The sequence below is a fragment of the Camelus bactrianus genome, chromosome 10 (assembly GCF_048773025.1).
Source record: "Camelus bactrianus isolate YW-2024 breed Bactrian camel chromosome 10, ASM4877302v1, whole genome shotgun sequence".
NCBI lineage: Eukaryota > Metazoa > Chordata > Mammalia > Artiodactyla > Camelidae > Camelus > Camelus bactrianus.
The window spans coordinates 55,534,518-55,662,382 of record NC_133548.1 but is presented as its reverse complement, the minus strand read 5'-3'; the positions used below and the strand labels follow the sequence as shown (position 1 = coordinate 55,662,382).

The window sequence follows — 127,865 nt, the reverse complement described above, 5'->3', positions numbered from 1 at the left end:
TAATTCTTTCCCTTTGTTTTTATCAGTTTTCAAGATAATGAGTTGGTTCTCTAGCATCACTTAAAAATGACTAGTGTTTAAAATATCATTATTCTCATGAAATATATACAGGTGTGTATATATATATATAAAACACCATATAGTCTGACCTTTACTTTTTTCACTGTTTTTTTTGTGTGTATCCTTCCAGCAATATTTTACACATATAAAATCATTTATAAATGATGGTTATTTCACTATTTTGCTATTATAAGCAATGCTGTATGGAATATCTTTAATACTTGTTTATATATAAATGTATTTGTGGGATAACTTCCTAGAAATGAAAATGATGCTTTTAAAATTTTCATAGATGATGTCAAATTATCTTCCACAGAATTAATACCAATTACATTACCATCAACAATGTATCAGTGATACATTGAAGGCATATTTTCAAAAAATACTTTGGGTTGCAAGGGGGAAGCAAGAGGTCAGAAAAAAAGGGCTGAATTTTAATAGAGGAAGGAAGATGAGAAAAAACTATGGTGGAGGTGAGGAACTGGAATTGGGTCAAGGAATTACAACTATAGAGCAGATGCTAATTCGAATAAAGGAGCAGATGGAAGCAAACAGAAAATTCTGGTACTGGCAGGTGTGGTGGTGTGGAAAGAGCATTGAATTTGATGGCAGGAACCATGTTCCACAGTTATTATCTTATTTAATTCTCATAGTAGCTTTAAGAGTTGTTATTTCTGTTTTACAGAAAAGAAAGTAGAGACTATGGGGATAACACTATCTATTTCACAGGACTTAATGAAGTTTAAATGATACAATGTATGTGACATTATCTATTAGAGTATGAGCTTCTTGAGGGCAGTTATCTCAAACCTAGCACAGTGCCAGGTACATTCTGAAACTCAATAAACAATTTGCTGAATACTCTTAATGAATGACAGAACCTAGCACAGGGTCTGCCACATAAGTATGTGCTCAAGAAATGGTTATTGACTCTTTAAAGATCAGCAACTAAAAGAAAGTCTGGTTGGCCACAATACCACATTAGATTCTGGTACCTATTGCCTAAACAGTCAATGATGATGCAGTTCTCATTATTAGAAAGTAATCAAGCCTATCACTTTTGATGTGAGACAGTTTTCCCCCCCTGGTATTAAATTCTAAACAACAAACACAACATTTTATAGCACCTCAGGTAGAAGATGCAGCCTAGGTGGTAACTTCAACACCAGCTTTGAAGGACGAATGCTAACTAGATAACCTTTATAGTTTTCCATAAGCTTTCTCTCCAAGTTTAGATTTCCAGAATGTCTTTGTACTCAGTCATCCTGTCATCAGTGCTAAGTACACAGAAAACAGTTGATGTTTGCTATATGAATTCTTGAATTAAAAGAAATGTTGCCAATCTTTAACATTCAGTAATAAAGGAGGCAGGAAGGAGTATTGGGTCCTGGAGTAAGAGTTAGGGTATCTCACATACTCACCTCAACCTTGTGTAAATGTGGCCTTTGGGAAGACTTCTAGCATCTCTGGGTCTCAGTTGCCTCATCTATGAGGGTTAGACCAGTGCTTTTAAACCTTGGCTTCACATTAGAATCATCTGGAGAGTTTAAAAAACTACTGATGTGTGAGATTTATCCCCACAAATTTTGATAAATCTGGTCTGGGGTGGGATCTAGGCAATACTACGGTTTTAAAAGGTCCCAAGTGATTTAAATGAGCAGCCCATAGACGAGGACCACTAATACAGATGTTTTGCAAGGTCCCCTCCAGGTCTAAAATGGTAAGAATTGATAAGATTCAGTATTTAGAAATTTAGTTACTCTTTTAACAGGCTAATAAAGGTAGTTGCAACTTTGGGGATGGATTTTTTTTTTTTAATCATCTAAAAAGAGTAAAAATCCTGGGACATTTGTTACTAAATGATAACTCATGGCAGGTCACATATTGTAATATATTCACAAATAATTCAGCCATAGGAGATCAACAAAATGCTTAGGGAACAATGTTAATCCAGTTTTCATTGTTGTGTAGGGCAAGGGGGATAACTTGCTCTTGATAAGGAATTTAATAGGATTAGGAATTGCCCACTAAGGCAGGACCTCAGAAGGTCTCCAGTGTAGGGGGAATCAGATATAAACCCTTAGCAGTGGAGGAAGAAAACAGTCCCTAAGAAGTTATCCATACCCTGTATGGATAAACAACCCAAATTCAGTTCATTTAGTGAATCTATAAAAACCCCTCTAACTATGAACTTTGTTAGAGTTGTTTTAGATTGGTAGCGTTTCCAGGCACTTGGCAGAAGCAAATGGAAATCCTTCCCCAGAACACTTTCTTAGGCCTCAGAATTCTCATAAATACTTCCCAAAGAAAATAAGTTGCTTCAGCTAAACTAAGACTCAAGAAAACATGGCAATACTAGTGAGAACCAGCAGGAAAAAAAATATGACAATAAGAACCTGTCAAGACTTCAGTTATTGAAACTGTCAAACACAGAATGTAAAATAACTATGCTTACTGTGGTTAAAGTAGTAAGAGACAAACTTGAAAATGTGTACAGGAAATAGGAAACTTTGAGATGTGATATAGTAAGTTAGAAAAGATATGAATCTAGCTTTCAGAAAATACATAATTTCGGGGGTAAAAACTCTCAATAGGTAAGTAGAAAAGGAGACTAGACACAAATGGTCAAAAGAAATGATACAGAATGAAGCACAGATATAAAGATGAAAGCAATCAAGAAAAGGTTAAGAAAATGAAAGTGTGAGAATGCATAACACGGTTAATTGGAATTCTAAAACGAGACGATAGAGAGAATGAAGTAGAGGTAATATTATAAAAGATTATGGCTAAGAAATCAGAATTGATGAAAGGCAGTAATGCACAGATTCTGTAAACTTAATGAATCTAAAGGAGGATTAATAAAAAAAATCCATATCTCAACATACCATTAATAGAACCAAGAAACACTAAAAACAAAGGGAATAAAAATATCCAGAAAGAAAAATATCAGATTACTTAAAAAAAAAAAAAAAAAAAAAAAAGGGAAGCCAGTTAGCTGGCTTTCCAAGAGCAACAAGAGCCAGGGACAGTTGAATGGCATTGTGAGTGGAAAGAGAAATAAAGAGAATAACTCCTACCCTAGAATCAAAACCTGAGTTTTCCATCAAAAGAATCTCAACAAAAGAAATTCTGAAGGATATATTTCAGGCCAAAGGGAAGTGACAGAAGATCTGGGATTCAAGATAAACCAAAGAGCAAAGAAAATGGTAAATATGTGAGCAAATCTGAAACAAAACCCCCAAACTCCAAAAAAAAAAAAAAAAAAACAACCAAAAAACTGACTATAGGATCTAGTATCTTGTGGGGTTAAAAATACAGAATTAAAACTTATGACAAGTGTAATTTAAAAGGAGAGCAAATAGATTAAAAAAGATTTAAAGTCTTTAGGAAAGGATTACAAGCACTGATTAGTTTTACACTTTGATTAAGTATGCATGTTGTAATTCCTAGAGTAAAAACAAACAAAAAAACCAGCATTTAACTTCCAAACCTAGGAGAAAGAAAACCAGAAATGACAAAAAATAATCAACAGAAAAAGAAAGAAGAAATGAAACATTGATAAATAGGAAGTGTAAAATATGATAAACCAAATATATTTTCATTATTACATTAATTGTTAATGGGCGAAATGTTCCAGCTAGATTGTCAAACTGGACAATAAAACCTAACTATATGAGGTTTATAAAAAACACTTGTAAGACATAACAATATGGAAAGATCTAAAAAATAAATGAAAAAAAAAAAAAACACCCCAACAAAAACCTTTTGCAAATACTAACCAAAACAAAGGAAATATAGCACAGTAATAACAATTACATTTTAGGACAAAAAACATTAATAGCAACGAAGCAGTACTTTCATGACGGAATTCTCAGTCCATCAGGAAGATACAACAAGACTGAATTTGTACCTAATAACATAGCCTGAAAATAATGTAAAAATTGACAGAACTGCAAGGAGAAACATACACATTCACAACCATAGAGGGAGATTTTAAAATCCCTCTTTCAATAATTAATAGAACAGGGGAAAAATCAGTACAGATGTAGATAATTTGAACATGAATAATATATCAGACATACATATAAAATTCCATGCCCAATAATGTTACAATATATATTCTTTTCAAGTACACCTGGAACATTTACAAAGTGACTATAAATTGGACCAGAAACGTTTCAACAAGTTTCAAAGGACTGAAGTAATATAGAATAAGTTTTCTGACTACAATGTAATTTAGGTAGTAATCATTCACAAAGAGACAGGAACAAAAAAAAAATTTGTTTGGAAATTAAGAAAACACATTTGTTAAAAACTCATGGGTCAAAGAACCCATATGGAAATTATAAAACATTTTGAGCTGAATGATAACAAAAACACTAACATGTAAGTCTGGTCTCAGGAGAAAGTCTAGATAGAAGACAGACTTCAAATTAAACAGTTATGGGTGGTTACTGTGGATAAGTAGATAAATTCAACCAAAGAGTACATGTAGAAGTTCTAATAATTGAACACTAAGAGGCACCATCTTTTAAAAGGCAGGCAAAAGAAGGCAGTTAAGGACTATAAGGAGAGATGATCAGACAGTACCTCTAAGACCTGAGTAAGAAGGGACCTCACCCCAGTCTCATGTCTCAGAGACTGATGCTTTGTTATGCCTTTAAGATTTTCTAAATCCTTCTCCAGTTCCTGGGACTAAGGTACCCTGAGCTTGGATCTGGTCCTACATGGGACGTAGTCATCAGAGTGCCTCTTCTGAAATTTTCAAGTCCACTTTGGTGCTGGGACAGATGCCATTTCTCCCCTTTGAGGTGCTCTTTGACCCTCTCTTGGTGTGGAGCAAATGCTCTGAGGAGCTCTGGGTCTTGTGCCTAAGGAATTTCCCTGGATCTGAAGAGTGGAGCATTTCTACTGACTGAAGCAGTATTTCTTCCACACAATAGTATGAAGTTGAGCTGCCAGAATGGTGCTGACATGCTTTTAGGTGACTCTTACATTGGACACAGAGTGAATTCAGGGTTTGAGGATTGAGTTGTGTGTGCGGGCCTGTGCATTGGCGCCTTCTGGTCTGTGTTTAAACTATGGTGCTGCCCTTGGTCTCTAGACCCCCCCCCCCACCACCAACGCTTATGAGAGTGATGGCATTGTTCTTAACCCAGTCTACCTCCCACAATTGGTGCCAGGAAGGTCACCCTACTCCTTTCTTTAGATTCTGCACTGTTTGTTGGGACAGGCCTACCTTATCTCAGGCTTTTCAAGATTGTTATGCCCCCATGCCTACTGGCTCTTCCAATCAATGTCTTTCCTCTCATTTCCAGTTGACAGTGACATTGTGCTCTCCAGGTTTGGGCTTAAGACATGCTGATGAAGGGATGGATATTCATTGCACAAATGAAACCACTCTTCATGCTCCACCCATGGGCCTCTTGCCTATTTTTCCTGGGTGTGACTAAAAGATCACAGTTTAGGAATGCAGTAATTACAGCCTAAAGAGTACAAGAGAAGACATGGTTGGAATATGTGTTCTATGTCTATGCTAGGAAAGTCCAAATGCTAAATACAATATAACCAGAAAATGAATTATCATTCACATTTTCCTGCACACTCTGGGTAAGACTTGCATTTTCAGTAATCATCAATGAAGCAGAGTGACAACATAGAGTTACTGGAAGTCAGTACTCATGGTGGAACAATGAATGCACATCATGGGTAAAGATGTAACCAGCATTAAATATTAGGTAACTGTAGAGGCAAGATCTATATAGTTCCATACAATAGAAACTGCATTACAACTCTTTTATCACAGTGGGAGATAGGAAACAGCAAGGAACAGCACATTTGGCAACAAAGAACATGAAGAGACTATTTTCTTGGCCTGAGAAAGAGAGGCTGCTGGTATACTATAAAGATCTTCACATGCACTGACTGGGCAATAAACACACACCTTTTCCTTATCCATTATTCTAAATCTTCATTGACAAACCACTCTACCTTACATGGGACCATGACTTCTGTAAAATATTTTAGAATCAAATTGTTTATGTAGGGCCCTGAAAAAAAAAATTGCCCTGCAGGCATACCTGATCAGAGACTATGAGAAACCAGAAACCATGAGTGGGTATGTTGGAAATAGAGGAAGTGCAAAGAGGTCAAATAAAATAAAATAAGGAATGATAAATCCATTGGATTTGAGGGTTAAAAATCTACTGATACCATAGCCACTGGAAGTGGGGGAGAGAGAACAGACTGCAGTAGGTTGAATAGTGAGTGGTGTGAAAGTTGACAGTGACTATTTTTTGTTGGAGCCTGGCGATAAACAACTGTGGTTAGTAGTGACATAGCAAGAAGTATTACATAGAGTACCAGCAAGAATAATGAGTGCAAATGACTGTAAATCATTGAGAAAACAAAAATTTTTAAGTACATAGTGATAGGGAGCAGGAAAAGGAAATGCACTCAACACCACTGGTAGGCAAGGATAATACTGACTCTTTACTCTTAAAAAGTAAAAAAAGAGTACCTTTACAATGGAGAGATCTGGTGAGCAACATCTTAACTAAGCAATCTCATTTAGCATCATTAAAAGTGGACAACCGGACATTGTGTCTCCTAATGTGATATAATAGGAAGTGTACAACATAAACCCATGAAGTATCTCTGCCCAAACCCTGAACCTAATCAAGCCTTTAGACTTTACAGGAAATACTGGGGGATAGAGAGACAAGGTAGTGATACTATAAAGAAGCAAACACAAAAATCTAGAATGGGACACTCTACAAAACAATGGTCTGATTTTTTCATAAAGCCAATGCAGTGGGAAATAAGAGGTGAAATTCTGGAAAAAGAGACAAGAGACATAACTAAACACATGGAGTCATCTTAATAATAAAATTTTGATTAAACATCAACAATTACAAGACAACTTAAGGACAAGTAGAAAAACTTAAAAATGGGCTAAACATTAGATAATATTGTAGAGTTACCATTGTTTTTCTTTAGTATGATAATAATATTGTAGTTATGCAGAAGAAAAAGTCCTTATTTTACCTTCAAAAGGTTCAGCAAAAGCAACCATAGATACATTTACAGACACACTGGAAGTAAATACACCCATACATAAAAGGCAAAATGTTAAAAATGATGGAATCTAGGTGGCGTGTATAGATGCTATATCATTGTGTCATCGTTCAGCTTTTTTGTGTTTGCAAATTTTCTAAATAAGAAGTGGGGGAGGGGGAGAGCCAGTAGAGTGAGAAGGTAAAGATGGGTGTAACAGAGCAACAGCCCTAAAAGATTAGCACTAAATAGGAGGTGTGCATCATTTTCTGAGATTAGAGGAAAGAGCTGTGGGTGAGCAGAGATAAGTCAGTAGGTATGGGTGTGGGAAGGTGAAGGTAATACCAGGTGATCATGACGTAGGAGGCAAGGAGCGCAGTGTAGGTTGGGAGGCGTAGTGAAGATTTGGAATAGTTGCTGTGAGGAATGACCAGAGGTACATAAAAGAGCTGAGGTGCTGCAAAGGACTTGAATGTCTAGAAAACAGTCCTCATTTTTGCTCCTTATTAGTCCTTCAAGCTTATCTCCCTATCATAGAAATTACTGGATACTAATTGTCTATCCTTTAGACCTTCAGTTTCTTGAGGTAAGGGGCTTGACTTTCATTTTTGAATTCCAAGCACTTAGCACAGTGCCTGGCATATAGTAACCATTCAATGAGTACTTAATAAAAAGTGAGTTTCACATTTCACTCTAAATAGTGAGTTTTTATTGACCTTTCTTCTTATTCCCAGCCCATAGATGGTGCTGGGTTAACTGATTCCCTATCACACTCCGGAGCAACATAAATGTAATATCCATGAAAAACCTCAATCATTACATTTACTGCATTGTATTGAAAGTGTCTATTCTATTTCTGTTGTACCCAGTAGACTAAAATCTTTTGAGATCAGTGAACTTGCAGCTTTGTATCACGAACTCAGCACAGTAGTTGGCTTAATACATGGCAGGCATTTTCTGATCTAAGCTGAACAATTAAGAAAGACTAAGTTTTGGTTTGCAATGCCTTTATTTCTGAATGTACGTGTGATTTCAACAAATACTTGTAACAAGCAAAATTAACAATATTGCTTAAGTACAATCAACAATATAAGATAAAGTGCAAAATTATCTGAAATCAGAGTATTCTGGATAAAACACTGGGAAAAACAATGGCTTCCCACCATTTAAAAGGCAAAACAGCACCTCTTTTCTCTTTGCTTCTCTTCAAGTGGTCAAAATGGTAAGAATGCTTTCCATGCCAATGGAGGTAAGAGTTTCCAAACAGACTTACCTTTGAAAGTCCAGTAATTGGGTTCAGGTGACATTTTGTGAAAACAATTCAGGAGACCAAGCACTTTTAGTGTCAGGCATGGAAGGTGGCCAGTTTTCTGAAAGTGGAAGGCAACATTTGACTTCTGAACAAGAACCAAGTCCCAACACTGACTCTTTGAAAATCCAGCCTGACCTTGTTCTGTTATATTCAGGAGTTTTCTGATTTGTAACTGCTGCTGTAAGCATATTCTTTAAATTTAACTCCTTCTTAATTAAACATTTATTAGTTCTTTGTTTGACATATTTCCGTTTTTTTCTTGGTAATTCTTTTTGATCAGGAGAATTATAAGCAGCAGGAAATTTCCTTAGACCCATGGCCTGGAATCCATGCATTTCTGAAAGAAATACTTTTTGTGTGGTAGGAGGGACCCATTCATCAACATCACTTTCAGGGCATTCAGCAACAGGACAGCTGTTGAAAATCGCTGGTTGTGTCATACCAGATATAGTAGGACTTCTGGATTTCTGGCTGGGTGTCTTTATATTTTTTGGACAGGTAGGGGTGGCTTGCTGTGTGTCATTTTCAGAGGAAAGCCTTGTTTTTTTATAGTTAACATCAAGATCTGAATAAAACGCAGGAAATTTTTTGAAAGCTCCTTTCATCCCGTCGTGAATCCTAGTTTGGTGGAATCGTGCAACTGGAGTTGACTGTGAACATGGAACAAAATCTTGGCTATCTTCAAAGTCATACTCCAAATCTGACTGAAAATGAGGTGAAGAGGAACGTGTTCTTGGATACAGAGAAGCAGATGTGCTTTGCAAGGATAATTTTTGTGAAGACTGGCTAGAGTTTTCAGAAAGGGATCTCAATGAAAAATCAGATTCTGTCTGACGACTTTCTGCCAAAGGCTTTCCCCACTGTAACAAAATATCCTGTGACTTTTTGGTCATTTCTGTTGCAATGTCCATTTCTTTAGCACTATCATCAAAGAGATCAGCAGAAGCGTTGTAGCCACCTTCATGACCAGTAGAACAGTTCTGTGTTAAGTTATTACTGGTGTGTTCATAATGCATTTCTTTCAGTGTATTCGTACTTCTATTTGGACTACTGCAGGGAGCTTCTAAAGGATATGTGAGTTTCCTGCAAATTGGAAAACTGTCACCCTGGTTCTTTGGCAACCTAGAGTACTGTTTATTTTCTAAGGTGTGAAGGCTGGAAACATCATTATATCTCCTAGAATGCAAAGTTGTCAACTTTTCACTCATTTCTGAAAGCGATTTTTCTCCACATCCATTAAAATATTTGCCTTTGAGACAAGAATGGTCACTCTCTGAAGCACTGCATGTAAGTGAAACTTCAGCCCTATGTGATGTAATTTCAGTAGACTTGAGAGTACTTGTTGTGCCTGAGCCTTTTGAAGATGGAAACAGAGCTGACAGATAAACATTTGGTAGAAAATTTTCAGATGTGTCTCTTCCACTACTACTTATAGAGATAGCCTCTGCGGTGTTCTCTGGATGTGACTCCTTACGAACACTAGGACTTAGATTCGCTTCACAGTTGGAAAGGAAGTTATCTTTGCTGGTGTTTGCTTTGGCTGTCACTTGTGGTGATCTTAAGGCTATGGGTGGCATATTCAGTATGCTAGTAGTTCTCTTGGGAGTTACTGATAACCTGCTGTGGTCTACAGGTAATTTACCAACATCATTATCTAGATGACATTTCCTGCTACTGACATCTGTGTGAGTTAGAGAAATCTCATTTTCGAAAGCTGCTAGAAATTCGTTTAGGCTTTCAGAGAATGGCAGATCATCCCAAATCTCAGGTTCACAGTCCTGGGAACCACCAGCTATCTCTTCAAATCTGAGTGATGGAGGTGGACAACACACAGATCTCTCCTGAAGGCCACGGAGGGTATCTACATCATGATACTGGCGATATTTTAGTTCACACTGGGAATACCTATTTTTAATTTCCACTGTACTGTGAAAGGATTTTGTATTAGTTGGCTCAAGGGGCTTTTCCACTTTCAAAGGGAATAAATTAGAGCCAGGGACTCTAATTTCATGATGATTGCTATGAACTGCTCTTGGCTGATAAGCTTGTAAGCCAGGTTCTTCACACAACTTTTGTGCTGTACTCTTTTTATCCATATATGAAACAAAGTTCCACGAAATATGAGTGGTATCATGGCAGGTGTTGGAACCAGTGGCCTCTGTAAAGGAGATGCACTTTCTGTTCTGGGAAAGAGTACCAATGGCCTTGCTTTGTTCTGAAGCTGAAAAATCATCATCTGTTAGTTGTGAATCAGTGGAAATGAGTTCAAGTGATGGCTGCCTGAATCCTGAAAAATTCTCTCTGCCATGGGACTCAAAACAACAAGAGCTGCTGTCAGGGCCACATATGCTGCTGAAATCACTACTTGAGTGTTCTAAAGCAAGGAAGCGGCTGCTAGGTGCCCGGGAACCACAACGAAGTTTCCTGACATCAGAAAGCTGCAAAAGCTGATGGAAATAGTCAATGACAGTGAAGCCTACAACACCTGGGTCTGGTAGAACAATCTGGCAAGCTATAAGCGCTTTAACTTCTTTCTTGAGGTCTGAGCACTGCTGTAAGAAGTTATTGGAACCTGAACCTTGTCCATATTGGTTTTCAAAATTCTATGAAAGAAGTAAATAAATGTAAATGAGAATAAAATTTTCTTCCTTTGACTCAAATGTGAAACAGGGTTTAAAAGGTTAAAACAGATGCAATTATAACCCCACTCCCATAATTTCATTTCCTCTCGTATTGCAGGCAGAGTAGCCTACCCTTTGGGCTTTTCTCACTATTCAGTTGTGGAGGGCTCTCTTCCCCTTTTAAAATTCTGATTCCAGTAGAGGCAGAGTAGCCTATAACACTAGAGGAACTGAAATTATAGGGAAGTAAACCTTGTAGTAAAGAGACTTGCCTTCAAATCCTGGTTCTAACATTTCCCAGTGTTGGGGCTTTGAACAAGTAATTAGTTTTCTCATTTATAAAATAGGGATAAATGTGTAGGATTATTGTATTAGCAATAACAACACAAAAAACTATAGTGCTTAGCAAATATAGTAGATGCTCAATAAATGGTAGCTACCATTACATCCTCATTAGCTTCCATAAACTTTGAGTATTTAAGGAAATGCTCTCATTTCTTTAAAAAAAAAAAAGAAGAAAAGAAAAAGAGCCATCTAAGATTGTAACAAAGAAAACTTCTGTAGCTCCTGGTTTCACTTTCCCTTTGGGTTTTTCTCACTGTTCAGTTGTGGAGTGCTCTATTCCCCTTTTTAAAACACTGATTCCAATGTAGACAAAATTTTCATTTGTTCCCTTTAGCATACAAGAGGCAGAAAATGATGACTCCTTCAGAGTCAGCACATTTTTTAGACTTTTCCTACAGTTACTTTGGTAATTATTTAAGATGATCCTTCCCAATCTATTTGTAGAGTTATCAATACTCAGTTGCTTTGCCTTCAATGTTAGTTCCCTCCTTTTATAGATGAGAGAATTAAAAAGCCAGAGTTAATGAAAGTTTTGCTACAGAATCTGAACCGAATTTAGAGGATACAATAGATACCAAATATCAAAACATCTAACACTTCTGAATTTATACTAAATTTAGATTTTTAAAGCTCTGAAAGCATTTGAACTGGGTTCTTCTAACTTTTGAAAGAGGAAGTTGTCACCATGGTGTTTTAACAAATCACCTAAAGCCTATTTTTACATAGCTTAAAAGTGCTTCTACAGGCCCTCACATTTATGACTCCTAAAAACTATTTAGAAAATTCAAACCATCTCATTACAATGGAAATGTTAGCATAATACTAAAAAGAATGCTAGTCTCAATTACCGTCACTCCAAAAATGAAGCTTTGTCCAACAAAGCAAGTTTCAACTGCTTTAGTTAATAGGTTCTGAGTTGTATCACTGTCCAGTGTTTCGGGAATTTCATTAGGATCCTGAATATACCTTGATTGAAAAGAAAATTAAAAATGTGAAGAGATAAGCTTTGAAATTTTAACTTGCCATGAAGTCAGAAGATACAATTGGTTTGAAAATGCAGCATGAACCCTATGAGTTTACATATAGGGGGAAAAAATGACTTTAAGAGCTAGTCATTTTGTTCCCTCTAGGTTCTTATAGCCTAGAAAGACAAAAATAATTGATCAAGTGTGATTAAAGTAGATGCCTGCCTAGTAATTAGGCAGCAGTTATTCTAAAAGTGGCAGTGGGAGTAGTGGTGGGATCTTTAGCACCCTTCTCCTCAAAGCAGAGGGAAGTCTTTCCTTCTCCCTGGCAATCCTGGCTGTGGTCCCTGGGCTCTTTCATCAAATCAGTTTGCTCTCAACAACAAGAAGACAGAGATTTCCTTAGTTAAGTGATTAGGGGAGAAGGGTAGAAGATTGAAGGGGAAAAAAAAGATTCAACTGCTTATATATATATATATATATATATATATATATATATATATATCCTTACATTCTCAGGACAACATCTTAACAGGTCAAGCTATGCAGATGAAGTTGCAATGCAAATTAAATAAATGAAAAAAATTCAAATTCTGATAATGTAAATATTCCTTCAAATAGCTTCTTCCACTGCAAGAGATCTTAGCCTCTTGAATGCTAACCTCAATTTGAATAATCTTTCAGTTTGAAACAATTTTATTTTCTTAGTCTGTATTTCCATAACTTGGATTAGAGTTTTGTAATTTAATACTCTAATTATAGCTTAGTTGGCCTAACTAAAAGGAGCATGGTTTAACAATATGTATTGAGGAAATAAACATCTTTCATTTCAACTCTTGATTATATTTTAAAGGAACCAACAATACGAGGTTGAGTGATCATCTTTTTACTAAATGTGTATTACCTTAAAAACACATTATCTTCAAATTCTATTGATGTACTAAAGGAGTAGCTAGGAAAAAGAATGCTTTAAATATTCTTACCTGTGCAAACCAGTGGCTGTAAGACCAAAAAATGCATCTAAGCAGCTTCCAAATACAGTAATACCAAACAATTTGTTTGACTCTGCAACTTTTAAGGAAAGTTTATATCTGTAACTAGCATTTTCAGCTTCACCAGTAGAGCCACATTTTGGACAATTAGACCTGGAAAAAGGGAAGAAAAAAATCATAGAGATAGTCACTAATTTTTTTTATATGATGTAAAACAAATCTGGAAAAGTAAAAATCAAAAATAATATTTTGTATACAAATGTACATACAATTTACATTCTTTTTAAACGATTTCAGATCAACCACTTTTGAATTTTCTCTGTCCATAACAGTTAATTTTACTGATTTAAATAAAGTAGCACCAAACTGATAGAAACTGAAGGTGGGGAGGAGAGGGAGAGAGAAGAAGGAGGTTAGCTGGTTGGTTGTTACTGGGTAGCTAAATCATCATTAACAAACTGAGGCATATTATAGTCTGAGGTTGGGGGTGGGGGCAAAATAATATAATAAAGGGAGTGCCACACCAACAGAAGACCTGAAATTTAATGTCTGTTTTCTGTTAAGAGAATAATGCCTATTAAGGGAATAATGAATAATCTTGAAATGTTTAATAAATATTTATACACAAGGTACCTAGTTATATTTTTCTGACTATTAAAAGAATAACCTTACTTTCTTTAATTCATTGAAATATACTAAAAATTTATTAGATTACAAAAATTAGGCATAAAACATCTTGTTTCACTTGCTTGTAAGGCAATTATGCAATTATGGCCAAAGGCTTTCCTATCAAAAACTACTATGTGTCAAGTGTAATATCACTGTTATGTACTAGCTGTCTGGCCTTGGGATAGATACCAAATCCCTTAAACCTAGACTCCCTCATCGGTGAAATCCAGGGTTGAAGAAGGATAAAGTGAGACGAAGTATAAGAAAGGTAAGTAAAGAAAGGATCTAGTACAGATCTTGCCAAATTAATGTTTAGTCTGCTTCTCCCTCATAATTATACTAAATATTGTGAGGGTTACTGTCACTTTTACTTATGTTTCCCTCTTTTCTAGTTATTTGCAATATAGAACTCTGATCTCCATCTTTCACATTCTTAATTTAGCAAACTGACCCCTTAAAATATCTTATGGTAATGGTTAATCCTATGTTTCTTCATGTCGCTAATGATCTGGCTTAAAAATGAATGGCAAAATGCAAATAGAAAATAATGTTGAACATAGTTGTATAAATTTGGTTGCTGCCATATATGCCACTAGGGGGAGCCTAAATTCCACAGCTCACAAGGTGATTATTTTGAACAGAGGTTAATCCTTCCTGTAAGAAGTTGCTGATTCCTGGGGGAAGGGTGTAGCTCAGTGGTAGAAAGCATGCTTAGCATGCATGAGGTCATGGGTTCAATCCTCAGTACCTCCATTAAAAATAAATAAATAAACCTAATTACCCCCTCCCCTCCAAAAAACCACAAACAACAAAAAGAAAGTTATTGACTCATCATCATTACATCTGTGCTAATTATTACTTTTTTCCCCCACACTGAGGTTGGATCTGTGCCAATCCATTCATATACTCCTAACCAAATCTGCTGTAGTTTGTGCTACAGTCCAGACATAGAATAAAGTGAAGGTAATTGACTCATCAAGGGATAGAACCTCATTAGTACCAAGCTCTCATAAAATGAACTAACTGTTTTGAATATATATTAGAATGTCTTTAAAGATTACATATTAATAATGTATTCATGTCTAATGTAAAATTCCCAGCAAATTCTAGAATTAATATGCATCCGTATTTTACATTTATAAATGTTTTCAATATACATTATTTCATTCTGATAGGTAAACAAAGCATTTACTCCCACACACAAACTGGGGGAATTGGGGTAAATTTTTGCCTGACGTGACAAAGTTGGTGAATTTTATGACCAAATACAAGGCTTTGGATTCCCAGCTTGGAGTTCTTTCCTGTACGGTAACTATAAGAATGGAATGGTTAGTAATGAACTATCTTGCAAACAGAGTATCAATGATAGCCTAACAAAGGCTAGGTCTATTAGTATTAATGCATATACCCACTAAATTATATATACTTTTATATTACATATAAAATGAAAATATTTATTTATGCAGTTTCCTTTAATCCTGTAGGGAATAAGTCTGGACTGAAATAAGTAATTGTTAGTATGGAGTAATATAGATCACAGCTTTTCAAACTTTAATATGCATACCAAACACCTAAGAATCTTGTTAAAATGAAGATTCTGAGTCAGTAAATCTGAGACAAGGCCCAAGATCCTGCATTTCTAATAAGCTCCCAGGGTGACACCAATGCAGCTGTTCCTCAGAACACTTTGAGAAGCAAGGGTAGAGACAACACATTCAAATAATAGTCGCCTGATTTAACTTCTAGAGGCAACCCAATTTCCAAAATGTTATTTGTTATGGAATCTAATTTTCAAACATTTTTGGTCTCAGGACCCTTTATATTCCTAAAAATTAATGAGACTACCAAAGAGCTTTTGTTTATGTGGGTAATATCTGTCTATATTTCCAACTGAATATGAGAAAGTAAATAAAAGTGAGAAAATTGAGAATTCTAAAAAATACTTATTTATTCCTCAAAAAAATCCATTGCATAGGTAACAAAAAGAACATATTTTTATGAAAAATAACTATGTGTTCCAAAATAAATTAGTGAGAAGAGAATGGCATTGTTTTGTATTTTGCAAACCTCTTTAATGTCTGGCTTAATAAAGACAGTTGTATTCTCATACCTCCTTCTCTGCTCAATCTGTTGTGATATCACATGTCATGGAGTCTCTGGAAAACTCTACTATGCACTTTTAAGAGAATGAGATTGAAAGGCAAATAATGCCTTAGAATTATTATGAAAAGTTTTGACCCCCAAGAAGCCTTTGAAAGGATCTATCTGAAATAATACTGGTAATTTGCTAGTTTTTTGTTTGATACCAGTTAAAACACCAAATTTCATTCATTTTTCTATGTTAGTGTATTTATATTTAGCCCCAAAGTAGAAAAATTGATGAGATTAGTAATTCTTAGTGTTTTCTTGGCCTTGAAACCCTTTGAGAAAGACATAAAAAAGTCTTTATCTGTATCTTCATCTATGTCATGGAATCCTTTTTGAAATGGAATCTAACTTGGAACCCTAATACAAGGCTGAGACTAGAGCTCTTGTTGAAACTAAAGTGGGAACTCTAAAGCCTTACAATCCACTATTACGTCTTTAATCTTACATCCTAGAAGCATACAGCCCTAAAGCGCTGCAGAACATAATTTGAAAACCACCACTGACTGCTCTAATCTTGGAGGTTGTTGTCTCTAAGGATTTGGGGTTCAATGACAAACTTTAAGGAGCAGTCTTTTTGCTCTTCATTGTCTCTAAAATCTAGAGTATGAAATGTCTGTCATAAACTTGCCATGCTGCAGCAGTAAGGAATTTCCATTTCCTGTGCTGGCTTACAACAGACTCCAGGTAAGGGAAAAGGAAAGCAGAAATAACAGTAGAAAAGATAAGCACCTGAAATTATGGGAATAAGACTTTTTATAGCACCGTCAATGTAATATCTATAGAGGACAGGCTATATTTCTGGGGACTATGTTTCCATAGGCAAGGACCAAGTGCTGTGGATTATATGTGCCTCAATGGAGCAATTAGAGCTCACTTTTCCTGGGGCATCTTAAATGCTGGGAGAGAAAGAGGGGTAGGTGTTCACTGGATACAAATTTCACTACTCATTAGGAGGTAACAGTGATTAGGAAGGTAGACAGCTTTGTTTAGGCTTGAGTATGTTTCTGCCACTATCTAGTTGGTTGTGTGATTTGGGGTAAGTTCTTTAATCTTTCTAAGCTTTAATTTTCTCCTCTGAAAGTTAGCATTAACAGTAGCATCACCTCACAGGGCTGTTGTATCAAAAGATATAATGTTTAAAAGCTCCTAGCATCATGCCTAGCATATAGTAAACATTCATTAATGTTATCTATTGTTATTACCAGTCTAAAGAGGTAAAAATGGAAGTATTGTTCAACCTAAATTTTTGTTGTAGATTATCTTTAAAAAGAAATGACTTGGGGGAAAAAACTCGGTTTTAAAAAAATTTCACATCTGTATATTATTGATTACATATCACATAATATTTGAAGCATTTAAGCATTTATTAATTCATTTGATCCTTACAACAGCCCTATGAAACAGGTATTATTACTTTCTCCATTTTGAGATCCAGATAATTTAAGTGACTTGCCCAAGGCTACAGAGCTTTTAAGTAGCAGGGTTGAGATTTGTACTCAGGCAGTCTGGCTCCAGGGAACTGTGCTTTTTAATTACCAGGATAAATGCTATTATATCCCAAGATCATACAATTATCAAGTGTCAGAGCCTATCTGCAACCTTGTTGCAGTCTCCAAAGTTTGAAACTATTCTATTATACCACACTGCTTCTAAGAATAGGCCCTGATCAAAGGGAAACAGTCCTAGGGTTTTAGTTTTTTTCAGGAAATAGGTAGAAATCTAAAAAATGGGTGAACCTACGTCCAGATCTAAGACAACCTAGACACTATCATACTGTCATTTATTCATTCACTGAACAAACATTTATTGCGTATTTTCTATGAACTAAACTATAGATTGAACGCTAAGGATTTAGTGATGAATAATACAAATAGGTTCTTTCTCTCAGAGTTGACAATGAGTACTTGAAAGAATAGCTTAATAAAGTAATAATAATAATTAATGGAAGGATGACTTTGAGTCCAGATGTGCGTTAGAGCTGCCAGTTCCTCCCCATGTGATTCTAATGAGACAAAAAGACTAGTTAAGAATCATTGCTGGCCTACTGTTCTTGCTTATATACTACCAGGTACTTACTAGGTAGATAGTCTTCTCCTCTCCTCCAGGCAGAGAGAATGTGTTCTTAAGGAACTCCAACCCTACCTCTCACTTGCACTCTATGAAGATCAGAGAAGAAACTGAGGTTCTCAGCCTGAAGTAAGTGGCCTGAATCTGAGCACCGTAATCAAGTATCATGTGCCGAGCACTGCCCCAGCTGCTGAAGGAGACGGGGATTACAACAACGGTCCCTATTCTCCAGTTTATTTGTTAAAAAAAAAACCACCCTGGAGATTATGCAAAAATAAACAACGAACAAACAAAAAAACCCTATACTATTTCCAGGGATATCCCAGAAGGAGGCTAAGTTTTTGTATTAGGTTCGTGATTTCCTCTGAGAAATTATTTTTCTTCTCTGAAGCAGGTACTTAGCAAAGATTTGGAGATAATCTGAAACTTCCCTCTAGTAATAGAGGATTACCAGCCAATTCTATTCTAGGATTTACAGAAGAACCTCAAAGAATCTTATGTCCTGGTAAGAATTTAATCCTTATTTGCCTTTGAGCCATGGGAAATCTACAACATACACTTGTATTTCCTCTCTCACATTTACAGACTTTATCTTTACCTTTTGGAGATCAGGATTATCCGAGAAAAGCACCTTTGACATGAAGGATATATAAAACTCGAATTCTGGAGAGCAAGAACTGAGGCGAGAAGAAATTTTCTTCTTCTATTCATGTGTTCTCACTGTGGCCTGAGAAACAAAACAGCCATGGGATGAATGGCAGATCTTTAATTGTATGTGCATAATTCATTTCCTAGGAAAACACTTAACCTTCACTGCAAAGCTGATAGATTTTTTTTTTGCATTAAATGTCAGTGTACTGAAAAACTAATTCTCTTTTTCTGCTTAATTAATTAAGAAAATAAGATTTAAAACAGAGTAGCTCAAATATGCTATTTCTGAATAAATGCTCCAGCCCTGTAATTCATAAAAGCTATCATTTAGCTTCTTTCAATATCTTTATAAGCCATATAGAACTTGTTTCTACCATTAATAAGTAGGAATGTAAATGAATTTACACGACTGTTGTATCAAATCTAAACTGGTGGGAAAACAGTTCTTTTTAGCTGAAAAAATCACTTTATTTCAGTGTGTACACTTTTATACAGCTAGATGAGGGAAAAAAGGCAATTTAGAATGTGCAAACCAAAAAGAATGCTGCATGGTCAAAGGAGAGTTCAAAGAGCTTTATGAGCCTTGTATAAAACATATCAGAGAAGTAAAAACAATAAAATAGCAATGTTCTCCTCTTTCATAATTTCTTTTTAAAAATTCAAATGTTGGTTTATCAAAATTTAAAAATTGATTAGCTTATTTATAGCATAATATAAATGGTCTGAAATAAGTCTCTGTACATGTTCAAGATAAAGCTTTTTCAACAAATTTTCATCTGTAAACACATGGCAAAAGCTTTCAATTTCTGAAAATGGGTGAAACTGTTTCTGAGACTGGCATCAGTAAATTTTGACAAAGTGGAAGTCATCAGTTTAAAAATCATAAAAGAATCTTTTAGGTATAGTAGTACATTTATATAGAATATATATACAATATATTATATAGTACTATATACGATAGACAAATAACTTCAAGAGATAGATAATTAAAAAAAAAGAGTAATTAGAAACCGAAAAAAAAAAAAATCCTGCTGTTTAGAATGAATCCTCAATTCCTGACAATGCCTGCAAGGACAATGCCTGCAAGGCCCTAGCTCATCCTGCCCACCTCCTTGATCTCACCTTGTACCACTCACCCCCTTAATCACTGCATTTCAAATCATGCTAGCCTTCTTTCTGCTCCTCGAACACACCAAATATTTCCTCTTCTCAAGCTTCTGTACTTACTGTTCCCTTTGTCTAGAATGCTCTTTCTACTCTTAGTTCTTCAAATAGCTGGCTTATTTTCATCCTTCAATCTTTACTCCTCAGAGAGCCCCATTTTATCTCAAGTAGATACCTCCTTCCTCTTAGTTTCTATGACATCACCCATTTATTCCTTTTTGGTATTAATCATCCTTGTGATACATGCAATCATGAAAATGTATATATTGGATGATATATACTTACTTATTTTTCTTGGTTCTACAACCATTAGTCTAAATTTTCATGAAGATGAGGACCTGGCCTAACAAGTCACCAATAAATGAAAAACTTGTATAAGCAGAAATATTTGGGAATTAATTTCTAAATTAATTGTACAAGCACTAATTACTGTATTTTTAAAGGAAGGGTGGTTAAATTGTCATTATTTAATGGTTTATTGCCCTCTAGTGGAGAAATAAGTATGTTTAGAAAACTATAACTTCATGGTAAATTTGAGAACTGAAATGAAAAAAGTCATTAAAATATTTTTTACTATTTGTGTTTCATTGTGTAAACTCAAGCAAAAAGACTTTCCATTCATTGACTGGTGGGCAAAAATGCAATAAGGTCCTTTCAGGCAGTCACTTAAGTTATTCCCTTTGCTGTATTCATAGTATTTCCTTATACTTGTCATCTAGTTTGTTTTCTTCTTTCTCTCTCTCTCTCCACTGCCTGACTTGCAGTAGGGTAAATTCATGTTTGATGGATAACTGAATGAACCATCAGGGATGAGTAAATACTAAAGTTAGAAAAACATGATCATAGACTTAGGAACAATTTTATATATGGTATCTATTGCAATTTATCTTTCCTGTTTGATTTTATTGGGAAGGATGGTGATATAGCATTATATTTCTTTCATCCCATCATAGTCAGCAAACCATATTCCAATTTAAAAAGTTCAATATATTTACTTATTTATCAATTATTTATTGTGTAGCTGGTAAATACCAGGTGATGGGAATAATATATTTTGACAGACAGACAAGGTCCCTACCTGGTCACTAGACTTATAGTCTAGTGCAAGAGACAGATTTTAAACCAATAATCACACCAAAAAACTGAAATTGTGGAAAATTCAATAAAGGAAGTGTACAGAATATTATGAGAAAATATAACAAGAGGACCGATTTAGTCTTACCTTGAGGGGATGTGGACATAAGGGATAATAGGCCTACAGATAACCTTCTTTTGAAAAGTATTTTCTCTGAGTTGTCAGATTATTTGAAGATGATCTTTATTTCCTTTATATAGTCAAAATATTTTCTAAATCCATTACTGTTATAAATCAATAAATATAATAAAAGTACTAGGCAGGGAACTTAGCAATAATGTACAAAGAAAAACCTGGGTTCTCTCAATCTCTCACATATAGAAGTAGAAACAAGGAGGCTGAGATGGGGAGAGAGGAAGAAAAGTATAAATGCTAGGGAGTTAATTAGGGCCTCAGCTGGCTTTTGTTTTGAAGGCCCAGAGACTGTTCAAGTCAACGTCCAGGAATGAAGACTGATAGACTAACGCTTATGAAAATATGTGGGGTCCAGGTGGACACATTACAGTGCATTTCTAATTAAACATGGAATACTCTGGAATACTTGCTTTCTCTCTTTCTAGTCAAGCCATGTGGGAGATCAACCATAATCCAAGATGCTTTACTAATTTACCATGAAAATTACTGTCAGAGGGAAGGGACTCATCTTAAGCCCGTATTTTCTTTTGGATATAACTACATGTTAAGCCAAATTATAAACAGAAAGTTACTTGAAGAAGGGGCATTAGGTGAAGCAAATATTAATGGAATCAGGCCAATATAGTTGATGCATCCTTTTCGCACTGGAGATGTTTTTGTCAATGCGCCCAGATATGTAAGCTCATTGATTATCACTCTTGTACCCCATTTTCATACTAGCCAAGTGGTTCTCAAACTTTAGTATGCATCAGTATCACCAGCAACATTGGGCTTCTTTTAGGTTCTTGAACACTAAGACGTTAAGCTCTTTCCTGCTTTAGGGCTTTGGCATAACCTATTCACTCTGGAATGTCCTTCCTTTCCTCTGTTGCACGGCTGCATCATTCTCATCTTTTAGGCCTCAATTTAAGTGTCAACTCCTCAGAGAGGCCTTCCCAGACTAACTTAAATAGGTTCTCCTTTATTCTTCTCAAGTCCACCGATAAAAGGCTTAAGTTCCACGAGGACAAGAATGTCACATCGTGTTCACCATTGTAATCCTAGTACCTAGCAGTTCTTGGCACAGAGGAGGGAGGCACTTACAAACAATCTGTAGAATGAGGAACTACTGGGTGCTTTGTGACTCAATCTTGCAGAGTCAGGAAAGGCTTCCTGACTTAGAAGGCTTCATAAACTAAATTTTAAGGAATAAGAATTAGCTGGGTTGGGGATGGGATTTAGGAGAGGTCTGGAGGTGAGGGATGGTGCATTTGGGGAACTCAAAATGACATTCTGAATGGTTGGAGCATAGGGCTAGAGTGAAGAAAAAAACAAAGCCAGATGGGAAGGGTTAACCATGTTAAGAAGTTTAGACTTAAACCTTAAGTTAGAGCAAATAGATGCAACCAAAAGAAAGGTGATTAATGGGGAGAGGCCTGATCAGATTTGGGTTTGATCAGCCTGGCAACATGGAGACTGGACTGGAATGTAACAAGACTGAAAGAAGCAGAACCAGGTGAGAGGCTAGTGTCGTAGTTATGTAGCAGTCTTGCTGAACCAAAGTAGTAACAGTAAAAGTGGCGGTAAGTGTAGGGGTTTGAGATACTCAAGAGACTAGTATGACTGGCTGGATGTGAGAGAAAAGAAGGCATCTAGAAAACATTCAAAGTTTCTGTTTTGAGCACCCTGCTCAGTTAAGCACTTTTCCGTCTGGGTCATAAAAGCAGTTTGGAAAAGACCCCTTTTGAGCACGTATTACTCAGCATAGCAGCCAGCTGAATACGTATTTCTGAGTACCTGAAAGGCTGGAGCAGCACCTTTTCCTCTCTGTATTTCCGGATCCAGACATTCACCCGTGTCCAGTCCGATGGCACAGTAAATATTCGACAAACGTTCGGTGAGTGATTACAACAGCACTGTCTAAAATTAAAAAACTTAACCTTACACTTCTACCCTCATAACCGCCCTTTTACGGAAGAGACTGACTCCTGAAAAAAAACCAACATAGATAGCTCGGAGTCTCACTCATAATGACGTTAAGGGTCCCGTTAGGAGTCTCCAGCCCTTGCTCCCCGAGAACCTCCTCCATCAGCTCCTCACCTGAGGCAGAAGACCGGGGCCCTGTCCGGGCAAAGCTCAGTGACGCCGGCCGGCAGGGATCAGCCACAAGCCAAGAGCGCTCCAATCAAATCTCCCGCGCCGTCTTCCGCCGGAAGTGACGCTTGGTCGCCCTTCCTCAGAGCCAATCAGAAGAAGGCACCGTCGAGGGTGGCGATTCAGCACTACAACCTGTGAGCATTTGGGAACGACCATTTTCGTCAAACTTGGGGTAGAGACAGGGTTTGACGAGGATTTCTTTCCCGAGTGGTGAAGCAGTAGTACAGTCTGTAAAGTTCGTTTTAGGGCAGCGCTGAGCTGGGTTTAGGGTCCCCAGGAAGGGCTGGGAGCGGGCGGGGGTGCCCCTCAGACGGGTCAGCCGGCTGACTGGAAGGAGAGGTGGAAGCTGACTGATCGGGGTGGGCGGAGCCGTGAAGATGGAGGGAGCTCCGCCGGTGCGGGATGGCACTGCCGGGGGCCGGGGGAAAAAGGGAAGGCGGGGCCTGAAGCGGGCTACCTGCTGCCGGGAGAAGGGGCCTTAATCTGAAGAAGGGACTGGGACTTAGTGGGATTCTCGGGCGACTTCCGTTGAGTGACGGACTGCGTGGGTCACACTGAGGTTTGGGGTGACTCACGGACAGAGTATCGTAGGAGGTCGCTAGGCTGACGTCATGGAGGTGGGGTGCAAAGGAGCCAGACCGAGTGGTTTGCGAAGCGTGCTCCACTGCATGGTATCCGAGAGACCCAGTGCAAGTGTGGGCACCTCTCTGAGCCTCAGTTACCTCAGCTATAAATGGGATAACAACCATACACGACGAACAGCGTTGGTGGGGTGGTTACTGAGGTGAAGTGTGTGCTATAGTGACCTGCTGTGAATGATTAATAAATTGTTATGGTACCACAATTATTAACATTATATGGTATTTGCGGAGGGCAAGGGATGTGGCAATCGAAATGACGCGGACAGGACAGGGTTTGGAGGTGACTAGAAAGGCGAGGACATAGGGTGATGAGGCGGGAAGCTGGGTTTGGGAGGGGATATAGTCAAGGATGGGTTTCGGCGGTCAGGTAGGAGGGGCCCTGGAATGATAAAGGCAGACTTAGAGTGTGACCAAAGTAAAGGTGGACTCTAAAGAAGGGGTGGTACACTCTGGTACGGGGACGGGGCCTTGTGGCTGGGGTGACCCTGGGTTGAGCGGCGTTGCTGAGGGGCGGGGTGTCTTAGCGTTTCCCGGGGGAGGAGGAGCCTGTCTGCGGCGGGCGGAGCTGCGGGCTGGACCCGGCTGCGCGCATCTGCCGGTCTCCCTCGTACTCGCACTGCAGCCGCCAGCCTGAGCCATGGGACGTCGCTCCCTCCTGCTCCTGCTCTTGGTTTTCCTGACACCCGGGGCCGCCACCCCGGTACCGCCGGCCCTGAGGGCCCTCAGCAGCCTGCACATATCCACCAGCTTCAAATACCGCCCCACTGTGGCCCTGGAGTACTCGATTCACTACATCCAACAGAAGGTAAGGCGGAAGGGTTTCGGGGTGTGTAGGCTGGAGCGGGGCGAGGATTGGGGCTTTGTGGTCCTCACCCAACCGACGGGACCCCAGGCGCTGGAGCTCACCTGGAATTTCAGACCCCTAATGCCTAGGACTTGTCCAACGATCGGACAAGTCCTAGACTCACATTTTATAGACGGTGGCCCCAAGTCAGAGTCTGTTTAAAACTCTTTCCTCCCATTACCAACAATTTAATATCAGTACTGGCTCCACACACTATTCTGTAATTGGCCACAACAGTCACTTCAACTCCTTTTGCTCCCAGAGGATGCCCTAACTTAAATTCCCTTGACCTCCCATCAAATTCAAATTATTTAATGCCATCTCTGGTCCCTACTTCTCCGTGACCATCCTTTGTCCCAAAGCAGCTCCCAGCTTCAAATTTCCAGTACCTTATTAGATAGTATCTAATGTTTATCCAGTCTAAAATGCCAGCCTATCATCTCATGCTCAACTCAGAGTTGGTTTTGTAGCCCTTTTATTAAGAGTTTTAACATTCCCTGTTCACCATGAAACTGAACGTATACGTAGCTCATGCTTGTAAAGGAAGTTGTAGTCTCATGATTTGAGAAGCGGAGTAGGGTGAGCATCTCTGAAACCTGAGTTTAGAGGTTTAAAGTAGGCATGATGCTGAAGTTGGCTGAAGCGTGAGGTAGGAATTCCTTGAGAAGCCTGGATGAAGAAGTACATCCTGTGTGAAATGACAGAATCCCTTACAGTTCTGTATTTCTGGGAGCCTCTGAAAAGATAGGCAAAGATTTGGGAAAGGCTAGAATAGAAGTGCAAGAGTCTGAGGTTGGGCATTAGGAATCAAATAGACCAGAATTCCAAGCTGCTAGCTCCGTGACCTTAGGAAGGTTACAGTACCTTTGTAAGCCCAATTTCTTGATGATCTGGGGATTTGGTGATGGTTAAATGAGGGTAGATGACATGTCGTAGCAGAGTATCTGGACTCAAGTATCCACTTATATTAAATTCATAGTTACTGACCTATGTGAATTTTGAATAGGAATTTGAGATAGAAAGATGGCATGAACTTGTAGAATAATTTATAAGAAATGATTTTTAACCCAGAAATTTAAATTAGAGATTATAAAGAAGAGAAAGCCTTCTAATTCTGGCAGGGGTACTAGGAAATGGGTCTTTTTCTCAGGCAACTCTTTAGGCTACAGTTTCCTTACTGGTAAATTGGGAGATTTGGACAAGGACCAGTGTGTTTCACATTTTATTGAGGAAAATTTAGGGGTCTTTGGGGAGCTGTCTCAGAGGAACGGTGAAGACTTAAGTGGAAGCTAAGTTAGCGTGCCCCAGTAACCCCTCTCTCCCTGATCTCTTTCAGCCTGAACTTTATGCTTTTATCTGATTCATATACTGGGATTTTGCAGAGTTCTGTAACTAAAGTTCAGTTGACGAGGAACTATTGGAATGAGGATCTCTAAAATCCCTTTAGGAATGATGAAAGAGAACTATCAGCAGAAAGGGGGGAAATGAAAGGGTGAAAGAGACTGAATGATCTCTTAAGTCCTAATTTATTTTCCTTCATTGTAGAGTCCTTTCTTTACCACTTCGCTCTTTAGAAATATAAGTTAGGGCCAGTTCTTTTTCCATTTTTGGTGATTTGCAAGATTAGGTTGGCCTTACTCAGCCACCTTTTGCCCTCTGGCTTATATTTAGTTCATGTTTAAGGACACAGATTCCACAAAATATTTATTACCATAATAATAGTTTTCTATATATCAACTCCTGTTGAGTTTTATTTCATTTTTTCATTTTAATTTATTTTTTTGAGAAAAACTTTCACATATATATTTGTTGCATAGTAATGGCTTTATAGTAATTTCCAATTTTTCTAGACCATAGGTTTTTAGTTGGGACTAAAAAGTATGTGTAAATTCAACTTTAATTTTTTTTAGTTAGAGCACATTAAATACTTTTATGCCTTTTAATAATGAACATTATTATTGTAACTAAGGCTTAGTTTTTATTCAAGGTTTAATTTTCATCAAACTTTACAGTGATTTCTTTATATGTAGTTATATCTGATCACCTGACCAAGCTATTCCCAGCTGTCCTTGTATGCACTTAAGCTCCATGGATGGTCTTGGTAAAAAGGCTTAGCCCATGGTCCTGCTCCTCCTCTGCTTAGGAATCTTTTACAACTCTGATTACTTGCAGAATAAAGGTTAAAGTCTTTGGTGTTGTTCCTCATCACATAACCCCAGCTGGTCTTCAGCTGCCTTAGACCTCTGCCTACACCCCTCTCCTCCCCACATACACGTCTAGCAACATAGAAAATAGACTCAGTTGAAGTTTACTGTATCAGAAATTCTGCCTGGAAAACCATCCCTCTTTTCCACTAGTTAAACTCATACCTCTATCCCAGCTGAAATGTCACTCCTTGTGTGAAATCTTCTTGACTTTAATTGGTCTTTTTTCACATTAACTATGTCACATGTGTCTCCTTAGCTTGATAGCACTATCCAGTACCCACAAGAGCCCATAAAAACATAAAATTCAAAATAAATATTTGTTGAGGGAGTGAATGGACTACTATCCAAAGAAAGCCCAAACAAAGCAAAGTCTACCATTATATAATTGACACAAATCATTTTTTCTTTTTCTTTTTTATCTTTCCTTCTCTTCTTTACCACTTATATTTCCTCTTCTTTCAAAGTCTTCAAATGTTGTTGACTTAGAAGGAATATTTGATTCCTTTTATCCAGAATAACTGAATCCAGACACTGGACAAAGGATAGTTCATCACATGGGCGCATCAAGGCTCTGTGTTGTATATGGTGTGATGCCAATGTTGTAAAGGGCTCCTTGGGATGCATGACTTGTGGTTATGAGGTTTCCCTGCTCCTCATTACCCTCCGACTCCTGCCCTAGCCCCTCAGACTAGAATGTGAGTCCTGAAGGCATTCTACTGTGTGGTGTAGTGGGGAAAGAGAATGAGTCCTTTCAGGCTGTTATTTTCCTCAGTGGTGAAAACAGAAAGCAGTATCTATTGTATTACTCAGAGTTCTCTAGAGAAACAGAACCAATAGGATGTGTGTGTCTCTCTCTCCGTGTATATATCCCTTTCTCCAGAAAGAGAGAGAGAGACTGGTTTATTTTAAGAAATTAACTCATAATGCTGAAGCTTTGTTAAGTCCAAAACCTGCAGGTTTGGCCGGTGGGCTGGAGACCCAGGAAAGAGTTGCAGTCTGAGTCCAAAAGCAGTCTGCTTGCATTCCTTCTAGCTCAGGAAAGGTTATTTTTTGTGCTCTTTAGGCCTTCACTTCACTGGATGGAGAGTAAAGCTGCTTTACTCAGAGTCCACTGATTTAATTGTTAATCCCATCCAAAAGACATCTTCACAGAAACATCTAGAATGTTTGACCAAATATCTGGGCACCATGGTGAAGCTGAGTTGACATGTAAAATTAACCATTCCATCTACCAAGGTTGTTGTGAAGGTTAAATATGGTAATATAGGAAACCACATGCACAATGCCTGGGACGTTAGGAAATTAAGGAACTTAGTACAGTAAATGCTGGTTCCTCCCCTACTCCATCTTAAAACCACACTCTTCATAGTGCTGTACATTTCAGATTGATCCAAATGCATAACAGTTGTGGTAACACTTCTTCCAGTAACCTAGTGGTCAGTCATCTATACTTGACTATTTTTACTTAACTATTGACAGTGTTTATGTGAGAACTCTGCTTCCTGGCCCAGCATTGAGCTCATGGCCACTGACTCCTGCAGGGCTTTCCCACAGCTCCTTCCTTGTCTGCTGTGAGACCATTACTGTGGGCTAAGCTATTTCATTTATGTACATCCCTTACAGTTCTGCTTTCAATTCCTGTTCTGGGTTTCCCTTTCTTGTCACAGTGGCCCTGATGTCTAGTAAAATGGAGCTGTGTTGGGCCCCTTGGAGAAGGACCTATTGCTTTTTCTCCTCCTCTTACTCTTTATTTTTTCTTTCTTCTCATTGTCTTCTTATTGGTTCACTATTTGGTGGCCTTCCCCTTAGGCTGAGAGTATACTGTCACAAATATTATGTAAATTCTGAACTGGTTTTTGTTTTTGCTCATGATAATTCTGTGAGCAAAAGGGGTCATGTAGTCCACCCCTTACATAGGAGGAATTGACCTTGATCTAAATTATAGAGGGTTAGAAACTTGATAGAGCTTGAATACTGTACAGGTTTGAGAATGAATTCTATCTCTAACACTACCTGAGTAACTTCAGGCAAGTTACTCTGAGCTTCCATTTTTATGATCAGCAAAATAAGGATAATTATACTACTCATTTCACAGACTTGTGAAATGAGCTGGTGTGTGTAAAGTGCTTATTTAGCATAGTTTATATCACTTGGTAAACACTCAGTAAATGGTGAATGTTACTTTTATCTTACAGTTTCTTAATGTATATGATTTTAACTTATATCCTTTCCACTCAGAATAAAATATTTAAGTCATTCCTTACTATACCTAAATTAGTTATTCTGGAAAATATGAAAATCTTTGTGAATTCTGTTCTGTTACATGCATAGTACAGCATAGTACATATGTGTCTTTTTATCAGTGGGATGTAATGTAATACACTTATAAATAAGGCATAGAAATTAAGTTTTTTCATCACTTGAAACCATTTTCTTTCATATAAGACTGATACATAAAGAAAGGCATATGAAGCTTTCTTTTTTTTCTATGCTATTTTGAGTTTTGGTAAATTGTGGAGGAGAAAATATATGATAATAAATGTATCCTTTTAGATTTTTGCTTCTTGATAATAATACTAAATCGAACACTGTCTTTCTGATAGCTGAATTTTGAATGTTTTACTGGTTAATACTAAAATGTAATTCTAGCAAAAATTAAATTGAGATTTTGTACTGTCATGTTTATATCCCTTTGTCAGCATATTGCAGGAACTTTGTGCTTTAGGCACTTAAAACACAATATTTTCAAAGTTTGGGTGCTAGTATCAGCCCTGCCACTAATGTATTACTACCCTGGGCAAGTTGCTTCACTCTAGATCTCAGTGTCAATATGTGAGATAAGAAGATAAGATCTGCAGATCTCTGATGCATCTGTGATTCTGTTCATGAATGTCTCCTGTCCATAGGACACTATATCAGGAGTAGTGTGGATGTGAGCACAGGTTCTCTTTTTTGTCCTACCACTAATTGCCTTTGGTAAATCAGACCTAAACAAATTTTCCATCTCAACTTTGAATAACATGCAGACTCAAATCATGTAAAATGTTTTATAAATAAAAATTAGCTCTCAAACTGACACAATATTTATAACAATAGAGCATTATATTTATGTTTATGATTTTAAAGTCTGCTTGGTTGTGGGTGGATTGGAGAGGAAAGAAGAATCATAGGTAAAAAGAATCACTGATGATATGTCTTGTTTCCATTCCCAGTGCTCTGCATGGTGCCCTCTACATAGTATTTCTTAATAAAGATTTTTAGAATGGAAAAATTTTGCTATAAATTGAAATGAATATGGAATAAGAGGTAGGAGGGTAAATTGAAATTTTGCGTAAGTGTCTAATGCAATAATAATAATCATCATAATAATCTGCTACCATTTATTGGAAGCTTTATATGCCCTTGGTATTCTGCTAAATACTTAATAGACATTCACCTATTTAATTCCTATAGCCTTGCTATGAGATAGATGCTATTATTGTCCAACTTTATAGGTGAGAGAACTATCAAACAGAGACGTTAACTTACACATTCAAGATAAATTGCTTATTTGTACATTCTGTTTTTTTAAAAATAAACTCATGAGTTTCTAGTTCTAAAATGAATGTCATTACCTTGCTTGTTGTACTAAGCAGGATAGGCTAGGTTGTGCTGCAGTAACAAAACTCCAAAATTTCAGTGATTTAACCCAACAAAAATTTATGACTCATACAGTATATTTCCACTGAGGTAAGCAGAGGGTTCTGCTTGTTACATTCACTTAGAGACCACAGGACTGATGGGGCTTCCTCTCAATTTATGCTTTCATGAACACTGTAGCAGTGGAGAAAGAACACAGAAGGACTTGTGCCAGCATGTAAATGCTCCAACCTGGAAATGACAGGTCACCTCCTTTCATAACTCATTAGCCAGAAGAGGTTACATTGTTTTATCTAAAGACAGGGTGGGGAGACAAAAAGTATTAACTTTGGAGTACCTGAAAGTAGAGACAGCACTAGTGACTACCATAGTCAGTCAATCACTTACCCATCCACCCACCCACTTACTCAGTGTTCATCCAATTCCTTCTGTATGTCAGGCACTGGGCTAGGTCCTGGGAAGACAGAGATGATTACATCCTGAGGGACTTCACATTATGTTTGTTGACCATTCCAATAGCACACACTTAAACTTGTATCTGAAAAATATGGAAAGGCACTGATAAATTGGTAATGTCTTGGCATTTATATAACTCAACAGACTGTTTAAAAAAAATCCCTAAAGTGAGGCATATTTATATGTACACATTGAAGCACATAATAAAAAGGGAATTTATTTATTCATATTGTCATTCAGTAATTAAAAATAATTGTTCTGCTTATCTTTTTTAAAATAAAAGAAGCAAAATTGATAAAGAGATCCATATAAAAAGTCTTATGTGTGCTTTGTAAGTACAAGTTAATTGTTCATCAAAAAAAGAAAATTGTGCATTGATAATATTTATTTTATTCGGGAATATATAAAATCTTTTTCTTCTGGTTCACAATTTAAGGAAAGTCCTAGTTATTGTTTATGAGCAGAGAGCAATGAAATTTATTGATTATCTTATCTGGGCCAGATATTATGCTAAACTCTTTTACATATCTATTTTTAATTATTACAATCACTTTTAAAAATAGATGGTTTAATTAAGATTGACACAGGCTAAATGTCTTGATCAAGGTATTAATGGACAATATTATGAATTATATTATAATTTGTTGCTTCCAAAATCTATGATCTCTCATTCGGTTGACACCATGATGCCTCTGTGCTGTAAGCAGTAGTAACAAAACTGATATCTCTGTATCTATTTATATTCCACGTTCAGACCTTACAACAATCCTATGAGGTAAATATTATCTTCATTTTTAGATGTGAAACTACCAGGGTTCAAAAAGATCAAGGGAGGAAACATCCAAAATATCCAACTTGTAAATATCCTGGTTTTTCATTGTAAATACATTATTGTACATCATTGTAAGTGATTTGTGGTGTATGCATTAAGTGGAATATTATTAGCTGTTAAAAATGTTGGAAATGATGGCCTTGAAGTGTATCTGACAACATGGAGAAATATTCATGAATTAATGATGTGAAAAAATCAAAACAGAAAATTGAATGAACATTGTGTTTCCAAATTAATTCACTCAGTTTTTATTAAGTGCCTACTATGTGCTAAGCACTATTTTGGCCAGTGGGGGAAGAACATTCAAGGCAGTGAGAAGAGCAAGTACAAAAACCATAAGGTAGGTATGTGCCTGGTGGGAACAACAGGAAGGAGGCCAGCATCTGAAGGGATGTGCCCAAGTAGGGGATGAGGACAGTGAAGAGGAGAGAGAATGTAGATACTCTCCTCTTAAAAGAGGAGGAAAACAAAGGGACTAGGGAAATAGAGTTTGATTGCAGGGCAGTTATGAAGTCCCATGCAAGTTAGTACGAGCATATGACATGGCTGTATGTTTCTCTAGCTACATTCAGTTTCTTGGCTCTGGGTGTGGAATTGGCGGAGAGTTCTTTTCAACCAGGATTGCCCTTTTGCCAAATGAGTAAAAGTGAGAGAGAGAGAGAGTGAGCGAGAGAGAGCGAGCGAGTGCTGAGTCGTATATGCAAGGGAGTGATTATACTCATGGACCTTGGAATTTAAACCAGGTAGCGAGGTGGGTAAGGGACAGTGAAAAGGGGGATAATAAGAGGTTGACATATTTGGAGAATCATAGTAGAAGAGGGAATGAGCTGGAAAGATAAGAGGAAGTAGAATGCTTGAAATTGAGGGTATGGTAGGAACTGGGAGCAACAAGATCCAGGGTTTGACTGTGGGTTAGTGACCAAGGTAGGTGAAGGAAAAGGTTATTGGAAAAGAGAAGCAACAGGAACTACAGGGTCAGGATATTGAAATCACTAAGAGTTTTGAAAGGAGTTATGTTGGAGTAACAGTGAACAAGGAGCTTAAATCTTCAAGGCTGAGGGAAAGTGAACCACGGGTCAGTAGGGGATTGTAGTAAGAAGGGTAGTGGGGTAGTATAATTTGACATCGTAATATTAAAGGCAGTGGAATGGGGAAGAGGGAGGGAAAACTAGGAACAGTGAGAATACCTGTTCCACCTCCAGGCCCGGTAGTGGAAGAGATTTGAGAGAAAGATTAACTACTAGTTGAGAGGGTCAAATATGTTTAAAAATATGTTTATAGCTGTGTGGAGAAAGAGTAGAAGATACTATACTGAAATATTAATAATGGTGGAAAGGTAAGTGTGATATTTCATTTTATTCTTTATACTTTTTTGTAGAAAAAGACAACAGCTGGACTGCTCATGTGGAGCTTATTTTCTGGTTAGGAAATAAGTAGATAATAAGCAAATAAACATTAAATAAATAAGATAATTATAGATTGTAATGATGCCTTGAAGGAAATATGCAAGGTGATATGTATGTGTAAATATAGGGTATAGCAGATAGGAATGTCTTATCTCAGGAAGGTTTCTCTGAGGTAGGGACCCTGGGTCAGAGAGGGAGCAGAAATTATAAAGGCCCTAAAGCTTGAAATGTCAGTTACTTTTGGCTCTTCCTTCTCCTGCACTCTTTGTAAAATTTGGGTTGATTCCATTCACAGAGTGTGTTTGTTATTTTCACATATATGGCCCTCATACTTTGCTGTGGCTCCTGTTACTGCCTTCCTGTACTGAAAGAGTCTTTTAACTCGTCCTCCTTGCAACCTGCAGTTCCTCCTCCACTACAGTCCCTATGGGCCACATTAATTACCTCTCCTCCAGTCAAACAACTCTTCTGCTCAGGACCTGCAGTGATTCCTTATTGTTTGCTTTATTAGGGAATAAAATCCTGTAGTGTTCACAGCTTTCCACCCTTTGACTCCAACCCACCTTTCTAGTCTGCTAATCTGTTCTCCACACATGCCCATTCCTTTCCTGTTTCTATGCTTTAGCACACATTGTTGTTCCCTTTGCCTGAAATGCCTCTCCCCTGGCCCTTCCCTCCTTAAGCAACCCCTTCCATTTTTTCAAGCCCCGTCTCAGACAGTGCCTCCTCCAGGAGCCATTTCTTAATCTCCCAGAAAGTGAGTGATTGGTCAGATCTTTCTTTGTACTTCTCTCTTACTATGTGTCTTACTCTAGCCTTGTGTTAAAATCTTTTTGTGCTCTTGTTTTATCCCCCCTTTAAAACAGGAAACCTGTCTTGTAAGTAACCAGACCCCTTCATAGCATACTGCACATTACATTGTTTTTCTTAGAGTATCATCTTCACAAGTGTTTTTTGAATTTGTGTCTCCCTGCTTCCCTTTTCCTGTTTCCCTACATTGAGGTAGGGATGTGTGTGTATAGGGAAGGGAAGGGTATGGAAACTTGATTTCCAACTGTCTAACATGTTTTGGGGGAACAAGGTAGGAAGCCAGGCAAATAAATACAGGCCTACTTGTTCTTATCCTCTTATTTTTATGATCTGGGAGCAGTCTCCATTTTTTTCTTTCTGTTTTGTGTTTGGGTGAGGGCTATGGGAAGGGTGAAGAAAGAACATATCAGTAAAAATATCTCCTTAAAAGCTACTTCTGTGGTGAGTGTGTACGCCCATGTTTATTTTATTAGAGAGCTAAAGTCAAGGCAGTACTTTTCATTTGCTAACAGAGGCTAATTAACTATGTGTATTTGTAAATCCTTACTATCTATTATATGAGTCAGGTAGTTCCAAGTTGCCCTGCAGTGTGGTGACTAGAGAGAAGCAGCTGCGTGTCTCTGGCAGCTCGTGATGTTCTTGTTCTGGCCGTTCATATTGTGAGGGCTGCCCACATGGGGTTAGGAAAAGGCAAATTTATTAAAGTCACATTTTTTTAGGAACTTTCCCTGAGCAGCCTTGCAATTTGGTTATATGATACAATTTATATGTATGAAGTATCACTGTTATAGCAGATATGATATCTAACATTTATATAGTAAAGCAGCACGGTTATATATTCATTCAGCAAATATTTATCAAACTCTTCCTAGGTGCCAGACATTGTGTCAGTAGCTGGGGATATGGGGAGGGCAAAGACAGACCTCATGAAGCTTACAGTTTGGTGGGAAAGAAGATAGTGACAAGTAATTACAAGTGTGACGTGTGTTTTAAGGAAGTAGTTTGTTGTGCGAGCTACAGTGGGGTCCTACATCTTGGGTATTAGGGATTCCTCTAGTCAGCAATGGTGTTATAGCAGAGGCAAGAAGCTGAGTAGGAATTGGCCAGGAGAAGGGAGGGGTGATCAAGATTTCTCTCCAGGTAGAGGGTGTATCACATATAAGACGCTAAGTTAGAAAAGAGCAGACCATGTTGGAGGAACAAAAAGGAGGCCCCTTAAGGCTGCGACAAGGGGGCAGAGATGATAAAGCAGGAGTTGGGCCATCAACACTGAAGTCAGTGTTGTCACTGTTTCCACTTAAACACTCATGGTGTGGGTATTTCTTCTTTGAAGCTTTCACTGACTTTAAGAACATAACTTGGTGTTGAATTGGGGCAGAGCACTACTCTGTTCACCAGAGTATGACACATTTATCTTGTGATGGGTATTGGGTACATGCTCTTATATACTTAACCCTGCACAGAAGTACTATATCTATTTTATAGAGGAATAAAGGGCTCAGAGATGAAGTAATATATTTGTGATCACGTAGCTGATAAATGACAGCAGCAGGATTTAAACTGAGCTTTGTTGTCATCAGAGCCCTTGTTCCATGTTGCCTCTGTACTAGCTGTGATTCTGAAATGAATGGAAGATTTTGTAACTCATGTCTTGATTTAGATATGGTTGTGGAAGTCACATTTAGTAAGGAAATCCATATTAGACAGTAATAAAGTTGAGAAGTAAGAGGCATTTCAATTCTCTTTCTAACACTAAGTTGGGTAATTTTGGAGAGTAAAAAAAAGCATAATGGAGGTATTTACAATACGGAACTTTCTTTCTTTCTAACTTTGGCTTTGTGTTATGGAAAGAAGAATTTAAAGGAATGGGAACTATGTTAGCATCAGAAAGGGACTGTGAAACCTAAGATGAAATGTACTATGGGATATTTTGGGGGTGGCTTTATACATTCTAAAGGATGTTAAGAGACCTCCACTGATGATTACAAAAGGGCAGTCTCCAAAGGAATATAGGAATGAGGTTACTACTGTAGTACTTTGTCCCCTTAAGCTTGTTGCTTGATACAATTTACCCTAATTCCATTAGCGAATCCTTCATTTTAAGCTTTCCCAGCAGTCTCTGTATAAAATTTGGCTTGGAATAAGTTAATAAGAGTTTATGTAAAGGTCTCTAATCTATGCTGCATGGACTAGTCCCTGCCATATCTTCATCTTCCACTCTACTTGCAGAGGTCCTTGCAGGTACCCTGTCCTCCCAATAACTCCAAAGAACCGAGATCACTGTTTGGTACTCTGCTTTTGAAAGTCTACTAGTCCCTGGATTAGGGAGTCAAGTCCTGTTAACTCTGCATATGAATTTTGTTTTCTTTAAAAGCCTCGATATTGGTCTCATCTTTAAACATGACGTTTGGAATAATAGTACCATTCTTCTGTTTATTTAATAAAGTATTATTGTTTTAAAGGATATAAATTAATTTATTCACATTAGCCTGAAAATTTAAGCTAATCTCTTTAAACCACGTTTATTAGAAGTCTGGCTGTTTGAACCATTGTTCTGCCACCAAAGAGGAAATAAGTAGTTCCTTGAGATATGGATTTATAATCCTTAGCATATGAAGTGATGAAGTAGATATCACAGATTATTTTAAATTTCTTTAGAAATAAAGTATCCACAGCAACCATATTTTATTGCTGGCAATATGTAGTTTTCCTCAGAGCTACATAGTTTACACAGCAATGAATGTGTACTAAAGTATATTGCACTGTCATTGCATTGGTGACTGGTAACTGGACAGAAAGTCAAAAGCATAAGCATTTCACATACTAAGCCACAACATATTTGGTATGTAAGAGGCTTTCAGTGTCACTGAGTCACTACTCTGTTGGCTATCATCAGTTCCAAGAGAGCTGAAAAAAATTTTTTTTAAATTTTACTTTGTAAGGTCATGGTTTTTTAAGTGAACACTCAGAAAAAATTGCTAAGTTTACATATACTAATTTTTCCCTCCCAAGTGGCAATATTAAACTTACATGAATCTATTATCCAACTTAATCATCACAAGACACATCTGGGATAGGTATTAAGTTTTTCATTTTACATATAAGAAAACAAGTCCAAAGACATGGAGTAACTTGTTCAAGTTCAAGTAGCTCTAATAGATGGCAGAATTGTTACTCAAACTCAAATCTGTCTTCAAATTCCCTTCTCTTTCCACTGCATCACAGAACGCTTGTGGTTTCCAGGGGGGAAAAGCCCCAAAGTTTTTGAAAGATGCCCTTGGTACTGGTTAGATTTTATTAGTGCAAAAACGTGTGTGTGTGTGTGTGTGTGTGTATTTAAGCCTTGACACACACTGACATTTTTGATAAGTTTTCCTGATGGCATATGACTAGCATGTATGGCCAGCATCATTGTGTTTTAATAACCTAATTTAAACAAGGAACTGCAACCCAAACAATGGCTCTGATTCAGCAGATAGGAAAGTGAGGAAGTACTTGTTATCATTTGTCAGTTAATTTTTATTTTTACGCAATTTGAACCATGGGTCACACTGCAGACGTTGTGCTTTAAAACTGTCGGAAACCTCTGTCACTTCCTGAGCAATGATGGCCTCTTCCTTTCAGGGAGTCGCTCATACAACAATTTTGGAAAGCAGTGGTGATGACTCTCTTCTTGGCGTCAGGCGGATGCTTCCTTTCTCTTGAACAATTGTGTTTAAATGACCATGACTGGTGCAGCCAGAACAGACCAAAACAGGTTTTTTGTTTGCCTTTTTATATAGTCTAAACTAAATAAATTTCTAGAAAGTGACCACACTTTAAAAGAGAAGGGAATTCGTATTTACTAAGCATCTCTCCATGATCTCCTCAAGGGCAGCAACCTTGGGTTTCACTCATCTGTGGATCTGGGAGGCCATAGCACCAAGCTCTGTACCTGGGGAACTGAGCTGATGGAATGGCACTACATGTTGTATTCTGTTTTACTGCAAACATTAAATGCAAATATCAACCTTAGGCAAGGTATAGAAGAGCCTATTGCTGCTACTTAAATATCCCCAGTGCTTTGGTCCATCTCTGAATAGTGTGAGTGATACTATTGCGAAATAGATGTTGGCTGAGATGCCAGGGGAATTACATTCCAGAAAATATGGATTATAGTTTTTGAAGATTTCCAGAAGGGGTTTTCACAGTCAAATTCTATAACATTGCCAAACCCTTTTATTAATTTGAATTTATAGTCATTTATCTGTAGTCTCTGTTCTCCATGTGACCTTTTTCCACTCCATGCCCCAGGCAAATATATATACACACATTTATTCTTTCCTTCTTGGTCTTCCTGCAAAGCTTTATTCTTTAAATACTTCTTTGATCTTCAATGTGTCTGGCCTGTTTAATGGTCACTTTTTCCCTCCTGTTAAAAAATGTCCCCCTCCAGGAAGGACTTTTTTTGTTAATTGGAAAAGTAGTTAGCTGGTCTTTTGTTACTACTTCATACTCCAGTTCATTCACTGTTCTTCCCTCATCTTTGATTAAGCACATCTAACAAGTGCAGGCAACTCCAGATGATGTGTGGATTCCGTGTGCTTCATTTTAAAATTTCAAACTGACTGACCCCATGCCTTCCAGGATATCTTTTGTGTGTGTGTGTGTGTGTGTGTGTGTGTGACTTTTTTTTTCAGTTTTACTAGGAAGAACTGCTAGAATTTGACTGCACATATACATTATATTGCATGTAAATAGATGTATTCAATATACTGCACATTTTTTTTTAGTTTACATATATGTACTGATGATTGTTTCTAAGAACAGATTAGAGCTTTAGCTTTTTAAACTTACATAGTTATCAAAGGAATAAAGCCAACCACAAAATAAGAATCAACAGGATTCGGTAATCCAATCATAAAGGACAGTCAAATGTGTTTACACATATTCAAGAAATCAGTCATCTAAATTATAAATAATAGGTGGTTCATTTGTGTCTTTTTTTTTTTTTTAAGATTCCACATGTAAGTGATATCATATGGTATTTTTCTTTTCTTTCCGACCTACTTCACTTAGAATGATGATCTCTAGGTCCATCCATGTTGCTGCAAATGGCATTATTTTATTCTTTTTTAATGGCTGAGTAAGTATTCTGTTGTGTATATATACGACATCTTCTTTATCCAGTCATCTGTTGATGGACATTTGGGTTGTTTCCATGTCTTGGCTACTGTAATTAGTGCTGCTGTGAACATTGGGGTCCATGTGTCTTTTTGAATTTTATTTTTCTCCGGGTATATGCCCAGGAGTCTCCCAGGATATTTGATTGCCCCATACCTTGCTTAGCTAGTGTAGGCTCAGACAATGCAAATGAATTTTAGGATCAACCTTTAAAAACATAAATCTGCTAGGGAGAAACTATTTATTATTTATTGTTATTTATTATTGACCCTGTGTGCCTGGCATTACATATTGGTCATCTTATTGTTTTGTACACACTATGCTGGGTTGTGGTTTATACAGTGCTGGTATATCTCTGCTTGGAATGGTTTGTTTTCTTTCTTTCCCTGCTTGGCAAACTCACAAACGTTTATCCTTCACTGCTCAGATCTTGGATCACCTACTTTGTGAAACCTTATGGGACTGCTTTGCTTCCTTCCCACAGGCTGGGTAATTGACTACATCCCCTTTGTGTCTCCCATTGCACTCTATAGATACTTCTGTGCTACTACTCTGGATTGCATTGATTTGTTTATATGTTGGTGTTTCCCTCCTGAGCACTGGGACCACATCCATTAGTGTATCTTCAGTGTACGGCCTTAATAGCTGTTTGAATGAATAGGTGGCTGAGGCTGAAGTGAATACTCCCTCTTCTGAACGCTGTTAGTGCTCGCTTATATTTTATTTTGCCTGGTACTACCAATATGGCATAGACACTGCCCAATCAAAGCAGAAGCTGATCATAGAGCTGAGGCCTCGCGCAGTGCTGTGGGTTAGTTCTTTAGATCTTTAGGTCTGGAGAAGGGACTGGGGAAGCTGGGAAGGTAGGCATAGAGAGTGGGTGGGGATCACTCAAGGTGCAAAGGTAATTATTTGCCAACAGGTATGGAAGTGTTTCAATATTTTAAGAACTGGCTGAGTAGCAGCCTTGATTCTTCCAGGTAATGAATGACTTAAGAATAGGATACTGCTTATGCTGCTTAGTATATCTCATATGGACACCTAGGGACAACTCAGAGGTTCAGAGCAAGATAAACTTGTAACACATATTAAGGTTTTATTTCACAAGACTCCCTTCTGAAACTCCTTTGATATTTTTTTCACATTACTGTTAATGGCACTACTCTTCTCCTAGGATAGGAAACTTTTGAATCGTTTGATTCTGTCACCTTCACCTTCATACCAAAATCGAGTCAATCTCCAAGGCTTTCCATGATTCCTTCCTAGTTTTTGCCCCTTCCTTTACATTCCCAAGGTTATCACCTTGTATAGGCCCAAGGTAAATTATTAAAATAGCCTCTTCAGTTTGTATATTCTTTCTGCCTCAGTCCAGGCCAGCTGGCATGGTGTTTTTTTCTCTTTTCCAGTCCAGGCCTTACTGGGCCCTGCTTAAACCTCACTTACTCAGGGAAACCTTCCCCAACTGACCCAGCCTAGCATAAGCTATCCTTCCCCAGGCTTCCCTAGTACTTAACATCTGTAGCATTCATCCAGTTAACTGTGCTGTACTTTGTGAAATGGCTCTTTTTGCCTGACCTGTGATTACATCTTGGAATGTGACTTAATAGGTAGTTATCCTTCAAATATTAAGTCCTAGAATTAATATACCCATGGGGGCATAATCATTCAGGCTATTAGATTTGAAAATTTTGGGGATAGATGTAATTTTAAATTCTGTAGCTAGGTTGCTGAATAACATGCCATTTTGTTAAAGAGAAATGCTGACTGTGACCAACTAAATGGATCACAACCTCCATTTTATAAAATACTGATCTAGACTATATAGGCCTTACAAAGATGAATCTTTCTCCCGTAATGAAGAGGTAAGTCCTGGAAGCAAAAATCCTTAAAGTGTTGCAAGAGAGGTATATAGCAGGGAGTTCAGAGGGGAGAGAATTTTGCATGGCAAAACTGCTTCCTGTCATAGGAAGATGTTTCTGTTTGGGGGAGAAGGGACTTGGATATCCCCTAGCAGTCTTCTAGATTTTCCTTTGGTAGTTAAATCATTCCTTTCAGAGGTTTTTTCCTTTCACAAGGGCAGTTGGGAATAATACACATTCCTTTCCTCTTTACTTATTCACCATCTTGTTTTCCTTCTCAGTGTTCATGTGCTTGTGTAATAGCAGGATTTGTAATTGACGTTTCCTGACTTGGATTGTGTTTCCGAACACTAACGAGCAAAGCAGGACACCATAAGGGATAAGATTTATTTCTTGTTTAATGTTCATCCATTTTGAGGATGAACAAAAAAGACTGTTTTTAAAATGGGAAACTCTAAGAGGTACTAGGCTTTGAGATGAAAACATCATCACTTGCAAATAGTGGTAATTACCCTTTCACTGTAGCTTCTTGAATTATAGTTTTAAAGGGAGGGCATGTTGTATAGCAAGCAATGTTGGCAGAGTGTAATTCTTACCCCTGAGTGATTTCCCTCAAAATGCACTGTTTTTCATTGCTCTTTCTTTCTTTCTTTTTCTTTCTCTCTCTCTCTTCTCTTTCTTTCTTATGAAATGAGTCTTTGAGGTGAAGCTTTTCTTGGTTATATTCTTTGTGGCAGCTCTTTTCCCTTATGGAAGATCCATTATGTAAAGGCTACTTTACATCATTTTCACTCCCTTAATAAAGACAGAATTGTACCTGGGGAAAATATATTATCAAATTGTTTTTTAGGTTCCTCAGGGTCACATGCCACATGTTGTAAAAATATCCGTATGGTTGTAAAGTACTTTTGTGTGTGTTTTTTAATAGCACAAGATAAAATGATTGATGGCTGTTAATCCTCAGGGGATATTTGCTATAATTCAGTAAATTTTGAGCCTTTACTGTGGTCAGGGTTTTGTACTATACTTGAATCCTGGCAGCCTTGTCAGGAAGATATTAGTAGCTCCTTTTAGAGATGAGAGGCAACTGAGATTTGTAGATGTGAAAAAGTTTGCTGGAACTCACCTAACTGGAAAGTGGTACAATCAGCATTTCAACTCAGGATTGCCAGGCTACAAAGCAGGGCCCTTTCCATTAGAGAAGGAGCACTCTACTCTGGTCTTGGGGTTATCTTGGAAAGCAATGGGACAGTGCTTGAGTGAACACCTGGATGGATGGAGGGTGAAGCTGGAGTTTTCTGTAATGATGTGAGGGAGGAGGACTTTTCAGGCGGGGGGAAATCCATGTGCAGCAGCTTGGAGACTTGAGAAAGTATATTATATCCAGATGATTTCTGAATTATGAAGCAGGAGAGGGTCAAGTGGCAGAAGATGAGGTTGGAAAAGAGGTAGGTAGGGTCCCAGCACGGGCATTACTAGCTTCTCTGAGTTTGCCTCCTCTGTAGTCTTCTGTACCAGCAGTTAGTTGGGTTGTGTCTCCTCTTGGCTTCCATAACAAACATCCTGTGCATAATGTGCATCCCTTGTTTAGAAATAGTTTCTTTGCTTGCTTGTTTCCAATAAATTGGCCTCTTTGAGAGCAAAGATTGTGCCTTTTATCCGTGTCTCCAGTGTTGCCAGGCACATGCAGTAGGCACTAAGGAAGCAGTGGGAAGATGAAAGGGTGTTGGTCTTGCTAAGGAGAATCAGTATTAATCATAGTCACCTCTGTGTTTGATTTTAACTTGATAATTTTAGGATCTATTTACATTTCCTGAGGCTAACACACCTGATAGAAAGCTAACAGAGCCTCGGTGGTGGCCCCTAGACCCAGAGCAGGGTTAACTGGTGTGGTGCAACTACAGCCTGGGTTACTTATTTTCTGGTGTCACATCCCACTTCTCACTTCTTCTGCTTGGTTCAACTCAACAGTCATTGGTGGAGTAAGTGCTGTGCCCACTGTACTTCATGTTCTGCGGGTTCAGACATGAACAAGAAAGGGGAGGCAGTATGGCATAGAGGGAAAAAAATGCAGCCTTTCTGTTGCATAGGGTTCCTGTGAAGAACAAATGAAAGAATGTACATTTAGCTGTTAGTGCAGCCCTTACATTATTTACGGGACAGGTGGGAATACTACACATTTTTTTTAAGATTTCTTTTTTTTTTTAATTGAAGTATAGTTGATTTACAATGTTTAGTGTTAGTTTCACATGTACAGCAAAATGACACAGTTATATACATGTATTTTTTCAGATCTTTTCCATTATAGTTATTACAAGATATTGAATATAGTTCTCTGTGCTATACACTAGGTCCTTGTTATTTATCTATTTTATATATAGTAGTATATATATGTTAATCACAGACTCCTAATTTATTCCTCCCTCTTATCTCCTTTAGTAATCATAGTTTGTTTTCTGTGTCTGTGAATACACGTGGTTTTGATCAATAGGCTCTTAAAATATTATATGGGTTTACTTTAGTCTGGGGTTTATAATAGTATCGCAGATGTACGATATGTGTATATAAGTAACTACAGTGCAAAGGTTACATTTGAAAAGCACTCTAATGAAAGCACAATGGAGGTAGGAAGGCCAAGGAATGCTTCATGTAGAAAGTGGAATTGAATAGAATCCCTTGACCTTTTCACACAGTTGACATACCTAACTAGAAGGCTGTGGAGATTAAAGAGTTAATTAACCACTGCCTGCTCTTGAGACCTCTTCTCTGATCACCCTATTAAAATTAGGTCTATCTCTGTTATTCTCTGTCAGAGTGAAATCTACACAATTACAGTTTCTAAGTGTTCCTTTATTTGTGTATTTGCTTGTTTGTTATCTATTTCTTTCACTAGATTATATACACTAGGGGGCAGTGACCATATCTAGCTTGTTCACTGTTGTATCTCCAGCACTAATTCTTGGTAGGCACTAAAGAAGTACTTGTTAAATGAATGAATGACTGTACCACTGACTGTCATTTATCTGTCTATCCTATTAGCTCTGGGCAGTTGCTATATAAGATAGTGGCACAGTGACAGAAGCACCTGAAAGTAATCAAAGGAGGAACTTGGTTGCGTTTGAACTTGCTGTCATTGTTCTGAGCTTTTTGGTTTCAGCTGAGGATATCCTTTTCCCTTCCTTTATCTTTCTTACAGTGAGTGCCCTTGCCCCTCAGACCGGATGAATGCTGAAAACAATGAGTAGTCCATAGAGTGTATTTTTAAGTTGATGATTAAGAGTCTCTAGAGTCCATTTTATAGTGAAATCAGGACTGAAAATTGGATGTTGGAGTTCCTCAGCAGGAAAAAGCTCAGGCTGCTACTTTCTTCAGTTGTTTCCTTTTGTGGATGATCTTCATGTGGGCATTTTGTAAAGCTTAATTTTTTGGAATACTAAAGCCTTTAAAGTCATGTATTAGTCAATGTAGTAAAAAATAATTCCTTTAAAGCAGTCTCTAAAGAGAAGATGCTGTAGATTTTCTGTTTCAGCAGTTCTCACAGTATGATTCATAGAAGATCCTTTGTGAGGGAGGAGCATTTTAGCATTGTGTTGTAGTATCTTGTTTGTATGTACTACTTAAAAAAAGAAAGTGGTCTATTGACTTAACAGAGGTAACTAGATAAAGATTGCGGTCCCTGATGTCTTTTGTCTCACTGGAGAGGAACAGAGACTGTCGCGTTTGAGAACATTGGATTTTCACTTTGTACAATTTCTTTAAATAGTCTTTGGAGGAAAAGTTAGAAATAATATCTACTTTGTTAATTTCCATTAAATGCTACAGGGAGCCTGATGGCCTTGGAACTCTATCACCATTTTAGTGGGGCTCTTACTATTTAGAATGTCCAGAGTCAGGATCAATACAGAATCAATTATTAAAGGACAGTACTGGTGGTTACAGCTATTCAGGTTTCCTTTTGTTGATTGCTATTATGCAAATATTGCTGATGTCATCCATTGAGTCCTTTTTCATTGTGATCTTTCCTGGGTGTACTATGAGTTTAGAAAGTAGTATATTATATTAAATGTGTTATATATGTCATGATTGAGGGAAGACTGGGTTGAAACCAGGCTTATTTATTATTCTTGCCATAATCTCTCACCTGGACCTTTCAATAGCCTTCTGTTTACTTTTCTCCCTTTCTTTATTATCTCCTTCTCCAGGCCAGCCTCCACAGAATAGCCAGAGTGATCTCTTTAAAACATAGATCAGAGTAAGTCTTACAATTCTTTAAGGCTTTCTCATTGCTCTTCAGGTTAAAGTTAAACTACCTACTGTGGTGTACCCAGCCCTGAGCCCCATCTCGTACCACTCTCTCTGTTGTTCACCATGTTCCAGACACTGTGGGTTCCTTTCTTTTTCTGCAGCATGCTAGATCTCTAGGCCTTTGTATTTTCTGTTCTTTCTTTCTAAAGTTCTTCCTCTGGCTGGCTCCTTCAGGCTTTACCTCCAATGGCACCTCCAGGAAGAGACCTATGCTAGTTTTTAGGGCTGTTGTAATAAAGTGTCACAAACCAGGAGGCTTAAAAGAACAGAAATTTGTTTTCCAACAGTTTTGGAGGCCAGAAATTAAAAATCAAGATGCCTAGCAATCCTTAGTGGCTTGCAGCTGCGTGATTCCAGTGTCTCCTTTTGTCATCCCGTGGCTGTCTTTCTTTTGTACATTTGTGTCTCCACGTGGCCTTCTCTCTGTATGTCTCCGTGTTTCTTCTCTTTTTATAAAGACACCAATTATATTGGACTAAGGGCCAACCCTACTCCAGCATGACCTCATTGTAACTAATTATGTTTGTAATGATCATTTCCAGATAAAGTCACATTCTGAGGTTTCGGGAGGAACATGAATTCAACCCAGTACACCTTTCCTGACTCAATTTAAAGTAGGCTGCATTAGTGGAACTGTATCTATAAACATACTCACAAGTTATTTCTGTCTTTGGTGAGCAGGACACTTCATTAGACCACGTTTCATGCATTGTACTCAGTTCTGCGTACGCCATCCATGAGAGGAAAGTTAATTGAACTAGGATGTGAGTGGCACTATGAAGAGTTTAGAAATCATGTCACATGGGTTAGTACTGGGGTTTTGCTCAGTTGGAGAAGAGAAGATGTGGGAAGTCATCACATCCCTCTGCAGGAGGACCATCCCTTCAGAGGAAGGGGAGTATGGAAGAAAAGATTGTAAGTTACATCCATCACAGGCCTGTATCCTGTATTTGAGAAGCATGGTTTCACCTTTCTGAGGGTGGGGGTGGGGTCTTTATCCTTTTGCATTTTACCAGATACTAGCCTCCATCTCTCAGAAGATCTGGTGTGGTATATGTTTATAAAATGCTACCAGGAGAATATTTTGCATATACAGAAACATTCAGAACCACAGAGCATAAGGGAAGAAAAACATTAGTAATATATCACATTATATTTAACAAAGGAGGAGAATAAACCTGTAAAGCTTTGTTTGATAATATTATATCTTTTTATAAGATTATTATTGAAATGCCTATGTATTGTGTATAGGAATCTCCCCTTATCTATGATCTTGCTTTCCACAGTTTCAGTTAATGTACAGTCAACTGTGGTCCAAAAATATTAAATGGAAAATTCCAGAAATAAACAATTCATAAGTTTTAAATTGTGTGCCACTCTGAGTAGTGCAATGAAATCTCATATCTTCTACCCCATTCTGCCAGGACCTGAGCCATCCCTGTGTCCAGCATAACAGATGCTATCCATCTGTTAGCATAGGAAAAATATAGGATATGTTCCTTTGGTACCCACAGGGGATTGGTTCCAGAGCCCCTCCGTGGATACCAAAATCCATGGATGTTTAAGGCCCTTATGTGTCATACATTATACTACACAATGGCATAGTACAGTCAGCCCTCTGTATCTGTAGGTTCCACATCCGTGGATATGGAGGGCTGAGTGTATAGGGTTCAGCACTGTCTGCAGTTTTTGGCATCCATTGAGGGTCCTGGAACATATTCCCCATGGATGAGGGGGGATTATTATATATGCGTTCTGGCAAGATTTTCCACTTTTTGAAATGAAATAAAGATAATGTAGTTTAGATACCCTTGCAATTCAGCAAGCATATTTTGGCAGCATTTACCTGGAATGGAGAGGACCTCATGGCTTTGGGTATTAATGGATTCACGGACATCAGGGATGACCTCAACTCTCTTGCCTCCTGTCCTCTGTCATAGCTTCTCCCAGCCTAGTTTTATCCAGCCATTAAACTCCTCTACTCCTATCCTGAGTTGTGGATGTCTGCTGAAGCAAACCACAACTAGGAAGATTGTTGTGTTGTGTTGCAAATTCAGCCTTTAGACTCAGGGACCCTATGGAGGCCTCAGCTTCAGTTCCTTCTTCCATGCTACACTTTCACCTCTATTTTCAAATCATTGCCATACTGTGCCCTTTTCTCTCTTTTAATAGATAGCCTTGTCCTCTACTTCACTGATTAAAAAACTAAGTTGTTGTATGAGAGGCATTTTAGCTAGAACCCCTTCAGTTTCCTCCTTCTCCAACTAGAGATGTAAGTCCTTCTGCACTCATCTGTTTCCCAATGGAAGAGGGATTCCTTCTGTTCAGATCAAATCCCTCCATCTGTGTCTTTGACCCTATTTTCTCCTGTCTCCTCAGAATCTCCCAGCATCACTAATCCCCCTCTCACCTGTAATCTCAACTAATCACTTTTTGCCTTTGGGCTTTATACCTCTCACATTTTTCTTCCTTCTTTATAAAACTCTTTGTTGGAAAAATGTATCGTACACATTGATCAAATCAACATTTTGCAGCACATTTGGGTTTACTGAACACTAGTATGCTGCTGAATGAACCCTTATGATAATACATTTTACAGGAAGCTGTCATTCAGATCAAATAACTGCACTGGTTGAGAACCACAGCTTTGAGTCCTTTATAGCCCTAAACTTACTGTCACAAGGTCATACCTGACCTTGTAGGTTACATACTTCAATAAAATGCCGATTAGTTCTTCCCCTGTCCCTCCATCCAGATGCTGGCCTTTTGTCTGTATTAATTTGTAGTTATTTATCTTCCTGTTTTTCCTCCCAGAAGAGGGCATACAGTTCGTGATTCCTCAGCAGCCTGGATAAAGCTAAACTGTTGTGAGTTGGGTTTAGATTTTATGCTTGGGTTCTCCCTCAGCCATGTGATTTGTCACTGGGCAAAAGGCACATCTGACTATAGTGTTCTGCAGCTCTTCCAAAGCCAGTAACAGACCCGTGCAACAAATGAACCTGCACAAGCTTGATCTTGTGAACTGTGATTTTCATTCTCTTTGCTTTGAGTCATGCTATTCTCTGAAGCTGTGTTGGGCTTGTTTTAATTCTAGTTGCAGAGCTAGGATGTATGCATGCATGCATTCATTCTGTGTATATTCATTGATCTTCTACCATGTGTCAGACATTATTCTAATCACTGGGGACTTAGCAGTGGACAAAACAGACAAAATTAAGACTGCCTCATTAAGACTCTACGTCTAATGTACCGATTTCATTATTCCCTGTTGGTTTAGAGAGGCAATCTCAGATTTCAGATAGGTTTCTCTTTGTAGGAAGATTTTCCTGTCTACATCAGGTGGCAGCCCAATGAATCTACTCTCATCTCCCGTCTCTTCCCCTCATAAACTATATATCTCTTGCTATAAACAAGAACAGTTCCTGAACATGCTTGTTCTGTGGAGTTCATCATGCTCCCTTTGCTTGAAATGCTTTTCTGTACCTGAAAAAATTCTTGTTACTCTTCAGAGTTCAGCTCAGATATCACCTCCTTGGTGAAGCCTTCCATGATTCCCTGAGGTCTGAATGTAACTTCTCAGCTCCCACAGCACTTTGTATATAAAACTTAAACCATACCATCTTGTGATTGTTTATTAGTATGCTCATCACTTTTTTTAGATTTGAAACTTTAGAAATGGAATTGTATCTTACTCAATTCTCTTTCTTTAGCATCTGTCATTTAATGAATACTCAATGTACATTTTTAAATGAAGGAAAAATTTAATATATATGTGATTTAGTACAATATAATTTACATATGACTATAGTGAAATAGAAATGTAAACATCGTATGTACATTATAATACATACATCTTAAAGGAAATCTTAAATGTTTATAAATCTATTTGCTAATTATCTTATTATTATAGATATAGAAAAATGCATCACCCTGACTCCAGAATCTCCTTATTCTCTTTTAGAATCACTATCCCTCCCCTTGCAAGGGTAATCACTGTTCTTACTTCTAACAGCATGCATTTTGAACCCAGACTTTACACTATGTGAATATATCTTTATTTAAAAAAGGAAGATTTAAAATAATTGACATCTGTTTTTTGACGTCTCAGTTTTTTTTTTTTTCTTTAATTTAAGAGTTTGGACTTGAGCTTTAAGTTCCCTTCCTGTCCTAAAATTGTATGAATCTAATTTAACACCTAACGAAGGGGGGAGGGTATAGCTCAAGTGGTAGAGCGCATGCTTAGTATGCACGGGGTCCTGAGTTCAATCCCCAGTACCTCCATTGAAAAACCGAATAAATAAACCTAATTACCTCCCCCCTGCAAAAAAAAGGTGCCCATAACACCTAACAGGTCTCTCACTTTATCACTTACACAACAGCGCCCTCTGACGATGTAATATTTTCTAAAATTTGAGAGCTTAAACTGTGGTCAGGTAATTCTAGTGATACAAAGCTTCCTAAAGCCACAGGAAGTTATTGATCATGTGATGCTGTCACAGAGCTGTTTAGTGAGCAGTTGATGCCAGAATCTTCCTCTGATGAAGTACTTAACTATTGTTTGACAAAACATGTTATTTCTTGATTTACTGGAGTGTTTTAGGTGTTCTCAAGGACAGGATGTCTTCACCTCTGTTTTAGCAGTAGAGCAGAAAATATTTTGATATCATAGATATGGGTAATTTAGAATGTGATTCTGTCTTTGGGGCCCAAAATCCTTGGTCAGGGGAAGTGGGGCTTCTTGAGCACCGTAGAACTGTACTGAATCCATTTTCCTACCAAGTATAACTATTTAAAAAATGTAATTGGATCCTGTTGTGATATTTATTCATACTGTTATTAAATTGATAATAGCTTCTCTTATATTTTCTCAAGCACTGGCTTGATAAAATGTAAGATATAAAATGTCTATGAGAATTTTAACATTAACAAGAGGACCTTATACACAGCTATGTGGGGAATCACTGATTTACAAGATTTGAACTGCAGTCATTTAATAATTATTTATAAAGTATCTGTCTTTTACAGGGGCACTGTGGTAGCTACTGTATTTTTGTCTTTCTAACTATCCATTTATAAGTATAGGAGGCTGGATAGCCAAACTTTTTCCACAGTGGACTGTCTCATATCTTTTTCTTCCCTCCCCAGTTTGTTATTTTATCTTTAAGTAAATAATTTCTTTGTAAGTGTCCTTTTTCACACTAGGAGCAGATTACAAGTAATATATAGAAGAAAGGCATACAATTCTCTCTTCTAGTTAATATGGACAGAAAGATGTATGAAGATGAGCAGCATCTTATTACATAGAAGGATGGTTTCATTTGAAGGTTACCTCTGATGAAACTTCCACTTCCTTGTTAAAATGGAAACTAGACCTGCTAAGATTGTCAATGAAGAGAGCATCCCTGTGGGAAGGGAAGGACAGTCTTGTTTCTTAGACTCATCTTCCTCTTGGAGGGACTTGTGATCCTTTCCCTTGTCACCACCACCACTCTTGTCATCAAGGGATACTGTTTCCCTTTTAATTCTTTAAGTCAGATTTACTCTCCAATCCTTCCTGGTATCTTTATAGTACAGGTGAACAAAGGTTGAGCATTCAAAGGATTCTTGAAAGGTTCTGACATAATAAAGTAGAAATTAATCAAGAGTCACCCGTGATCTGACTCATAAGTTATGGCTTGCTCTCCCATCTTGTCCCAGCTCTGAGGCTACTCCTGGGTGAGGGACAAATTAGTAGGACCCTATTTTTTTCCAACTATAGGCCCAGGGACTGCCTAAACCCCAGCTTCCTTTCAGGTTTTGGTTCCTTCTTTGAGAACTTGTGTCCTTCTAACACAGAGTTGTCTGACGCTTCAGGGGAGATCAAGCTTGCCCAGAAACAATGTCAGTCTCCATTTAGGAACTCTTAACAGAATGTAATGCCATTATTCCAAAATTAATACAAGACACATACATCAAATGGAAGAAAGGAGGTCTTATTTCATTTTAGCATCTCTGAATTAGAATCGGAGAGCCCTCTTTCAAGGTGCTTTAATTTATGGGAGGTGTGAGTCCATTTTTTGGGTCCTGTATACCTCTGAGTATACTTTTCATATGTTTAGTAAAATTTCACTTAGCTATTGTCATATATCTGAGTATGTAAATGAGACCAATTGTATACTGAGTTTCCTAAAACTAAAGGCTACTGAGTAAGAGTCAATGTGATTTTGTTTTTTATCAGTGGCCTAATTAAATGAGTTAAAAACAGTATAGTAACAATTACCGAATCAGGTCAGTGAGAAGACCAACATTCCGTATATTCTTTACTATAACTGTTAGTATGCGGTTGGGGATGTGTACTTCATTTTGCAAATCTAGGAGAAAGATATTCTAGTGTCCCCTGCTGAAAGTTGAACTTTGTAGCCAGCTCTGTCTGCAATACTGTGTTATAGTGAAAAAAGCAGACTGATTTTGTCAGAGGTTGGATTGGATAGTGGGTAAAGCACATGAAAAAGAGTTGTATTTGACTTTTGTTTGTTAGTTATATTACCCTGGACAAGTTATTGGACCTCTCTGAGGTTCAATGTCTTTATTATAAGACTGATGTAATGAATGTGCCCCCAGAGGGTGATTGGGAGGATGGTGATGTGACCTGTGTAAAGCACCAGCACAGCACCAGTCACAGAGTAAGTGCTCTATGTTATCCCCCCAGCCCCCCACTCCTCCCACGTGGCCACCAAAACTGTGTCCAATAGATTTGATGTTCTCGCAGCCTTTTCTGGATATAAATCTTATTTCTGATCAGTTTTAAAGTCAAAATAGTTATTTGTGCCACAATAAACTATTCACAGGGTGGTGTTCTCTTTATTCCTTCTTGCCTACCCATTCTCATGGATCTGTTTCTCCTCTACAAGGTGAAGGAGGGAAGCATCCCTTGACATTTCTTGGATCACATTCTGGAAAGAACTGTTGGGTGTGACTAGAGGTGTGTTTCCTTCTCGAGGTCATGCTTGTGTTGCTTTTACAGAGCTATTATTTAGTTATCTGAATACACCAAATTGCAAAAATAATGAAAAATTCCAGCTTTGCCTCTGACTTGTGACCTTGGCCAAGTCATTTGACCTCTTTGAGCCTGGTTTCTTCAGTTGAACAATGCAGATCAAATAGTTTCTAAGGCCCTTGTCTCCTTTTATGTTGTAATTTATAAAATCTCTATTCAGGAACTCAGAGCTGGAAGTGGCATGCAGGCCTCAGTTCTCAACAGCAGAGGGCACAGTGCAACTAGTGTGCCTGGCCGTTAGGTGTTGGAAACTGTCTACAGTTATGTAACCTGAATTGCTATCCTTGATGATTATGAAGAGTCAGGAAAATTCTGTAAATTAATGTTTTGCAAAGGATATTTCACTACCTGTTTCTAACTGTTTAATATTTAAGAAATAGGAGATTTTAACATTCTAAGAGTACTTCCTGTAATATGGGAAGAGCTTCATCTCTCTTCACCTCATTTACCCCATCTAAGTACTCCATGCTTATCATTGGTGCACAGATGGGTTGGAGAGGAGAACTGAGATTCACTGAGCATGAATTATATGTCAGGAACTATACCTGATACTTTCGGTACACTTTCTCTAATCTTCACAGCAATCCTTTGAGTTATGTGTTATTATCCTTATTTTATATAGAACGACAATGGGGCTCCGAGAGATTAAGTGACTTGCCTGAGGCCTCACAGTAGCAATTCAAGTTCAGATCTATTAACTCCTTAACCTACTTTCTTTCTGTCATATCAGAGTTCCACCCCCTTCCCCCCAGTCTAAACACTTAGGGATTGCTAGGAGCAAGAGTACCCTGAGAGTGGCCACAAAAGGAAGTCTGGTCTTCTCTGTCTAAAGTTCTCATGGCCTTTGTAATTCTGGATGGAATCTTTTCCTCTGGCAATAATTTTTTTTAACATTTACATTTAACATGATATATACAAACACATACCCATGTTTTCAAATTTGAAACCTTTAAAGTGGATTATTGAAATGTTTCTTTGTGGGCTGCTTTTAAAGGGAACAGCAATTTCATTTCATAAGAATGAATAAGAAAGAATTCTAGGCTCTAAAGTCAGTGGGTAAGTTGAAAATCATTATGGCAAAATTACCTTTGAGAATACCACGGGAAAGCATCTTGTTTGAGAGCCATATGCTTCCTTTCTTTAAGTCCATCACAGCTAGTCTTTTCTCCTTTGTTGAAACAGATCATGGTGTTTCCTGTTGAGCTTCAAATGATATACTTTGCTTACAACTGGGGCCTTGTTGGATGATAATTCACATCTTTAAACATCAGAGTGTCATTCAGTGTGGTGAGATGCTGGTAGTATTAGAAATATTCTGCAACCTGGATCAAGACAAGGAACAGCAGACTCATGTCTTATTTTGGAGCTTATGCTAACTCAGTGGTTCTCAAAACATTAGCTGTACATCAGAATTATCTGGAGGGCCTGTTAAAACATAGATTACTGGGTTCTATTACCCACAGTTTCTAATTCAGTAGGTCTGGTATTCAGCAAGAGAGTCTGTGTTTTTAACAAGTTCCCAGATGAAGCTGATACTGATATCCAGGGACCTCACATGGAGAACCACTGTACAAAGCAAGTGGAATCACTTGTTTATAGTCCCTTCACTGTCTGCCTGTTTCTTTTAGGCTGAGTGGATATAGTTGAATTAGTTTAAGTTAAATGAAGGAATTGTGGCTCAGCCAATTCCTTATCCTGTTGCTGAGCTTACTGCTTGGCCTAGAACGCGTACTTGGCCCATTCAGTAGATGCTTATTGAGCGAGTGAGTAAGTGAGTTAACATATATCATGGGGGTGGTTTTAAGCATACAGACATCATTATTATATACCTGTTCCATACAAACTGCTTATTTTACTGCAAGGCAATTAGTCTTTATAATAGAATAGCTTATATTTTAGGAGTATAAATGGTAACGATTGTGGACATCAGGAAGTATGCAATTAGGTGCAGTATTGAGAAACTTGCATTTTGGGACCAATGGTATAAATGTGAAGAGGGTGTGTGTGTGTGTGTAGATAGTGGGTACGAGAGTTCCATCTGTTGTAGAATGACCTAGGGAAATCTTGCAGGGGCTGGTTTAGGTCAGAACTAACTCCTGCCCCAGGGAGGCTGGAGCAGCGCTGGATTAGCCTGAGTGCCCCAGGCCAGCCTCTGCATTCTCACTCCTGTCCCTCCAAAGCACTGAGAAATTCAAACCCTATGATCCTAAAAGCTCAGTGGGCTCTGTATTGGTGGGTAGCTCTGTAAATTCAGATAGTTGTGTATGAATCTTACCATATTATAGGGTTTAAGAATTTTATTTTTAATGTGGTGAGTTTTAAAATGATGAGTAAAAGTGAAGCGTAAAAGAAAAAAAATCTCAAGAATATAAAGTTCAATTTAAGCTTAAAATTGTGTCCTTTTTTCATTTTTGACATGTTTTAGATTATGTCTCACAAAGTCTTAGTATCCAGTATGTTTTCTCTTTCGGTGTAGATTAAAATTTTTCCTTTAAATTTATTTTACTTTTATATGCTGAAGTATTTTCAAGTAAATTACAGACAGCATGAGTAGCTATCTCTAAATCCTTCCATGTACAGCTGTAAAAAAGAAAAACGTTTTCTTATATAGCCAAAACAATATGATCACTCCTAACAAAATGAATGAGTCCTTAGTATCATCTAATACCTAGTCCACATTTAAATTAACATAATTTCCCCTAAATTGTCATTTATATCTTGTTTATTCAAACCAAGATATAATCTGGAGTCATGCATTACATCTGGTAACAACATAAGGAATGTTGTTCCTACAATGTTCCTTAAAATTTAATCTAAGACAGTCCTTTTATCAGGACATTGCCTTGCCATTGTCTTGTAAAATGTCCCACCTTTGGATTTGTCTGATTGCCTCATCAGAGTATCTTCAGCTTGTTCTTTTACCCTCTGTATTTCCCAGAAACTGGAAATTAGATCTAAAGGCTAGACTAAGATACAAGTTGAACATTTTGGGCAAGAATTCATCATAGGTGATATGTACTTTGTGTTATACCATGTGAGGAGATACATAATCCCTGCCTATACCACTGTTAGTGATGCTAACTTTGATCACTAGATTAAGGTGATGATGACAGCCTGATATTGTGACAGTATTCTCTATGATATTACTTTGGTAGTAATATGAATGTTCATTTTCCTGTTATCCATTCCTTTAATGCTTTTAACACCATTTGATAATTCTTGCCTGACTCAGTAACTTCACTAGGGTTTGCCAAAGTATCATTTTTCTAATTCTGTTCTTCCTTCTGCATCAGCTGACATGTGATTTAACAGAGCTCTTTTCATTAACTGGAACTTATTTGGTACCCTGAAATGCAATTCTGTTGGAAAGGCAGGTTAAATGTTGAGTTCTTTACTTTTTTAGTCACATTTTGTAAGTGAGGAGTTGGCTTAATAGATACCCTAAATGGTGGCAAATTAATATTTTTCTTGCTTTCTTTTTTTTGGTATCCTTATGGAGTAATGGATTTTCATGAATTGAATGTTTCAGTCAACTACAATGATTTTTTTATGTTCAATTTGTTTTATGTTCAGTTTATTAAAAGTTTAGCCAATGCTAGTCCCTTGCAGTTGGCATCTGTGTTCGTTAGACATAACTCAATTAATTTTCCAATGCGTCCTTGCTTTTTTGTGCAGCAAGATGCATTGATTTATCTTGTAGCTTCCTTATCCCAAATATCAGTCAGCCACTTCACTAACAAGCCCTAGTTCCTTTTAGTAGGGAATGGTATTGGACACCCAAATCATAGCCCTTGAAATGTCAATTGTTATTGGGATGACAATGTTTATAGACCTTTTCAGTGGTCTGTTTAGTTCTTGAATTTTGATATTGAAAGTTTCAATAAAACAAAGCATAAATACAAAACAGAAATAGACTTACAGACATAGAATATAAACTTGTGGTTGCCAAGGCGTTTAGGGGTGGGAAGAGATAGACTGGGATTTCAAAATTGTAGAATAGATAAACAAGATTATACTGTATAGCACAGGGAAATATACACAAGATCTTATGGTAGCTCACAGAGAAAAAGATGTGACAATGAATATATATATATGTTCATGTATAACTGAAAAATTGTGCTCTACACTGGAATTTGACACAACATTGTAAAATGATTATAAATCAATAACAAATGTTAAAAAAAAGTTCTCTATAGGAAATAAGGTGTTGGATCATAAAGGAGGGAAAATAAAATTGCATTATATTCAGAAAAAAAAGTTTCAATAATGAAAAAAAGTAAGGAATATCTGTGTTTTGAAAGTAATAGGTTCATATCACTATTTCCAATCCGTTTTAACATTATTGTGTTTTTAAGTAGCTACTTGATTTTATAATTGTGTCTTTTCTCTTATATCGAAAATCCTGACCATCACTAACATTGCTTTATCTTACAATAAAAAGAAATTTAAAAATAACAGTGTCAGTACTACTACTAGTGAAACCAAATGAAGTTTAATTTTTTGTGTGATTTTTGTAGCATAGGTTGATTTTAATGGAAGAATAAATATAAATTGTTTTGATCTTTATTTTTCTTTGAAATATGTTTTGTCTGTTTCATTTTTGTCATAGGTTGATCATTTTGGATTTAATACTGATAAAACTTTTAAACAGCGGTACCTAATAGCTGATAGACACTGGAAGAAAGATGGTGGATCAATACTTTTCTACACTGGTAATGAAGGGGACATTATCTGGTTTTGCAACAATACGGTATGTGCAGATTTGTGAAACTCCTCTGCTCAGTTTTCTTTCTATTATGTTTAACTGGAAAAAATCTTTTGTGGTATGTATGACCAAGTTTTTCTGTATTTAATTGTGAAGTTCTTTAAAAAATAACGAAAAGATAAACTCACTAATAATAGAAAAAAATCAAAAGTACATGAATAGGCAGTTCACAAAAGAATAAATATAGATCTCCAATAAGCCTGTTCAGCCCTAAAGAATTATACATGAAAAGAATGAAATACTGTTTTTGGACAATTGAATTTTAAAAGGTTAAAAATAAATTTCTAGCTTATTTCAAGATAGAACAAGGATGTGAGGGAAATGAGGATGGGAATGTTATTATGTGTGGGGCCTGTAGAATAGGAACACAAGGGCAGGAATTTTTATTTGTTTGTTTATTTGTTTATTCTCAGATCCAAGACTCTGCTAGACATATAGTAGGAGCTCAATAAATATTTGTTAAATGGATAAATGAATAAAATCTAAACAAAGCCAGTGCAGATAAGAAAAAAAAATACAAGTTTGATTATCAAATGGGAATGGACAAAGGCAAAGTTGTAGCTGTATTTTAGCTTTCCTTTTCTACCATTTTTATTATATTTGTGAGGGTAAACAACAATGCAGCTGTTAGCTTGCTTGCCTGCCCATATAGTCTATCATCTTTTATAATGCTTAAGTCTGTTAACAAAACTTAATTTAGAAGACACATGAAAGGCAGAAATGTTCCTTTTTAATATGTCAGAGCTAAGACTAGAAAATGTCAACTTGCTACCAAAAAGTTAGTCTGTGAATTACCTTAGAGTGGGGACTGAATCATATTTTCTCCACTGCCAATGTCTGGCATGGTGTCTGGTATTCAGGAGATCTCAGTTAATGTTGAACTGAACTGCACTGAAAGCAGAGATATGAATCCAATTATACTGTGTTATTGCATTCTGTATTTCTGATTATTTCCTTAGAAATGTTAACAGTCTAAATATGTTAGTTGAAATTAAAATAATTCCCTAAGAATTGAGATCCTAGATATCTGTCTCTTAGATAAGTGACAGATGAAATCAGGACTTATTTTCCATCAGGTTCCTGCTCTGTTATTCTGTGAAGCAACTGAGGCTCCTTTGTCTCTCTTTCTCTTTCTTGTGTGATTTCTCTTTTATGCCAGGGCCACAGGCAAAAAATATCCAGTTATTTTCCCAGGTCCAGTTCTTCATCATAGGTAGGCAGCTCTTCCTGCCTCCACAGACCCCACTGCTCTGACAGGCACTACAGCATACCTTAAGGCTTCTGGGGATTTCTGACCTCAGAAGTGGTAGAAAGGAAGAGCTACTGAGGGTAGGAACAGTTCCAGATAACTCAAAGGACAGATCTTGGTACTTTACCAGCCCTAAACACACCTTCCTTTATATATTAGAATGTTTGGGTTGCATATTCATATATTCTGGACACTGATTTGTTGAGAGCCAGTGTAGCATAGTGGTCAAGAGTGAAAACTTCAGCCAGACAGATAAGGTTTGAATTCTGGTTTTGCCGCTATGGTTTGTGACTTTGAGCAAGTGATTCTGTGCCTCATTTTTCACATGTTAAATGGGTATAATAATAGCATCCAGTTCATAGAGTTGTTGTGAGGGCAAATAAGAAATAGGAACTTAGAACAATGCTGGCACAGAATGTTATTTAATGTTAATATGTTACATGGACCTCTTTTGAAAAATAGAACTACCCTAAAATAGATGCTGGCAAATAATCACTTATTACAATGTGAATCAGATACTTCATCTCAAAGCCTGAGGTCAACTCCACAAAGGTCTGGCTGTTTTGATGGATGATCCTTACTCTTAAGAAAGATCCTTACTCTGACCCTATCATAGTCTGGTAGGGTCAGACACCTAGGTAAGCAATATTGCATCAAAGTAACCGAGATCTATACCTAGCGCAGTGGAATTAGGAGGAGGGAGTGATCCGCAAGCCAGAGTGAGGAAGACGGAGGAGGGCTGGTGTTCCAGGATCTGAAGGTACATGTCAGGGAATGAGCAGAGTGTTATCCTCACCTGCATGCAGCTCTTTTGTTTGTTTGTTTATTGGTCAAGACAAACAAAAAGTTTTAGACGTTCTTAGTCCTTGTTAGGGAGCAGCAGCTCATTAAAAAGCAATAGTGTGCATTAGGAATGACAAATAGTTTTTAATCTGTGCTAAGTCTAAATCTAGTCGATTGATGTTGGCCACCTGTAATGCTTTGTTGCAAAGGATTCTGAGGGCACAACTTGAGGTAAGTGAAAAAAATGCAGTGGTTGATTAATGACCAGTATTATGTATGGAAATAAGGAAGTCTAAATGCACTTGATTTTGTTCTGGAGCCAGACAGCCTGTGCTTGAATCTTGGCTCTGCTACTTTCTAGCTGTGTATCTGTCACAGGTTATTTAAACTCTTGTGCCTCAGTGTCCTTGTCTGTAAAATGGGGATAATCAAAGTGCCTGCTCTTAGATTGTTGTGATAATTAAGTGAATTAATAAGTAAAGTGTTAAGAACAGTGCCTGACACTTTGTAAACTTTCAATTAATTAATATTAGCTATTGTTAGCTACTGTTTATCTTCAAATAAATAAGATTACTATAAAACCCAAGGGGGTCCAGTACATTTATTTGTACTGTTCTCTTATGTTATAAACGTCTGTGAGTAGGCAGATATCTTAGTTATCCTCAGCACTTTTCTAGACTCTTTGGGACAGTGCAGTTTGAAGGCTATTTTAGACATAATGTTGATTCTAAGACTAGAGTGTCGGAATAAGGAGAGTTGGAATGACTGGTGGTTGAGCAACTTGGGCCTATTTTTAATTGTTTCACAGTGTGAGACTGATGTACAACAATGAAACAACAATTATATCATTTATCTGTAAAACAAATACGAATTGTGCAGCTTCTCAGATAATCCTTTTTGGTCTGGTTTAACATCTATCTCATATGAGTTGCAAAAAGATTCAGACTTTTTTCACATCTTGAGTTTACACTGTGAATTTGTAAATTCTTCCTAGGGGTTCATGTGGGACGTGGCTGAGGAACTGAAAGCTATGTTGGTGTTTGCTGAACATAGATACTATGGAGAATCCCTGCCCTTTGGTTCCAACTCTTTCAAAGTAAGTGTACTTTTTACTTTTGAGTTTAGAACATTTTCTAATTACATGAAAGAAATAATAGCTTTAGCTTGAACTGCCCAAAATTCCAGTAATTTGTATATAATTTTTCCTTTTTATATAGAATTTGAACAGAATTTTTATGTAGAATTTTTTAAACCATATTATTACTATTATGTTGATCAGTCTTTAGCTCAGTGTGATGAAGCTAGACGTCTCCACGTAAATCTTAATCTTTGGCTGCAGAGACTGTGGAGGGAACTTTTCATTGTTTAAAAAATGTCAGTAAATAATCTGCTTTGTAAATTATACACTTAAGTTATCGGTTCTACCACTGGAAAAAGTGTAATGAACGTATATATATTTGTTTAATAAAAGGTGTTTTTCAATAAAATAAGAACAAATAATCTCTATGATTCAGTGAGGTCAACTGGCCACTTGGATTCCCTTCTGGCCTTTCTGTTCTCACAAGGAGCTTTGGCCTTGGTCACAGATCTACACTTAAGAAACTAGGACACTTCTTCCTCAGCAGAGTCACTCATGTACTACCCTTGTGTTTCTGACTTTACGAATTTGCCTCTGTTTTATTACTTACTGAATATTTTTCTTTAAACAACTCACTTTTTAGACTTAGCATTATCTTAATAAGGGCTTTATGTACTATTTTTTAAAATTATATTAAAATAAAAACAATGATTAAATTTTAAATGTTTGTGCACTACCTAAGACTATCATGCATACCATTAGTATGTACATACTATGTTTTAGAGAACTGAGTTAGAAGAAACTTGGGGTTAACCATTTTCTCGGCTTCTTGTTTTAAAAGGGGTTTTGATTTTTGTTCTCAGAGGTTTTATTATATCGTATTATAAATAAATAAGTAAAAAGTCCTTGTGTTACAAATGAAAAGCTGATCAATTTGCTGATATTCATTGGGCTGCATAGGAAACTCCATTCTTTAGCTTATTATTTTGTGTAACTATCTGACTAGATGAGTTGACAGATCCTGAAACCATTGGGAAGTAGTCAGCTTGTTGCAGCTAAAAATGTAACTCTTTTCCTAAGTCCCTGTGGTTCATACTTCATTGGCATAATAGAGCTAAGGGCTGTCTTTGATATGCTTCCTTCCCTTCATGTGCTCACAGAATTTGTCAGTAGCATGGGGGAATATTACAAATATATTGTGAGGATTGGGGGAAAAACTGCACTAAACTACATACATTAGTGCCATGAAAACTGGAAGTGAAAAACAGTGACAGACATGAGAAAGAAGGTAAGAAGTTCTAAAGCATACATCTTAGATTAGGGGGAAGGCTAAAGGAGTGAATGACATACATAGGAAAGAGGAAAGATGGAACTCTCTGGTTCTGAAATGTGCCAGTGATGGGAGTGTTCAGAGTGATGAGACCAAAGCATGAAGGTCAAATAGGATAGCTTAATATGGGTATGTAGCTGTATTAGTTATCTATTGCTACATAACAATTTACCTGAAACCTTAGTGGCTTAAAACAGCATTAAACATTTATTATCTCACAGTTCCTGTGGGTAAGGAATTAGGAGTAGCTCAGCTAGGTGGTTCTGTTTCAGGGGATCTCATGAGATTGTCAGCTGGTGCTTCAGTCATCTGAAGGCTTGACTGGGGCTGGAGGACCCTCTCTGATCATATGGAGGATCCACTTAAGTGACAAACTGGTGCTGGATATTAGCAAGAGGCTTCAGTTTGTCTCCTCCTGGGTTTTTCCTAAGGCCCACTTGAATGGCCTCATGACGTGGCCGCTACCTTCCCTCAAAGTTGACAATCCAAGAGAGCAAGGTAGAAACTACAGTACTTTTAACGACCTCATATTGGAAGTCACATATCACTTCTGCCACATTCTGTTTGTTAGAGTCAGGTCACTAAATGCAGCCCAAGTTCAAAGGGAGAAGAATTAGGCTTTACCTTTTAAAGAGAGACATCTCATTAGCCTCCTGAGCTAATCAGGACTCTGCTTGAGTTCCACCTCCCTACATTGCAGTGAGGAAATTCTCCCTAAGCAGAGAGCTAGATGATCATGAAATTTACTTGCTGAGTGTCCTCTCAGGGATCAATGTCTTGTGTTGCCTGTATTCCAGTGCCTGAAATAGTTGTTCCATAGGTTGCTGTTTTCTTTTTTTTTGTCTCCAATTTTATAGTTGTACAACAGGCAGGCTAACTTATTTCCAGTTGTTGGTATATCAGACATAATAATCTTTTTGATGAGGAAGGATGAGTTTTATTTTTACTGATGATTCTAACTTCAATTTTCCACGGGATTTAGTTTACCTTTGACTATATGGTAGCCACTGTAAATGTTTCAAGATTTGAAATAAAAGTTATAATAAAGTAGTTGTCTGTTAAGATTAGTATTGTATTCCATCACATTTGTTGTTAAATGTTACCTACCATTTGTTTCTGTTGTTTCTACTGCCTCAACAAGGTCTTTGGTAAATAGCATTTAAGAGAAATTACATTTGAATGCAAAATACATTATCTTTTTCCCCAAATTTTAAGATCAGTTTTTCATAAGTTGTTTAAATCAGCATTGCTATACTTTAACTGGGTGTTTTAGCTCAGTTGCCTAGAAATTCTATTTGGAGAAAAGCTTATCAGGCTTTTTTCTGGAGTTGTGCTATGACTAAGCTGCTATTATTTGTACATTTATACCCATGTTCTTTGTCATTTTTCTTTAGGATTCCAAACACTTGAATTTTCTGACATCAGAACAAGCTCTGGCTGATTTTGCAAAGTTAATCAAATACTTGAAAAGAACAATCCCAGGAGCCAAAAATCAACCAGTCATTGCCCTAGGGGGCTCTTATGGTGGCATGCTTGCAGCCTGGTTCAGGATGAAGTATCCTCATATTGTGGTTGGGTAAATGCATTTATGTTGGCATGAGCACGTCTTAATAATTGTCAATGAAAACTTAGAGATTTGTTTTTGGTAAAACATGTTCTATTTTATTATACTGAGGTTTCTAACTTCTGTTTCATTAACAGCTGTTATTTTTCTCACCATTTTTGTTCAATATCAATTTCAATTTTAAAACTTGAATTCAATGAGTTACATTTTTTTCTTTTCTCCTTCTTTGTTCTTCTTACCATTTAGAGCTCTTGCATCCTCTGCCCCGATCTGGCAATTTGAGAATATAGTACCTTGTGGTGTATTTATGAAGGCTGTAACTACAGATTTTAGGAAGAGTGGCCCAAATTGTTCAGAGAGCATCCATAGGTCCTGGGATGCCATTAGTCGACTCGCAAAAAAGGGTAAGGTTTAATTAAGAAAATGGAATCGTGGTTTTGTTTTGTTTTTTTTAACCTGTTATGTGTTAAATTTAACACTTCCCACTTTTTCAGTAAACTTTTTATTTAAGTATAATATGCATGTTTAAGTATAACGTATAGAAAAGTATACATATCAAAATACACAGCTTGGTGAATTTTTGCAAAGCAAATACATAGTGTAATCAGCATGCAGAATAAGAAATCCCATCAGGAATCCCCTCATGCCCTTTAGAGATACTACCTCTGCATTTATCAGGCTAAACACTATCCTGAATTCTAGAACAGTAGATTAATTTTGCTTGCTCTGGAATTTTTTAGTAATTGGAATTGCATAGTATGTATTTGTTGTCTCTGCTGTCTTTTGCTGAATGCTTTGTTTGTCAGATAAATCAATTTGTTTCATTTAGTTGTAGTTTATGCATTCTCATTGCTCTGTAGGGTTCCATATGTTTATTTACAATAGGGAATGATTCAGAATACTAATTCTGGTAAGCTCCATAAAGGTAGGCAGCTTACCTATCATGGGAATAATTAGGTGGCAACTTACCTATCATGGAATTACCCAGTTATACTAAAAATATTTTGTTGAGTGTTAAAAAAGCACTCTTGGAGAAATTGTATAGAAGATGGAGTTTTATAAAATATCAAGTTAAGAATAAATGATCTGCAAAGCCCTTCTGTTGAGCAGTGTTTTTTAGATCTAACAGTGTGATTCTATACTCAGGCACTGGCTTGCGTTGGCTTTCTGAAGCCCTTCACTTATGCACTCCGTTAACAAATTCTCAGGATGTTCAGCATTTGAAAGACTGGATCTCTGAAACCTGGGTAAATCTGGCAATGGTGGACTACCCTTACGAGTCTAACTTTTTACAGCCTTTGCCTGCTTGGCCTATCAAGGTAATAGGAAAATGCCCTTTCATCATTTTTAATAACATACTTCTCTCTGTCTCCCCCCGCCTTCTTTTTTTGGTGTGTGCTCTGACTTTCAACATCAGAGGAAGTCCCAGTGACAAAGGGGCTCTGGAGTTAGTCAGACTTCAAACTTAGGCAGGAATCCTGGCTTCTGTCACTTTCTGGTTACTCAGCCTTGGACATGTTACCTAGCTCTTCTGAACCTCAGTTTCCTCATTTAAATAATGGAGATAAAGTGCATAAATTACAGGGTTGTATGAATTACAACTCTTAGGACTATGAACTAACTCTTAGAAATAAGACCAATAGTTGCTGTTAATGAAATAATTACTATTTGCCAAATCCTATGCTATGCACTTCATGTACACTATTTATATATATGAGACACATAAAGCTGTGGATACACTATCAGTGCTTAATAAATGGCAGCTGCTAGCACAGTGCTATGATTTAGTCAACTGCTAACGCATTCTGAGTGCTACATACATCATAAAGGTGTGATCCCCATGCAGCATGGTGGAGTGGAAAGAGCACTGACTCTGGATCCTTGTCCAGAACTACCATTTACCAGCTGTGTCATCTTGGTCGAGTCTCCTCTTCTTGAGCCTCCATGTCTTCCTCTGTGGAATCGGATGATGATCCTTATTATCTCAATAGGGCTGTGCTGAGGATCAAATAAAATTTTGGTTGCGAAAACACTCTGGAAAGTGTAAAGACACTTGACACAATAAATTTTAACTTTCTTTTCATGCCAAAATTCTTTATCGTATGTATTCTTTTTATGTATTCCTTTGTAAAGAGCATTCCTCTTAATTTTGAAAGCAAAGGTTGGCCAGCTTGATGGTTATTAAATTTAGAGAAAAAAACAGTCTCTGCTAGAAGGAGTGCTGTAAATATAGATAGAATTGGTAATACAAGAACCAGGTTTCAAAAGCACTTTTAATTTAACTGTCCTTTTGAACTATTAAACGCACATCTTGCTTAAAACTTTGTAACCCAAGTGGAACAAGGTCATTTACTATTAGAGATATTTTTCTTCATCTAAAAAGTAAAATGACCAGTGAGGGTCTTGCACATAGCAGGCCAGAGGTAAATGTATTTTGAATTAAATTGAATTTTGAAACTACAGACTTATTTTAAAGAGCAGATCTCTCTCATAGTAAGAAAACCTGGATCAAAATTATGAGAAAAAAGTGAATCTGAACCAATTATAGTCTCCATAAATGCCTTTGTGCCAATAATGTCTTATCTTCCTATTTTATTTTACTATTTACAGAACATTTTCTTTTTTTTTTATTGAAGTATAGTTGATTTACAATGTTGTGTTAGTTTCTGGTGTATGGCAAAGTGATTCAGGTATACATACATATAAATGTCTATATATATATTATTTTCCATTATGGTTTATTACAAGATATTGAATATAGTTTCCTGTGCTATACAGTAGGACCTTGTTGTTTAGATATAGTAATTTGTATCTGCTAATCCCAAACTCCTAATTTATTTCTCCCCCACCTCCTTTCCCCTTTGGTAACCATAGGTTTGTATTCTATATCTGTGAGTCTGTTTTTACAAAGCACTTCCAGATACACTACTTCATTTAGTCCCCATGAAAATATTGTGGGAAAAAGAGGTATAATCCCAGTTTTATGAAGAAGAAATTTAAGCTCAACTAAGAGGTGGTGAAAGTGGGATTTGAATTCAAGTCAGCCATTGTTCAGAGCCTGTGATCTTCTCCCACATTGCACTGAACCAGGAGGAGACCTGACTGAAGATGTGGGTGGATTGCTGGCCACAGTGTGACAACTATAAGATTTAGCTGTGTACTCTCTGTACAAAGTGAGAAGTACATTTGCATCTTTATGCCCACTTGGAGAGCAATGGAGTTGTCACAGATAAAAACATATGGGGAATTCCCTTGTTATTTAGAATAGGGGTTGGCAAACGTTATCTGTAAAGGACTATAGTAAATATTTTAGGCTTTGTGGGCTATACACTATCTGTCACAACTGCTGAACTCTGTAGCTCTAGCAAGAAAGTAACCACAGACAATATGTAAGTGAATGAGGATGACTATGTTCCAATAATACTTTATTTGTAAAACAGGCAGTCGGCAGGCTTTGGCCTGGGGGCTGTAGTTTGCCGGCCTGATTTAGAAAAAATGCCAGAGGAATACAGCTTTTTAGTATTCATTTGTTTGTAATTTGGAACAGTGAACAGTCTAACTGGCTTTGTTTTTACTTCTTGTTTCTTCCTTTTGAGATATTTTGCTTTTGAATCTTAGGTATAAATGTATTATATTCTTTCTCTCTCCTAAATAATCACTTAAAATTAGTGGAGCATATCTCAGATGTTTTGTCATCTGTTTTTGATTTTAGCATTATCTTTCTTATATCTTTTGTGTATATATATTTATTATATATATATATGTATATATATATATATAGATAGATAAAATAAAAGTTTATTTTTAAGACAAGATAACTTTGTGTCTTTGCCTTACAATCATCTTTTACTTCTTTTATTCAGGACTTGTTCTTGTCATTTACTTCAGTTATTATTATTATTATTATTATTTTTTACCAACTTTATCCCTTTTTTTTTGACATATTAAGCAATTCTTGATTGCTTATGATATATGTATAATTCTGTTTCCTGCCTGCACCCCAGTAAAAGTATCTTCTCTCTGCTTCCTGCTTTTCATTGCAAACATCTATCTTTAATTTTATACTATCTGATTTCAGAATTTTTCCACTGCATGGCTCCCTCGCAGACTTTTAGCTTCAGATCACTTTCTTTCACTGTTCATTCTGTTTCTCCTTTCTTGACCCCCTCTCTGTTCTCCCAACCCACTAATCCCTGGAACACTACCCAGTTGGGGACCGCTCTTTCACTTGGATAGTTCCATTTAACCAGGGCTCCTCCTCCCTCTGATACACTTCCTCCTTTTTAAAGGGCTGACAAACAGCCGTCCTTTTCTGAGTCTCTAACTCAGGCTTAGGATGGTGAGATAATATGTAATAGTTGGGTTATGAAAAAAAGCAGATGATTTCCAATTCTGCCTGGATCTTGCACGGTTCTGAAGCATCCATAGGCAACGACTGAATGCCATTTTCTGTGTCAACTCAAGTATCATTCTTTTTAATTTATCTTTGGGCTGTGCACACTCAGACTCCATTTGCTTTTGTTTACTGTTAACAGAAGCTGCAACATTCATGCAGAAATAATCATGGACTTGGCTGATAGAACACAAGGAAGAAGAGAAAAGGGAAATAGAAAACCCCCTCTGTCATTTGACTGCTCTGTCAGCATAAAAACTGCTAACTCTTAGTTCTCAGGCTTAAAGAGCAGTTTTAAAGGATACTGTAGAGTTTGTTTATTTTGGAATCATTTTGATAACTCATTAAATTTTTTGGCTTAGCCTTCTGAGCACACAGATAGATATAGTGAAATAATAAGATGTAAGATGGAAAATCTCTTCCGTTTGTCTTGGTGCTTGATAATGTATGCGACCTCTCTGGGTGGTTTAAGCGGTTTAGGTGCATTCTATGAAAAGGGAGCTTTTAATGACAAAACTAATGTGATTATCTGAGTGAGTGTGAGAGGGGTATTGAAACCTTAGAGAAAGAAAATCTGTTAGAAAAGCTGAATGTATCTGCTTAATCCTTTCTCTAATGTGGATGGACCATACTCTCTGAGAAGAGATTGGTCTTTTTTTTTTTTAACCTATCTTCTTTCCTCCCTCTTTAAAAACATTTTCTTTGCCTTTTTTTTTTCTTTCAAATGCTTATCCTCATAGGTAGAGGGACACTTAAAGCTTTTAAAGAATGTATTATCTTTACTTTCTCTGATGGTGTGCATAGGTCAAAGGGCAGAACCTAAATTTGAGTGCAGGGATGATTATTAGTTTGGTACTAAGGTTAGAATGTTCTACTGTCTTCATAATTTCTACACTCTTTAAAACAGAATTATTAAAATGGATTTCTTATGCTCTTGTTACGTTTTTCTTGAATGTTCACCTTTGTTCTAGGAAATAGAAAGTGAATTAGGTCTGTCCATTTCTTGAACCTCATTTCACTCTACTGTTTTACAGTTTTTATTACTGCATAGTAAAAAGTTTTATGATTTTATATTGCCACAGAATCCCTTCTAAGTTTTTACCTGAGACAAATTTAGAAAAATATAAAAAATATAAATTATAAAAATCGAAAAATTAAAAAATTGTTTAAAAAATTAAGCATGAGACTACAGGTATGTTTAGGTATTGTGTTGTTATTTGTCTCTTACTCTATAACTTCAAAATTGAGTGTGTGTAGTGTAGTAGTAACAAATGGAAGCTTCAGATTGAGTGCATTTGAATCCCATCTGCTACTTCCTGGTTGCATGGCTTTGAAGAAGTTTCTTAATCTCTTTGTTCTTTAGTTTCCTCATCTGCAAAATGGGGATAATAGTAATTGTAATGGTTATTCAGGTCGTTATGAGGATTTAATAGGAGCTCGTATATAGTAAACACTAAATTGATGCTAGTTATATAATAATAACACTAGCTATAATTGTTATATGATATCAAGGAAACATTGTTATACCAGGACTTTGTAGCCAAAGTCTGGGTTCAGAACCTATAGATACACCTAATTTGTGTATCTATAGCCAGACCCTTCTGAGATTATTTCCTTCTTTGTGAAATGGGGATGGCCATTATGTTTCTTCCTGGGTCATTGAAGGGAAAGCACATGACCTCAAGGACCATTTAATAGTTTTACTAGCTGATTCAGCTCCTGATGCCCCCATATCAGTGAATTTATGGCATAAGTAGGAATGCTGTGCCTTATGTAGAGGCTGTGTAGAAGATGCTCTTTACTAGCGTCTGCAAAATAAATAGAAAAGATAGTACAGGGGCTATCTCAGCGTTGAGTATTTTGGATAGAAATGGTTGGTTAGGGACCCTTTCTTTGTTGTCTGATTAGATTATAGCCCCTAAGTAAATAACCAACAGACCAAGTGCTTGCCTCATCAGGTGGACAGTATCTGCAAATGATCAGACTTAAGCTGAAGCATTATAAGAGTTTGAACCAAATATGCCAGTATTTGTATTTGACTTATAAAGATGGCAGTTTCATATGGCTCAACTTAACATTTACATAAGTATTTTGGCATCCTATAGAGCTTATTAAGTATATGAATGTCTCCTTTTGAATTACTACAGTCTTTGAATAAACATGGGAATAGTGCTGAGGTTTTATTAGCATAATATAAGTATTTTTGCAAAAACTTTATTCACTCCTCCTGGTTACCAAAATTGTTAAGGAAGTACAGTCTTCCCTCAGTATCTGCAGTATCTGCAGGGGGTTGGTTCCAGGAGCCCCTGTGGATACCAAAATCCACAGATGCTCAAGTCCCTTATATAAAATGGCATAGAGCCTCTGAATCCATGGGTTTTCTATCTGTGGCTTCAGCCAGCCTTGGATGGAAATTTCCATCCACGGATGCCAAACTCGCAGATACAGAGGATTGAATGTATATTTGTTGGGGAAAAAAAACTGTATATAAATGGACCCATGTAGTTCAAACCCATGTTTTTTAAAGAGATATATAGAGAGTGTCTCTGGCATAAAGGTAGGGGCTGATGCTTTAAACTGACAGAATTGAGTTAGAAAGTAACTTTAGAAACATCTAAAATAACAAAATTGCCTTAGTAAATTTGCAAATATTTTGCAAACAGATTTTAAGTGCTATTTTTCAGTCCTGTCTAGCATACTGGTTGAATTATAAATTGGTACTTCCTCTCTGTAAGGCAATTTGACAGGATGCAGCAAAGGCCTTAAAAATGTTTATTTCCTTCAAACCAGTAATAACCCTAAGAATTTAATCTCAAGAATACAATTAAGGATATATAAAAAAATTTAGCTCCAATGATGTTTATTGTAGCCTTACTTGTAATAATAAAAGATTGAGAATGATACAAATGATCAATGTAGGATTTCTTCTCAACTCCCCATCCTGACTGCTCCCCTATGAATTTTTTCATGTTAGTCAGTGTCCTTCTTAAAATGTCCTCAGAACCGGGCCCTATTCTCCGAGGGTGCTCTGACCTCACAGGGGACAGTGGTCTCAGGATTGTCCCTAATCTGGACATGGAATTTCTATCAGCAGGGGCCCAGTTTCTGACCATGATGTTCTCTCTGTGTAAGTGGGGCTGCCAAAACCCAAGTATTGTCAGCTGGTGCCAGTCCCCAGCCATGCTTGTATCTTTTAGGGAGTGACAGTAACTGCTGTTTGCAGAGATGGCTATTCATGGGGACTCCTTTTCTTTGCCTGACAGAGGCCCAGTGTTCTAGCTCTGAGAGGGGATCTGATGCCAGCATGTGAATCATACTCACTTGTTACTGTTCTTTTCCAGAGTTTTAGGCCACTAGTTGCTGCACCCCCTTTTCTCCCTGCCCAGCTTTCATTGTCACCCTGCCTCATCTACCATGCTGTGCTTGAATATAATGCTTTTCTCTGCATTCCATGGGTCTACTCCATAGTTTCGTACTGCATTTGGAAAAAGCCAAGTCCACTGAGGGTGTCCACAAGCAGGAAAAGTTGCTGATCGACTGTTGGCAATAGATAAATTAATAAATTCTATGATTGGTTCTTGATTTCCATATATTCTTGAATATTTCTGATTGGCATATTTCTTAGAAACATTTTCTGAGAAAAATGCTATGCAGTTTTAAGTATTTTTTGGCTTACCATGAGTAATCAAGAGTTTTCAGAATAGTAAAACACTCTTTTGCCTTTTTTCTTCAACTTGCATTTTCTTACTGCTTTAGCCTTGATAGGTCTGTGAAGCTTTCAGTTTAATTCAATTTTCTTTCTTTAAACCCTAAACCCTGGTGTATCATATACTCATGACCTCACAATTACCTTTTTAAGGTATAGTCATTTAGACATCTTAATTTCTGATTTTTCTCACACTCATTGTTTCCAAAAGCCTAGTGAGAATAATGCACACTCTTACCTCACTTTTGGAAAGTCATAGTGCAGTTGAGCATATTAAAGGCTCTGGGAAATCCTGCAGTTAAGGACACTGTTCACATTTGCTGCTACATTCCTAAAATTATTTGACTGTGAAATCTTTTCTCACAAGGTTTCATTTAACATTCCATAGAAATATTGTTGTGCCAAATACATTTGGGAAGAGGTATTAAAGTTTCCCTATGATTCATTTCCTCCGTCTTTTCAAGTTTCCCTTCTTTCAGGAAGGTGTTGCTGGAAGTTGGTCCTAGACAGAACTGTGATGGGAGGCTGGCTTTGCTTGTGGCCGCTCACCTTCTTTCTCAGTGCCTTCCTTTCCTGACTGGGAGCGTGTCCCTAGACCAGGCCTTGTTGGTTCTGCTGCCCAGAATCTCTCTCTGAAGTGGGATAACTGGGCTCTTTCTTTCCTGGCTCCTCCTTCTCTGGACTTGTCTCTTTTTTTGTTAGAACTTGCCTTGTGTGTATCTTTTTCCATGTGAAATGAAAAGGGACCAGATATTGAATTCATGTCATGATGTTAATAAAGGATGGTATATGATCCTTTTAATGTATCATTGAATTTGGCTTGCTAATTTTTGTTGAAGATATTTACATCTATGTTTATCAGGGATATTGGCCTATAATTTTCATTTCTTGTGACATCCTTATCTAGGTAGATCATCCAGACAGAAAATTAATAAGGAAACATTGGCTTTAAACAACACATTAAACCAGATGGACTTAACAGATAATTTATAGAACATTCTATCCCAAAGCAGCGGAATATACATTCTCAAGTGCACATAGAACATTTCCTAGGATAGATCAAATAAATGTTAAGCCATAAAACAAGTCATAATAAATTTAAGAGGACTGAAATCATATGAAACATCTTTTCCACCCACAGTGATATGAAACTAGAAATAAATTACATGAAGAAAACTGGAAAATTCACAAATATGTGGAGATTAAGCAGTATGTTATTGAACAACCAGTGGGTCAAATAGGAAATTAAAAGAGAAATTGAAAAATACCTTGAGACAAGTGGAAATGGAAATGTAACATATCAGAATTTGGGGGTGCAGCAAAAGCACTTCTGGGAGGGAAGTTCAGAATGATAAATGCCTACCTCAAGAAACAAGAAAAGTCTCAAATAAACCTAAATTTATACCTGAAGGAACTAGAAAAAGAAGAACAAGTGAAGCCCAAATTTAGTAGACGGAAGAAAAATTAAAGATTAGAGCAGAAACAAATGAAATATAGACTATAAACTTCAGCTTTAATATCATTATCGAGAGTTCAGTATTTGTTTATGACTCTTTGAGGTAAAATTTATATACAGTGAAGTGTACAAAATCGTAAATGTGCTGTTTGTTATATAACCCAGACTCCTATGAAAAATATTTCTACAAAAAATATTTCTGTACCCTGAAAGTACCCCATGCCCCTGACTGGTCAGTCCTGCCCTCACTCCCAGCTCCAAATATTACCTGTGATTTTTAGCACTGATTATAGTCGAGTGTTAGGAGTATTTGGAAGCTGGGGAGCTGCCTAATATGCTTCTCATCACGCTATAGGCATAGGAGCTTAGGGTAGTTTTTCTAAAAGAAATTTCGTAAATTTTGCATTTTCATAAAAATATAGTCACTCATTCAGCAAACATTTAGTTGCCAGATACCTTGCTAAATGCCGAGGGAGATGTTCTGGAATGAAATGAGTGTGGTATCAGCAAGACAAGAGCTCTGATAGAAATAGGCACAGGATGTAGTAGGGGCACAAAGGAGAGAGTGATTTAGTTCTCCCTGACTTGAGGGCAGAGGCAACAGTTGCCTCATAGAGGAGGTGATATTTGAGCTGCATTGAGGGAATGAGTTGGTTTTTGCTGGGCTTTAGTGGAGTGGGAGAGTGGGAAAAGGGCATTTCAATGTGAGCAAAGGCAGTGAGGAGGGAAAGAAGTTGGTGTGGTGGGAATGGTTTTGCTAGGCTGGAGCAAAGGCTACAGGAGATGAAGCTAGAGTGGTAGGTGGAGAGGACTTTGCATATCATGCAACTGACTTTGGTTTATTTCTATAGCTTATTTCCATTATATAGAATTCTAAGATTCTAAAGAGTAATTTTAAAGGTATATTTATTTATGAAGGGGATTATACTCAGATGAAATCATCAAGCAGTGCAGTTAGATGCTTAAGATTGTTTTATGATCAAATCAAAATCGTATTTCTTCTTTGTTTTATTAAATTGTAATTTTATATTTATATTCAACTCTTCCTTTCATCTCTCTAAAATGACAGGTAGTGTGCCAATATTTGAAAAATCCTAGTGTATCTGATTCACTGCTGCTGCAGAATATTTTTCAAGCTCTGAATGTGTATTACAATTATTCAGGCCAGGTGAGATGCCTGAATATATCAGAGACAGCAACCAGCAGTCTGGGAGCCCAGGGTTGGAGCTATCAGGTAAGTGTGTATAATTTTCCTAAGTGGAACTTACTTTTCACTGGTACAGTTGTGCTGTAACAGAGAATTCACAAGATTTTGTCACCTAACCTGTATCCAAATCTGGGCTTTGTTACCTTATACTTTGACACCATGGATAAGTTTCCTGATTCGTTCATTCATTAAATACCAAGTCAATTTGATATTTAATCATCACCAAATATTCTGAGTATTTACCACATGTCAGGCACTGTTCTAGGCTTCAAAGATACAAAGATAAGTAAGATGTGTTCTAATCATCAACTATAGCTTGATGGGACAGATAGGTGACTAAACTAATATTACAATAGATCTCGGTAAGTCCTATAAAGTAAGCATTTTATGGACACAGAAAAGACGGGGGGTCTAACTTGATTCTGTCTGAGCTTTTATTCCTTCATCTGTACAATGAGACTAGTAATAATAAAAGTAATACTTTCCCTCCAGAGTTGTTTTGAGGGTTAAACATGATAATACATGGGAAATAAAGCAGTTTGCGAAGAATGTGTAGCCCCAAATTCTGTTACTTCTCAGCTGAGCCTTTCTAGGAATAACGAGAGGTGGGGTGACATAGACATAAAGAACAGGGGCTCTGAAGCCAGACTGCCTGAGTTCAAACCCTGGCTTTGCTGCTTACGGGCTGTATAACTTTGGACAATCTATTTAACATTTTATGCCTCTTTTTCTCATTGGAGCCTCTCCTGGTTTGCTTTTTCAGGCCTGCACAGAAATGGTTATGCCCTTTTGTTCTAATGGTATTGATGACATGTTTGAACCCCGGTCGTGGAATTTGAAGGACTATTCCGATGAATGTTTTAAACTGTGGGGTGTGAGACCTAGGCCCTCCTGGATCACTACTATGTATGGAGGCAAAAACATCAGTTCACACACAAACATCATTTTCAGGTGAAGTTTTGCTGATCCAAAGAAAACTTTGGTTGACAGAGACATTTTGTAAAATGACTGAGAAAACAGAACCAGGAGAATGCTGCACAGTTAAAACAGTATAGAATGCAGTAGTGGTATCCATCATGTTTTTCTACTCCTTGAAAGACAGAGGATGTTGAGAAGTGATTTGATTTTATGCTCTATACCAGTATGCTTGAAGGCTTAAAAACAATAGTAACAATATTAAAATATTAAAAAAAATGCTCTCGAACACAAAATGAAGCATCATCTGGCGTTCTCAATTTGCCTTACTATTATTATTATTGTTATTAATGATAATACAAACTTTTCAGTATATATTCAACAAACACTTTTGAAGTACCCACTCTGTTCTGTTCCAGGCACTGTATGAGGCACTTTAAATAAACCACCTAATTCAACCCTCATAACAACCCTGGGAAGCAGTTGTTAGAGTGCCTTTTTTACTGAGGAGGAAAGTGAAGGTCACTGTGTTCAGTCACTTGCCAAAACTCATCCAGCTTTGTTTTAGTTACCAGGTGATAAAGCCAGTTTTCATCCTTGGCCTGACTGCAAAACCCATGTTTCTTCTTCTGTTTCACTGCTCCTTTTAGAAGTGCCATATTTGGTACTGGTTCTCTTTGGAGTTGATTGAGTAGACTCTATATGTATCTGATTGTGACTTCAAAATTTCCATGTTTTGGCTTGAACATTAGGTTGTCAGTTATTAAAACAGCAAGGATCCTCAGTTTTCTCTTCTGTAAAATGAGAATAACAATACCACTCACCCCATAGAGTTGTTGTGATGCTTTAAAGTGTTAATCCAGTGAAGTACTTGGCCCAGACTTGGCGAATGTATTTCCTTTAAAAAATATTTGTTGAATGAATAAACAGAAGTACACTCTTAGCCTTGCACTTTACCTTCAAAAGAGGACTGTCTATTTGTCCTTGAGTGTCCTTTCCCTTCCTCTTTGTTTCCTTTTCTTAAGACTCAGGAATCTTCCAAGAACCCTTCCCTGACTCCTTCAGGGAGGTTAGGTTTCTCCCACACTCTAAGCTCTCCTAAGGCCTGTGACTATTCCTTAGCACTGTGTGTGGAAGTTATCTGTTTCTATCTGTCCCATGAGATTGCGAACTTCTCAATGGCAGAGACTTTGTCTTAATCATCTCTGTGCCTTTAGCACCTGCTACAGTTACTGGCACTTAATGGATACCAAATAAATGTTCGTGCTGATAAGGATGAGGAATGATATAAAATTCAGAAGTCTTCAGAGGCACGTGAAAGTTTAAAGGCAGGACTATATGAAGATGCTGGTTTATCTTTCTGCAGTGGCAAGTCTACTTTTAAAAAGAAATCTTTTCCCATATGCTGCTAGGTGTGAAGAATTCAGTATAAAATATAAGTTATTTAAAAATTCAAAATTCTACTACTTTTCTGAAGAAAGCACATTCTCAAAGTAAAGGAGCAGCCTTAGGTGTCTCTCTTCTGTCTACTTAGTGGCTACCAGCCAGACAACTTTTCTGGTTGATGAATAAGAAAATGTCCAAGGAACCATGTGAAAAGTATATTTTATGTTCATATGTCTCTCCTTAAGTCACTTCACACAAATCCAACTGTGACTGCTTGTCTAGTTAAAAAATTCAGTCTGTTTTTAATTGTTGGATTGGAGATTTGTCTGTTAAGAGCCTGGGCTTTCAAGTCAGGGAGACCTGAGTGCCATTCTGCTTCTTTACCAAATTAGCTGCATGGCCCCAGGCAAATTGCCAATATATATGCTAGATATAATGGCTGTGTGACAGGGTTACTTCAAGAAGTAGATAGATTATCATAGAAGTGAGCACTATTAGGAGTGGCAGAGATTTTGTTCCTGGTTGAATCACCTGTGCCCAATCAGTACCTTACACATAGTGGGTACTCAGTAAACATGTGTTGAATGAATGAGGACTTAATAGTAGCTATTAATAGTTCCATTTCAGCAGTTTTCTTATTTTACAGTGATTTTGTTGAAAGGATTAATTTTTTTCCCAACCCCAATTGGTAAGAAATTATCCTACCACTGGTCATTTTCAGTTATTTAAATATAAATCCAAAAAGTCCCTCAGAAGCTGATTAGTGTAACATTATTTCTTAGGCAAATTAATTATTGCCAGCAATTAAGTGAGGCTCACTATTGGGAATTTCATCCAGGCATCTAGATTCTATTGTGATAGCCAGTTTTTTGTTTTTTTGTTTTATTTTTCCTGTAAATTTCCCAGTGACTGGTTTAGCTTTCACATGTCTAAGACCAAGAAATTCAAGTCCATGTGCATCTTAGGTCTCTCAGCAACTCCAAACACTGTTGCTAAGCCACTAGGCTGATTCAGATGACCTTTTAAATCAAATGCAGTTTGCTTATTATGTGGCTGTTGGGATAGCTTTTTTGTTTTGCAAATAATGGAGAGTTTCCTATCTGGGTTGGTCCTGTCAAATTAGAATAATGATAAAGGCCGTTTGTTCATGTAAGAGAATCCAACTCCTTGTGTAGTTTACTTTAAAATTTATCTGGTAGTTGAAAGCTAAGGCTCCTATTTTGCATGTATGTTTTCCCTCTTGTTTTTAACAAAACCAAAAAAAGTACATTTTTGGAGTGATTTTCTTTTCCAGTAATAATGTTATCCAGCTGCAATTGAATTAATTTTTTTTTAAGAAAAATGTAGTGAAAATAGAACAGGGATTTTAAACTTGTATTTCAAACACACATATATTTAATGTACCTAAATGCTTATTTCTCCTTTAATTTGTACACTTACCTAGAAAATTGATTGCATTAGTTTTCTGACCAAATTTCTGTGAGAAATGCTGTCATGTCCCTTTTCATGATTCACTTAACTCTTAGAAGTATTAACACTTTGCATGCTGGTAGAATAAGATAATGATTATAATAATACTGCACATTCATGTAGTATTTTATAGTTTATACCTTACTTCCACATATATTATTCAACGTAGCCTCACAGTATTTCTGTGAGTGAGGGGCATTATCTTTTTTTAAAAATGGGTTTTGGGTTTTTTTTTTTTTTTTTTTTTTTGTTAATACATACCAGAATTGAGGTTTAGAGGGATCAGGTGACTTACTGAAAGTAATATGGCTTACTAGGGTTTAAAACTTAGATCTGCTTAGTTCATTGTTCTTGCCAGTATTACACATAGCTGAAGGTCAGTCTCTATATATTTATATTAATCACTTATATGAACTCTGCTTTTCCAGAGTACTTTAAAAAGTAATGAAGTGATTTACATGTTCCTGAACTTGCATAATGTATTTATAGATCTCTTTTGTGTAGGGCATCTGATATAAGGCAACAGACAACTAGACACTTACATTCTTTTTTCATTCATTCAGTAAATATTTGTGTGGCTCCTACTGTGTGCCAGGCATAGAGGATACAGTAATAAAACAGACAAAAATTCCTGCCTTTGGGGGAGTTCTAGTTTGAGAGATGGGTGATAAACAAGATAGCACCTATAAACATGTTAGAAGGAGGTACATACTGAGGGGAAAAAAACTAAACCAGGGAAGAGGGCTGTGAAATGTTGGTGAGGTTAGGGGGAAGTTTGACATTTTAGATGAGGTGACTAAGGAAGACCTCACCAAGGGGCGACTTTTGAATAGTGATCTGGAGGAAGGAGCTAGCTAGTCATGAGTTTGGTGGGGTGAGAATTCTCCAAACAGGGAGGTAAGCAAGGGCAAAGGCCTTGAGAGGTAGATGTCCCAGCATATTCTCGTCCAGGTACAGTGAGAAGGTCAGTGTGGCTGGAGTGGAGTTAATGAGGGAGAGAGTAGGCGGAGATGAAATCAGAGAAGCCATAGAGGGCCTGGATCTATATAGAGACTTATAGGTCCTACATGTTTGATTTTTACTCTGAATGAAATGGGAAAACTTGGAGTGTTTTGAGCAAAGGAGTGACATAATCTGATTCAGGTTTTAACAGGATCAGATTGACTGCTCTATTGATATTAGATTGCAGGGAGACAGCAAGAAGATCAGTTAAAAGGCTATTCAGGCTAGAGATAATGGTGACTTAGACCAGAGCAGTTGCACTGGAGAGGGTGAGATGTGTTCAGATTCTGGTTATATTTGAATATACAACTGACAGGATTTGTTGACAGATTAGATATGAAAGGGAAAGATTGAAGAATAACGGCTTTTTGGCCCAGCAGCTGGAAGGATAAGGTTGTCATTAACAGAGATTGGGAAGATAGTGGAAGGGGCTGGTTGGGAGTTGGAGAGTACCAAGAACTGTTTTGGACCTGAAAATATGAAATGTCTAGTTAGACATCCATGTAAAAATGTCAAGTGTACAGTTGAATTTAGGATCTGAAGTTTAGAGGAAAGGTCCTGGCTAGAGATATTATTTGATAGTCATTTGTGTATAGCTTGTACTTATAGATGATTATGCAAATTATGGAAATAATTTCATATATCTGCTAATGTAACCTTGAAGATATGTTATTTCAGGCTTTGTGATAATATCAGCAAAATGCAATGTGCATTAAACAAATGTCAGAACACATATTAAAATGTTATGTAAGTGATTTCAGGTGATATGTAGATAAAGCTATACCAAGAGCTGCTGTACAGGGAAAGGGACCTAATACCTGCCATGGGCCAGGTACTTGAATCCAGGTATTTCAGCCGCTGTTTTATCCTGAGGAATTTAAGCTTCCAGGAAATTAGGAAGATGAGAGGCAGACCTGAGACTAGAACCCAGGATGTATGATCCCAAAGTTCATACTCTGCACCACACAAACCAGGAGAGTAAATGCTGTTGATTTCCATGAAATGCTATGTAGTATAAAACGAGCATTAGAATAGGGTTACAGGAGTTTATATCTCAGAGGCTTGATTTGAGCTAAAGTCCTGAGTTTGTATCTTAGAGGCTTGATTTGAGTAAGCCTTCTAACTTCTCTGGGCATTAGTTTTCTCATCTATTAAAAGAATTGTAATTAAACCTACTTCACATGATTGCTATAATGGTCAAATGTGAATGGCTTTTAAACTCTAAATCAGTCTATTCATGTGTGTATTGATAATGCTAGGGGAAAATTTGATTTACAATAGCATCAAGAATGAAATACTTAGGAATAAGTTTAACAAAAGTGCAAGGCATACACACTGAAAACTACAAAACTTTGTTGGAAGGAATTAAAGATCTAAATAAATGGAGACATCTCATGTTACGGAAGAAATAATATTGTTAAGATGTCAATCAATACTCTACAAATTCATCTACAGATTCCATGCAATCCCTATCAAAATCTCAGCTGACCTTTTTTTTTTTTGACAAGGTGAATGGACTTTTTTTTTTTTTCAAAAAAGATGTACAAATGGCCAATCAGCACAATAAGAAAATACTCAATACCATCAGTCATTTGGGAAATGCAAATCAAAACCACAGTGAGATTTCATTTCATACCTACATAGGATGATATAATAAAAAAGACAGGTAGTAAGTGTTGGTGAGGATATAGAGAAAATTGGAACCCTCATATGCCACTTGTGGAAATATAAAATAGTGTAGTCACTTTGGAAAGCAGTTTGGCAGCTCATCAAAAGGTTAAGTAAACATATATCCCAGAAATTTCATTCCTAGGTATATACCCAAAAGAAATGAAAAATTCATCCACACAAAAACTTGTACATAAATGTATGTAGGAACAATATTCATAATAGCCAAAAAGTGGAAACAATATAAATGATGACTGGATAATCCATATGTAATGGAATATTATTTGGAAATAAAAAGAAAAAATGTACTGATACATGCTACAACATGGATGAAACTTGAAAATATGTCAAAGTGAAAGAAGCCAATCACACACAAAAAAGACTATTGTATAATTCCATTTATAAGAAATTTCCAAAATAGGGAAATCTATGGAGATAGAAAGTAGATGAGTGGTTACCTGAGACTGAGAGTGAGGGGATGTAGTAGAGGGAAATGAGGATTTGACTACCAATGAGTGTGGGTTTCTTTTTGGGGTGATAAAAATGTTCTAAAATTGATTGTGATGATTGGTTGCACAACTGTGAATATACTAAAAACCATTGAATTGTACAAGTTAAATGTACATTTAAATGTTCATTTTGTGGGAGATGAATTATAGCTCAACAAAGCTGTTAACAAATATAATGCTGTCTGTGGTTGTGTTGGCTTTTTATTAAGCTAAACTAAATATCCTGTTTCAATGATTGATCCTGTTTACATCATTCCAGCGTATGTTGTATAAACCAGCCAAAACTTATAACCTAATAGCATTTCCTTAATTTTAAAGCTAATGTAAAAGGAGGATCTTTGAGTAATGCCCAAATTTTCTGATTCTAGGATTAAGGGTTTTTCAGTTCTACTACCCTATTTCCCGAAGTACTATACTAAGAGGGAAATATTGTTTAGAAAAATGCAGTGTTTTTTTTTTCTAAGAGCTAAGAGATAATTAGCATTTTTAAATATGGGAGTTTTTCTTTATCACTTTGGTAGTTGTATCCTAGGAAAGAAGGAAACTGGCTTTAATGGAGGAACTCCTATTGTGCCTGACACTTACTAAATACATGTACCATCTGATTAACCTTAAAGCAACCTTGTGAGGTAGACTTTGTTAACTCCACAGATGAGAAAACGGAATCAGGTAACCTGTATAAGATTCCAGTCCCACCTTCACCACTCATTGCTTTTGAGTGATGAAGGCGGGACTGGAATTCAGTCTTCTAAATTCCAAGTCCCAGTGCAATCTAGGTTGATTCATGGTGCACCACCTTCAGTCTTCTCTGGTCCTATTCTTGTACCTGTTTGCAGAAATATTGTCAAACTCCATGATGAAGCACCTTTCTGTATGACAGATTAAATCCTCAGATCAAACCTCTCAGGTTATGAGCTTATAATTTTAGGTGTTATGCATATAATAGGTTTCTCCTATCTTATCTGTGTATAGATATGAAAAACTAACAATCTTTTATTTTTTTTCTTTCCCTCACTTAGCAATGGTGAACTAGACCCCTGGTCAGGAGGTGGAGTAACCAAGAATATTACAGACACCTTAGTTGCAATTGTCATCCCAGACGGGGCCCATCATCTAGATCTCCGAGCCAACAATGCCTTTGATCCCACAAGTGTGCTATTAGCCCGCTCCTTGGAAGTTAGACACATGAAGCAGTGGATCAAAGATTTCTATGCCAGTCTGGGAAAGAAACACGGAGTAACTTTTGATCACTTTTAGTTTCTTCTTTTAAGTTCATTCCACCCACATTTCCATTCACTTTGATTTTCTGTACATAATTACTTTCCCTTGTTTATCATTAGATTTGGTGGGACAAAGGTTGAGATAGAAGAGAACAAGATGGTGTTGATAGTAGCCATCCCACCGCCTGGATCCTCGCCACCTTCGCACCATCTCCAGGAAGAATCTCTTCATGAAAGCTTCCCCGAAGCATCAATGGCCTACAGAACTGGAACAAAGTGTTGACTGCCTTTCACAAGAGGGAGAGTCACTTCCTTTGTTTCTCTGAAAGCAGGGATTTCTCTTGGTTTTGAAGTTAAAGTCTCTTTGGCCCATTTGTCACTCCTCCCTCCTCTACCCTCCCAAAAGGAAAAGCAGAAGATGGATAAAAATGATGTAATTGCAGCTGGTAGGAAGCATATCCAATGCCAAACCAGGAAATGGGAGCCATTTCTTTTGTACTTGATTTAACGACATTTGACTATGCTGTAAATAAAGAATAGGGCTGGACCTTATACCTGTGTGTTGCTTCTGAAGCTCCCTCCAGCTGTTGGGAATGCCCTGTGCCCTGGGCTTGGCTGTTTTTGGGAAGTCCATTAATTTTTTTCTCTTCTACTTGGCAGCTTTTCTTAGTTCTGGGATATTTGCCACTGTGGTACTGCCAGTAAGAAATTTGGCCTTTTTCTGCTCCATTTCTCTTTGTTTCTAAGGTTAGTTTTGTGGTAATTTGGTTACATTTTGCCAGTTTAGGAAATGACTCTGTTTTCTTTTTCTTTTTACATCTGAGCAAGCTTTTATATGCTGTGATCACTGATGATACTTCAGTAAGAAGCCTTTAAAAATGGATGAATCAGCTATTCAGAAGGTAGAATATAGTTATGTTCAGCATTTTGTTTTTTGAATTTTATTTTCTGGTGGTTGTTACTGCTGTCATTAAAGCCAGAAGTGTCAGGACACTTAAGAGGCAGGTGCACAAGAACTTTTCTGTATGGCTTCCAAAAGACAAGCTGACTAATTCATGCAGGCAGCATATTTGACGTTAATAAATGGCCAAGCCGTTTCTATTTCCAAGGGGTTGGCTTCTTTCAAGCAGTTCTTACACTGAGACCTTTCTTTAGAAGAGCTTTTCTAGGATAACAAATAGGGTTGGATCAAAACCTTTCAGGGACAGAGAGACAGACTAACAGTTTCTACTCTGTTGAAAGATTTCTTTTTCCTTATTTCTTTTTATTTTCTCTCAATTTTTTTTCCCTTCACTCTGTTTTGGGAACATTTCTTGCTTTTTAAAAGTTGTGTCTTGAGCTTGATTATTTCTAAAGCACTTATTTATTTTTTTTCTATAAAATGCAGATGTAATGTTTATTCTTGAGTGGGAGACTGAAATATTTCCCTACTTTCCCTGGCATCTGGGAGATACAGAAAAATCTTTGTCTGGTTTCGGAAGCCCTAGTTCTCATTGTAATCAGTTGTCCATCAAAGCATTTGGTCACTATTTTTATTTCTGCATCAGAGGAAAGTCTGCTGGGGTAGGAATTAAAGGGTCAAAACAATACTAGTTTTTTTTTTTTTGCCATCTAAGAAGTTATATAATGCAGGGTTTATGGGCTTAATGGAGGATATTCTTGCTATTTATTTTAGGCTACATGAACTTCAGGATATTTTCCTTAAAACTTTTTTTACTTAAAATCTTTAAAATACTTTGCCACTTCATTTAATATTGATTGTTTGGATAAGTTGCATTTTTGTGAAGAGAAAAATTGCCAAAAATGACTATTTTTTTTTCAAGTATAATTTGGTTTTAAGTACATGGTTTTTTTTTTTCTATGTACGTTTCATGGCAGATAGCAACCTTAACCAAAGTTGGCCTAATTATAATATATTAAAATTTAATTTTAAATTGAAAAAGAATTAGAACATCAAATAAGCCTTTTTATTTAAATCATCTGATCTTCTAATTAATAGATGATTCTTTTGAAAGACCAGGAAAGAGAGACATAGAGAGTTGGGGGTGTTTTTATTTTTTTTTTTTGTTACAATAACTACCTAGAGTCAATGGGTAGAGCTAAAGAAATTTAAAGAGTTATTTCTTAAGAGACCCATAGAGTCAAAAGATTATCCAGAGGAGCCATGTCTAGTCTGGCATATTAGAGAGTTCTGAGGACGTTTCAGATGTCATACAGTCCAGCCACATCACCTGTAGGAGATGGCATTGTAGTCCAGATAGAAGGGACTTTTCTAAGGCCTCATAGCTCATTTTTAGCAGAACCAAGCTTTGAATCCAGGTTTGTTTGTTGTTGCTGTTGTTTTGTTGTTTTTACTTTATTGGTTTAGTTAGATCCTTATTTGAATTCAAGCAACAAAACCTCACCAAACGATCTTAAGCAAGAGAGGGAACTTACTGAAGTTATGCAGGAATAGCTCCAGGACTTGGGTAACTGGGAATTGTGAAGGAATGGAATTGTGGTCTGGAAAGTCATTAAAAGTTAAGACTGCTACTTTCTGTTTCTCTCACTTACAACAGAGGTCACCAGTTGTCAGCCTGTGAGTAAAATTTTTTCCTCAGATAATTATAGTTTGGCTAGCAGACTATAGTGTGTATGTGCATCAGAATTACCTGAAGGGCATGTTAGAACATTGATTGCTGAGCCCCACCCTAGAGCTTTTAATATGTCTTGGAGTGGATCCTGGAAGGTTGGACTTCTAACAGGTTTCTAGGTGATGCTGGGGGACCGCATTTGAGAACCACTAGTTAAAAGAGAATTCAGATTTGAATTCCTTCAGACAGGGCATGTCCCTTCAGTTCCCCTCATTCCTTTTGTCCTACCTAATCCCATTTAAGTACAGGAACTCTGCCTAACACTTCTTTTCCCATGGCTGCTTCATCTCTGCAGACCAGCTGCTGCTTCTCTTCTTGCAGAAGGCCCATGATGTCTTCCCAGAATGGTGTCCTCAGGCCCCTAAGGCTGCATCACCTCACAAGCCCACAGCTATCAGGTAGTTAGGGAGGGACAAGTTCATAAAAACATGACTTCAGAGATACACTGTTTAGGATGGAGGAAGAGCAGTTCAAACAACTCAGTACATAATCTGTCACTCAGTGTTTCTTGGAAAGCAGGTGTCCAGTGAAATGCTAATTACTTATGTAATAGAAAGATCCATAGTAAAGCAAGTTTGGAAAATGATGGGTTAAACAAAGTTGAATAGTTTTTTTTTTTATCTGTAAATATACATTGTGACTTTCCAAAATGGTAGTCAAGAATACAGTTTTTGCTACTCTTACTCACAGAGCATCTCCAAGGCATAAGATGTTCTGGAACCTGGAGGATACAATAGTAAAAAAGCAAACACAGTATCTGTCCTAATAAGGTTTACATACCAGTGGGAAGAAGGCATGTGATGTCAAATTATACAATGAATTGTTACAATTGTGAGTGCTATGAAGAGTAGGGGTTATTAGGACATTTAGCAGGGAATATTCTGAACCAGTCTGTAGAAGTAAGAGAATGCTTTTTTGAGATGTGACATTTTAGCTGTTATCTAAATGATAAATAGGGGCTACACTAGAAGAGGAGCGGAGAAGATGGCATGTGCAAAAGCCCTGAGTGTAGCATATTCAAGACAGCAGATGACCACAGAGGAAGTGATGTAAGATGAATCTGGAGACGTGGGCAGGAAGAAAGCTCATTTAAGTAGATGCTGATCGGGACTGATATAGGAGACCCCTACTATCATTCACCAAGTAAGAGAAAAAGAGCTTTGACTAGGGTGGTAGAGGTGAAATGAGAAGTGGATGAATTTGAGAGAGGTTGAGTAAGGAATGTCAGTGGGATTTGGTGATAGGTTCTATTTGAGATATGAGTTGGGCAAGTGTCAAAATTGATTTCTTACTTGTGCACTTGGATGGATGCCATATACTGGAAAGAGAGCCCCACAAGATTTGGCAGGAAGATTATGAGTTCAGTTCAGTTTTGTCATACTGAGTTCTATGCATTTTTGAAATAGTGAAATGGAGCTAGCTGTCAAGTAGGACTGTTGGATGTAAAGATCTGAAGCACAGATCTGGAGAGCTATAGTGAATAGATGGTATTTGAAATGTGGGTTGTGAGCTCAAGGAACTAGTGTTCAGGAAATACACTTCAGGAGCTGCTCCTATACTGTATCTACCATGACAATTCTTAAGAAAACCCTAAACAACCTAATTCTCCAACAACTGTAGTACATATGACTCCTCTGAGCCCACTCACCACTTGATCCCTGGTATAGCCTTTGCCAAAATTGGGACCTACCTTCCTGCACTCATTTCCCATTCTTACTGCTGCCTTTCCCTTTCCTAATACCCTGCACTTCAGCCACACCAAACTTTCTATTACTCTGAAATACTGTTCCTCTGCCTAATATTCCTTTCTCATCACTACCCTCCAATATGTTTCCACTGGTAAACATCTATGCTTCTTTCAAAGCCCAGATCAACTTGATTATCTCCCCTGTGAAGTCTTTCTCAGTTTTCCTAAGGGAGTAGTTCTTTTTTATCTATGATCTCACAGAACAAGGTTCACACCTAGCATGTCAGCTAAGATGTAAACTTCATCAGGGTGGAGATTGTCAGTCTTGTTCATTTCTGCATCTCCAGTACTTTTCAACAGTGCTTGACCACCTCTAATTTAGTACACATACCCCTAGGTGTAATATATTGCTAAATGTTCTCACCCTCTTTTTAGGAATTCCAGGCTCTCTGAAAGGAGAAACTATGTCTTATTTCTTCTAGTAATCAGCATCTAGTAATGGCATGGGGCCTGGCTGCCGATCTCAGTAGGCCCTCCATAAGTTTATAAGAACGGATACTTTCCAGGGTGGAAAGGCCAAGTTTCCCACCCATCTCTGTAGCCAAGCATCTTTCACAGCTCTGATATGCTCATGGGACCTGCCCTGGGGCTGCCTGGATTTTGAAAGGTATTTAATATCTCTAAAACTTGGACTTACTAATTTTTCCTCACTTCAACCACACATACCCTGGTTTCCCTCTTCCACTCAATCAGCCTGGCACTTTTGTCAAAGGAGCTGAAGGTAACTCTACCTTGATGTTACATGGGAATAGAACACTAAAATCTACCCACTACTAGTGAGCCACTTTACAATGCAAGGGGATGAAGGAAGAGGATGGTTCCAATAGATTTTGCTGCCTAATAGTGGAGATAGAAGGATAGAAGCTTACAATAGCAGAGCTGGAAAGCAGTCTTAGGATCATTTAATTCTACATGTCTTTTCAACATGGCTAACATCTTTAATAAGAAGCTTAGATCTGGAGTGTGAAAGTTACTTGCCCAAAGTCATACAGCTAAATGTTTATTATTTGCTTTTAAATTTTTGTCATACCTGGTTCTGAAAGGATTTCAGATAATCTAAAGATAATGAGCACAGCATAAGTGGGACAGAGGAGACTTAAAAGAGATAGAGATATAAAATGGATCTAGGAATGCAAACCATAAAGCAGCATTTATCAAACAGTTTCCACAGAATGCTAGTAAGGCCAGATGATAGTGAGTGTTACATAGAAATGAGTTATATGATCAAACTGCGTAAACATAGTTGAAATAAATTTAAACAGGTTATCTTTATTGCAGAATCTCAAAACTTTGATATGCCATGTGCATTGTAAATCAACAAAAATGTGACATTTCCCAAATTTATTTGATCTGAAAGCCTTTTTTCCCAAAAACATTTGAGGAACTAGTGCTCTGCCTGACACCCACTGGGAAATGCTGCCATGGAAATCTGTACATTTTCTGAAGATGGAGACCAGGAAAATTTGGCTCTAAGCTTCCTATCAGCCATCTGCAAAGAGGAAAACAAAGTCAGTTAAACAGTTCTCACTGTGCTTAATAAAGTCAGACCAATAAACCTGGGAGAAGCCCAGGCAGGAACTTCCTGAAAGAGCCTCAGAAAGAGGAAAATTATAATGTAATGAATGTGATCTACTTTTCTACACATATTGCTAAATTTAACTGTATTCATTCTTGTATGATCATTCAGTATAAAAGAAAGTCGTAACATTAAATTATAATGATCATTTCATAGTGAACTAATGAAATAGTCTGCTGGTGTGTATATATATTGAAGTGCGTGTGTATGTATTGCTACTTAGAAGGCTTAATCTAGAAATAGATTTTTCAGTGTCTGGAAGAACAGTTTCAGCCAAAATTTTGCCAGATAGATGTTTACTGGCCAGTTTAAATGCCACTGCAGGTAGTTGACTAGGGGGAAGGAATGATGTTTTGTAACACAGATGAAGTAGTTTGAAAAACTACTTCTGAATCTACACAGACATTTGAGTCTAGTATTAACCCTATTTGGCTCATGGATGAATTATGGCACCAACAGTAGCTCTCCAGCCACGTGGAGGCAGAGCAGAGACAGGGAATCAGATGATTCTATGCAGAGATGTTTGCATCTGTTACCAAATTTCCTCTTTGGCTTTGGGAGAGTGGTTTTAACCATTTTTCTTTGTTTTGTAGCTCCTGAAATCTAGATGTAAGTAGCCATCAAAAGACATGCAGAAAACCATCAATCAGTAACTCCAAGATATTAAGCTCCAGATGAAACTTTTTGCTCAAGTGGTACGTAAGGTGCTATGATACTGAGAGTGTACAGTAAGTGCCCTTGAATAAGTTCAGTACACTGCAAGTAGCCAGATGATTTGACAAATGGCTTCCTTTTTTTTTTTTTTTAATCAATTAAGGCTATCAGATTATTCCTGTTTTAGAAATCTCATGGCTGACAGAAGACATTTTGTATAGTATCGTGTTATCAGTTTATTTGGTCAATCTATCTACCTTCAGAATGGAAGGTACAATTATAAAGCAGTAAACCATCTGCTTTATCTTTAAGGAACTCATGGTCAGATTTACACCATCTCTTTTGTCTTCTTTTCTGGTGCCACAAAGCCCTCACCTGCAGGAATTTACTCTTTAGGTCTAAGCCAGTGGTTTTCAACTGGTGTCAGTTTTGCCACCCAGGGATATTTGGCACTGTCTGGAGATGTTATTGGTTATCACAACTTGGTTGTGATGGCGGGGTGGGGAGTTGCTCCTGGCATCTAATTTAGTAGAAATCTTCCAGTGCAAAGGACAGGCTCCCACAAGAAAGAATTATCTGGCCCCAAATGGCAATAGTGTTGGTATTGAGAAACTCTAGTCTAACCTAAGTCTTCTCTATTATAATTTAAGGTCCTTTCTTCAAGTTTTACCCTGCAAAGGAGATGAAAGACTGATTGTTAATTCAGTTCATCCAATGGTCTTGTACTCTAAGCAACACAATAGCACAAAGATTAGCACAGACACATTCTTCTCTAAAATTTAATAACCTTTATTTTGAAGACTGATTCTTAAGTTACTCCTTGAATTTCTCTTCCCTGGGCCAAATAACTGCAATTCTTTGGGTTGTTTGTTCATTTATCATTTGTTCATTCAAACGTTTATTCAATAGCTACTCTATGCAGTACAGTGTTAGGTAGTGAGAATTCAAAGGCAACGCCCTATTGTTTTGTTATTGTTGTTGTTGTTTAGCCTTATTGTCTTTAAGAAGCTCAGTGTTAATGGGGAGAGATGGTCACAATGTCAAATGATTAAGTACAATGGGCCAAGAATTTGTGTTGTGTTCAGGATGCTGTGGGAGCATGAAAGCTGAAGTAAATGAATTCATCCTGGAGGTTTGAGGAAGGCTCTAAAGGAGAAGTAGCATTTAAATTGAGACTTGAAAGATGGAAGTTTGCAGGGTGGATGAAGCTTGGTGAGAAAGGCAATAAAAGCACTATTCTTTTTAAAAAAAATTATATTATACGATTTTTAAAGATTACTTTCCATTTACAGTTATTACAAAATATTGGCTATATTCCCTGTGTTATACAATACATCCTTGAGCCTATCTTACACCCAGTGGTTTGTACCCTGCCCCCAGCTGGTAACCACTGGTTCTCTGTATCTGTGAGTTTGCTTCTTGTATGTTATATTCACTAGTTTGTTGTATTTTTTAGACTCCATATATAAGTGATACAATACAGTATTTATCTTTCTCTATTTGACTTATTTCACTTAGTATAATGTCCTCCAAGTCTATCCATGTTGCTGCAAATGGCAAAATTTCATTATTTTTTTATGGCTGAGTAATATTCCATTGTGTGTGTGTGTGTGTGTGTGTGTGTGTGTGTGTATCACATTAAAAACACTATCCTTTAAAAAATATTATCAAGCAGCCATTGTGTACCAAGGGTTAAGTACCAATCATGTTACTGTGAAAAAACAGGCATATTTCCTGTCACTATAGGGGTTATAAAAAAGTAAGCCAAAAGAAATCCCCCTTTAATGTTTGTATCATAGTTATAGACCTCAGAATTCTGCCACCTTCCTTTTCTCATTTGAGCTCCTAAACATCCCTGTGTGGGAGACAACACAGATGTTACCTACCTCCATTTTATAAAGGAGGACCAGGAGGCCAAAAGAAATGACTTTTCCACCCCTAACCACTAGCCACAGATCTAGTAAATGACAATGGTCTCTCTGATCCCAAATCCTGTGCTTTTCTATTCTTTTTTGATTCTAAATGCAATTTCCTGTGGCAGAGAGGCAAGCACACTTTTTCCTACCCCCCTCCTTGCCCTGCTGTCTTCATCTCTGTCTTAACTTTAGGTCCCAATGCTGAAGAAGTTTTCCAGTTTTCCCAGTTCTGATTGCTGAGAGATTGCCAAGGGGAGGAAGGAGTGAGAATTGCCACTGTCCATTTTCAAAATAATTTCTACCTCGATTTCCCAAGTTTTTTGAGGAATAAGGAAAACTGAGATGTGGAACAGAAAATCCCTTTTGTTTGTCTTGGTGTTTGATAATGTATGCAACCTCTCTGGGTGGTTTAAGCGGTTTAGGTACTTTCTATAAAAGGGATCTTTTAATGACAAAACTAATGTGATTATCTGAGTGAGTGTGAGAGGCGTATTCAAGGCTTAAAGAAAATCTGTTAGAATAGCTGAATGTATCTGCTTAATCCTTTCTCTAATGTGGCTGAACAATGCTCTGGGAAGCCATTGGTCCGTTCTTTCTTCTAGTAAATGCCTGTCTCCAGAGGTAGGGACTGTTTGCAGCTTTTGATTCCCTTACGCTTCACCTTCTCAGCTGCACAAAAGCACAGGAAAGGCCTGGAGGAGCCCCAAGCACTGGCAGAAACTGAGTGTCTCCTGAGTGCTGAGGGCAAAACGTACAGCACATGCATGCTTTCTCCATGAGGGTGTGGAGAAGTGAGGGCTGCAGTCATCAGCAGGAATGGCATCTCCAAGAAGGGCCCTATTCTCAGCGCCTGCTTTCATTGGGTGCTAGGTGAGGGATCACTTTTGGAAGCTTAAAATCTTACACTTGAATTTGAAAAGTAGCTGAGCTACTCTTTTTTTTTTTTTTTTTTTGAAAGAGAGGTGGGCAATGGTATCACAAGAGGGGAGAAAATTGCCACAGGTTTGGGTTCTGCAAGTTGCTCTGTGACTTTGGGACAAAATCAAATTCTTCTGAGTCTGTTTCTCTCATTTGTGAACTCAGGATAATAATACCTGCCACATAAACTCACTGTGAGAACCAAAGTGAAAATGTGAAGATGAATGTGAAAGTGTCACAGCCAATCTAGAGCATGATCAGATAAGATGTACACTTTTATTTTTATTTTATCTTACTTTATTTAAAGCATTATTTTTAACTCTTGTTCTTTTAAGAATACCTTTCTTTTCTAAATGTATAATTCAGTTTAACTCAACAAAACGTTTGTTCACTAAGTATGTGCTAGGCACTGTTCTGGGAATACAGATATTAGTAAGTCTTTGAACTTTAAGGAGGTCATAGTCTTGTAGGGTAGGCAGGCATATAAAATTCAGCTTGCTAAATATGCATTAGAAGTGATTAATTTTTCTTGGAGGGGTCTATAATAATAGCTAAATCTTATACAGTGCTTATTATTTGCCAGGAGCTGAGTTAGATGCTTTGCTTAAGTTACTTCATTCAGTTCTTATGCCCTATGGGGTAGGAACTGTTACGCCCATTTCTCAAGTGAGGAGACTGAGGCTTGGTCAGATCAATTAAGTCACTTTTCCACAATAGTAGATAGTAGGCCAAATTACAGTCCCAAATCTGTCTGACTTTACAGTTTAAATTCTTACTCATTGTGCTGTACTGCATCTTAAGTCAAGGAAGACTTCCCTGAGGAGTTAACCGTAGATGGGTTTCCAAACAGAATTAGAAGTTTTCCAGAGAAGAAAGGGCATTCCAGGCAGATGGAATAGCATAGGTTAAAAAACCCATGTTGGCTAGAAAAGCATTTGTGCAGAGAGGAACCAGAAGCAGTTTGTGATTATAGTGGAGTGGGCAGGTTGGAACAGTAAGTAGGGTTTATGATCTCTCACGCTGCACCTTTGTGGAAAAAGTATGTAATTATTGATTTTAATTAATGACTTGATTTATACCTTGTTTATCAAAAAGGGTTTTGCAGTAAAGTGAGGACAGTTGCCACTTTTATGGTGCAGAATCACAAAATATACTTCCCATTTTAGAATCAGAAAACTTTTATGATGGAACACACTTAAGAGACCATGGACTCACTCTGTGCAAGAGGAAATCAAGGCTGAATGCTTGTGAATGTCTTAATCAAGGTTATAAAGCAGTTTAATCAGCTGAACCAGGAATATTTGTGTTTTTTCGTTGGATTATGGAGTTAAAGTGAACAGTAAGTGAGAGTTATAGGATTATCTTCAGGTGCACTTATAGAAATTGGTGAATTGAAAAGAGGGAGAGATGAAGTAAATAATTCCAGTGAAAAGGAATAAAGTCCTTAGCCGAAGCTGTAGGTTTCCCACTGGGAAACGTCATGACAGCTCTCTTTGGTGAGTGGTGTTGGGTATGTAAGTAAGTGTCTTGGCTGAGCTGACGCTGGGAATCGGGTTTGCCTGGAAAGCAGAGTTAGGGGATATCTTCCTACATCTGTTTGTTGATTCTTTTGGACTGCTTTAAATGGGGGCCTGGTACAGATGTGGGCTGGTTCTTGTTCTCACTGAGCTCACAATCTCAGTGAGAAAGATAGGACAGGGAAGAGAACAGGTAATTGCAACCAACTGAAATTAGTCATAAAAATAAGGTACAGGATGCTATGGCAGCCCTGAAGGGACGTGAGTAACCTGACTATGTTCTGGAGGGGTGACGAAAAGCCTCCTTGATGAGGAGGAGGGGAGATAGTGACATGGGAGGTAAAATCTGAAGGACGAGTTAGAGAGTAATGAAGGGGAAGGCAAAGAGTGCTCTAAATAAAGGGAACAGTTTATGCAGATCTCCCAAGGGAAGAGACCACTGCATTTGGGAAAATTAACTTGAACGTACCATTCCCATTTGGCATAGCCGAAATGTAGTGTGTGAGGTGGGAGAGACATCAGTTTTTTCTCTGACCTTTCCTTCCCCAATATGCAAGGTTACATATACAGGCAGTTTACTAGAGAGTATCACAACTCTGACAAAAAAAAATCAAAATACTTTCGGGAATACAGAGAGCAGGTGCTGACGTCCTGGGAGCACACTAAATGATGGCACAAAACAAAAACTCTAATATTCCCCCTCCCCATCCCACTGACCTGAGAACCAGCCTTTCCAAAGGAGCTACTTCTCACCTCTAAGACAGAAAACAAAAGGCATGAAATCAATGCTCTGAATGTAAACTAGACAAATAAATGTCAGGGCAGCAGGAGGGAGCAGCAATTAAGTGAGCAGGCCTGAGTGATGGTGGTAACCTGCTGAATTCTCAGGTCACAGAGTAATTTACTGACTGGTCCTAGGCCACTAGATAATTATCTGGGCAGCCCTGATTCTGTGCAAAGCCTCCTGCTGCTTATGTTATTAATACCAGCAGCAATCAGCAGGTGTTGGTGGGAGCAGAGAAGAGCAAACTGAGTCCCCAGGCTGCTGAGTGAATGCAGAGGCACCTGCCAGGGCCCCCTGAGCTGGGCCTCACCAGGAAAACTGACCAGCTTCAGCATTTAGCTCCTAGCCCAGCTATTGCATGGTCCCCAGGGAGAGGCTCCCCAAGGGTAGCTGAGGGCTTGGGCAAAGGAGTAAGTCACCCAAGTTCTGGAGTTTGAGCAGCTTGTGCAAAGAGCCTCTGCCCCATTCCCCCTTGGAGCTGACTGGAAAGTGATTTTGAGGCCTCCCCAGAATAATTTAAATTAATATCCATGGAGCAATGTCAAACACTCCTCTTTGACATGGCGTGGGAATTAGACTTCTTGCACCCATATGGGGCCAGGGAAAGTAATACTGTCGGTTCTAGGATTTAATCATTTGGGAGCTTGACCTCAGGTAGCCCTGAAGGGATTTCAGGGGATAATTGATATGGGATTGGGCTCGCTTATCCCATATCCCTCTTTAAAACATGATAACATTTGTAAAGTGCCCAGCACATAGTAGATATTTTCAATCAATGTGAGTGTACTTCCCTCTTCTTCCTCTTCTAAGATTATCTAGTGAATGGCCTCTTGACTGATCTTTTATCTTCTTTTCCCTCCAAAACAGTGGTTCTCATCCAGGGGCAATTTTGCCTCCTAGGCAACATTGCCAGTGTCTGAAGACACCTTTTTGGCTTTCACAATTGGGAAGGGCATAAAAATCATATGATCATCTTAATAGATGCAGAAAAATCATCTGACAAAATTCAACATCTGTTTATGACAAAAACTCTCAACAAAGTAGGTATGGAGGGAACGTATCTCAATAAAGGCCATGTATGACAAACCCACAGCCAAAATCACAATCAACAGTGAAATGCTGAAAGTTTTTTCCCCCAAATTGGGAACTCTACCCACTAATTGCCATTAGCACTTCCTCATCTGCTTTTTTGGAAGCGCTTGAGAATAGTCGCTAATAATTCTTTTAATGTTTGGTAGAATTCACCAGTGAAGCCATCTGTCATGGACCTTTGTTTGTTCGGAGGTTGTTGATTACTGATTCAGTCTCCTTACTAGTAATTGGTTCAGTCAGATTTTTCTTTTTCTTCATAATTCAGTCTTGGTAAGTTATACATTTCTAGAAATTTATTCGTTCTTATAGATTTTCCAACATGTTGGTGTATCTTTATGATCCTTTGAATTTTTGTGGTATTAGTTATAATGTCTCTTCTTTCATTTATAATTTTATTTATTTAAATTCTCTCTTTTTACCTTGATAATTCTAGATAAAATGTTGTCAGTTTTATTGTTTAAAAAAACCTAGCTTTAGTTTCATTGATGTTTTCTTATTTTCAGTCTCTATTTCATTTTTTTTTTTTTTTTGCTCTGATTTTTATTTCCTTCCTTCTACTAACTTTGGGCTTAGTTTGTCTTAAAAAAATTTTTTTTAATTCTTTAGTTCTTTGAGATATAAAGCTATGTTGTTTATTTGAAATCTTTTTCCTCAAAGTAGGTATTTGTCACTATAAATTTCCCTCTTACAACTGCTTTTGATACATCCCATAAGTTTTGTTGTGTTATGTTTCCATTTTCATTTGTCTCAAGATATATTTTGATTTCTCTTTTGATTTTTTCTTTGACCCATTGGTTGTTCAATAGTGTAATGTTTAATCTCCATATATTTGTGAATTTACAGTTTCCTTCTTATAATTGATTTATAATTTCATACCATTGTAATCAGAAAAGATGCTTGATATGATTTTAGTCTATTTAAATTTATTAAGACATGTTTGGTAGTCTAACATATGGTCTGTCCTGGAGAATGTTTCATGTTGTGCTTGAGAAGAATGTGTATTCTGTCTCTGTTAGATGGAATGTCCTATAAAAGTTTATTAGGTCTATCTCATCTAATGTGTCATTTAAGGCCAGTGTTTCCTTATTGATTTCCTCTCTAGATGATCTATTTATTATTGAAAGTGGGGTATTAAAGTATCCTACTATTATTGTATTGCTACCTAGTTCTCCCTTCAGATCTGCTAATATTTGACTTATATATTTAGTTACCCTGATGTTGGGTGCATACATATTTACAATTATTACACACTCTAGATGAATTAACCTCTTTATTATTATAGATAATAACATTTATTACTATTGTCTTCTTTGTCTCTTGTTATAGTCTTTGGCTTAAAGTCTGTCTGATAATATAAGTATAGCTACCCCTGCTTTTTAGTTTGTTTTTATTTGCATGGAGTTGGGGAGGGGTAAAGGCCAAAGCAAGAGAAGCCTTCAAGAGCACATTTTCTAAAAGACAGCGGTTCCAGTTTCCTCCGGACCTCTGTTAAAATATCTGGATAAATGGAGCTCCTTTTATCAGCATTCCCCAAGGAACTCTAAGACACATGCAAATTACCCTGGGCCTAAGGATTCACTGGCTGTGAGATGACAGCAGGTTGATCTCCTCTAAACCAATTTCCCAATCTCTCTCCTTTTTAAAAAAAATTGAAGTATAGTTGATTTACAATATTAGTTTCAGGTATATGACATAGTCATTCAGTATATTTATAGATTATACTCCATTAAAGTTGTTATAAGATAGTGGCTGTAATTCCCTGTGCTGTACAATATACTTTGTTGCTTACCTATTTCATACCTAGCAGTTTGTATGTCTTAATCCCATACCCCTATCTTTCCCCTCCCTCCTTTTCTCTCCACACTGGTAATCACTACTTTGTTTTCCAAATCTGTGAGTCTGTTTCTTTTAGTTATATGCATTCATTGGTTTTATTTTTTAGATTCCACATGAAAGTGATATCATATAGTATTTATCTTTCTCTGTCTGAATTATTTCACTAAGCATAATATTCTCTAGGTCCATCGATGCTACAGTAAATGGTAGAATTTCATTATTTTTTATGGCTGAGTAAATTCCATTGGGTGGAATGGATAAAGAAGAACCCGAGTATTCATCAACATATGAATGGATAAAGAGGATGTGATATATATCATACATATATTTTCAGTTTTTTGAAGAAACTCTGTACTATTTTTCATAGTGGTTGCACTAATTTACATTCCCACCAGCAGTGTACAGGCGTCCCTTTTCTTGACATCCTCACCAATGAGGATTTTGTTATTCATAGACATTTTGATGATAGGTGTTCTGACAGATATGAAGTGATGTCTTATTGTTGTTTTGATTTTCATTTCTCTAATAATTAGCGATGTTTAGCATCTTCTCATGCACCTGTTACCCGTCTGTATGTCTTCTTTGGAAAACTGTCTATTCAGGTCATTTGCAAATGATATGACATTTCTCCCATTCCATAGGTTGTATTTTCATTTTGTCGATAGTTTCCTTTGCTTTGCAAAAGCTTTTAAGTTTAATTAAGTACTGTTTGTTTATTTTTGCTTTTGTTTCTTTTGCCTTAGGAGACAGATTTAAAAAAAACATTGCTATGATTTATGTCAAGGAGTGTTCTGCCTATGTTCTTTTCTGGTTTTATGATTTTAGGTCTTACATTTAGTTCTTTAATCCATTTTGAGTTTATTTTTTACATAGTGTGGGAAAATATTCTAATCTTGTTTTACTTATCGGTGTCCAGCTTTCCCAGCACCAATATTGAAGAGACTGTCTTTTCTCCATTGTATATTCTTGCCTCTTTTATCATAGATTAATTGACCATAAGTGTGTGGGTTTATTTCTGGGCTTTCTAACCTGTTCCATTGATCTATGTATCTGTTTTTGTGCCAGTGCTATGCTGTTTTGATGACTGTAGCTTTGTAGTATAGTCTGAAGCCTCAGAGGGTGATACCTCCAGCTCTGTTCTTCTTTCTTGAGATTATTTTGGCTATTTGAGGTCTTCTCTGTTTCCATACAAATTTTAAAATTATTTGCTCTAGTTCTATGAAAAATGTCATGGGTATTTTGGTAGAGGTTGCATTAAATCTGTAGGTTGTTTTAGGCAATACGGGCATTTTAACAATATTAATTATTCCAGTCCAAGAGAACAGGATATCTTTTCCATTTCTTTGTAACATCTTCAATGCCTTTTACTAATGTTTTATAGTTTTCAGAGTATAGGTCTTTTACCTCTTTTACCTTGGTTCAGTTTTTCTTAGGTATTTTATTTTATTTTTTGATGTGATTTTAAATAGGGGTTTTAAAACTTTCTCTTTTTGATAGTTCATTATGAGTATATAGAAAAACAACAGATTTTTGTATATTAGTCTTATATGCTGCAACTTTGCTGAATTTATTTATTAGTTCTAATAGTTTTTTTGTGTGGAGATTTTAGAGTTTTCTATATAAAGTATTATGTCACCTGCAAAAAATGACAGTTTAACTTCTTCCTTTACAATTTGTATGCTTTTTATTTCTTTTTCTTGTCTGATTGCTGTTGCTAGGACTTCCAATACTAGGTTAAATAGAAGTGTTAATAGTGGGCATCCTTGTCTTGTTCCTGAATTTATAGGGAAGGCTTTCAGCTTTTCACCATTGAGTATGATATTAGGTGTGGGTTTGTCATAAACGGCCTTTATTTTGTTGGTATGTGTTCTCTCTATACCCACTTTGATGAGAGTTTTTTTCATGAATGGATGTTGAAGTTTGTCAAATGCTTTTTCTGTGTCTATTGAGATGATTATGAGGTTTTTGTCTTTCCTTTTGTTAATGTGGTGTGTCACATTGATGGATGTGCAAATATTGAACCATCCTTGCGACTCTGGAATAAATCCAACTTGATCATGGTATATGATCCATTTCATACATTGTTGAATTCAGTTTGCTAATATTTTGTTGAGAATTTTTGCAACTATATTTATCAAAGATATTTGCCTGTAATTTCTTTTTTGTTATGGCTTTATCATTACCCTGATGGCCTTGTAGAATGAATTTAGGGGTATTCCATCCTCTTCAATTTTTTGAAAGAGTGTGAGAAGGCTAGGTATTAGCTTTTTTATATATATATATAAGTTTGGTAGAATTGCCCTGTGAAGCTTTTCAGTCCTGGACTTTTGCTGCTTGGAGGTTTTTTGCTTTTTTTAATTACAAATTAAATTTCGCTACTAGTGATCAGCCTGTTCAAACTGTCTGTTCTTCTTGATTCAGTCTTGGCAGGTAGAGGCATTGCTTCTAGGTTGTCCAATTTATTGGCATATAACTGTTCATAGTATTTGCTTATGATTTTTTTGTAACTCTGTGATATAGGTTGTTATTTCTCCTCTTTCATCTTATTTTATTTATTTGAGTCCTCTCTCTTTTCTTCTTGGTGAGTCTGGCTAAAGGTTTATCAATTTTGTACATCTTTTCAAAAAACTAATGTTTGGTTTCATTGATTTTTTTTCTATTTTAAATCTCCATTTTATTTATTTCCTCCTGATCTTTATTATTTCCTTCCTTCTGCTGACTTAGGGTTTACTTATTCTTCTTTTTCTTCTAATTCCTTTAAATAGTAGATTATGTTATTAATTTGAGATTTTTTTATTGTTTCTTGAGAAAGGCCTCTACTGCTATAAACTTCCCTCTTAGAATTGCTTTTGCTGCATCCCATAGATTTTGCAGTGTTGTGTTTCCATTTTCATTAGTCTTGAAATACTCTCTGATTTCCTCTTTGACGAGGTCACCTCTGTGTCCCACAGTTGAATCTTCTCTCCGGTCATGGCTGCTCCAGATCCAGTACTGCTCTTTGATGTGGAGTGAGCAGGTTGGAGCATTTGCTCAGCTTGGGCTGAGTCATAGGAAACCCAGCAGTCACTAGAGCAGTTGTCTCTCCATGCTGCCTTGGGGTCAGGCTAGCACACATGCTCCTCAAGAGTGAAGTCCAGACTTCCCACTGCCCTCCTGTTATTCCTAGCAGTCCTTCTACTAGCCCAGAGGGCTCGTCTCCCTGCATGGGGCCCCAGGACTAGTGCGTCCAATCTAGGCTCTAAGGCACAATGTAATTACTTGTTTGTCAAGTTTGTTGTTCTCACTAGGCTGGGAAGTCCCCCAGACAGGAACTAACTCCCCTCCCCCTTTCCAAACTAGCATTTATTGATGACCTTCTATGTGCCAAGTACAGTATAAGAATTGTAACTACATTAACTAATTTCATCGCTTTCTGAGCAACCCCTGGAAATAGATATTATGAAGTCCACTTTAGAGGTAAGGATTCTGAGAACAGAGTGTTTAAGTGACTTGCTGAGCTGTGATTCAGAAATTTCCTTTGTTTTCTGTCAATGACCAGGTACATGGTGAATGTTCAATACTAAGTGGCAAGCTAAAATTCCTGAATGGAAATCTCAGTTTAGATACCATCTGTTCTAGGTATCCTTCTATACCCTATGTTACCTCTTTGTTATAATAAATCCTGATCAGACCTTTGTTATCACCCTTATCACTCTGACGTGTGGTCTTCACTAGGCAGATCAGTTTTCTAAGTCTGTTGAGTAGACTAGATGGATTACAATTCTCTTCCCGCCAGAGTGGGCAGGAGTGGGAGGCTAGCCGACTGAGCCAGCTCTGGAAGAGGTGCTCATGGAGCACCCAGGGCCGAGGCAGTTAATTTGCCCCAGTGGTGAGGAGGAAATTTCTTGTAAAAGCTAGCTTTCCTCAGAACAATGTGGCCTTTTATTTTTTAGCTTTGGAATGGAGCCTAGCTGTCCATGGAAACAAAGAGAGGAGAGAATCACTGAACCAGTCTCGCACATAAAAAACTGACCATGTCTGTCTTTGAAGTCTCCTTTATGTCGTTTTGAAAACTTTGGATTATAAGGGTGTATTTTCCTCCTTTTCTTCCTCAGTTCCTCACCCCACCCCAATTTTTTTTTTCATAGAAAAGAGAGAACTGGGTGTAAGGGAACCTTTCTTTGAAACAGGGCAGAAGTCATTAATTAAGGCTTCCATTCATTCCTGCTGACACTTGCTCATCAATCAGATTTCCTCTTAGCATTCTGATGACCCTGCTGACCTGGAGTCCTCCATACTGTCTGCCAGACAGAATTGAAACTCAGACCACACACCAGAAAAGCAGGAGTGGGCCCTGGCTCCTGGCTTCCTGAGACTGAGGAGGAAGCATCTGGGGACAAAGCTGGCTGGTCGGGAGCTCTTTGGAGTCGAGGTGAAGGTGAATAAAGAAGATATTATCTCTGCGGAAGCAAGTGTTGCTCACTTCACTGAAACAGTGATCTATAGTTGCCCTTCCCTTTCTCCTCCAACCCAGGGTCAGCCGTGCAGCTCGGAGCCCAGCCAGCTGAGCCAGGGAAACCAGGCTAGCAGTTTTCTCTCTGCCGACTCGGCACTGCTGAATGAAGTTAACAGCTCAGAGACGTCTCAGAAAATTACAGGGAGCTGTTCTGGAGATGACAGTGGCATTTGGGGTGGGGGTGGGGTAGTCAGCCTAAGCTGTGGGACTTTTACTGTATTACTTATTCATTCATTCATTCAATAGCCATTTCTGTGGCATCCACTGTGTAGCAAATATCACATTAGGTATCGAGGACAGTACTGTGAAAGAGGCAGATGCAATCTCTATCCTCATGGAGCTTACAGTCTATCTGGAAATGTACCTGAGACTTTCTTTAAGAAAAATTGGGTATTTAAGAGGACCCATGGCAGTCATGTGCAATTAAAATGCAATGACTATTTATTGGTCTTCTTTGTAGTAGGCATACGGAATACTAAAAGAAAAAAAGAAAAGAAGTACCCACAACCCATATCCTCAAGGAATTAACAGAGTAGGCAATGGTAGACAGGTAAACAAGCTCATTAATATTCAGTGTGATGTGTTATTACAGGTACATACAGGATTCAGAGGAAACAGAGAAGTTTATTCTACATGAAACTCCTTGGCTCTTACTCAGAGTGAGATGGGAACCCCAGAAAAGTTTGGAGCAGAGGGATGACACAATCTCACACATTTAAGAAAGTTTGGAGAATAGATTTAGAGGGTGAGGCAAGGGAGGAAATAGGGATACTGGTTAGTAGGTTTATTGCAATAAACCAGGTTTGTTATCTTAGACCATAGAGGTAATAATGTAGGTGTGGAGAAGATGTTCTATTTTATGTATTGGAAAACAGAGCCAGCAGAATTTGGTGGTGGATTCAATGTCTGGTATTAGAGAAAAGAGTCAGTGTTGACTCTAAAGTTTTTGACCTGAGAAGCCAGAATTTTGGAGTTTTCATTAATTGAGATAGAGAAAATTGTAGAAGTAGAGATTTTAAGGGAAGATCAGCAGTTTGGCTTTAGACATGTTCATTTCATATGTCTATTAAACTTCTAAGTAGAATTATTTGATCAAGCAGTTGGATACTTAAGTCTGAAGTTCAAGTGAGAAGTCTGCACTGTATTTACAAATTTAAGAATTGTCAGCCTGGTAATTGTATTTAAAATCATGAGCCTGGATGAGATCATAAGGATGTGAGTACATGAAGGAAAGAGAGTAGATCTAAGGGCTAAGCCCTGGAGTGTTCCATTGTTTAGAGATCAGGAAGAGGAGGAGGAACCAGAAAAAGGAGACTGAGAAGGTGCAGTCAATGAGATGAAGAGGATTGCATGTTCCTGGATTCCAAGTAAACACGACGTTTAAAGGAAGGAGGGAGGAACCAAATACATCAAATGTTCCTGACTGGTAAAGTAAGCTATGACTATGAATTAGTCATTGGATTTGTTAGCGTTGGTTACTAAAGACCTTGATAAGAGTAGTATCTATGAAATGGTAGGGGTGAATTGTTGCTTGAGGTAGACTCCCTAGAGAACAGAGAGGAAGGAATTGGAAAAAATGGACATAGACAAATCCTTTCAAGAATTTTGCTTTACAGCAAGTAAATTATTTTTTTTTAATAAATGGAAGAATTTCAGGTGTTTTTTAAGCAAATAGGGATGATTTTATAGAGAGATAGTAATCAATGACATAAGAGAGAGAAGAGAATTTCTGGACTGATGCCCTTGATTAAGCCAGAGGAGAAGGAATAGGAGTAGACAGGTTGGCCTTTGGTGGGAGAAGACTGTCCATTCAGAACAACGAGAGGGAAGGCAGAGAATGTGGGCACAGACACCTGTGTGAAGGCAAATGTGATGATGCAGCTTCTGGCAATTCTGTGTGACTGTTTCTACTTCTCCAGCGAAGGAGGCAGCAATGGAAGAAGGAGTGGAAGTTTACAGAGAGGAAAATGTATGAAATACTTATCTAAGAAAGTGGGAGAGTGAATGCATCTGGGAGACGATTCCTGAGCAGCTCCAAGTGTCTGCGCAAGTTTTGGAGTCATAAACTTAAATTCAGGCCTGTCGGCATGGCTGTGTGTTTACCTCCAGCCAGGTTCAGCTGCTCAGGAGCAGGCTGGGAGAAGTGAAGAGGTGGATCTTGCTGAGGCTGGAGTTTTTCAGGGAGAGTACAATGGAGCAAGAAAGGGAAAGGGACCTGAGGGGGCATGTAAGGGAGAAATTGTGTTGACAGATTATAGACTCGAAGCTGGGTAGAGGGGATGTGAAGCCACAGCAGGGTGCTAGAGTGGGGAAAAGTGAACAGGAGTAGGAGCTGTAGATTGTAGGTCTCTGTGGGCTCAAAAATTTGTTGGAATTGGGATACCCAAACTGGAAAGATAAATAGTGGTGACCAGATGGTGGCATGCTTGGAATTGAGATTAGGCAAAATTGTGATTATGGTATTAATTAGGTGTAGAATATGACTATGGGAATGTCTAGGTTGGGGTGTAAGACAATATCACTGGAAGACATGAGGTCAAGGAACACAGAAGCCAGGACTTGGGGAGGAACATCTCTATGATTATTGAAATTATATCTCAATGAAATTAATTGAATTATAAGTGAGGGTAAAAGTATGATACAATCTCCAAGAAATGAAAGAGCATGACTTAAAGGTAAGTAGATGACAGCAACAAAGAGAGGGTAATGGGTAGGACTGTCTGGTGACATTATTTAAAGCTGGGAGTTTTAAGGAGGACGAAGTGAGAGTTGTCAAGAGGCACTATAATGGGCAAGGAGAACATTTACTTCACCCGGGTCTGTAGTACAAGGAGTTTGGAGATAAAACAGCAACCACTTGAGAGGGTTGCTGGGTAAGCAGTGCACTCCCAAGAGGGTCAGGTTTCTGCTAGAACAAGAAGGCAAAGGGAAAGTACAAGATTGAGAATATATGGGATTTGCTGATGACTGTTCTGACTTCCGGGAGGATACAGTGGAAGGGTTTCCTCAGGTATCTCCTGAGGTCAATGGCATCAGAAAAGTGGATATAGAGAGCCAAGTGGGAGCTAGGAGCCCAGAGGATGAGAATGCTGTGACTAAAATGTGTCTTACTTAAAAAGGTATAAAGGGCATATGAGATTGAGCCTGATACTCTCAAGGCAGAGAGTGATGTGAGGCTGTGAGTGTTGAAAGGGGGAGGAGGGGGAGGAGGGAGAGGTCAGGGTCCCATCAGAAGCATAGAGAAAGACGGTCCTGTCTAGATCAACCCAGACTGCAAGGCACTCTTCTCATTTTCGTAATACACGGTGCTCTAAGACTTTCTTCTGACTCTGTTGGTGGATTTTGCTGGTGAAACTGGGCTGCTGTCAATTTTTAAAACCATCTGTGTTGATATTATTATGTAATCCAGACTTGCTCTAGCTCTCCTTATAAATTGGGGTCTTGGGAAGTGGCCTGGCTGGTCTGCCCCTAAATTTGACTCTAAATTTGATTGAAAAGAATCACTGAATTAAAATAGACCATTTGTGATAGGATATAATTGAGCCAGGATATCTTTGATTGAGATGTCTGGCAAAGTGCTAGATAGTGACAGTTCATTGAATCTTGGTATGCTCCTTGGGCCAGATCTGCTAGCAGTGTACATGCTTTTCTAAAAGACATACTGGGGATTGTACTTTTTGGACTATTCAGATAAATTTTAATTTAAACTTTGTTGCCTTGTAGCTCCTTGCTCAATGACTCAATGACTTTCAATGGGAGAGCAGATACCACCTAAAGCAAACTGTCCATTATTCATCTTTCAGTTTCAGACCTGAATTCTTTGATGAATCCTTAGGAGGACAATAGTTTTGAGAATCAGGTATTTTTGAAGGTAAAGATAGATTTTTAAAGATATTAAGCTTCCTTTATATATCAAAAGCAAAGCTTAGATTTCCTAACATGAACATTTATTTTTGGCTAGTGTTTTCAGACTTTTTTGACCACAACCCATGGTAAAAAATACATTTTCAAATCACCACCCAGCACACACATGCCTATATTCACGTAAAATTGAAACAAAATTTTCAGGAAATAAAAACAAACAGTCCAATTAAAAAATGAGCAGAAGACCTGAATAGACATTTTTTCAAAAAAGACATACAGATGGCCAACAGGCACATGAAATGATGCTCAACATCACTAACCATCAGTGAAATGAAAATCAAAACCCCAATAAGATATCACCTCACTATGTTGTACACCTGAAACCAATATAACATATATAAATATATTTCAATTAAAGATTCAGAAAATAGTATTACTCTTACTTCAGGGGATGCCCCCTAATATTTTCTATTATGTTCAATTCTATTTTATTTCATTTGTAAAAATGATTGTTTTGAACCACTAAGTTGATCTTGTAACACATTAATAATTTATAATGTAATTTAAATAGCTACTGTAAATCATAGTGCAGGGAACAGTCAGAGTACACAGGGAAAGGCTCTAACTGATGAGACTGAAGAAATCCCACCTATCTTAGTGTTGTTAATATTGGAAGGGAAAGAGAGACCATGGAAGAGGTAGGGTAAGACAGACAGTGGAGTCCTCATCAGGCCCCCTCCTTTTTCAGGGTATAACCTTGAGGGGTGTGTGTGTGTGCACGCACGTGTGTGTGGATGTACGTGCGTATACCACAGAAGTCAGATAGGTGTGATATAACTAAGAGCATTGGAACTAGTGGCCTAGGTCCAGGGCCTAGGGATGCTTCAAACCTCTAGGAGAAGTTGTACATTTGGGTTAGTGCTAAGTCTAACAAGAGCCAGGAGCTGTACAGTGTAGCAGTGTCTGAGAAGTAGTCTAGCTAGATGGTTCCCTTGACCTGTGAAGAGTACACAAGGAATTTAGAAGTTTCTGCTTGGCTTGGTGATGGGGCTCAGATGTGTTGAGAAGCTTTGTGGGCTAGCAGAGTTGGGGTTGAGATAAAGAAAAGGCCAGGTAGGAGTAGAAATTTTGCAACCACAAGCAAATAACCAATAGTCTGAACTTTAATAGCACTAGATATGGGTATGATATCCCAAAAGATCTGATGGGATCAATAACACCTCTGTGTGTACCATTCTAGGGACCAGACATGAGGGTGATGAATAAGGAAAAGATTCAAGGGCCCTACTCCCCAGCTACCACAGACCGATATAACCCCCTCTCCAGGATCCAAATGCCATTCCTGGGGTGGATTAGAAGGAAGAGAAAGCCAAAATCCTAAGCATTTACCCTCAAGACATCAAGATACACGAAAGAGACTGGTGGTTGCCTTTTTGTGTCTGGTGTTGCTGTTCAGGACTGGTGGAAGCTGAATTTTTGTCAGGTGACTAATGGCAATGGTCTATTTCCCTTTCTGCAGTCTGAGGGTTGGCAGCCACTGCAGCTGGGAAGCAGCTGCCCAAACCTGGGGTTTGGTGGGAGAGAGGGCCTCTGAAATGCTTGGCCACAGGCAGATGCAGTTAAGCCCCTGCCTGAACGCAGACCTTTCTGACCAGCTGGTTTGGCACCTTTTCCTCTCTGGTTTTAAAGAGTCGGAGAGGATGAGAGATGAGAAAAATTCTTTCTTGCTGACTGGAGACATAGCTTGGAAGTCTGAATAGACTGGCTTCCACCTTAAAAAAAATAAAAGCTCTAAATGAATTGTGAACAGAGGAACTGATGTGTCTCTTATCGGTCTGCTGCCTGTTGACTGGCTGGGAGATAATCACCATGGTTAACAAGGATCCTGGCAGCCAGTTATTATTCATTCCTGACCACTCTCATTCACCATTGTTTTGGCATATAAAACCCTGAAAGAATATGAAATCCCCAATGCTCTGCAGTGTTGTGGGTTTCTCTGTGAACCACAACCTCCTCATCCTTTCCCCAGCTCTCTCTCCCTTCCTTCTCCCTTCCCCCCGCCCCTACCAACTGCATGAGACAAGAAGGGGGCCGAGCAGGTCCTTCCCGATCTCATGTCCTCACTCCAACCACAGGAGCTCTGCTACCATCACTTATGAAGTGAGCTACTGGGCATCATTTATTCCAGAGGGTTCCTCTGTGAAACAGCTGAAAACCACATGCTCTCAGATGTTCATGACCTCCAGCTACAAACCCCAACAGGGGCGAGACAGTTGCATGCAGTCTTCCTGTCCTCCACCCATTGAGTAAGTAAGTGCAAATCACTGTTAGTCCTTAGTACCTGTCCTCACCACATCACTGACACCAGCAAGAAAGTGAAGGAACCCTGGGGCATCCTGTTTGTATAGGTGTCTGACAGCTGATCGAATCCATTTTTGTAGTCAAGTCCTAAGTCTCTGAAGGTAGAGCTTGTTTTCCTGTCAGGAAAAGGGTGGTCACTCTTAAATTTTCTCAGCCTTGGTCCAAATTTTGTTTGGTCCCTGGGGTAGGTTTGAAGTGCCACAGGTTAACAGCATCCACGTAGTTCTGTTTTTTTTATCTAACCTGGACCACTTACTTGAATTCTTGGTGGGAGGATACAAAGGAGCAGCAGGATTGGCTTCTGGTCTCCAGAAGTAATTTGGGCAGCAGTGTGAGCTTGCTCCAACCCAGTTCCTTGCTCCCTGGTGCCCAACTTGACTCTTATCCATCCCTTCACTCTCTTCGGTTGACATAATATTTTGGGTTCATTTTTCTGACAAAGGGCCAGAACTTTCCTTTAAGATATATATATATCTCTTAATAGAAGGTGTATGTGTGTGTGTGTGTGTGTGTGTGTGTGTGTGTGTATAATTAAATTTACTTTCTAGATCCATTAATTGCATTTGGGCATAAAAGTATTTCTTTGCCAAAACCTCCCTCCCATCATAGCTTGAGGGTTAAATTCTAGGGCAGCCTCCCATCTGAATTTTTGTCAGGGAAGAGAAACAGAATTGTGCACAATTAAGGAAAGTCCAGAGGAGACAGCAAAGTCTCCATCAGGAATGGGAAATTGGGCTGGTGCATAAAATCATTACCATTACTAGGTCCTGAGATAAGCGATCAACACAGCTTTTACCTTCATAGGCCAGCAGAGGAGGTACCTCCCAAAGCAAATAGTTCCAATACAGTTTGTCCAATGTTCAATAGATTTCATGTCAAAAACCAAAGGAGAGAGTAATTACTGGGCTGTTAAGATCTATGAGAGGCTATTTATCCTCTCTTGGATTAGCCCACTCCCAGTTCTTGGGCATATACTATATTTTACTACCTTTTTACTTACTAGTAAAATCTTGTTTATATCATACTTTCAGTCTCTCATTAAAAATTCTTTTTTTTTTTTTTTGGTGACCAAGAACCGAGGTAATTCTTTTTTTTTAAATTTCATTTTATTGAGTTATAGTCTGTTTACAATGTGTAAATTTCCAGTGTACAGCACAATTTTTCTGTTATACATGGACATACACATATTCATTGTCACATTCTTTTTCACTGTGAGCTACCACAAGATCTTGTATATATTTCCCTGTGCTATACAGTATAATCTTGTTCATCTATTCTGCATATGCCTGTCAGTATCTACAAATTTTGAACTGTTCCTTCCCACCCCCTCCCCTCTGGCAACCACAAGTTTGTATTCTATGTCTATGAGTCTGTTTCTGTTTTATATTTATGTTCATTTCTCTCTCTCTCTTTTTTTTTTTTTTTAGATTCTACATATGAGTGATCTCATGTGGTATTTTTCTTTTTCTTTCTAGATTACTTCACTTACAATGACATTCTCCAGGGACATCCATGTTGCTGCAAATGGCATTATGTTGTCATTTTTATTGCTGAATAGTATTCCATTGTATAAATATACCACATCTTCTTTATCCAGTCATCTGTCAATGGACATTTAGGCTGTTTCCATGTCTTGGCTATTGTAAATAGTGCTGCTATGAACATTGGGGTGCAGGCGTCTTTTTGAAGTAGGGTTCCTTCTGTATTTTTGCCCAGGATTGGGATTACTGGGTCATATGTTAAATCTATTCCTAGTCTTTTGAGGAATCTCCACATCTCCAGAATATATAGCAGCTCACATGACTTAATAAGAAAAAACCAAACAACCCAATCCAAAAATGGGCAGACTAAACAAGCAATTCTCCAATGAAGACACATGAATGATCAATAGGCACATGAAAAAATCCTCAGTATCACTAATTATCAGAGAAATGCAAATCAAAACTACAATGAGGCATCACCTCACACCAGTTAGAATGGCCATCATTCAAAAGTCCACAAATGATAAATGCTGGAGAGGCTGTGGAGAAAAGGGAACCCTCCTACACTGCTGGTGGGAATGCAGTTTGGTGCAGCCATTATGGAAAACAGTATGGAGAGTTCTCAAAAGACTAGGAATAGACTTACCGTATGACCCAGTAATCCCACTCCTGGGCATATATCCAGGAGGTAATTCTTATTTCCCTCCTCCCAATAACATTATAAATCACCATATCACAATGAGTCATCATCAGATGACTCCAGAAGTCCCTTACTAAATTGTATGTGACATTTGTCGACAAAAAAATAATCGATAGTCGATCTAAGAAGGAAATAAAAAATTTTAAGAAAAGATCTATTAGAGTGAAGATCCTGTCTGTCTTATTCACTGTTACCTTGAATTTAGCACAGTGCTTGGGACATAATAGTATTTCATATACATTTGTTTAATTGAATTGATTCAATTATACCAGGTATATCCAATGGCTTGATTGATTCATTCAATTATATAATCATTCACTTAATCATTTATTCAATTCCTAAATAGTGTTAACTATTCTTAGGTAGTAAGGCAATTTTCCACCACCTAATTTGAATGCAAAGTTATACTTCAATAACAGGAGGAAGAATTTTGATTAAATATACATGAGAATTATGATCTTAGACACACCTACCATTTATTGAACAATAACTGTGTGCTGACTCCTCACAAAATACATAGTGTCATTCTCCATATGCAGATAAGAAAATAGAAGTTGATAGAGCTGAAATAACTTGCCCAGCTCATAGAATGGGATTCAAACCCAGGTCTGTCTGCCTGACTTCAAAGTCTGTGATAATTTCCTACCCAACACTGTGCCTGTTAGAGGGTGTGGAACCCCAATGTCCGGTCCTGGAGAAGTGGATAGAGCTGGACTTAGGCCCAGGGCTATGGGAAGTAAGCAGTAGGCCTGGTCCCTGAGGTAGGTGGCCAAGAGTCTTAGGGCTGTGATTAACTTGATTTGATTTAAACAGGTATTTGGAGGTAAATTTTCATCTGGAAACAGGGCCTAACAAGGTCCCAGTTAGTGATGATACCTAGACAATAGAGGGCAAGGGTAAGACAGCCAGGATTTGAAATAGGGCTGTAGCTAGCCAAGATTGGGAGGCAGTGGTCAGAGAGATGGGATGGAGCCCATTCCACTGAGAGAGGAGGCCTTTCAACAAAGGTTAGTAGGGCCCTGGGGCCCAGTAAAGCAGGTTGGATTCAGGAAACAAAAGTCCAAACCAGGAAACTGTTTGCTAAACTGCACTTAAGGTCACTTTTTAAGGCATACCTCTCGTTTCCTCTTTTGCTGACATCTTAACAACACAACTGCAGTGTGGTGCAGTATAAAGAATCTTAGACTTGGGGCTCCTGTTTTTCTACTTGCCAGCTTTGAACATTCTGTCAAGTGGCCTCACATCTTTGGATTTCATTTCCCTCATTTTAAACACGGAGATTTTTAACATTGGCTTCACTTTGTGATAAACAGGATGATAGGAGAAACAGTTTGTGAAGTACCACACTGTTTTAATGCTGAGGCTCTATAGCCACTGAAGTCTTATTCTTATGTGTTACATTTTCTATAAAACCGAGGCTTGAGACTGTATGTGCAGAAAATAGGCCTGGAAAGCAGAAGTTGGTGGAATGGTATGTGTCAGTGATTATGGGGCAATGGGACATAGATTAAAAATGGACTGCAGCCTTCTATGGGGGAGGTGGTGGGACTTAATGGAAAGTAACAAGAAGTGCTCATAAAACAGCTCTTTATGCAGAGAGGAGACAGTTTTTGCCTTGTTGCTAAGGTCCTGATTGTTTCCTGGCTATGTTTTGTGTGTCTGTGTCAGGCCATTCTGTGAGTTCTTTTAAAAAACTTGGTGATATTGGCCTGCAGATAATTAGATCAGTGTCATCACTTTCACTGTCCCTTTTTTTTATTCTGCTGGGACAATTTGCATCAAAATAGAAGTGGGTGATAGTCCTTTCCCATTAACAAGGCTTAATTTCTTACTGGGACACAACTTGGGGGGGTCATTGCACATAGGGGCTTTGGAAAAAAGTCTCAAGTCTATTACGTGAGTGAGCCTGCTTTAAAGAGGCTTACAAGACCCAGATGTTCAGATAAGTCATCCACTTCCCAAACCGACCCTTTAAAAACTTCCCTTCATGATATAGAAGAACTTCCTCTGGGGTTAATCAGACTGCAACTTGTTCAAGAGAAACTTTTAGGAGGCCTATATTCTGTAGTGAAATTGGTGCTGATGTTTGTAAGCATAGATGTGTATGTTTTTGTAGGTCTCTCCTCAGCTTAGAGCTTATCAAAGAGCTGGACCTAGTAAGAACCTCAGTTTGCAGCAGTGAAATTTGGGGAAAAGATTCACATAGTTGCCATTAATTTACTGTAAAGGGATGGAGGTGTAGTAAAAAGAGGATAGATTTAGGTGTCAACCAGAATCAGATTTAAATATTAGCTGCATGTGCACTAGTGGTTCAATCTCAATGACCCACACCCACGATGTCATGGGGGAATTCTCTGTTACTGTTTGACAAAGGAAGAAAATTCTAGCCTGGTCTACATATGGTTCCACGTGTTTTACTGGCTCCAGCCAGAAATGTACTTTAGGAGCACAGTAGTCCAAATTTGTAGAAGTCAGTCTGTCTTTTCCCAGCCACTCTGATGCTTGCTCAAAGTTGTACATGAGTTTAACAACACAGGCCTCCCCTTCTCTAAGGCTGAACTACCTATCACCACGGCTGACAGCCCAACTTACCAACAGCAAAGATGAATACTGAACTCCTGACCTCACGCTATACCCCGGGGGTACTAACCAGCCACCTGGTAGCAGGTTGATTAAAATGTCCCTTCCATCACTAAGAGAACAAATTTTCTTTTGCTTTCCTTTTTAAACAAATCTCTCACTAGAATGGTCATTCTGGGTATGGATTTGCTTTCCTTCCCAAATGCTTCTGCCAGCTCCATCATCTATGGACTTGCAGAATGCCTTATTCACCATCATAGCATCTCACCATTTCATTGTTTTGTTCAAGGAAATAATTATTTACAGCAAAGGAGTGAGGCTTAGGGCTCTAGCTCATGGGATTCACTGTTTTTATTGTGCAACCGTACATCCTATTCTCCAGAGGAAGCTGGCTTTATAGGGCAGTAGAATGATCCAGTTATATCATCTGGGAGACAACACTTTTGGAGGATGGATGCTATCCTACAATTTGCAATATATGCTAATCTAGTGACCAATATATGACTCTGTTTATCTCATAGCTAGACTACACAGAGCTGGAAATCAGAGGGTTAAAGTGGGAGTTGCTCCTTTGACTAACCCCAAAATTGTAGAATTTTTCTTCCCATGTTTATGTATTTGGACACTGCTGATTTTAGAGGACTTAATATACAAAGAAAGAATGCTTTCATCAGGAGACATACAGTGAGTCCATTGAGTTGGAAGTTGGGACTGTCACCTGGCTATTTTGGGCTCCCTCATGTCACTGATCTAACATACCAAGAAGGGTGTGACTGCAGTGGTTGAGGTGATTGATTCTAATTTCCAAGGGAAAATTAGGTTGCTGTTACACAATGAGGGAAAGAGAACAGTGTCTGGAAACTAGGGGAGTCTCCAGGTGCACGACAGTGACCCAGTAAAAGTAGGACTGCTTACAGCTTCAGACCCTTTAAGAATGAAGATTTGGGTCATTCCGCAAGGTTCTAAACCTTGATCGACTGAGGTGATGGCTGAAGGAAAGAGGAACATGGAAACTTAGTGGAATAAAGAAAGTATAAAACTCAACTATAGCATCATGATCATTTGTAAAGATGAGAACTATAGCAGATATTATTTTTTCTTTGCTTTTATGTATATTTTAGTATACATTAACTATTTTGCCTCACTATATTATTTTTATGAGATTGTTTGTTGGGATTAACTTTTAAATTTAAAATTTAGGTTAAAAAATATTCGGGTAGAATTTTGACTGAACTAAAACAGAAGTTAAATTTCATCTAGAGATGGATATGATGGCTGTGGGGATGCTGTCTTCCCTTTTTGGGTGAGAATGTCTTCCTCTGTGCAAATGTTAGTTGCGTCGTTAGGAGGTAGCATGAAGTCGTTACTGTTCTTGTATGCAAGTTTAAGTGTTGGTCGAGGGCTTTGACTGGATACTGAGTAAAGGGGTATATTGTGCATTCATTCTTATTATTTGTCTCTTGTCTCCTAGATCTAAGCCTACTCTTCTATATTCTGTTCTGTGATGCTGGGGCTGGGTCTCTGCAAACTGCTCTTCCTAGATTTCCTTGCTAGCTGGCTTCCTTCCGCTAGGCTGTGCCAATGGGAAGCACTCATGGAAAACTGGAAAGAGTGAAGAGAGGAAAAGGTACTGCTTCCCTGTTTCCAGCTCCCTTTAGTGTCAGCTATTTTGATAATGATGGCACTGAGTCTATAGAACAATTTGGTTAGTATTGCTATCTTAACAAAATTGTTTTCTGATTCACGAACATGGACTATCTTCCATTTATTTAGATCTTCTTAAATTACTTTCAACAATGTTTTACAGTTTTCAGAGCATAGGTTTTGTCAAATTTGTTCCTAAAGTATTCTATTCTTTTTGATGCTATTATAAATGGAATTGTTCTCTTAATTTCACTTTTGCATTGTTCATTTCTAGTGTGTAGAAATTCAACTGATATTTTATGTTGATCTTGTATCACGCAATCTTGCTGAACTTTTTTGTTAGCTCTGATAGTTTTTATGTGGACTCCTTAGAATTTTCTATATATAGGATCATGTCTTTGGCAAATAGATACGTTTCTTCCTTTCCAATCTGAATGCTTTTTATTTTGTTTTCTTGACTAATTGCTCTAGTTGGACTTTCTAGTACAATACTGAATAGAAGAGGTGACAGTGGATATTCTTCCCTTTTTCCCTTAGAGGGAAAAATATTCAGTCTTTTACTGTTAAGTATGATGTTAGCTATAGGTTTTTGCAGTTACATATATTATTTTTGGAATTCATGTATAATTTCTTAATGAAATAAATTTTGGCCTTTTTATGACTATGAAAATATAGTTCATAGACTGACCCATGTAGTAGGTAATAAAAGATCTGTGTAGACTTGTTTCTGTGTATACATCTCACACACTGGAAATTCCCAGAAACAACTTTAAGAAAGGTCAATTTTCTCAAATTAGACCAGCAAGGCTCTTGAAGCAGATGGCATTTTTGTCTAGAAATTCATAGGGCTTAAGTAATTGGTTTTAGACTTTTCCTCTTTTCTAATATGAGCATTTAAGCATTTAATATTATAAATTTCTCTCGTGATTATATTCACTGTATTTCATGAATTTTTGATATGTTATGCTTTTATTATTCAGATAAAAATATTTTCTAATTTCTCTTGTTATTTCTTCTTTGACCCATGGGTTATTTATAAGTGCATCATTTAATTTCCAAATATTTGAGAATTTTCAAGGTATCTCTAATTCCACTGAGGTCAAAGAACATGGTTTCTATGAGTTTCAATTCTTTTTTTCTAAATAATTTTTTGCTTATTTATTTTTTGTAGGGGGAGGTAATTAGGTTTGTTCATTTATTTATTTATTTTTAATGGAGGTACTGGTGATTGAACCTGGGACCTCATGCATGCCAAGCACACACTCTACCACTGAGATATACCCTCCCCCTCTATGACTTTAATTCTTTTAAGTATATTGAGACTTGTTTTCTTGCTGAGAATATGGTCTACCTTAGTAAATGTTCTATGTGCACTTATAAAGAACTTAAATTCTACTGTTATTGAGTGGAATGTTGTCAATAACAGTTGTATCAAATAGGTTGATGATATTATTCAAGTATTCAAAAATCTTTTTGATTTTCTATCCACTTGTTTCAGCAGTTACTAAGGAAGGACTGTTGAAATTTTAAACTACAAGTGTGCATTTGTCTATTTCTTCTTTTCATTTTTGTCATTTTGCTCTATTTATTTTGAATTTCTGTTACAAGATACATATACATTTAGGAATTTTATGTCTTCTTGATGAACTGACCCTTTTTGTCATTAGAGAATGTTTTTCTTTATTTCTGGCAGTATTTCTTGTCTTTAATTCTACCTTATCCAAAAGCAATATAGCTATTTCGGCTTTCTTATGATTAATATTTACATAATATATTTTTCACCATTCCTTTACTTTTAATCTATACACAAAGTGGGTTTCTTGCAGGAAGTTTATATATGGGTCTTACTTTTTATCTAGTCTAATGATCTCTGTCTTTTAACTAGATTGTGTAGGTCAGCACTTTCCATTTGAAATATAATGTAAGGCACACATGCAATTTTAAACTATGTAGTATCTACAGTTAAAAATAAAGCTAAACATGGGGAATTATTAATAACATATTTTATTTATCATGTAAAATATTATTTCAAAATTTAATTGATATAAAGATTTATTAACAAGATGGTACACATTCTTTTTTGTATCAAGTCTTCAGAATCCAGCATGCATTTACACTTATAGCACATCTCAGTGTAGACACTAAATTATTTTTATTGAGTTATAGTCAGTTTACAATGTTGTGTCAATTTCTGGCGTACAGCACAATTTTTCTGTCATACATGAATATACATATATTAATTTTCATATTATTTTTCACCATGAGCTACTACAAGGTCTTGTATATATATTTCTCTGTACTATACAGTATAAACTTGTTTATCTATTCTATATATACCTGTCAGTATCTACAAATCTCAAACTCCCCGTCTGTCCCTTCCTACCCCACACCCCCCCAGCAACCACAGGTTTGTATTCTATGTCTATGAGTCTGTTTCTGTTTTATACTTAAGTTCATTTTAGACACTAAGTCTTTATTAGAAATAGTTGACTTGTATTTAGTTTCACAAAATTTAGAGTTGAAAAAGTAGATTCACAGACTTAAGTTCTAAAAATGCTTGAAAAATTTCCAATAATCAAAGCATCGTTTTTAAAATCTAAATTAATTAAAAGTAAATGAAAATTTTGTTCCTCAGTTGCACTAACCATATTTCAGGTGTTCAATAGCCACATGTGGCTACTATATAAGACAGCACAGGCTTAGGCCATTGATATGGTTAGGATTAAATTTAGTCCTTCTGCTATTTATTTATAATTAGTTATTTGTACCTTCCCCCCTCTTTTCCTGCTTTCTTTTGGCTTAACTTAATAAATGTTTTTAGTATTTTACCTTTCATATTGACCTATTAATCATATCTTTTGTTTCATTTCTTTAGTGGTTGATCTAGGGTTTACAGTATGCTTTTTAATATGTTGCATTCTACCTTAAATCAATAATGCAATACTTTATGACTAGTATAAGAGAGATATAATCAAGTGCTTTAATTCCTCATTCTCTGTGCAGTTTTTGCCATACATTTTACTTCTACATGTTATAAATACCATTATACGTTGTTATTATTTTTCCTTCAAAGAGCCAATCATCTTTTAAATACATTTAAAAAAATAATAATAACAATAAGTAATCTTTCATTGAATGCCTATGTGTTGTTGCAAGGCAAGGATGCTTTATGTAAATTGTATCTTTTAATCCACACAGAAGTTGGTAAAGACAGTATTATTTTCATATTTTACAGTTGAGGGATTAGAGTCTTAACGATGCATTTTCCTTTGAGCAGAGCCTTTGCTGAGTTTGATCTTGTTTCTAGGCCGAGAGGTGAAGGACCAATAACTCTGAGAAGGGGTATTTGTATATTGAAAAGAAGAATATCTTCACCTGTCTTTGTGCCTTGTTTCTGTATAAGTAACGTCCAATGATTATGATTATGGGAGTCAGCAGTATCAGAAATGCTGCCAAAGCTGTGACTACTCTGAAGACTGATGAACTGAAGGACTCAGCAACTGAAATGCAGATTTCCACCAGTCAGTTACAGTTATGAAGAGCATTGTTCCCACCTGCGCTTCTTGCTTAGTGAGTTCCCAGTCATAGCCCCTTAAGCAGTAATAATTGTGAACCCTCCCTCTGCCTCCATGTTCCTTCAGATTATGGTTAATTAGTAAGTTCAAACTTCCATTCGAATATTATCTTACTCAGCTTACTTGTTCAGCCAATAAATTGAAGCAAATAAATTCTTTTCCTCAATGGAAAAATAGCAGTGTGACAGAATGTAACAGAATTGAGAGTATTGACAAAAGAGTAGGTCAGGGAGTTAGTCCACAGAGTTCAGAGGGGGCTGAGGCTGGTAGCCTGGGATAGCACATAACATTCAAGGGACCAGAGGTCTCTAGGAGTGGGAAAAGCCTAAGTAAAAAGAGGTAAAGTATGAAAGTTGGAGAAATTGGAAGTTGTCATCAAAAAGTAAAATATTAGGATTTAACATTTCAGAACTGAAACATTTTCACGTTTGGACCAAGCCCAGGATCTGACAAGGGTGGTGGGTGATGGAAGTGAAGTGAGTCTCTGCACTTTGTCTATTCTGGGACCACCTGTCACCTTTCCCTTTGCCATTCTTACTGGCCAATTTCTACTCAGTCTTCAGGTATCAGGTGAATATTATCTCAAAGAAGCCTTTGTTGAGATAAAAGTGTCTAAAACATGGAAATAAGGCAAAAAGTTAATCCCATGTCTTTTCAATGCCATACTAAAGAATTATCTGATAAACTTGCCAAAGCGTCTCCCGACTTAGGGAAATAATACTTTGCTATGGTTTTACTGACCTGTAAAACATAAACTTAGCAGTCTTATTTTAGGATTCCACTTTTTTTCCTACTGATTTTGTTATCCTACTCTTTCCCTCATTTATGAGTTAATTAAGCTGACAGCACTTGATTTCTAAGTATTTTTATGAGAATTGCATTTTTAACATTTTGAAAGTTATACTTTGACTCATTCTCTCGCTCTTCCCATTATCTGTCTCTCCTTTCTGTTCTCATATTATTCTGTGCTTACTCCATACGTTGTATTATAACTGTCAATTGCATTCATTCATTCCTAGGTGCCACATACTGTGATAGGTGCTAGTGATACTGTAGTGAACAAGGCAGACGTGGTCTAGCCCTCAAGGGCTTTTTCTGTTGCACAGCCTTCTCCACCTACCAAAGTGTAAGTCCTGTAAGCATAAAGACTACGTCTTAGCCATTATGGCATTTCAGTGTTTAGCATTGTGCTGGCCCACAAAAGTTACCCAATAAATATTTGTTGGATAGATGCATGGATAAATGTATAACAATGGAAATGTGGCATTCATGGAACTGAGATGCGAGTTTATTAGATGAACTGTTTCCTTGAACATTAAAGTGAACTAAGGCCATGGCAGGTATTAGGGTGGAAAGGCAGATTATGGCTCAGTCTTCAATAAATGGAGAGAAGTGATGGGCTCATGACAAAACCTTTAAATACAGGAGGTATTTACATGATTGGAAGGGGAGAAAGGGCTGGAACTGGCCCTGGGAATTGAATGCAATGAAAGGGAAAGTGGGATCTTTAGGATAAATTTAGGTTTGTTTGTTTCTTTGTTTTTTTAATTTAGGTTTTAATTTAGGCAAGATGGTAGATGGAAATTGAGGGAAGAGATGAAAGACGTCATAGGAGTTACTTTCAGTGGAATACATTTCTAGATGGCCAAGAGGAAAAGTTTGGATTGGGGGAATTGGAAACAGTGGAAAATCGATCCAAATTAGAGAATGAATGGAGGTGAGTGGCCTGTATCATAACTTAAAATTTGATCCTATAAAAACTCTCTTTTGAGCTCTGTTTCATAGCACTGTATCTCCCCCTGCCTGGTCTCACAGTCATTCTCCCCACTCATTGATGGCACCAGGCCCTGGCTTCCATGCCACTCCCCAGGCCAAGGTCTATCATTATCTTTAGTGACTTTAGTGTCCACATGGACCCAGGCTGCCCAAAACCCTTGTCTTTCTCTTTATTGAACTTTTCAACCACAAATGTTTATTGAATGCTTTGTTTCATTTACTATATTACATAGTGGGTTGAGAAATATTAAAAAGAATCATGCCTCCCATTGTCATGAAAGTTACTCTATACTGAGTGGCATTGACATTAAATATAAATGCACAAGGGCATATATAATTGCATCGTTTTGGTACCAATGTTATGAAAACAGCAAGGAGCTATGACAGAGAATAATGCTGGAATCAAATTCTGCTGGAGGGGCAGTAAAAGGAAGTCTCCCTAAGGAAGTAATATTTCATCCAAGCATAGAAGAATAAACAAGAGTTATCCAGAAAAAGAATGGAGAGAATAACTGAAAACCACCACATAGAAATGAGGTACAATGTGCTAGTGAAAACAGCTCTGGGCTAGGAGACAGAGAACTTGAGTTTGGTGAGCTTTTGGTGTTCAGCTACACTTGGCTTAGAGTGATAAATTGCCTTAGGCAGGTCTTATTGCCTTTATCCATGGCAGTTTCTCTGACTTTCTCTTTGGAACATGTGAGGATATTGTAATGGCAGATACACATTATTTTCATACTACTTTTCTTTTAACCTCCTTCTAAGGTGTGCAGTTACTGAATGGAAGGCCCTTAGTTCGGCTGAGGCATTGATGAGTTTGGACAGGCAAATTTGGAGAAAGCTGAAATATCCTTTATAAAAGAAGGAAAATAATTCAGTGTTGGGTGAGGGGTGGGGGGCACACAGTTCAGGAAGGACGGGATGAAGCACTGAAGAGTGAGCATGGCAGGAACAAGGAAGACTGGAGCTCGGAACATAGCAGGATTTTGGTGTGATCCCTCCATGTCATCCTCTCAAATCGGTAATATATTCTACTAGGAAGAAAGCCAGAGCAGAGTGTTCTAGTCAGAGAGGGCAGCAAGTGCAAAGGATGGATATAAGAAAAAGGCTGGTGCATTTGAGGAACTGGTCAAAGCCAGTGTGCTTAGAACTCAGTGAGAGAGAGGGAGATTAACTGGCATAAAGTTTGGGAGCTCAGGAGAGGGTGAATTATGCTGGTCAGCCTGCACTTTGACTCCTCCTTTCCTCATCAACTCTTATGGCCATTTCTGGACTTGTCATCACCTAGAATTGCCCCACATCTGGCTTAACTTTTAGACTTCCAATACAAATATGGCTGGATAAGTCAGTATGTTCCCCTTCTCTTCTTGGAAATAAAATACCAGTAAAAAGGAACCAAATTAAAAAAAAAACAACCTGCAAATACCACACTTTAAAATAGGCGTCAAGGCAGCTAAAAGCAGCTGTGGACACATAAGAGCCAAGTGGCAAAAAATGAAGAGAGGTATGGAGAATGGTGAGAAGACCATGCAATGGCAAATATCAGGAAGCAGCAGCAGAATTATACTTATTGAAGATCAAGGGGACATCCTGAAGGTCAAAAGCTACATGCCTGTTTGTAGCAAAGGGTTTGAGAACTGGGGTATTCAGTCCTAGACCAATTTTTGTTCAGAGAAGCAGAGTGGGTGGAATACGCAAATATTCACACATATGAGCCATGTTTACAAGAAGCAGCCTGTCTCTGTGGCAGTAGTTAGATTGTGAGGATCGTCTATTCTGGAAGACTATACTAGTCTCTCTGCCTCACTTGTGGAAATGGCTGGTCCAGGAGAATTCAGTACATGCAGTAAAGAGTAAGACAAAAAGAGCTGGTGTGGCAAGGATACAGAGATTATACATGGAAAAAGGAGAAAAAAGACAGTCGACATTTACTAGAAAAATGTTGCCATACCATAGAATAGATGAATACTGTAGCCGAACTTTTAACCATGAATTTAAAAACTATTAATGAACCAATAGATTCTGTGAAAGAAGGACAAAAAACAGAAATACAAGAACTTAAGGGAACTGTGGCAAAACAATAAGACCTGGCAGAAGTGAGCAAGAAAGTGGAATATATATATTCATATATACTTATCTATCAAAATTATAACTGCATGCCAATAAGAATTTGATCTGTGCTTAGGCTCATAGTATTTTTGCAGCAGGCTGTCTAAGCAGAGGGAGAATCTAGCAAAAAAAAATGTAAAAAGAAACAGGAGAGGTTAGCCTATTGGAAGTCTAGTGAGGAGAAAGTTTGAAAGTGGTTTGAATGTTTATGTCCCCTCAAAAATCATGTGTTGACATCCTAATGCCCAATGTGATGGTTTTAGGAGGTGGTGCCTTTGGAAGTACTTAGGTCATGAGGGCTTTGCCCTCATGAGAATGAGATTAGTATCCTTATCAGTGGACCCCACAGAGCTACCTAACCCCTTTTACTATACAGTGACACAGCAAGAAGTTGACAGGCTGCCACCCAGAAGAGGACTTTCACCAGAACCCAATCGTGCTGGCACCCTGATTTTGGTCTTCCAGACTCCAGAACTGTGAGAAATAAATTTCTGTTTTTTACAAGCCATGCAATCAAAATACCCAGTGGTATTTTGTTATAGCGGCCTGAAAAGAGTAAGACAAGAGGGTCCAAGTCCATGGAGGTACTAAGTAGGTGAGGGCTGGAAAACTTGGTCAGGAAAGAAAGGGACGTGGTAGAAAGAAGTGGAGGGAAGTTGGGTTGGGGTGGAGAGGCTGGTGTGGGTGTAATGGAGAGAAGCAGCACTGAGCAGAGCTGGTGAAGGGACTAATTTCCCAGGTGGCAGGTTAGAGCTGCCCCTGCAGGGAGTCGGGGCAGAAAAGCCCATTTTGGAGGGTACAGAGTGGGAAGACAGAAAACTGACCTGCTATGGACAATTGTTCCTCCTTTTTTTGATTCAGTTTTGGGTTCCAGACAGAACCTATTAGATTCTTCTGAGAAGGTTCTCTGAGTAATTCCCTTAGAGAATTAACCCCTTTAGCATTATGTAATGTCCCTATTTATCCCTGATAATTTTCCTGTGTAAGAATAATATAGCTACTCCTACTTTTTTGAATTAGTATTAGCATGCTGGTTTTTCTCCATCCATTTATTTTCAATGTATATGTATTTTATGTTTAAGGTGGGCTTTTTTTTGTGGACAACATATAGTTGGGTTTTGTTTTTTGATCCACTCTGACACTCTGTCTTCTAATTGACACATTTAGACCATTGATGTTCAAAGTGATTATTGATATTGTTGGATTAATGTCTACCATATTGTCACTGTTTACTATTTGTTACCCTTGGTCCATTTTTTTTTTTGTCTTCCACTATTTTTCTGTCTTTTGTTGTTTTAACTGAGCATTTTGTATGGTTCCATTTTCTCTTTTCTTAGCACATCAGTTATACTTCTTTAAAAAAATTTTTTTAGTGGTTGCCCTAGAGTTTACAACATACATTAACAACTAATCCAAGTCTACCTTCAAATAACATTATACTGCTTCATGGGTAGTGCAAGTGCCTCATAACGAAATGATTCTAAGTCCTCCTGTCCCTTGTGTCATTGCTGTCATTCATTTCACTGATACATAAGCATATATAAGCATATATATACACTTACATATATGTATGCATACATAAGCATATATAATCAAATACATTATTACTATTATTATTTGGAATAAACTCATCTGCTAGATCAATTAAAAATAAAAGGGTTATTTTATCTTCACTTATTCCTTCTCCATGCTCTTTTTTTTTGTGGATCTAAGTTTCTTGTCTATATTATTTTCTTTCTCTCTAAATAACTTCTTTTAATATTTTCTGCAAGGCAAGTCTACTGGCAACAACTTCCTTCAATATTAGTTTGTATGAAGATGTATTTATTTCTCCTTAACTTTGGAAGGACAATTTTACAGGATACAGAATTTTAGGTCCTTTTCTTTCTCTCAACACTTTAAATATTTCCCTCTATTCTCTTCTTGCTTTCATGGTTTTTGAGGAGAAGTTGAATGTAATTTTTATCTTTACTCTTCTCTACATAAGGTGTTTTTCCCCTCTGGCTTCTTTTAGGATTTTTTTTTTTAATCTTTGATTTTCTGTACTTTGAAAATTTTATCCCTCAGGATAGCTTTTTGTTTGTTCATTTATTTCTGTTTTGTTTTGGGTTTTTGTTTGTTTTTTTTTTTTTTTGCATTTATACTGCTTAATGTTCTCTGATCTTCCTGAATCTTTGATTTGGTGTCTAACATTAACTTGGGAGAAATTTTCAGACATTATTTCTTCAAATATTTCTTCTGTTTATTTCTCTCTTCTCTTTCCAGTATTTCCATTACTCATTTTACACCTTTTGTAATTGTCCCACAGTTTGTGGATATTCTGTTCTGTTTTTCCCTCCCAGCCTTTTTTTTTTTTTTTCCCCTCTCTTTTTCTTAGTTTTGGTTGTTTTTCTTGAGATATTCTCAAGCTTAGAGATTCTGCCCTCAACTGTGTCCAGGCTACTAATAAACCCATCAAAGGCATTCTTCATTTCTGTTACAGTGTTTTGGACCTTTAGCATTTCTTTTTCTTTTTTTCCTTAGAATTCCAATCTCTCTGCTTCCATTTCCTATCTGTTCTTGCCTGCTGTCTACTTTATCCATTAGAGCTCTTGTCATATAATCAGAATTATTTTAAATCCCTGGTCTGATAATTTCAATATCCCTACCATATATGAGTCTGTTTCTGTTTCTTTGTCTCTTCAAACTGTGTATTTGGCCTTTTAGTATGTCTCATAATTTTTTCTTATAGTTGGACATGATGTACTGGGTGAAAGGAACTGCCGTAAATAGGACTTAGTGATGTGGTGGTGAGGGGAAGCATTCTATAGACCTACGATTAGGGCTTAGTCTCTTACTGAGTCTATGCCTCTGAACTGTGAGCTTCCTAAGTGTTTCGCAGGTCTGGTTTCTCCCCCCTCCTCTTAGGTGGAATAGGATGGCAGGAGTGGGCTGGAATTGGGTATTTTCCTTTCCCCAGGTGGATAAGGCTCTGGTTAAATAGTTTTTTTCTAAGAACTGACCTTGTTCAGAAGAGAATAACCTGGCATATTTCAAGATGATTCCTTTTCCCCTCCTCCTGTTGGAAACACAGGAAGATTTTCCTCCACTATTCACTGTGAGAACAGGTAGAGCTCTAGGAGGTAAAACAAAAAATTGTGGGATTCCATGATGACAGGGTCCCCCTTGAGTTTTTCTCTCTCAGACTTTTCCACATGGAGCCTCTAGCAATTTGTCAATGACAATTCAGGTCATCTTACACCATAGGAAACCCTGTGGTTCCCACAGATGTTTCTGTTCCAGTAATTTGTGATTCTCTATATTCACCTGTCTCTCCCTCCAGTCTTGAGGGCAGTGTTTTGCCCTGTAACCTCATTTCTCTTGTGGAACTAGAAAGAGTTGCTAATTTTTCCTTTTTTCCCAGCTTTTTACTTGTTGGATGAGGTAGCAACTTCTAAGCTCCTTATATCCAGGACCCAGAAATCTTTTAGCTTTTTTTCATAGCTCCTAGTTAAATTATTTGGTTTCTAACAGAATAAATTTAATCTCTTTTCTAAATGATATACTTTAAATATGTGAAGAAAGCTATTGTGTCATTTCTAAGTTTCCCTGGACTAACATTTTCCCTTTATTGTCTCATATTTCCTCTTTTCTCTTCTCTTTCCATCTCCCCTTTCTCTTTCTCCCTTGTCAAATATTTCTTAAACTTCTACCTGTCACATTTTCTGTCAGGCACCGAGGATAACTTCTTTCCTTCTCTTAGAAAGATTACACACTGGTAGGAAAAAAGGCACATAAAATTTTTTACTTATTAAAATAAATAGAAGAATTCAGGGATGCTCTGAATCCTATAGAAGCATACTTCCTCCTGTGCTTTGATTTTTATCAGCATCACTCTCCTGGTCATTTTCCTTTAAATAAGTTGTAACATAACATTCTCCTTAACTTGTAGTCTGGCTGTGGTTAGATCCAGGAGGTTCTCTCATCTCCCATCTTTAAGGCTAACTGTCTTTTGAGTAGGTTTGCGATTGTTTATGTAGGATAAGTCATGACTAGAAAAGTGCATTTGAATGGTTCATGCCATGTGTAAAAGTTGGACCAGTCTAATATTATTTTCTAATGAATATTTACTGCACTGCTAAATTTAAAAATGTAATTAAGCTCACATAGGATGGCATAGCCATTTTGGACTCTGGCAATCTTTAATGGAAAGTGAATGAAATCTTGTTTGCTCCAATGCAGGTGTAGACCCTAATAACCATCAGGGCTCACACTGAGCAAAGTCCATCCCAGAACTTGTCACAGACAGTTTTTTATGAACCCAGAATTTCATGGTGTGGAGAGCCCATGATTTACATTGGTCAACCGTGACTCATTGGTGGTAGATGGACGAAGAATAAAACAATACTATTTAGTGGGTCACCATAGTTACTATTAAAAATGAACACATACAGAGGGTTTTTTTTTTTCTAACTTCAAGATATTTTCAAGGTGGCTTTGAATTGTCCAATGCAGAATCCTAAAAAAAGTTAAATCAATGGCTTAGACTTCAAAATGAAAAATAAAATAGGTTCCAGAAAGAGAACATAAAACTTCTTAGAAAGGAAGTTTTGCCTTTTGTATACAGCTTTGCAACTGAAAATCTGTGTTTGGATTCCAATGACCCTGAACAATGAGGGTGGAAGTGGGCCTTTATTTATTTCACATTGCCTTTCAGATTTCCCTTTAAATTCCCTGCGATGAGGGACTTTTGTCGTTTTTGATGGTAAAATGATGCTTAAAGATGAAAACCAGGCCTTGACTAGGGTAGCCTGTAATATACCCAGGAGATGACTCTGTATAAAGATTTGAAAACACGAAGGGTAGGGGATCCTGTAAAGAAGAATTCCCAGCTCACAGCAGCTTAGCAGAGAAAAGCTAAGACCACCAAATGGTTTTATCTGCCAAAGCACAGTGGCTTTTGCTTGCTCATGAGAGTGATTGGAAACTATAACATTCCAGCCTGTGTTAGTAGAAGTTCTATCTCACCATGCTAAGATGTGATATGACCCAGAAGAAGAGGCAGAAGAGAAAGTTCTTGGGCACACTTATGCGTACTGCTAAAAATCTCAAACGTAAGAGACAGTCTACTGAGTCAGTTGTCAGAGAACAATACTCAAATCAAATATAACTCTGAGCTGAAGTGAGACAATTGGATCTCCTCCCAGAGAGATTCCTTATTTTTGAAAGAAGGCAGAAAAACTGAAAAGAATGGCTCCTGGTCCTTCAAGTATTCCAAGAATGAAAGAGAAAGCCTGGTCTTAAACAAAATAATTTTAAAAATTAAAAAACAACCCCCCCCCCACTTCTTGTGGCATATGGCAAAGTCCTCTCATATTTCCTTCTCAAAATTACATCAATCCTTTGTCTCCTCTAAGAGCCCAAGATTCACTTTGGGGTGATAATGTTGAATAAAAAACATTGCTATGGTAAGCCTGCATTCAGTGCTTTTATGTCTCATTGCCTGTCACGAGGAAGCTTCCTGGACATTTTAAACTTTTAAAAAAAACTTCAATTCAATAAAAATGAAGATTTTCCTTTTAGGTCGCCATTTCTTCTGGCAGACTGAGTCTAAAGTGCACTTTATTTCCCTTTAATTTAACAGCTCCAGCAGCTTTTCCAGTTAAATCGACTGTTCATTATTGAGCCCCATTTATGAAGGGGCTGTGCAGTGCAGTTTAATGAATCCTTGGCACAAAGCTCCCTTTCAGGACTGGGAAAGAATAGGGGCTGTTCAGGCCCTGTAGGGCTGTATGTCAAAGCCAGCCCATAATGCCTGTCAGCCAAGGGCAGAAATTCCCACTGATATAAGAATGTGCAAGAAATCAACTTTCACCACCGACGAGCAGATTAAGACACGATCAGGAAATGAGACTGTAGGTTGAGAACAGTGACACCTGTTTGAACAGAGCATTTTCCCATCCCTTGATCAGTGCTGGCTTGGGTGGGGGCTGGTAGAAGCAGCCACAGAGCCAAGTCTTCAAAGCCTTCCAGAGTCTTCTGAGAAGGAAAGGAAAGACCAAAAGACATTGGGGATGGGAGCATCTTTAGGCTAGGTCCTGTGCTAAGTGCCTTCACATTCTTTTTTCTACTTTAATCCTTATAAGCAGCCCTATGAGGATTATTTGCATGTGACAGGGGAGGAAACTGAGGCTCACATAACTTCATTCTGGTTCAAGGTTCCACTGCTAATTGGCCATGAAATGGCAATGACAGGGTGGAACATAGGACTGT

General features: G+C 37.6%; 2 protein-coding genes across 4 annotated transcripts; one reads left to right on the top strand and one right to left on the bottom strand.

The window, feature by feature from the left end:
- Positions 1 to 8,106: 8,106 nt before the first annotated feature.
- Positions 8,107 to 23,538, bottom strand: DDIAS (DNA damage induced apoptosis suppressor). 2 transcript variants are annotated; one of them, XM_045508950.2, is made up of 5 exons: positions 23,400 to 23,538; positions 18,834 to 18,962; positions 13,343 to 13,504; positions 12,243 to 12,360; positions 8,107 to 11,031 (listed from the first exon to the last, which is right to left on the bottom strand). In XM_045508950.2, the coding sequence occupies exons 2-5, from the start codon at positions 18,944 to 18,946 to the stop codon at positions 8,413 to 8,415; spliced, it is 3,012 nt and encodes a 1,003-aa protein (XP_045364906.2). In that variant the 5' UTR covers positions 18,947 to 18,962; positions 23,400 to 23,538; the 3' UTR covers positions 8,107 to 8,412. The 2 variants fall into 2 exon arrangements, with proteins under 2 accessions (XP_045364906.2, XP_074228855.1); XM_074372754.1 differs by lacking the exon at positions 23,400 to 23,538 and adding an exon at positions 23,097 to 23,373.
- A 2-nt stretch (positions 23,539 to 23,540) lies between these two features.
- Positions 23,541 to 82,907, top strand: PRCP (prolylcarboxypeptidase). Of its 2 annotated transcripts, none has more exons than XM_010973442.3 (10): positions 23,541 to 23,590; positions 24,720 to 24,902; positions 57,264 to 57,404; positions 60,446 to 60,547; positions 63,254 to 63,435; positions 63,670 to 63,827; positions 64,570 to 64,742; positions 74,048 to 74,212; positions 74,949 to 75,136; positions 82,155 to 82,907. In XM_010973442.3, the coding sequence occupies exons 2-10, from the start codon at positions 24,735 to 24,737 to the stop codon at positions 82,390 to 82,392; spliced, it is 1,515 nt and encodes a 504-aa protein (XP_010971744.2). In that variant the 5' UTR covers positions 23,541 to 23,590; positions 24,720 to 24,734; the 3' UTR covers positions 82,393 to 82,907. The 2 variants fall into 2 exon arrangements, with proteins under 2 accessions (XP_010971744.2, XP_010971745.2); XM_010973443.3 differs by lacking the exon at positions 23,541 to 23,590 and having other exon boundaries at positions 24,432 to 24,902; positions 82,155 to 82,371; positions 82,476 to 82,907.
- The last annotated feature ends 44,958 nt before the right edge of the window (positions 82,908 to 127,865 follow it).

Excerpts from the sequence above, each read along its gene's own strand:
- DDIAS (XM_045508950.2), bottom strand. The coding sequence starts at position 18,946 with ATGAATAGAAGAAGAAAATTTCTTCTCGCCTCAGTTCTTGCTCTCCAG. Across the intron at positions 12,361-13,342 it reads ACAGCCACTGGTTTGCACAG|GTATATTCAGGATCCTAATG; the intron begins GTAAGAATATTT and ends TTTTCAATCAAG. Across the intron at positions 11,032-12,242 it reads GCTTCATTTTTGGAGTGACG|AATTTTGAAAACCAATATGG; the intron begins GTAATTGAGACT and ends CTTCTTTCATAG.
- PRCP (XM_010973442.3), top strand. The coding sequence starts at position 24,735 with ATGGGACGTCGCTCCCTCCTGCTCCTGCTCTTGGTTTTCCTGACACCC. Across the intron at positions 57,405-60,445 it reads TCTGGTTTTGCAACAATACG|GGGTTCATGTGGGACGTGGC; the intron begins GTATGTGCAGAT and ends AATTCTTCCTAG. Across the intron at positions 60,548-63,253 it reads TTGGTTCCAACTCTTTCAAA|GATTCCAAACACTTGAATTT; the intron begins GTAAGTGTACTT and ends ATTTTTCTTTAG.